This window comes from Gymnogyps californianus, chromosome 11 (genome assembly GCF_018139145.2).
Source record: "Gymnogyps californianus isolate 813 chromosome 11, ASM1813914v2, whole genome shotgun sequence".
NCBI classification, from domain to species: Eukaryota; Metazoa; Chordata; class Aves; order Accipitriformes; family Cathartidae; genus Gymnogyps; species Gymnogyps californianus.
The window spans coordinates 23,643,576-23,745,629 of record NC_059481.1 but is presented as its reverse complement, the minus strand read 5'-3'; the positions used below and the strand labels follow the sequence as shown (position 1 = coordinate 23,745,629).

The 102,054-nt window shown below is 51.4% G+C and overlaps 2 protein-coding genes and 1 non-coding gene across 7 annotated transcripts; 2 read left to right on the top strand and 1 right to left on the bottom strand.

Moving 5' to 3' along the window:
- Positions 1-578: 578 nt before the first annotated feature.
- ADAMTS7 (ADAM metallopeptidase with thrombospondin type 1 motif 7) lies at positions 579-53,032 on the bottom strand. The gene is made up of 24 exons (XM_050903557.1): positions 52,945-53,032; positions 51,795-52,147; positions 47,337-47,508; positions 44,536-44,732; positions 43,178-43,261; positions 42,409-42,533; positions 41,221-41,370; positions 40,351-40,494; positions 36,100-36,244; positions 35,843-35,935; positions 34,722-34,867; positions 32,111-32,280; positions 31,741-31,874; positions 29,650-29,770; positions 28,864-29,108; positions 25,204-25,345; positions 22,292-22,418; positions 21,474-21,687; positions 16,347-18,170; positions 14,350-14,502; positions 13,535-13,708; positions 12,867-13,013; positions 12,468-12,627; positions 579-2,287 (listed from the first exon to the last, which is right to left on the bottom strand). Exons 1-24 carry the CDS (start codon positions 53,030-53,032, stop codon positions 2,115-2,117), a joined length of 5,481 nt encoding a protein of 1,826 aa, XP_050759514.1. The 3' UTR covers positions 579-2,114.
- Positions 53,033-53,809: 777 nt separating this feature from the next.
- Positions 53,810-53,882, top strand: TRNAK-CUU (transfer RNA lysine (anticodon CUU)). Its single transcript has one exon. It is a non-coding gene; the product is annotated as a tRNA-Lys (tRNA).
- A 287-nt stretch (positions 53,883-54,169) lies between these two features.
- MORF4L1 (mortality factor 4 like 1) lies at positions 54,170-80,706 on the top strand. 5 transcript variants are annotated; one of them, XM_050903062.1, is made up of 14 exons: positions 54,170-54,233; positions 59,076-59,122; positions 62,295-62,362; positions 64,236-64,262; positions 64,686-64,772; positions 65,512-65,592; positions 68,254-68,316; positions 73,567-73,592; positions 74,209-74,297; positions 74,600-74,701; positions 76,321-76,409; positions 77,699-77,871; positions 78,200-78,284; positions 79,989-80,706. In XM_050903062.1, the coding sequence occupies exons 1-14, from the start codon at positions 54,194-54,196 to the stop codon at positions 80,071-80,073; spliced, it is 1,062 nt and encodes a 353-aa protein (XP_050759019.1). In that variant the 5' UTR covers positions 54,170-54,193; the 3' UTR covers positions 80,074-80,706. The 5 variants fall into 5 exon arrangements, with proteins under 5 accessions (XP_050759019.1, XP_050759018.1, XP_050759021.1 ...); XM_050903061.1 differs by having other exon boundaries at positions 64,197-64,262; XM_050903064.1 differs by lacking the exon at positions 64,236-64,262.
- Positions 80,707-102,054: the final 21,348 nt, after the last annotated feature.

Sequence of the window (102,054 nt, the reverse complement as noted above, 5' to 3'; positions counted from 1 at the left end):
TATCTCAACCCACGACTTTTCTCACTTTTACTCTTCCGATTCTCTCCCCCGTCCCACCGGTGGGGAGTGAGCCAGCGGCTGCGTGGGGCTTAGCTGCCGCCTGGGGTTAAACCACGACATTTGCAAAACCGGAGCAGGCATCAACACAATGCAGAGGCTGAAGCCTTTTGATCTGTGAGTCACCAGTGGGCTGCCAGCATTTACCCCATCGACCCAGCTCACATTTTAATCACACAAATCCCAGTTGCAAACAGCAGCCTTAAATGATTTTCAGATGCAAACTGATTGCCCCTGTCCGCTGCAGCTAAGAGAGTAATCACACCCCTGCTGTTGCCAGTACCTAAACCGTCTCCACTTAATGGCGTTTCCAGTGAAAAATCCCTCGAAATTCCCCAAGGGGAAGAGAAAATATGAAACCCTACCATTTCCTTCAGTAACTGTTTAATTTAACATACTCGTGAGCTATAGCCATTAAACCCCAACACATTTAGTGGCTATCCCTTAGCAAAACCTGGGAGCATGACGGAAGCATGGGACGGATGGTACCGCTGAGAAGGAAAACAGGACTGAACACAGGCTCTTGAGACATAAAAATTTACACCACATTGGAAAGGAATAAAACACAAATGGTGAAGTCATGGCTTGTGTTTTACATACAAATTACACACAGCAGTTTCCCCTGTTGTGGGACTGAATGTTGTTCCCAACAGCGCAAGAAGAAATGCACCCTGGGCTGTGTGACCATGTTGCACGCATGGCGTGGCTGATGCTCGGCTCAGCCTTTCTCCGTTCAATGCAAGTAGGATTGCCTTCGTGGTCTCCCAGTTTTTGGGCGTTCTCCATAGCCTGAAGAGTCATATGGAAAGGAATTCCTACCTAAATGCTCCTGACCCTCCTCCGGGGACCAACCTAACAGCAAATCCTCCCTAAGACAGGGAGGGATTAACACTCAACACTCCCGGACCGGGCGATAAGGGCTGTGCCGGCCGAGTGCCTCTCCTCGTACAATATTGGATATTCTAGTTAAAAGAATCAGCTAACCTTAACAGAGGTGAATCTATATAAGCAGGAAAAAAGGTTTTTAGCTTGTAAGAACACAGAAAAACACCTTAACCAACCATTACACTGCTACGCCGTAACTGCATACAGAAATCCAGGCGTGTAAGTACTTTGCTGCTCACGAGGAAGGATGCAGTGAAGGGGATGCACTGCTCACCACCGGGGCCAGAGCAGCTTTCCCTCTCCTTCACAAATACATGCAAGGGAATGCACCGTTGGACTCCAAAACCAACATGTCATTTCACTCGTGCCTTGGTGTCCCTGACTATCCCCTCTGCTCCAGAGCGATGCGGGCAATGGCTTCGGCAGAGAAAGCCAGCAGCGGGGAGACGAGGGTACGGAGCCTTCGCACACACCGCAAGCCCTGGACTCCTGGGGGTAACTAAAGCCAATACTTTATTCCTCTGCCCTGTCTCCACTTCTTAAATTACGGCTATTTAGCTTCAGTGCGTAAACATTTTAATGAAAATTACAGAAATGGGTTGCCAGCTTCAAGTCCCTTAGGGAAAAAAAAAACTAACCCAAATGGTCGGCTGTACTGGTGGAATGCTAGATGCTCACTTCATATATATAAAAATAAAAATAAAAGTCAAGAGTTTCGTGCTGGCCTGCCAACACCATCAAGAGGCTGAAAATGTCAAATGATAGCACCATAAGCATTTCTGAGAGGTCTCCCCTGAATTATTGCTGCTTTCGTTTCCCTTCCCCAAAACGTTTCCCCGCCGGCTGCCCAGCGGCAGTGTGACCCCGACAGAGGGTCCCGGCTGCCCCGGCATCTCCCGCGGGACCAGTGGGACCTGCACAGCCAGCCCACGCCAGACCTTATTTTTCAGACCGATGGTTTGAGCACCGTTATAGTGTAGCACAAATAAAAGAAATCAAGCCTTCCCCGTGTTTTGAAAGAGCACCGCGCGGCTCGTGGGCAGCACCGTCCGGCACTGCCGCGGGACGAGGCAGAGCCGCAAGTCCTGGCTGGGACCCAGCTCCCTCTTCTGCCGTGCTGCTCCGGGAGCCGCCGTGGGTCCTGGCACTTCTCGCCCTCGGGGACGGTCCTGTCACCTCCTGGAGGCCCGCTCGTCCCCACGGTCCCGGTCGGGCGCCGCGCGGTGCCCGTGCTGGCGGCAGCTTCGGCAGCACTGGAGGCGGACGGTCGGGAGGTGGCACCTTCCCAGGACCCGCAGGGTCTGGCAGAAGCCGAACGTCAAGCGGTCGCGCTCGCAGACGAAGCCTGGAGGGGAGGCGAGAGGGCGAGGACAGCGTTAGTGCCGGCACTGCCGGCGTGGTTATCAGGCGTTTGATGCGAAAATTGGCACGTGGTCGGCAGAGACAAAGACAGACCACAGCAAACGCAGAGCCCACCCTCATCTGGGTACCGAGCATCCTCGTTATTTCTAATTGCCAGCAGAAATAACACCTCTGCTACCGTCCACAGTTTTGCAGTGTCTTCCCAGGGTAGCGAAACCATACGGAGGAGCGGAGCTGAGCCCGGGGCTCGCTCCCCGGGGAGGAGGGTCCGTGCTGGAGGCTTGGGAGAGGCGACAAACCTCCCCGCAATGACATCTCCTCCCAGTCCCCAAACCTTCCCCGCAACGCCAGCAGAAGGTGGCAGGAAGGCGATAATTCATTTTTCTTTGCATTGTGTTTAGATTATTTCGAGGACCCGCACCATCTGCTTCGCTTCCTGCAGGTGTCTCGCAAATGGCAAAACAACATTGGCACTGCTTTGAGGACGGGCTTTGTTTTGGGAACTGCTGCTCCAGCGCCAGCACCCGGCCCGCCGGGGCAGCCCCGCTGCGGGGGCAGCACCCGGGCCAGCTGCAGCAGCGGCCGTGGTGGCCATGAGTCGCAGCCCGGCCGCCCCGGCTGAGTCACTCGCAGGCTGAGCAAACTGTTTGCAGAAACTGTTTCCTCTCTGCAAACAGTCTGGAAATCACAAATCCCTCTCCGGGGCCGGGAGCGCCACGTTGGGGTGTTTGGTCCAGCGCTTGGGTTCACGGCAGGGGGAGATGCGAGCACTCCCCAAAGAGACTTTGCCCTTGGGGTGCGATAGGGAGGAACATCCCACCCCCCCCAAAACACCCTCACACCTGCCACCGCAGGCAAACCACGGTGCTGTGGAAACCACGGTGCCGTGCATCCCGCGGGATGGCGTGGGACGTGGCGAGGAGGGGACAGGCCTCCCCTGCGCCGTCAGCAGAGGCTGCAGAAATCAGCCCCAGTGGCTCCCAGCTCCATCGCCAGCCAGACCGGGCGCAAACAGGCTGCAGCTCGGCTTAGTTACAGCGGCAGAGACCCATCACCAAATATGCATTGTTTATAAGAATATATAGTTGGTTTGCTTTAATTTTTAATTTCCTCCTTTTCTACTTTATATCAAAACAGGTGTGCACCTCGTTGAGCCTCCAGCATCTCAGCCAGTTGTGTAAGACTCGTTTAAATTACATCAGCTCTGTCTAATTTTACCTCCCATACAAGTGATTAAAATAAATGACAGCTCTTCTCTGAAAAAGCAGAGTCGATGCTCCCCGGGGCGGACGCATGGGACCAGCACCCCCTGGTCCCCCTGCACTGCCTCTCCCCGGGCACCCTCCGCCTGGGACCATGCCGAGCAGATGCAGAAATGGGGCAAGTAAATGGGCTTTTCTCTTTCTCAGGACACTTTTCTGCTGGGGAAACACCGGCACCAAGCCAGGGAAGCTCTCACTGACCACCGCCCCTCGCCATCTCCCCTCTGCAAACAAACGGCTTTGCTCAGGGAAAGGCTGCTGCCCCGATTCCCACAGGGACGAGCCGACCCGCAGCGGTTAATGCAAAGGACGCAGCAGATGCAGAGCAGAGACTTTTCCCTCTGTTTGGGATTTCAATCACAGCCCTCACCCCAGCCCCCCAGCCCATCAGTAAGGAGGTCACTATACTGGTCTAAAATTAATTTTCTATTTCAGTAGAGGTATTTCCTCTCTTCCTCTCAAGCCACAGCTCTTTCTGCCCGGCAATAGTGTCTCCGCGCCCTGAAGAAACCATTTAACACAGAAGCTGCTGCCTGCTGGCGCTGTCGGATCCAACAGCTGCCGACAGACTGGGACCGAGCGCCGGATCCCGGCCCCGCATCACACTCCCAGGCTGGGGGGTTTGGTCTGACCCCCTGGGTGCTGGGGGATAATACGGATTTTTCCTGCTGGTTGAGCAGAGCAGACAAGGAATTGCTGTGAAGCCCAGAGAGGGCCGGGTCGGGAGTGGTGCTTGTCCCCGGACCTGCCGTGACAGCAGCCACGCTGAGCAAGAGAACCAGAGCCGGTCGGGAAAAGGGAAGCGTTTGCTCATGCGATGCTCCCTCGGGGTCTCAGGGATGGTATTCCCCAGGAGCATCCCTGCGGCTCTGGCATGGCATCCTCTGAACCCCCAGGGCCCATTTGCATCAGGACACTCGAGCCCACGAATACATGTCTTCCCGTTTGCACGTGCCGCAGGACAGGGATGTCTCAAGCAGGGATCCTAAAACACCTCTGGGGTGTCTGATGAGAGAGAAAAGCCTGTGGGCATGTCAGCCTGCAGAACCCCCCCCTCCCGTCCCCTACGGCTGGCGACGGCAATACCGGGGCGCACCGGCTGAGCCGTGCCTTAAAACACCCTGGTGCGCAGCTCCGGCTTAGCACACTAATCTCAGCCACTCTCCCCTCGTGCAGAACTCGGTCATCATTTACTCTTCACCGGGGCACGACCGCTGGGCAGCCCCCACCTGCCCAACCTGTGCTTCCTGCGGGATTTATGAACTCATCGTGTTTCGAGCTGCTGGGTTTGGAAGTGATATCGAGTAGGAGAGATGGAGAACACAGCGACGGCTCCCGGCAGGCACAGACAGGGGCTGGCGTGCTCCAGGGGGTTAATTATTCACTGCATTGCACGGAGCAAGTGTAACAGCAGTAAAAACTCCACGGTGTTTAGAAGAACTCAAGTTAAAAATACTGCATGGATGGATGGGAATGTCACTGGCGTTTCGGAGAGTTGGCACTGCAGTCCCGGGGCGATGCTCCTGGGGGGATGCCGTGCTGAGGCAGACCCCCGCCAAGCACCTCGGTATTTTTAGCACACTGCCGCTGTGCCTTGCTGGGCTTGTTTCTGTTCACAAGCCCTCTGCTTATCACAACTGTCTTCCTAGAAAGCTATTTATGGATCGCAACCAAGTTGCCTCCTGCCTTCCCTGTAAAGGCTAGGCTTCTGGAGCCTCTCACTGCAAGGTCGCTTGCCAGGACCACGGGTGATGGTTTAGCTCTTTTCTGATCCCTTTCCAACAAGTCAACACCCTGGGCGCTGGTAGGAAATTCCCGTACCTGCACTACCCAGAGCCGTACACAGGCATGAATCAGCCCATCGCTCTCCTGCCAGGAGTTATTTCTCTTTGTACTCCATGTTATCCGCAAAGGTATGAGCCTACTGCGGAATAACAGCCGGGATGGGCTCGGCGGAGGGTGGAGAAGAGCCACCACCCTTGGCCAGAGGCATTGCTGCAACTACTCTGCTGACCTGACATGAGACCCCGCAGCAGGACTCCGGGTTTCCAAAGCATTTTAATAAAATGAAGTCAACGGGAGTTGTTGAGCGCTCATCGTTTTTCCAGATCGGGCCGTGCTTCGGTCTGAGGTAGCGTCTCAGCGTGGATGTGTGCGCGGGTCAAGCTCAGGTCTGAAAATCTTGGCTGAGCTCGTGATTCCTCCCTGGAATTTGGTCTTGGGCAAGGGTGTAATAAGCACTTAATTTGTCAGCTCTTCAGAGAGGGTCCCTACAGAATTGACCCAATTTTCATTTAATCCTTTTACTGTTATTTTTCTCTATTAACAAATTTTTTTTATATAATCCTAACACTTCATTTGAACATACGCTCCAGTGTTCAAGTCTATGCCAAATTTTAGTCTAAAGAAATAGCTTAAAGCAGGGCTTTTAAAATCCAGGCTAAGTCAGCACATTAGAAACTGAAAACCCCCACTTTTTCTTGGTTGTTTTTTTAAGTTGGCGTGGAAGTCACTTTAAATTTCATTTAAGCTTCTGCCATACAGACCTAAGCATTTACTTTTATGCTTGGGAAAAATAAACTTCCTGGAACAGGTTTTGTAAAAACAAGGAAAGGTTGAGCTTAGAGCTGAGCTAGCAAAACCAGAGAATTAAGCTGCTGACCTCTGGCCTTCGGGATGCTCTCGGAGCCAGTGCCAAATTTAACAAGTACTATCCCAGGCTCCTGCTCCGGGGCCCGCGGTGCCCTGCCCTGGGAATGAGCACTGGCGAAGGCGGCACATTTCATCGCAGGCAGCACTAGAGCTGCAGTCGCTGGTCAGCATGCATGCGATGTACGCTCAGCTGCCAGGTTTGCCTGCACAGGTAGGCACCGACACGGCCACGGCTTGGAAAACTGGGAGAAAAGCACAAAAACCCACCGGTTTTCAGGTGTCAGCCCTGCTGCTCCCGGCACGCCTCGCTCAGCACCGTCACGGAGCTCCCATTGGCAGCCCCTGGGCATCCAGCCTGGGGATTACAGAACAGAGGGAGGAAAATACTGGTGCTCTCTAAGAGGTTGAGAGGGATTATCCATTTTTTAGAGTCCCTGGATCCGACAGAGAGAAATTCTCATTTCTGAAGAGCTGCGGCAGAGCCTGGACTCTCCCTACGCTCTGCGTTGTCTTCCCCTTCCTTCTCATGCGTGCAGGGAGGGGGAGAAAACGCCAACTCTGCCGAAATGAGTCGCTGAACACGACCCTGCCCTCCTCTCCAAAATCCAAAACTGCCTTAAACACGCCGTGTCCAGAGCTTCCCACAGCCAACCCTGCAAGGAGCAATGGGGCTTGAGCAGGCAGCTGTGTCACATCCACGGAGCCTTTGCTTCTTTTGCCTTTTTTTTAACATGAAGATTAGGCAGGGTAAGGGTGCTTGGCAGCAGCACTGAGCCCTCCTCTATTTCAAGACCGAGGGAAACCGGCTCCAGGCAGGACCCTCAGAGCATGACTGCCGTGGCTGAGCGTCGCTGTTCCTCCAGCCATGGGTAAAGCACCATTTCTTCATTCTTGTCCTTGCTTTCTCTGTTTTCAGCACTTCAAGGCCAAGATCCTCTCTGCTGAAGGTCTCTCTTCTGCATGGAAAAATATGCCTTTGACGTATTCTGGAGAGTTTTCAAAAGAGTTAAGTAAGGGTTAATCTTTTGTTGGGATTAGGCTTTGCCTCCTCCCTGCCAGGCTGTTATCCAAGGCTGGCAAGAGGCTCCTGGCAGAGGAGCCTGGGCTGCAGCCGCGGGTTCCCTCGGTGCCCGCACAGGGTGCTCAGTGCCCGCACACCCGCGCCCAAGGCAGAAGAGAAGCAGACTCTTGTACTCTCCTAATTGCTTGCACTGGCCACTGAGGTCCATTGTGATTTACGCTTTCTAAAACTTAAATCTACCCAGCAGTTGCCAAGAAGAAGGGAGGAGAAGCATCTCCCGCCGCCGGAGCACAAGCATCTCCCGCCGCCGGAGCACAAGCATCTCCCGCCGCCGCTGGTCAAACCAAGGTCATTTACATAAAAAGTGTGCAGCACTGCAATAAGGAAACCCTACTGTTCTCGTCGGGGCGAGGAAACGTGCCTTTCCTGGCACCATCACGGTTACTATGGTTTTTTCCCCCCATTGCCCAGGTTTTCACGGGAGCCGCTGTGCGGGCACGGCGTGGGTGGGCCGGGGTGGATGGGCGCCTGGGCGCGTTACAGTGGGTCTGCACAGCACCGTTACTGCTCGGCCCTGGCATTTGCATCAACCCTCTCAGCGGGAAGGGCCGATATGGGGACGCCTGAACAGACTCTGCCAGCCCCTGTCATTGAACGCCTGTTTCTCCATAAGGCTAAAACGTGTAACATTCATTTCTCCTGCATTTAATAAAAACAGGGAATCCTTTCCCAAGCACCCATTTTCCATTGACATTTGTTGTTAATTAGCAGTAAATAAAGGGCACTTAATGACTCGCTCAGCAGCACCTCCCTGTCTTGCCGCTTGGATACAGACTTACATGCTCAAATGACAGAGAAAATTGGAATTTGCTGCAATTATTTCTAGTATGTATCCCTTGCGGACAAACTCAGCTACATGCAGAACCATGAATAATTTCATTTCCCTACTCAAAGCAAGCAGGAATATAATGTTTAATTGCCAATTAATCTTGAGGCAACTAGAAATACAACCAGCCCCTGGATAATGAGCCCGGAGCACAGCAAACGGCAGCAGCTGAAGAAGGCGTCGGGTGTCTGGGATTTGCCCCAGCACGTCCCCGGTGTGAGCAGGGGGGCTTCACCCCTGGGTCCCCCCCGCAAGGCATCGCCCCTCTCACAGCCCCACCAAACACGGTCCCCTGTGCTGGCTGCTCCCGGGACACAAGGCTGAACTCCATCCCGCTCCATCCCTTCCCGCTGGCTGGAAACCTTTGTCCCGTTCCCAGAGAAACTGTATCCACAGCCAGTTTATACATATTTGTTCTTGGGCCAGCTGAACGCTTTACCTTAATTCCTTTGGTATTTAGAGCCTGAGACACTTGTGGGGAACAGCCGTGCTTGCTAAGGTGCCTTGGCTGGAGCGAAGAAGCGGACCCATCACCTGCTTGACACCCGCCTGGAGTGAATTTGGGGAATTTGCAGACTCACCCAGTACCGGATCCAGAGAAACCAGCATGAGGAAAATCACTAATTTTATGACATTTACCATGATGAGCACCCCACGGGCTGCACGCGTTCGATCCTGAACAGGGCTGTTACACCCATCACTGATGGGGTCTGGCCAAAAGCCATCGTGCAGGCACAGCCACTGCATTTGCAGCAGCGGGGCGACTGCGGCTCGGTTCACCCATTAGCATCCTCCTCCAATACAGAGCAATTGCTGCTTTTGTGTTTTAAAACTGTTTGACCTGCTGGATAAACCGGCACCGTTTTCTCTGAGCTCTCACGTGGGACCTGCTGCTCAGCTCCTTTCCAAGATGGCCGTAAAACAAAGTATAATACTTAGACACAGAAATAAACATGCCGTGAGGGGGTTTTTCCAGCTTTCTGAGTTGCAAGAAATGATCCGGTAACAGGAGTGGCTGATGTGGGCGTGAGAGCACTGCTCGGGTCGGAGCTAGGCACGGGTGGAAATCAGACAGCACCAGGCTTTCCTGAGCCAGAGGCTGCTCTTATCTCCCTGGCAGCCCTGCCCGAGGTCCAGCAAATCTGTTCCCGCTCCTATCGCCCAGGCCGTGCTGGCAGGACAGCGATGCCCTCCTCGCCCTCCCGGATGCCAGCAAGGAGCCGCAGGCTTTCCCGGCTGCCGCTAGCGTGGGCGAGAGCAATGGCTCTCAGCCCCCGTGCAGATTTTCCTGCACTGGAGTCGCGCTTGTTTGAGTTCTTCGTCTTAGCATGGAGTAAGATAAACGTCCCCAGCCTTGCTGGGGCATTGCACGGAGGCTTCTTGGTGCCCGGCGGGCTCCAATGCTCCCCGGGAGCCATCTAAGGACACAGCCAACCTTATCTTCTCCGCTCACAGCTGGATGCAGCTGTAAAACGACAGGCACATTTAAAAATACCCTCTGTGTAATCAGCAATTAATTTATAACCTGGCGACAGAACAGGATTCTGGTTTTAATTAATTCCGACCTGCTTTAACTGAAGAGAGCTGATTGCCACCAGTGAGATGTTTGTTTATGCTTAATCTGTTCCATCTCTGTTAAAAATTCATCTGATAATGGTTTTAACATTTAAACTCTACTGGGGTTGTTCACATTTTTGTGTCCAGTGAGAACACAACTGCTCACAAAGACAAATACATGATTTTGCTGGTATGGGTGCACTTCATGTTACAGGAGATAGAGGCTCCTTGTGCTTCTAACATAAACACATGAATCACTCCAGCCTGCATTAATCTTGTGCAGTAAAGATCCTTTAAAACACAGGAAAGGGCTGGAGTTTACGTTCAAGCCTTTTCTGGGAGCCTCTGCCTGTGGATTTACACATCTGTGATTTCCTGCCATGTGAAAGTTTTGTTCCTCTTCATGGTTTGGCAGGAAATGTTTGTATTTCCAAGAGGCGTTTCCTGCCCTGGGCTACAGCCAGAGCATTTATGTCATTTTTAATCCAGGATTTTAACATTTATTTGTGTGCTTCCTACACATCTAAGCGGTTATTCTGGTACAACCTTGGCTACGCCGCGCGGCTCCACGGCTCTCATCACCAAGCCCAGCACAGAAATTTTCCCTTGACAAAAATAGCCGGAACCGCACACCATTTCTTGAGCAAGCCTGACTAATTATTTCCTAAATGTTGAACTGCCAGACAGACCTGCAAATGCGGGAGGGTCGCGCAGCCGCTGAAAAGGAACGATTTAATGGCTAAAAGCATCCCAATGGCCAGCGGTCAGAGTCTCCAAATCCCAGTTAACCGAAGCCAATGCTTCTGCCCTCTCCAGAATAGGTGTTAGGAGGAAGACGGCTGGATACAGGACAAACACAAAGAGCTGAAAGGATGAGAGGGGGTGTCCCAGGCTGCAGAGGGGGACCTGCACGGAGGTGCGGGGCAGCCCACGGGGCCAGCTCCTGCACCCTGGGCACTCACTGCCCTCCTGCCCCGCTCCGGCTCTCAGCCCTCTCTTTGTTCAATAAACCTCCTCAGGGTCTAACGTTTCTTTCTGGGCAGACAAAAAGCTTTTTTTTGTTTGCCCAGACACATTAAAAAGATAAGGTTGATTAATGGTTGACACGCTAATATCAATGACATCTAATCCTCTCATTATATTGCTTTTCCTTTTAAGTGCTGTTAACCCCTGCAGCCCACAGATTGCTGGCTTATAGGGAACTGCCTGGTGCCGTGGGACGTATTTCTCCGAGTGAAGGTGAGGAGAAGCCAAGCAAGTGCCCATCGCATGGCTGAGCACCGCGGCTGCAGCCGGAGCAGGTAAATGAAGCTGGCGGACAGTCTGCATGGCTCAGGTTAAAATGGGACCAACTCCGCGAAGCATCTTCTCAGACATACCCAAAGATGCTGGAGAACTGGTCTCATCTCACTTTCTAGTGGTGAGCCCAGGCTTGTTTCAAAAATTTTGTGTTCTGGGACTTTATCACTAAACAGCTTTCTGGTGGTCAGAGAGCTTAATCGCTTGATATTTCCTTCTGGCTTCCTTTTTCTGAATTACAGGTTGCTTCTGAACCAGGTCCCTTTGCCCCACGCCACCCCCAGCGTGGTCGCTCAGGCGAGCGCCGGCAGTCCCTTTGCTGGGCGACGCTGCTGCCTCTGACGAGCACATCTCAGCTCACGTTCGTGCCAGTAAAAAAACATGCTCGGCCCCTTGAGAGCCAAACGCTCTGGACATTTACAGATGGTTATAACATTCCCACTTAATTATCGATTAGCCAAGCTAGCCTTACACAATTCATGTATAAAACACCCCCTCCATCTTCCCGCAGACACATTGCTTTTTAGTGGGCTGACTGGTTTTTCCTTCCTGCCCCATCACTCTCCTTGCCGCAGCCGGCACCAGTTCCCCGTTTGGCAGCACCATGAGCGCCATGTGCCCATCGCCCTTCCCCGCAGCCGGTCCCCCGGCTCGCCCCTGGCACCCAGCCTGTCCCACCCCGGGTGCTGCTGCGCCGGCGCCGGCTGCACGGCCCTTCCTGGGGTCCCTTCCCGGGAGCAGGACGGCGTCGTGCCGCCGGCCAGCTGGGAGAGCAGGCGGCACGACCTGCCCCAGAAACACTAACTGAGTGTAGCTCGTCTTTCAGCACGGCCAGTTATTGCTGGCGTCCTCCTCCAGACTGTCCGGGGGGACGAGAAGTGAAAGGTGGGGAGAAGAAAAATAAAGAATGAGTCTAAACTTGGCTAGAAAAAACATCTCCAGTTACCAGACCCAGAAACTGGTCATGTTCTTACACAGCCTTTACTTTGTTTCATGGCACGGCTTCGAAGAGACCAAGAAGACCACCCAGCCGGTGCCCAGGACGCCCACCCAATGCCCACTAACACGCTGCCATTTAAACCTCGCTAGCTCACAGCACGCCAGGTAACACTGCGTTGTGCCTCGTCACGCCGCTGCGCGACCCACGAGCGGCAAAACTGCGCTCACCTGAGTTTCTAACCGGGTGTTGCTGCATCAGCCCTCACCACTGCTGCGTGGTGGAAAAGCGTCTCCAGCCACGGCAGAGGATGGTGATGGAGGACGCTGCATCGCTCCTCCATAAAGCTGATGACGGAGGAGCCGCCCGCTCTGCAGGTAACTGAGAGCCTGGGTGGTTTTCACACCAATCTCCACAATTATCATGTCCTCAAAACGCAGTGTTTATCCCAAACAGTGCACCCAAGCTCTTGGGGAGCATAACCACACTAAAGACAAAACATTCAGCTTTCAGGATGGGCAGAAGGGCTGCGGGGCGCCGCTCGCTTACCCGACTCGGAGCTCTCGCAGTCCTGCGGGTTGCACTTCTGGGTGCTCTCGGGCCAGGGCTCATGGTCGCAGAGGCTGCTGTCCTCCTCAGCCAGCCCCGTCTTGGTGTTCATGCACTTGACCTGGCGCCGCTGGATGCCCCCACCGCAGGGAGCCGTGCACTGCGGGAGCGGGGCAGCCCCATCAGCTCCTGGGGGGGGGGACCCGTCCCCACACCCCGCAGAGCCGCCCTGCAACGCCACGCTGTGCCGGCAGCACCGGACCCCGGGAGCTTTTTATTGCAGTAGCCTCCAGTTTGGTTTTGAGGGTTGGGTTCCCCCCCCCCCCCCGCCTCATTCCTTGCATTTAGTGCAAAAGCCCCGCTGAGAGGAGCCGCGTGCTCCCGCCTGTGCCCGCTCACCTCTCCCCAGGAGCCCACCACCCAGGTGGTGCAGGGGTGCGTGTTGCAGGGCCGGGTGGTGTTGGGCCGTAATGTCTCCTCGCAGCGGCCCAGCTCCGGGCACGTCACCAGCCGCTCCTGCTCCCCGCCGCCGCACGACTCCGAGCACTGCCGAGACACAAGCCGTGGAAAGGGGAAGCCAGCGGCACAACAGAAAGGCAGGCACGCTCCATGCATTGGTGTCTTAAGGAAATACACTGCAAACCCACTCTGCAAATACACAAAACCTGCTTCCCAGGCGGAGCGCCTGCTTTGCAGCTCCCCCTGCTATTAGCGGCTGGTTTCCTTTTTGGTGCTTGAAATGGGCTGGGAGATTCCCAGAGGCAGGAGGATCCAGCAGACCCACTGCAAGTATCTGCTTAACTTTTGCAGGCGTGTGAAGCACATCGCTGCAGGCAGCTCAGCCCCCCCGGCCACGCGCTTGCCCAGCTACTGAGCATTCGCTCTGGGCAAGCAAATGCCGAGTGCTGGCCGAACGCGCTTCCTGGGAGGAAAAATAACTGTGGGTGTGAAACAACCCATCACAGGCACGCACGCTGCGTGTGCCCAGCCAAGGATGAAGCCCCGCCGCAATGCCTGGGGGTCGGGCACTGCCCTCCCCGCTCAGCCCCCTCCCCGGCAGCCCCTACCTCTCTCCAGGAGGACGTGTACCAGTCCAGGCACGGTGTGCTCTGGCAGGGGAGCTGTGCCAGCGGTTTGTAGAGGACAGCCTGGCAGTGGAAGGGCCGCAGGAGCCTCTGGTCTCTGGTGTCGACGCAATGCACGTCCCGAACCTTCATCCCCCCGCCGCAGCTCCTGGAGCACTGGGAAATGACACGAGCATCATGCTGGGGAAGGGCTGCAAGGGCCGGTGCAGGGGGAATCCCTCTGGCAACGGAGGTGACCCCAGAGACACGCTCTGCCTTGGGTTGGATTGAGTTGATACTCAACCTCTTTTCACCTCTTTCTCTAGTCCAAGCTAGAGAAAAGTCCATGCAGCTCTGAATCTGTCACTGCCATCCCTCTGAAAGCAATCGGTTTCCAGTTGTAATGGCAACAAAGTCTTTATGCATTAGACAACTGATAATCCCAAGAAACGGCGGCCACCCAGAGCAAGGAGGGTTGTTCCCACCACTGAACCTACTGGATTCACCCAACCGAACTGCAAATGCTCCCCGGTAGTGCAGAGTGGCCAGAACGTTTTCCAGAGACTTTCAAACCACTCTTTGTTTAGCTTTTGCAAATTCACGGCTTTTTAACCAACCCAGGAGCAGGAAAAATGAAAAGATTATTGTGGGATGAAGTAGTTTGAACTCTGTGGCAAGTGCAAAACTTTGCCCTCTGCCTTTGTGAGCAGGAGCATGCCCTGAGAGCAGGTACTGCTCCAGCCACAGGGCACGCACCACCTGCCTTCATTATTCTGTGGATTTTTCGGGACCTTCCGTACCTCCGCACGCCTGTTTACCTTACTCCAGTTCCCCACGCGCCACGACGAACACGGTCTCAGGGAACACCTCCGAGCAGGGACGGGTTTGTTGGCAGCGGCACAGCCGTCATCGCTGCCGGTGCTGCAGCGCACGGTCCTCCAGATCGCGCCCACGCCGCAGGTGGCCGAGCACTGCAACACACGAGGCAGACTCCGGCTCCTCTCCTCTCCCGCCAGCCCCAGCGGGGCTGTCCCCTCATGCCCCAAATGCCCCTGATGATGCCCTGTGGCTGGCTCTGGCCGAGGATGGAACCCAGTGGCCCAGCAGAAAGGCCTCTGGGGACTCAGCTCATCACCCCCTCCATGGGCATCAGGAGGGGTGCCAGTAAAACTGGGGGGTGCGGAGGCAGGGCTGCAGGACGATGCGGAGAGAGGAGCTTTCCCGGAGGCTGTGCCCAGCACTGCCTGGCAGGGGACCGAGCCCTGTGGAGAGCTCCCCATAGTGAGAAGCTCCTCTCTAACCAGTCCCACATCAGGCAGCCCTTGGTTTGGGGGAAGGAGGAGGCAAATCCTCCTCCATAACCCATTTCAGTCATTTCTGGTCTGGCTGGGACTGTCTTTTCTCTCTCTGTTCAGCTTTTGGCTTCCAGGAGGATTCTCATGCCGTGACCCCGGACCCCAGCAGCGATGGCCATCGCCCCAGCCACGGCCACCCACAGCTTGGTGGGAAACGCGGCAGCACCGGGGATCTCTGTGGATGGAGATGCCTTTAGCTTTTTTTCCTGCTAGGTCTCTCTTAATTAGCACTAATGGCTTCAACCGTTTGACTGCTGTCTCATAAAGCTCTGTTTCATGCCCTTCTTTCACAAGCACTGCCTGTCCCCTGCTCTTTCAGTAAAGAGTAATCCAGTAAAGATTTCTCTTCACCCGAAAGGCAGTGCCGCCACCTCCTCTTTTGGATCCACCCCTCGCTGTCGAGAATGATCTGATTTATTTTGTAGCAGCCTTTCCATCTCAAAAGCCTTTGCAGGGCTTTCAAAACACACCCGTGTGCCTCCATGTCACAGGGCTGCCACCAGTCCCATCCCCGCGGCAGAGCTCCCTCCAGCACCCTGGCTCAAGTGATGTTCAAAGCTCTTTTATAAACCCCACATGTGGGACTGTATTTTTGCTGATATTAAGTATTGTCCTGACCGTTACTGGGTCCTTTGTGCAGCCTTCTTAAAAGACTCCCCCAACGCTCAGTCTCCGGTGCTCCACGACACCGAAGGCTTGTTATTTTTGTGCTTTCTGATAAAAGCCCGCTACTGTGAATTGCAGCAGCCGTTTGTCTGCCAGTGCAAATGCTATGCAGAGAGCAGCCCCGGGACAGCTAGGCAGTAAGATAGCTGATAATTGCTGATAATCCCCCATTCCCTGCATTCAGCACAGCCCCTTCCCTTTGGTAATTTGCAGCCCTGATGCGCCTTACACTTGACATTTAAATTTCTGTCTTTTCGTGGCATATTTTAAGATACTCTCTCCCATACAACGGCAGGAGCTTGCTCCTGTGCTGGAGCTTGCTCCTGTGCCAGGCTCTGGCCTCCCCGGGTGCCCAGCCCCGGCATGGGGGCTCTGCGCTTGCCTGCTCTTCCAGAGCGGGCAGGGATTCGGGTGGGGAGCGCGTTTCCCTGCCTGCCGTGTACTGCCACCACTGCCCAAGCACCTGCCGCCCCGGGACCCTCCCTGCAGAGCTGGGGAACGCCGTGCATGGGGGAACCAGGCCTCCTGGAGCAGGGGTGTGTGCCAGGGCAGCAAGCCAGCTGATTGCAAACGTGTCGGACTGGGCTGAGCCGAGCATTGCGGAGCACAAGGAGCTGCTGCCGTGGCCGGTGCCCAAGGGAGCGGGACAGGACGGAGCGGCAGTTGGACCGTGTGTGAGCCATGCACACTTTTTTGCATGCAAAGAGCAATGCCCCAGAGACCAGCCAGGAGAAGGACAGGTCTCTCACCTCCGTACCGGCCATGTCACGCTTTTAATGGGACTCAACACATACCTCGCTCCAGTTCCCGACCTCCCAGCTGGGCATCGCAGTGGCTGCCATGGTGGTCAACGGCAGAAGCAAAGCCTCCTCCTTCTCCGTCTTTTTCTTCTCCCAGAGCAGCGGGGGGGTGGGGGTGGGCTGGGATAACTCGTGCACTCCATCACTGAAAGCAGATGGCCCTGGGGTTGCCCACGGTGAGCGCTCCCCTGGCATGGCACTGCTGAGCGGGGCCCCGCGGGAGGCTTCCTGTGCACGGGGCGATGCTGGCTCCGGGTGGTGGGACACCCCCACGGTCCACCACGCTGGTGGGGACTCAGAGGGCGACGCTCCCGCTGGGTGCGTGGGAGGGCTGTGAGCCGGGGCCGTCGGCATGGCTGGTGCCAGGGCATGTTGCTGAGTGAGGCCGCTGGAGGTGAGCTGGGTGGCTGGCCCGGGCACGGCGGGGGACAAGGACACTGCTGGTGGAAAGGCTGTAGTGGCCACCAAGGGGGCCGAGGTCAGGGATGTGGGGGTGCGGAGCTCTGGCTGGTGCCCTGCTTGCCCCACGGGGCCCCCGTCAGCACCCGTGGGATAGGGACTCCCAGCGGGATGGGTGCTGCCAGCACTCCTTCCTATCTCCCACCCCGGTCCCTGCGGGGTGGGGAAGGAAAGACCTGCCCTCTCTGTCCCACGGGCTTGCTCGTTGGCCGCCAGTGCTGCGTGCGTGCCCGCCGTCCCCTCCGGCATTTCTGCCCACCCTTCCTGCTCCTTGGTCTTGGGGGCAGCACTGTTAGCATCGCCGGTGATGACAAGACCCATTTCCCTTGAGTCTTCACGGCCTCTCTCCACAGAGCCGGCCAGGTCGTGCTGCTCACCGCTGGTGTTACCCGGCCCCTCTGTGCTCACGTGCCCCTCACCGCTGCTCCCCGGCTCTCCCAGACTGTTGGACATGTCTGCGCCAGTGCTGCCTCTGCCAGCGGGCAGTGGCGGGGAGGGATCGTCCAGGTAAGGAGCCTGGGGAGCGAGGCCACGGGCTGGAGCATCCTCCCCAGGACTGGTCCTTGTCGGCACGGCTCCACGGGGTTCATCCAGGGATGGGTGGCTGTGGCTGTTTGCAGAGTGGTGACTTGTGGTGCTCTCAGTGGGTGGGTGGTCCTCGGAGCGGGGCACAAGCGTTGCGTCCTCCTCCTCCTCACCCATGAAGTCAGGGATGGCATATTTGGGAGCAGCTGTCCCCGCATCCTTGGGGACCACGCTCAGGAGGTCATTCACGGCTAAACCCCCAGGCTCTGTCTCTCCTTCGCCGTGCACAGGAGCAGAAGGATTTGCTTTGCTGGTCACCAGGTGGTCCTCACTTGCTCCTCCTCCTGGCTTGACAGTGTGCAGGACATCAGCAGGCATCTCACGGGACCCCTCCACGTCGTTGGTGCTCAGCTCTGGCTTATGCCCCTCGCCTTTGGTCTCTTTCTCCGTGAAGGGATAGTAAGACAGATCCTCATGGAAGTTGATAAAATTATAATCGTAGTAAAAATCGTCAACAAAGACATTTCCCTTCTTGGCTGAGAAGTCCTCCTCAGTGATGATATTGACATCATTGGACTCCGGAATATTTGAAATTAAGGGGTTAAATTTAGCAATGTGGTTGCTGGGGATGTAATGGATTTCATTAAATATCTCTCTGCTGGAGGACCCACTGCCAGACCAGTCTGTGTTGGCATTGTCTAATTTCTTCTGGCACTGCGGCAAGGAGCAAATAGTTTCCGAGCTGGGTCGTTCTGCAGGGTCACAAGCGGCTCCAGTGCTGTTGCTGCAGTAAACAGGGCGCCTCTGTGTCCCATTTCCACACGTCACGGAGCACTGGGAAAGGAAGAGAAATGCAAACGTCAGGAACGGGAGTGCGGGCGATGCAGGGTGCAGCAGGAGGAGCGGGGACGGGGACGGCAGCAGTGCCACAGCCGTGCCTGTGCCACTCGCCGGTGCTCACCTCTGAGATACCGAAGTGGGTGCTCGACCGTCCCATGTGCCGCAATGCTTTGGGCACAGGGAGGAGGGGCTCCATGTCGCTCTGCCACACTCCCACCACCCACCTGGGACCCAAGACGTCTCCTGTGCCAGTCCCACCAGTGGCATGGGGTCCCCCGTACTAGGAGTCAGGAGCAGAGGGCACTGGTCACACCAGTACGCAGTGTTATTACCGGCCAAATCTACCTCTGGGGCTGTCTCCCCGTTAGAGACCGTCCCAGTGCAGGGCTGGTATTGCAGGGTACTTTGCTCAGGGTGATCCTTGACCTGCACTCCAGCCAGAAACAATTTTCCCGGGAGATGGACATTGTGAAGGGCATTGGGTAAGATGATCTAATAGGTCTTTTCTATGACCTATCGCCATGAATTGCATCTCTTCTTCTAGAAAAGAATTTTCTGAAGCAGGGGATAATAACATGGGTGTTGTCCTAGTAGGGAAAAAGCAAGGGTCAATAAGGAGCTTTGTTGAGGACACTCCCTCCTTCACCATAATGGTCTCTTTGAGATTGTTCAGTATAAAAGAAACCCACAAGCTGGAAAGAAGGACAGCAAAATTTTCTGCTGGATAAGTAAATCATAGCGCTACTAACATCACATGTGGGCTGCACAAGCCACAGGCCACCGCAGTTTGCGGTGACAGATGCACAGAGCATTAGTCATGTACATCAAAGCGCCTTACATGACCCAGCCAACAAGAACAAACGGTCAACAAGGCAAACAAACCCAGCGGAGGGGATTTCTGCTGAAATCCCTGCTATTTGGATGAAAATGGATGGGCTGAGGCGACGGTTTGATGCGCAGCCACCACCAGCACGTGGAAATCAAGAGGTTAAGGTGGACAGGCAGAGCTGCTGGGCTGGGCTGGCCGGGAGATGGGAGATGTGCTCCTCAGGCAATATATACTCCCGTATTTTGAGCTTTTCTCGTCTTTGCTCAGTCCTGGCGAGGGTCAGGTGCCTGGTCGGGACCTGCCCTGCACCCCACGCCAGTCCTGGTGGGCTCCCGGGTGGGTGCCCACCCCGTGGGACGTCTCCTCCCAGGCAGGGTCTGTCCGGAGGAGATGCTGACCCAGCAGCCGGGGCCGCCGTGCCATGCCGCGCCGGCCGGGGCATCCCCAGCTCCGTGTCTCCTCGACAATGCTGGGCAGGAGCCGGAGCGACCCTGAGGACTGTGCCCGGCAGGAGGGACTGTCCATAACACCGCGTGGCCACCGCCAGGCATTTCCACCCGCTACGCAGTGTTGCCGAAACAAAACATTACTGCACCTTAACATCTGCGGGAGGGGTGCAAGCAAGCTGCTTCTCCCTACTGGGATGGCACTGCCAAATCAGGGAAAACAGACGTCAGCTCCCACAGCGCGTGCCTTAAGCTAAAATTTCTCAGCAAATGCCTCCAGCTCCATCCAGGAGATAAATTCCAGGTATCGCAGCTCTTGCAGGGGGAAGGAGGGGGCTTATTTGCCAAGGCTCTGTTATCAGGAAAGCCTCTGGGACACAGATAAGAAACGATGGCTGTGAGGAGCCTCAGGGAGGAACACCCAGGGCTTGCAGGAGGGTTTAGCATCAAGCACACGACTGCAGGAGGCATCACAGCAGGCTGCACGGTGGGACGCGCTCCTGCCAGGAGACGGACGCTCCCGTTCGTGTATTAATGGACAACAAATAATACTTCTGACCGCACTGAAAACTTCTTTGGGAAGTCCATAAAGCTGGATATACATTGCTTTAGGGTCCTTCTGAAGGCACTAAGTCCCAGTGTTTAAGCACTTTGTTGGGCTACCCAAACCGCAAATAACCCCTTCAGCTTCACGGGCTGCCCGGGCGCTGCCAGTACCAGACAGGCGTACGTGCTGCCCGGCCTGAGGGTCTGCAAGTACAGAAAAAGCAACAACTCCCTATTATTATCGCTGGACAGAAGGACCATCTTTCCGGGAAGCTTCCAAGCCCCTCAAATTTCTCTACTTACTGGTGGTGGTGGAAATGGAGAAGAAAGAGGGCTCTCGCTTTAAATGAAAGAAGGACAGAAAAATTACAGACATCTCAAGATCTCAAGCAAGTTTTTTCTGGGCTCACAGATCCGTCGATGTCAACACCACAGAGGACGACTGTGATGGCTTGGGCTGGCTCTGTGCACAGACCCGCGGCCAATTCATGGTTTTCCCTTTAAACTGTTGCAGCCGTCTTTCTCAGCCCTGCAGTTGTGGCTTTTGTGGGCCCCTAGAAAAATATTTCTAAATAGCTCTCATTTAGCCTTCAAATTTTCTGTTCGCATTTTTATTCCATTTGTTTCTTAGCAACAAGCTCAGTTCCCAGGCTCTCTCATTTCTCTCCCGATATTTGTCTTCACGCTGAACGCTTTTTGAAACCACTGCTTAAATTAGGAGTTATAATTTTCTGGTTAAAACCCTCAACCTGCGGTTAAGCTGATCCACAGAAGTACAAAAATAAATAAAGGCTACACAGGGTGTCTGCAGACCATGGCATTTTACACATGGGGGTTTTTTGGCCTCTCCCTCTCTTTTTAAAAAAACTGTTGAAAAATTTGTGATGCCCCCCGCTCCCCCCCATTCCCTGGGAGCATCGCTGAGGGGGTCTCTGCCTCTGCCCACCCCTGCAGCAGAGACGAGGCAGCTTCACCCCAGGGTCAGGTCACGCTGCCGGGAGCAGATGCCCACCGGCCGGCACACACGTGCGTGGTGCACCCAGACCCCGGCTTGCCCCTAACGCCTTGCCTCAGCAGGCAAGAAATATTTTCAAGGCTTCTGCCAAAACAAAGGGGAAGGCCTATGGTGCTGGGAAATACAGTGAAGGGTTGAAAGCCTCTTGTTTCTGCCCTCCTTGCATCGAGCACGGAGCGTGGCCGTCACCCTGACTGAGGGAGCAGCAAGGCTCAGAGAAGGTGGAGCAGAGTCCAACAGCCCGGTGCTCCTTCCTCACTCTGAGACCTCCCCTGCAATGAAATTCCCGTCCGTGTGAGCTGGCGTTACAACGTGAGCCACAGAAACACATCCACGAATTTTCCCTGTAAGCAGGAGCACGCCCATCACTCTCAGGCAGGCTGAGGACGCCTGGGGGCACTTTGTCCCCAGCTCCCCTCAGCTTTGCAAGACACCGGGACCTCCCCGACGTTCCTTCTTACCTCGGACCAGTTCCCCACGGCCCACTGGGAGGGACAGGGGACCTCCCGGTGACAGGGCGCGGTGGCGTCTGGCTTGGAGAGGTGCTGGCAGTCTGCTTGCTGCAAGGCCCTCTGCTCATCCAGCCCCACGCTCTGGATGCAGAGCACCGTCCTCTTCATCAGCCCCGACCGGCCGCAGGTGGCCGAGCACTTCTGCCATTCGCCGACCCACCACCTGGGGAAACGTGAAAGGGGAAATGTCTGAGCCGGGCTCTGTGCCGTGCCCCACCACGCCGAGTGCTGCAGGGCGGTGGGCTTCAGCCACCGCCAACCGAGAGGTGTTCGGGGCCAGGAGATGTACGCGAGATGCACACGGGCTTCAGCAGCCTGTAACCAGCAGCGGGGCCGGGGGGCACGGGGGGAATTAGGATCCCAACTGTGGCTTGTGTTTCAGCCCAAGGTCAGGGCGCCTGGACTGAGGGTCAGGGATGGATTAGTCCCCATGTTGTGTCGGGGATGGTTATTTGCACAGAGCAGAGGGCTCCTGGCCCTGCCAGGATGGTGCCTTCCTGCGCGGCTCGTGGTCTGCCGACAAGCAAGGCACTGCGGCAGTTGGGTAACCATTGGGATTTGCTCCCATGGACCAACGCAGGGTCTGGGACCCATTCTCAAGTACAGGGACAGGAGAGGTGCAAAAGCAACGGATGCAAATAGCTGCACACATCCTGGTGCAATCCGGGCATGGCAGCGACCAAGGTGCCCCCGACCCTGGTCACGCTGTTCGGGCAGTTTGGACTTTGAAGTTTCGCTGAGAAGGAGCGAGGGGAAATCCAGCGGACCTGGCCGGGCAGGGCTCCTCGCTGCACGTCCTCTGCTGGTCGTCGGGGCGGGTGAGCGCGTCGCAGTACCGCTCCTCCACGATGCCGGCCAGCTTCTCCACGCAGTGCACGATCTGCCGCTGCACCCCTGCGGACACAGGCAAGGGCTTGGCTCGAGACGAAAATCGAACCGAACCACCGAGCGAGAGGAGGCCCTAAGGTAAGCCTGAGCCACCAAAAATAGGGGAAAGAAAATGAAACCGCCACTGAAACTGGAAGTCGAGAGCCCGCTTCTGCTGAGGTACCGATGCCCTCATGGAGCCCAACAACACCAGTGCTCCCAGTGTACCCAGGTGGGAAAAACAGAGCTGGATACCTGGCCTTAATCTGACACATGTGTGATGAGACCTACAGAGCTCAACTGGGCTGGAAAACGATCCTGGATACGCGGCTGCAAAGCAGGGACATCTGGGATGGCAGGGAGGGATGGATGGATGTAAGCAACACCAGTCCAGCCAGGGCACGGGCTTCCAGGCATTACAATCAGCAGACCGCAGCCAAAGTCCTTCCCTGGGGCTGGCGGGACGTGGTGTCTGTCTGTCCAGCACAAGGCAAACCTTGGCTCCTGCCCTGAGAGCGAGTCCAGGGCTGCTCACACAGAAAGCTAAAAACAGATCACGGAAAGAGTTGGCAAACCTTGTTCTCCCTTAAAAAACAGCTGCCAGATTATACCTGTTCTTTCAGGGCTTAGGGATGTCAGGAAATACCTAAGGAATGGCAAGAGTTTCCACAGAAGGCAAGGTGAGGACAACCGTGTCCAGAACTGTTGGCAGACGCCAAACTCGGAGAGACGGCTTGCTTCAATCGTCGCAAACTCCATGAGATGTCTCTGCTCGCCCTCCCAGTGCTTTGTCTCTGTACCAAGTGGTTCACAGGGACAAAACGGGTCAAAAGCAGGAACGTCACCAGCCTTCTGCTGGCTCCCACTCTCAGATTTCTGCAATGACCCTGGCTCAGTCCTGGTGGCCTCCGGCTGTGTCCTTTGGTCACAGGCAATGCAAGGGGCGAGCTGCTGAGCAGAAATCTCTGGAGTAAAAACTTAACTACCCTACAGCTTTTATAGTGAGCAGTGAGATGAAAGAGCTGCAGAAAAATGCCCTTCCACAAGCTGCCTAATGGGATTTAATAGCGATGCAGCCGGCGGAGGCTCCGCAGAAAACACCCCGCTGCCGGAGGGACCCCTTGGCTGGGGGGAAAAGCCTTTCTCCGCCTCTCTCCCTTTGCAAAAAGCCTCTGCAGCCGCGGCGCAGGACGGACACCTCCGGTCTGCAGGCACCGTGTGTTAGGACTGCTGAAGCCATGTGGAGGAGCACACGTGGGGCAGGACAGCGAACGGCGGAGATGCTGCAGCCATCCCGGCACCACCATCCCGCACTCCCCGATGGGCTGGCCAGAGCTGCATCCAGCCATCAGAGCACACGCGTGTGCACGTGCACACACACACATACATACACACACACACTGAGGCTTTCGGGGGGGCTGTGTCCGAAGGGGAGCCAACTGACAGCAGCACAGCTCTTTTTTGGCAGCCTTCTGCCCCAGCCGCAGCTCATGGATGAATGACCCGCCGAAGCCTCCTGCCCCCGGTCTGCAGCGCTCATGGGACGACATTTTTCAGGATGACCTCACCCTCAACACGCCGCCTCGCTGCCTGCTTTTGTCCTCCTTTTTACAACACGTACTTGACCCGTGACTTGGGAGAGCTGTAAATATTAACCACCGCCATCAGCTGAGATTGATAGCACCCTGCTGAAGCTGCTGAGTTGTACCCTGGCTCAAGCGCTCGGGAGCTTATGGGGCTGGCGGGGCTGGGGCCCTGGGGCTGGCCCCTGCAGAAGAGGCTCAGCCTGAGCTCTCCCAAATCCACGTCTCAGCTCACACCGTCATCCAGCCCAGGGAGAGGGGCTCAGCCCTCCTCCAGCCGCTCGTCTGCAGCCAGACAGGGTAAGCATCCTTACCCAACCGCTGCCTGATTTGCTCCTGTACTTCCCTTCTGTTCTGGAAACCAAGCAATCAAACCTTGCAAAGGAAAGCTGGTTTTAAAGAAAAGCAAGTGCCCGTAGCTCCCGTCCTTGACTCCCCACGCTGCAGGGCCCGTGCAAACTCACAGCGAAGAGCTCTCAGCGTAAATGTATGTAAAACGCCCCGCCAGCTCCTGCCGCACTACAACGCTCCTGCTCCAAGCAGGAATCCACACCTATCTCCCAGGAACAGGCAGGAAACATCACCTCTCACCCTGTGCTACCTAGAAAGGATGAGTGTCTTTGAATTTCTTTTTTTAGTGGCAGATGCTCTCGAGGAAGCGCTCGCTGGTGCCAGCCTCCCGCCTTGCAGTGTGCCTGGACTGTCCCCCTCCATCGGCCGCCCCAAAAGCTGCCCGGGGGGCCCTGGGACACCTGGCCAGCGGCACAGTGGGGCAGGAGGTGGGGAAGCAAGTGTCCGACACCACGGGGCACCGTGGGACCTGGGTGCTCTGCCCGCGCCAGGCACCCTCCCACGTGCTCTCCGTAAAACCCTGGAAATGATCCCCCCGGAGAGGCCCAGTCAGGCGGGAGACAGGCATTCGACACTCCCCGGATTTCTCTAAAGCTCTTTTGTCTCCATCACCCTGACGCCGAGGAACACCCGGCGCGGTAACAGGACACCGAGCAAGGAGCAAAGAGCTGATAAAGCGCGGGGTCCGGCGAGCAAGCGCGGCGGGGGCACCGGGGAGTGGTGACCTCAGCAGATGTCGCTTCCCCCCCTACCCCAGACCTCCTGAAACCAAAGACCCAGGAATTTCTAAGGCATCCCCGAAGTACGTGGATGCTCTGCCTGCTCCGCTCCTCCACCGCGGGCAGCCGAGCCCCGGGTCCCGCAGGAGCTGGACTCACCGGTCCCACACGTGGCTGTGCATGTAGTCCAGGAGCCGAAGCGCCAGAGGAACTCTGTCTGCTCGATCTCGTTCTCGCTGTCGGCCGGGCGCTGGATGGTGTACTGGTACCGCACGCCGGGGTTGGTCTCCTGAAACAGCAGCTGCGGCGAGACAAGGGGCGGTCAGTGCATTGGCCCTGGGCAACGGGCAGAGGTGGCTAGTGCAGAGCAGTCGGGGTTGGCCATTGCACCCCAGGGGCTTTTCAGGAGATAACAACCTGCCCAGCACGCCCATAAAGATGTGATTCTCTGTCCAGCTCCATACCAGGGCTGCATCACCTGTACCCCAGTAGCAGCTCACGACCGTTTCAGAAATGGGGTTAGCAAATGGCCGAAGCAGTGCAGGAGCAGAGGAGCTGCCCCAGCTCAGAGTGCTGGGCTTGGAGAAATGTCAGGTAGTAACAAAAAATAACAGTGAGAGCACTGAGAATCACCAGGACTTTGGTTTTATGCCTCCCCTGACGAAGAGCCTGGAAGGATTCCCCTGTTAATCCTGTCCAGTCCCACTGCCAAATGCAACCCCGTCCAAGAACCTTCTCAAGGTTCAGCACAGTGAAGGGTCCAGGGCGGCCAGACGTCCCCTTCCCTGCAGCCGGAGCTGGGGCAGGAGGTTTTGCATGTGCCACCACCGGCCCCAGCCCAGCCCTGGCTCTGCAGCACGTGGGGCAGGAACGACCCTCCCCGCACGGACAGACCCACTGCTCGCTCCCGCCGGCCGGGAGCATGCTGAGCAACGTCTGCCTCCCTCCATCACTCTTCCTGAACTCTCAGCGAGGGATGTTATGGCTGGAGGGAGGCTCTGACTGCTCCCAGCCCCATCTGCCGGACTGATGGTGGCTGGCCTGGATGGATGGACGCTCAGGTGAACATCCGTCACAGTGACCTGTCCTTTGGGATGGTGGCAGAAGGAAGGGAAGGGGATGGCCAGCAAGAGTCCAGCCCCGCAAAGGAGGAATCAAATCCACTCACCTCCGCGTGTCCCAGGGAGCGTTGTGCTCCAGCAACTGCCCCGGGGAAGCCCCACAGCACATCTCAGCTCGAGATGCCGGCTACCTGTGTCGGTCCTTGTTTGCATCTCCAACCTGCCACCAATGTGCCCCGGGTGGCACCAGGCGAGTGGCTTGACCGCGTCAGGGCTGCAGCCTGCCATCCATCCCCCATGCACCGTGGCTGGGGGTGCACCCACCCCGGTGTGACACCCGGGGCTGCAACAAACAGGAGGGAGCCGCTGGCAGCAAATGCCGGCGATGGCTGATGGCGACATGTGCCTGAAGGAATTTCCTTAATTGCTCCCCACTTGAAACAGGTTCCCGCTGCTCTCAACACGCCCAAAGTGGCTCCTGTGGTTGACACAAATCCTGCCCAAAGCACCTCCCGCGCAGCGCTCAGCAAAGGCTGGGAGTTTAACCTTGTTTTTCTTAGCCTAAGTGCTCCCATTATTGCCAAAGCTTTGTTGTTCTTGGAGCTTTGGCGGGAGCAAGGGCGTCTTTCCAAAACCTCTTCATGAATATTGAAACATTTTTGTCAAAAGGTTTTAATTAGGTTACGAATCCCAGAAAATGATTTGCGGGTGCCGAGCACGCCAGCGTTCCCATTAACAGCAGCACTTGGCGGCAGACGAGCCCAGGATCCCGCTCACATTTCATCCTGAGCCTCTGCTGAAAGAAATGCAAAAGGCAAAGACTTTGGCTGCTCGGCGTGGCCAGGCTCCAGGGCAAGCCTCTGCAAAGGGGCTGATGCTCGGGAAGAGTGCACCGGGCTGAGCCGTGATTGCTGGGGCCGGGGGGGTCTGGGGGGTCCGTGGGACATACCTCCGTGGCGGTCACTGCCTCTGTGACACACTTTGCACCACAAGGAATTTCAGCCTGGTGCCGGCTGTGCCATCGCCCGTGGGAAGATTCCCACCAGCTTCTCCGGGGGAAAGCTTGGCCTCATGGGCACGAGGATGTTGGCTCCCAACAGCTTTGCATTAACTGGCAGATCCCTCACTCCCGACCGTCCTGGTGGCCATTCCCAGGGGAAGCAATTGCAGAACCAGGCACAGCAGCAGCAGCAGCGAGCAGCTCCGGAGAGACCTGCCCGGCAGGGATGGCCCTGAGCCCCCTGCACTGCGCTGCCGTTCCACCACCCTCCCCACCGACAGTTATAACCATGGCAAAGCTGCACAGAGCTCATTGAAATATAAAGCCATGCTGAAAAGTAATCCCCCAGGCAACTCTTTTCCATGGAAACAAGGTGAAAATTAACAGAGTGGGATTGGTTTGCAAAATAAGGCAATCTCCAGAAAAGTGCTAGAGCTGCCGCTGCTGCAGCAGAGGAGGGGATTAGCGACAGTCAAGTTGGGCTCATATTGAAAGTGTTTGCAGGATGCGTGAATTCAAGAAGGGGATTCCCAGGGAGCAGGGGCAGCAGCCGAGGGCTCGGAGCAGGACCAGTCCCTGGGCAGCCGCGCAAGCCTGGGGAAGCAACTTTGTGCTCCATCGTCAGGATAAAGACCGAGACTCTCCTGCCGACCCGGAGGTAAAAGGACCATTAGGGTGAGCAGGTCATGTAGAAATAAATAACCCCTGAAGTTCATTGTCTGCTAAGTCTGCTCCCCCACTGCCTGCTCTGCACAAAGGCTGGCTGCTGGAGGCAACGCCTGACGGGAGCAGGAGATGGGCAGATGCTCCCCTCCTGTCTGCAACTCTGCCATCCTGGAAACACACTGCTGCGATGCAATTTGGTTTTAATTTTTTTTTTTTTTGCCTATGTGGTTAATTGTAACCTCTCCTGCCCTGACCCAGGCAGGCAGAGCGGCAGGCCCTGGGAGCTGTGACTGACACCAGGCAGCATCGGTCCCCAACGGGGCTCACCTCCTCAAAGCCTCGGGGGTCTGATGAACAATAACAACTTATTCTGGGGAGGGAAGTAGCTTTACGGAATTCCCACATGCAAAAAAGAGTAAAACTTGAAATTTCTAGCTGTTACAGAGGATTTTAAATGATCCTTTTGGATTTTTACCTTCTGCCTCAAGGACTTTCGTGAGGAAGCAGAGCCTGACCTGCAGCATCCTGGGCGGCATCACCTGGGTTTGGACTAGGGAGCACGACCCCACGGGCCGAGCTCCTCACCACAGCATCAGGCGGTGCAGAGGGGGGCACGGCGCTGGCGGGAGCGCGGCACTGCCGAGGGGTGCCGGTGGGCCACCCTCTGCCACCGCCCACGGCATCGCGACGGCTCCCAGCTCCCACCGCCTCTGCTGGCTGCTCCAGCCCTGCCAGAAGCACCGCGGGCTCTTCCCCTGCTCTTGATAAGATATGGGAAAGGCCTCAGGAAAGGGGCTCTTTCTCCTCATGCTCTCTCCGCTGTGTAAATATTTTGAGGGATGCTGCAAAGGGGATGAGGCTCAGCCGGCAGCGGCATGGGCTGGAAACACGCTCCTTGGGCCAGCAGTGCGTGCGCGGCTGCTCCCGCTGTTGGCTCCCACAGAAACGTGGCTCCATCCCTCGGACGGCAGGGAAGTGCCGTGATGGACCACGGCAGCTCAGCCCTGCACGGGAAGGCCGGAGAGTCGGCAGCTCTGTCCCCCCCATCCTCCCTGCCACACACCCCGACCACCAGCAGATCCTGGACCGTACCTGAATCCACACGGGCTCCACGGTGGGCCCCGGTGAGGTGAGGTTCTCCCAGTTCCCTGTCCTCTTGTAGGTGAAGGTGGTCCCCGCCACCCTGTAGTCCCCATTCCACTGGATGGTCCAGCCGCCGTTCAGGAAATACTTCTCCGGGTCCTCGCTCCGCAGCGCCAGAAAATTCCCGGCTTCTGCGACTTCTTCAATCCGGATCTCCCGCGCTCCCACGGGGATAATCCCAATATCGACGTAACCTGGGAACAGAACTGAGCATTGGTCTTGGGGGAGTAAAAGACGTGGCAGAGACGATATGTGCTTTTGGTGGGTGCTAGTGTCCCTCGGGTGCCAGCATCATGCCAATCCTTACATCTCTGTAAGGCACCAACAGGCACCAAACCCCACCTTGCACCGAGCCCAGCTGCATTCCCTGCTGGGAGAGCCCATGGCAGAGCGAGACATTTCCCACACGGGTGCTGGCAAGGTGTTTACCACACTTTCAACATGTCCTTGTCAACACACAAAATCCCCTTAAACCTCTCCAAACTGGCTCCAGCGTGCACAGATTTGTTTTCAGGCCTTTAGACACAAAGAGCAGCAAGGGGATATTTTTCTTCCGAGGAGCAAGAAGTGGAACGGCAACGCCACGTCTCCCCATGCTGCCGCTCAGGTCTTATCCCATCCGAATCGACAAGTCGTGATTAAAAACCACACTGCAAATGAGCAGCAGCAGCAGCGAGCCCGGCTCCGGGTGGAACAGGCACCCGGTGTTTTGGGGACGGAGCCGAGCGCCCTTACCCAGCCCCTCGCTGTCCTCGAAGGTCTTCTTGACGGTGTGGCAGGTGGAGCCGTCCCCGTGGCAGACGCCGCACCGGTCCTCCACCGCGTTGGAGTCGATCTCGTAGTCGCAGCCCACGTTCTGCAAGGCAGCCCCGTCAGCCGCCCGCGGCCCCGCACGCCCCCAGCCTCGCACCGCGCCATCGGCCGCCGACTCGGCAGGAACGAGGGAGAGGAGGACCAGCCTTGGTCCTAAACGGTGGGAAATAAGGGACTTGGGTGGGAGAGAGGGGCGAGCGGGAGTCTTTTTGCAGGATGGGTGGTGAGGCAGCCACATCGGCTGCAATACGGGTTTCTCTGACACGTTCTCGCTGTCTTGCTGTCCTGTTCATACGCAGTGAGGATCACGACCCACATCTTGTTTATACCTTTTCCTACCCGAGTCCCCGGGCAGCAGAGCCTGTCGGCACACGTTAAGTGCCGAGCCGAGCTGGTAAAGCCCCTTGGTCCTTGGCCCTGCTAGTCCTGTTTCAAAACACTTCCCGAACACCTTTTTTATATTCTGCTGAAACACTCTCTAAATCTCATGCCAAATCGCTCGAGCTGCGCAGAGCAAGAGCCTCCCTGTGATTTTGCACCATGAAAGCCGCAGCCAAGACCCCAAGGGGTCCCGCTGGGTCCTGTGCCACCGAGGAGCCTTCAGCCTTCGCTGCCCGAGGAGGTGCCCAGGCACCGCTGGCACACACCTACAGCAGAAGCAAGCACTGTCTAAACTACTGCGACAGCCCGTAGCGAGCCAGGTTTAACTCTGGTGTCGCAGCCAGCAGCAGGCTCAGCGGCGAGGAGGATTTTGTGTGCAGTGAGCTCTGGCTAAACGTGCCGTCACCCGTCGCGAGCTGCTGGATCGCACCCCGTTGTACGCACCAAGTAAAAATCATGACCCCCGCGCCCTCCCTCCAGCCCGCGCCTGTGCATCAGCGCGCCGCAGCCTCTGAAGTAACTTCGAGCCTATTGCAGGAGGAAACGGCACCTTCTCAAAGCCTCCAGTTGCCGTCGGGCCCCTGCCCGCTGCCTCCGGCAGCACGGCCGGTGAGAGGGGAAAGTTTCCACGAACGGTTTTTGTATAAGAGGCTGCAAGGAAACTCGTTGACTGATTATTTTCCCCCTTTCCTGCTGCTCTTTGTGCCTTCCAAAAAGCCCATTTTTCCAAAAAGCCTTTCAGAGAGCGTCTTTATCTAACACTACGGCAGACTCAACCGTGTCCTGCCTGCTTGTGCATGTCCCTGGTGACACGTGGCCGTCAGCTTTGCAGCAGCGTGGCTTTGGCACGTTCCATGGTGGGAATCTGCCCCACAGACCAACAGAAATCCAATGTCCTGCATGTGTGCTTATTCTATCCTAAACCTCGGGACCGCTTCCCTAGGGAAAGGGAAGGTGTGAATGAAGGGACCGTCTTGCTGCCACTGAAGGCAGCTGGAGGACGCAGGGCACAGCTCGGCAAAGCCTCCCCAGCCACGCCAGCATCTCCCAGATGATTCGCAGCGCTGACCGTGCCATCTCCACCAGATTCCTGTGCCTCCCATGCTGGGAGATGCCCTCCCCGGCCGGCAGCCAGAGCAACGCCGTTGCATGTCGCAGCACATTTGTAGGGAGCTTCCAAGAAAGAAAAATAACATCCCAGAAGGAAGGACAAATCCCAACGCTGAGAGAGGCTGCCAAGCGGGGGGAGGCAACTCCATCGCTGCGGGTCAGACCCGCAGCCACCAGCACCGGTCACACTTGGGGTGCAGGGCTGGGCATCCTCTCTACGCACCCCTTCATATCCCTGACATTATTTTGAAGTGAAACTTTTCTTCCTTTATTTCCTTGGGTTTGTGCTCTGTTTCCTTGAGGCCAGCACAGAGGCTGAAATATGCCCATGCCACAAACCTCACGGAAATAAGGAAAGCTTTCTGAGTGGTGAATGACAAAATGAGTAAGCTCAGCCCGTCAGTGCATGCAAGAGAGGGGACGGTGTTCACCTAAGGGATGGGTCATGGCGTCTGCCTCCATTTCCCCGAGCACAGGGGGTCCTTGGGCTCCCTCCCCAGAGAGCCCCAGCGTGGGACTCACCTTGCAGATGCCGTTGATGCACATGTCGCGGCTGGCGTTCATCTCGTAGCACGGCGTCCCGTCGATGACGGCGTCCCGCAGCTTTTCTGCAAAGTATTCGTCCTCCGGCCGGCAGTGCAGCTCACAGGGGTTAACTGGGGAGCCCAACAGGCAGAAACTAAACCAGAGCAGCTGGGGGCCACGTAACCATCTCCAAAACCATAAATTAACCCTGCAAGCCCAGCCATAATTTAAAATAAGGCATAAACATGTTGCAAGGCAAATCTTACAGACACGAACAGCAAAATCAAGGTGTTAGCAAGACTGCGTTTCAGGTTTTTCATTGGGGCTGCAGACAGCAACCCGGCAGTGGGCTTTGCCCTCGACTCACTGTTGTTGGGCACCGGCGTCCACCTGTAGAGTTTCCCTTTGTAGAGCATGGGGTTGAACTGGCTGCACTGGACCTGGCGGAAGGAGGGCTTGTCGGGGGGACATGGCCTGATGTTGCAAATCCGGAACCGCTTCCGCTCCCCCAGGCAGTACCTGCCCCCGTACTTCGGCCTGTCCGTGGGAGGGAAAAGGGAAAAACCAGAGAATCACAGAAAGGTTTGGGTCGGAAGGGACCTTAAAGATCATCTAGTTCCAACCCCCCTGCCAGGGACATCTTCCGCTAGGTCAGGTTGCTCAAAGCCTCATCCAACCTGACCTTGAACACTTCCAGGGATGAAGCATCCCCAGCTTCTCTGGGCAACCTGTGCCAGTGCCTCACCACCCTCGTTGTAAAAAATTTCTTCCTCATAGCTAATCTAAATCTACCCACTTTCAGTTTAAAACCGTTACCCCTGTCCTATCAAATAAAGACCTACCACACACAGGGGGAAACTCCCTTTTTATTCACAGCTAAGGGAGGGTGGTTTTGTACCTGCTGCTGAGGTTTGATCTCATGAGGTTGCGTCAAGCCTGAATCCACCTGGAATCAACAGGGAGCTCTCCCAGTTATAACCCACGCATTGCTCTGCTGCAATGTTTGGGTAAGGAAGCTGGCTATGAACCCAACATTCACCCCAGAAGGATCCCCACTCCACAGAGCAAGCTTTTGAACGTGTGGAAACCATGGCCCACATCCTTCTTCTCCCAGTCCCTCCTGGACCAGCTCCCTGCTGCTGCTGCGGCTGCCAGGCTGTGCTATGGGACCACGCAGGGTGAGACCGTGGACCAAAGGCAGCTTTTGCTGAGTGACGGCTCTCAAGCCGGATTAGCTACATCTTGGGTCTTGTCCCTCTTGACAGTCTCTCCTTAATGTTGGAAATACAGCCAATTTTACAGGTCTAGCGCACAATGCTATAAAAGCAGTTATTAAGTCAGGTGTCACTGGCAGCGTCCATGTCTGAAGCCCCCCCACCTCCTGCAGCTGCAGGCGGGCACCCTTCCCTGGGGGGTACAACATCTCCTTCACCATCCCGGGTACCGTGGCTGACGAGATGCCAGCGCTCCCACGAGCCAGGTTAGCCAGGTGCCCGTACTGTGGCTGCTCCGGAGGAGCTGCTCTCCATCCTGCCTGGGATGCGCTTCCGACTCTGCTCCTCTACTGCCCAAGGGAACGGCAAAGCTGCCCCTGGACTTTTTAAAGAAAGAGGGACTTTAAAAGCAACAACAGGTTTTTCTCAGATGCCAACAGACTCTCAAAATACTGCCAACCATCTCCTGACGCTTGCCTTTTCCTTTGGCCACAGCACTCTCCACGGCCCATGTCCCCACGACCTCATGAAAATTACTTTTCCCCTGATCAGTTAAGTCCGGGCACACTTTGCTGAAGAGAATAAAGTCAATTATTATTTTAGGGTTGTGTTTACATACCCTGCCCCGAGGAAATGCCTGCGGGAGGAGGACTGCCCAGTGCTCACGTTTGTTCACTCCATCCAAAAGGCAAAGCTGAAGATTTACCTACGGTGGCCAAAGCAAACAACTGCCCGGGAAATTCTGCTGCTTTTCCAGTGTTTGCTCTCCTGCCCGCCTGCAGCTGTGTTTAAAACACTCCATAAACTACAACTGCACTTCTGCCACAAAACTCATGTCAAACACAAACCCAGCTCTTGACCTGGGACCGAGATTACACAGCGCTTCTTTAAACAGCTCAACAGCATGTGCTAAAAACAACGCGCCCACGGAAGAAGCTGGGCAGAAAGCACATCTAGGCTCATTAGAGAGCCCGCTCCCGCAGCTTTCAGAGCTCCTCAAGCCATTGAAAAGCGACTGCCACTGGAACATTGCTCACAAAGCCCTTTTCTCTCCCCGTCCCAGGGCGCTCTGCCACCTGGGCAAGCCGGGGGCTTTGGCTGAATATAATACAACAGCGACTGGGTGACGAAGGGGACATCTGGGGAGCAGATGGGTCAGCCCAGAAATCACGGGATGGACAAGGCAGCTCCTCCGTCAGTGCTCAGATGCTTCCAGGGGAGAGCCAGTGCTGGCTGCCGTGCCGGCAGGCTGGGGGCAGGCGGCCTCCGGCCAGGCACAGATCAGAAATCGCTCACGGAAAGCAATGGGTTGATAAACAGCAGCTGGATTTTTCAAAACGACACTGAATCAGGCTCAAAGAACACCTGCTTTTCTTTTCTGTTATTAAAGGACACTGGATATGTTTTACATCTACAAGCGTGGAGTCTTTGCTCTTTGTTTGAGTCAAATTCCAACTGCTCTCTGCCTGCACGGAGCAGGAGCGACTTATCTGTGGAATGGGACAGAGCAAACTCTGCCCCTCCAGAAGCTTCTGCTGCCCAGCCGGCTGGATAACCCCATGAAATGAATCCCCTGAGTGTTTCAAAAGCACATTGTTCAGACTGAGAACTGCATAATGGCACAGTTTTGCCGTGCGATGCAGACAGGGGTATGACCGCACCGGCCAGATGATGGTCCCCAGCTTTACAAGACGATAAGGAAGTATTGGGTTCCTCTCCTAAATGGGGTCTGGATGAGCTCCGGGGGAGCAAGCGCTCGCTTACGTGGGGCTGCTGCACTGCCTCTCCGCGCTCTGCACGCCCGCGCCGCAGCTGCGCGAGCAGGCAGCCCACGAGCTCCAGGAGCCCCAGCCGCCGTCGATCGCGTCGGGACGGTAACCCACGGGCACGCACTCGCCGTTGAAGCACCACTGCAAAGGGACAGGCCAGAAGAAGAGAAAACAAGGTTTAAGGACGCAATAATTGATGTTGAGTCAGAGAGCCTGGCCGCGGGGAGCACTGAGGCCCAGCACCCATACGGCCCTGTGAAAATCCATGCTTCGCTCGCACGGAGGTGCCTGGGGTTCAGCTGGGCTCTGCCAGAGCCTGGCGCACCTCTAAGCAATGGGAAATTCAGAGATGTTGGGCTATTTGAGCATTTGTCCAAGGCAACATACCCAAACCGCCACCGAGACCCCTCAGCAAGGGGATTCATAACCTGATCTCAGCCCAGAGGGAAGAGCCAGCAAGGCATAGCCCCGGACAAAGGCACGGCGGGAGGTTTCCCAGGGAGCGGCGGCTAAGCCCAGGGTCATTCGCGGTGCTCTGGGGCCAGGGCTTTGGGAGGGGACGCTGAACCTAATGAGGAGGGACGCCTACAGATATTTTTATAACTCTACAGTGTTATGCTACCTTGGGCAGGAAAACCCTGTTCTGGAAGAGCGACACGTGATGGCTCTGTCCCAGGGCTGCTGCAGCACAGGAGCCAGTGTCACCCATGCAAGGGTGACCGAAGCTGGCTGCAGAGAGCTGGTCCCCCTCCACACCCTGTGCCTGGTGCAGCACCCACCGAGCTGCCGTGGGTGCTGCCAGCCCCTCGGTGCCCCAGAGTGGAGAGAGGTACCTCCCCTGCGGGGTGGCAGGTCCCAGAGATGAGCATCCGCCACCGCAGCAGACAGAGAGCAGAACAAGCCTTGCGCTCTCCTGCCATGGTAATTAACTGTGGGTTTCACCTTCTTAAGGCATTTTCAGCTTCACTGAAGGCAGTCCCTCCCTGGCGGCAGTGGGTGTTTGGGCAGAGCAAGGGCGGCGAGGTGAGCCCATCCCTGTGTGCCAGAGCCTGCAAAATTCCTCTGTGTGCAGGACAAGGAGGCTCTGCGGCCGCGGAGGCGACTGCTCCCCATTACCTTGTTCTCCCCGCACGCTGTGCCGTCAACGGCAGCGTCCAGCTTGGAGTGGCACGTGTTCCCCACCGTGCACCACAGTGTGTTGCAGACGCTCTGCAGAAAACACGGTTGCACAGGACACGGTTACCGCACCGGCCAACCCATCGGCACAAATCTAACTTGCAGGGAGAGGATTGCCCCGTGCAAAACCCCCCACCCCCAGAGAGCCCCTCGGAGCCGCACAGGCCCATGTTATGTTGGGGGGGACCCCGGCTTACGTCCATGTCGTCACAGAAGGTGGAGTAGGCGCCGTACTGCAGCCGGCACTGGTGGCCCACGTCGTAGAGGACGCCCGGGGGCACCAAGGGGTAGTCCAGCACCTCCCGGGCAGGGGGGTCATCCAGGCACAGCCCCCAGCCCCGGCTGAAAGAGAGAGGTCAGAGCGGCATCGCCACTGGCCCAGCACACCCGTACAATGCTCCGGCGGCTGCTAACAGAGGAACCGAACAGCTCATTAACGTCCCACCATGATGAGAAGCAATTAGCATTTCTAGCTGATAAGACCCTGGCTCTCCAATCAACCCTGGAGCCGCTCCAGCACACGGACGGGCACGTGTGGGTACCCGCTTTTCGGGGTGGGTGCCTGCTCCCAGAGCGATTGCCCCACGGCCCCCGGGCACGGGGGTTATGGGGAAGGCGAAGGGGCAACGGCAGCAGCGGCTTCTCTGTGCAGCTGCCGGGCCGGTGCCTTGCACGCTCCCGCTTTCCCCCCTGAGATGCCCCTGTCCCCTTGACGGAAAGCCAGAAATGTCATGTTCCCTGGGAATAATCCCCTGGATTTTTGCTTTGTGAACAGGTCATGAGCTCAGTCCTCAGTCGGGACCCCGCTTTCGCCATTCAAGGTGAAGGGTTTCATTGAACAAACATTTCATTGCCGAGAAACGGATGCTGTCCCCGCGTTCGTACATCACGCTGACCCCAGAAACGTCCCTGCGGACACCGCAACCCGTGTGTCAATGCCCTGCTAACAGAAATAAAGTAGATTGTCAGCAGCAAAACGCACTCACCCTCATATTTGCCACTACAAACAGTGCTCAAACCGTGCTGGACAGGACGTCTTTAGAAAAGAGAGATTAAAACCGAGCCATCAAGGTGGCTGGTGGCAGGCAGCCAGGCCGCGGGAGCCGCGAAGGAGATTCCTGGCCACCTCTCTCTGCTCTGAGTGCTTTTGCTACGATACTTCACAAACACACAAGAAATTGTCACTAGTTTAGCTTTCAGTGTTGATTTAAACAAACTTGTTTCCAGCAACGCAAAGTCTCTGGCAAGGGCTTCTCAGCAGATTAGATTACTTCGGCTTGTTGTGATTGGGAACAGGTCTGAATTAACTTGAAACAAGATTCCTTTTTAACCCAAACCAGCAACACAGAAACAAGGGCCAGCAGCATGGGAGAGCTCCTGCTTTGGGGTGCTGGCAGTGCCACCAGGTGATGCCCGGCAGAACTGGCACCCCCTCCTCCCTTTCCCATCCTACCCCAGTGAGGTCCACACCAGACACCTGCAAACAGCTCGCTTGGCTGGAGACAGCCCCTTAAAATACCATGTATATATACATTTTTATAAGCAGCTTCCCTATTGGAAAAGTCAGCAAACAGGTTGCTGTCAGCAGCCCAGGGGCTCGAAAGTCTCTGTTCCCAAGTCCACAAGAGTGGGAGCATCCTGCCTCTCCCAGCACGGTGGGGAGGGAAGGATCGCTGCGGGCGATGCAGGGCTGAGCTGGGATGAATTAAGCGTGGCTTAGGCAGCTGGACACAGTATCATGGCGCAGCCTGTTTCAGGCACACAGAGAGGTCACTGCATTGCACCTCCAGAGGTATTTTCTTCACCTGGTGGTGGAAAACACTTAAAAAGAGTATTTTCTTTAAAAAGGGAAAGAATGATATCTTTACTGGGGAAAGTCCAGGCTTAAGCACTGGGCTCCTGCATGAGCTACATGCACGACAGTGGTGCTCCTCTGGACTAGTTCACCAACTGCCTATTCAGGTACCAGCACATGGGGTCCCACACGTCACCCCAAAACCGCCCCCAACCCTCCTTGCCCTCTGATCTGCTCGAGGCACTTTCTGTCTTGCCCCAGCTTACAGGAGAGGTCTCTGTCCCAGTATGGGAGGTGACTTAGATTTGCTGTAAGCTTTCCAGTGCTATGTTCAACATCTATTTCTTCATTAAATATTTTACAATCATCCTAATATTTTACAATCGTCTCTTCAATTGGCCAAAACACACTACCGAGCCAGCAAAAATTGGCATGAGTTTCTCTCTGGCTTTGCAGTGATATGCAATAAACCACACTCTGCAATAAAAATGCACAGGGGTCTGCGCTGCGTCTGCCGATTTCAGTCCGTTCGTTAATGAGCTGGATGATGAAGTAGATGGTATGATGATTAAATCCCCATATGTGAGCAGGCTGGGAGGATCTGCAGATACATTTGAGAGCAGGATTAAAATTCCAAAAGCTCTCGGAGAACTGGAGGAAGGGTCCAAAAAGCCAGGACGGAATTCAATAAAAACAAAGGCGAGGATTGGAGCTTGGGAAGAATCAGCTGCACAAACAGGGGATCTGGCAGAACTGGCAGAGGAGCGATGCAGCAGGCAGGGCAGTGTGCTGCTGGCGGAGCAGGGCTGCAAAGGCAGGGGAAGACCAGGGAAGCCGTCCGGGAAGGTGGGGATCGGCTGGAAGGAGCCCACGGGAAGATGATGGAAGACGACCTCCAGCATTGTGCAAAAAGGCTGAAAAACTGGTTGTCTGAGCTAGAGAAAAGACTGAAGGGAGACGAGCCAACCTGCAGCTGTGCCGAGGCTGCTGCCGAGATGAAGGGAGGCTGCTCCACGCCATCACGTGCTCGTGGTGCAGGCAGGGCATCCACGAGATACGGACCCCGTTTTACAAGGGTATTCCACCAGCCGGGCTGGGAAAGAGCTCATGTCACGGTGAGGGGTGGAGAGCAAAGAGCCTTACAGCATCTTCCGACTCCTCCAAGGGTTAGAGGGGAAAAATCACAGAACGCCAAAAAGGGCTCGTCTGGGAAGCGCCGGCACGAGCCAGGGCTGACGAGATGCCCAGGTCCAGAGCGGTCCCTCCACTGCAGCAGCATCACCACCCGCCCTGCGCCGGCCTCCCTCATTAGCCTGAACGAGGGACGCTCATTCCTTGGGGGACACCACCGCCACAGCAGGGAGGTGACCTCTTCCATCGCCCTTGGGTGTCCGAGCGGACCCCGACCCACAGCCTCGCCAAGAGGGTCGCCCAGCCCTGGCTGCACCCAGGGCCTGACCCGCAGCACCGGGGCCGTGCCGCTGTTGATGATGGGAATAATTTTCAGATGCTTAAATGTTTGGCAGTGCTTGTAAAGTAATAATCTTTTGTAAAATAATAATCATCATCTGAGAGTTCTTTCCCCCCCCCCCCAAACATGAGGTCTGTTCCAAGCACATCCAGCAACCCCAGGTCAGCAGGGTCTCATTTTCTGGCTCGCTCCTTCCCGTTCTCCTGCCAACATCGTGTTATAACGCACTGATGTCTGTGCTGGCAACGGGCCTCTCCCTCGCCTGGGGGATGTCGCAGCCGGTGAAAGATGCCTGCCGGACTCTGCTCCACTCTTAAGGAAGAGCTGCCCCTTCTCGGGGGAGCAAGGAGACCAAAACCCAACTGGAGAAGCATCCAGCTGCTCTGTTTCTTCCCCGTCGCAGCTCGCAGCAGCCCGAGGTCATTGCAAGCAGGAAATTCTTAAGCCAAAAGTGAAGGTTAAAAGCAGAGGGCCAAGAACGCTGCAGATACGAGAAAGCTCCGTTCCACCGAAAGCCATAAATCAACAATAATTCACCCTGCGTGGGGGCCAAGCCCGCGTGTTCCAGGCTGGGATTTAGAAATGGGAGCTCAGCCCCAGGCGGCCTCCCCACCATGTCACTGCCGGTCCCTCACCCAGCTCTCCCCGTCGCCGTTTCTTCCTGATGCTCTCACTGTTTTCTAACCTTCCCGTAGAAAGGAAGGAAAATGTTTCTCCAGTGCAAGCCACTGGTTGACAAACGTAAATCTCTGGGCCGTGTTCCTAGGAACTTAATAAGAACAGGCTGAAAAACCAGCCACAGGGTGCTAAAAATAAACAAACGCACGGAAGAATTTGGCTCGGTCTCGTTTCCTTACGTGATGCCTCCTGCCTACAGGCAAACATCATCTGCCCGTGCAGAGCACCGAAGAAAACTGCACAGAGCATCGAAGAAAACCACTCCGGCTTTATTTGCTCAAGCCACAACCCCTGTGCCACCGCCCAAACGCTCGTGCTGCTTTTGCGTTCAAAGCCCCATCCTTCACAGCAAGGACCCACAAACCGAGTCAGATAAAAGCATCCCCACGTGCCCGGGGCTGACTTTGGAGCGCAATCGGCTGGGTCAGTCCCCGGCTGTGGACTCAAGCCCCGAGCCACCCCCAGCACCCCACGAGCGAGGAAGAAGAGGAAGAGCGGACTTACTCGAGGAAGCGTGTGATGTACTCCCGGCTGCAGCGGGACCAGGTGAGTGGGGACGTGTCATACAGGAGCTGTGGAGACATGATGAAAGGTCTTTTCCCAACTGGCTCACAGTCATTGCTGCTTCCATCATGCTGAATCCCAAAACTGTGTAAGAGCACAGTCCCACAAAGGAGAGGTGAGCCGCACGCCGCTACAACCGCGCAGCCTCTCTGCTTTCCAGCACAACGACACGCGACGCCGGACATCGCAAACCGTCCCAGCTCCGCGGGGACTCGGTCATTAACAGGACCAGGGGATCTGGCTGCGTGGGACATTTTAGTGATACCAGGGACACTGTCCTGAACTTTGTCCCATGCTTTTATTTCAGCTTTCTTACTGAAAACTCAGCCAAGAAAAAAGTAATGAGAATATCGAACAAGATCAAGTTAATTAAATTTACTGGGCATGTGTTTTTACCATACAAAGGTATCTATTATGAACTATAATGTTCAGGTGATCTTGTCAAAATTTAATTGAAATTAGGGCAAGCAAAATTCTGTCACTGATTCTATATGCAGACCCTATTTTAAAACTTCTTCACGGGCAACCCTCTTCCCCAAAACCTTCAGCATCAGCAACACAGGATAATATACAAATGCAATTTGTCCGGGTTGCCTTGGATTATGTGATTTTCATTGAACCTGGGGCAACCAAAAACTGAACTCTGAAATGAAATTCCCAGGGTAAGTTCTCGCGGGTGCAGAGGAAGGTTTGCACCAGTGAGGAACCGCTCGGCAATCTCCTCCCAACTTCCACCCATGCCTTCTCAAGCCCTGACTGAGCAGCGCAGAGGACAGAGCTCAGAGGAGAGGAGGAGGAAGCCGGTGGTACCTGTGTCCGAGCTCATGGGCCACGGTGAAGGCCAGGGGCAGTCCTGTGTCCTCGTTGATGTTGCAGCTCCTGTGGGGCTGGCACATCCCCGCCACGTGGGACAGACCCAGGGTCTCGCAGGGTCTGTTCATCGCTGCGCAGATGTCCTTCCTTGGGCGACGGCGACGACGGACACACAGACACAGAGCAAAGAGGGGGTTTGAAAGCGGCAGGACCCAACGCGAGACGCGGGAAGGAGCGCAGGATGTGTCCCAGCCCACGGAGAAAGACACATGGACGCTGGCCAAACAGAAGTGAGAATGGAGACATCCAACGTCCTTCCGCAACAGAAAGATTTACGACCTTTCCTTTCCCCTTTACTCTCCCGGTATCCCCGGCTTATTATTACGTCTGATTAATGGGAACTGCTAGCCAGCCTGGCTACGTTTATTCCATTGTATAAATAAAGCTGATGCTGTGACTAATTAAGCGATTACTACGTTGCTTGGGGAAGCACATCCCAGGGGTGCTGTGGTCCAGGGCAGAGGAGCTCCAGGCACCCAGGACGAACAACTCCATTGACGTACATGGCCTTAAGTGCCTTATTTCTGCTACAAAGCAAACTTCCTAAAGAAGATAAAACTGTTGTGGGTTGTGAATCATCACACAAACCACCAGGATACTGCCAACAGCCAAGCTGCTGCAGCCTGAAACCGTCAAACCACATTTTGACTGCAAGGTATATAAACTTGGCCAGAGGCATGAATTCCTGCGAGCTTCATGGGAGGTCAGGGGCCTTCTCAGAGGCTCCTCTGCCAATCCCAGCATTAGCCTCCAAGGGAAAAAGGAGAGTTAATCCCTGTGTACATCTCCTGGGAGGATCCAGCCATTCTGGGGCTTGGCAATAGGGCCACGGTGAAAACCTGGTCTGGAAACCTCAACTGCTAGTCAACTGGGAGCTGTCTCCAGGCTTACACCTGAGATTTGAGACCAGTTCCAGCCGTTAGGACCAGGTTATCTTCAGAATTCACATTACAGATCTTATGTGCAGGTGTCCAGGCAGGGCTCAGGCACGGAGAGTGAGATTTCAACAGCTCCCACCGAGATGTTCCCCTGGCTGCTGCCTGCCCCCCTGCCTGCAGCCGGCAGGCGTGTTTCTAGCTGCCAGCATAGCAGCTACAGCACAAAATTAGCAGACGGGCACAATACCTTGTGAGCAGGACTGCGACGTCGTGATGCAGGGGATGGGAGTCTCCTTTAATGTTGATGCTCTTCTGCCATTTGCAGAAGCTTTTCAAGGTGTTGTCCGCGTGGTGGGAGATCTTCAGATCCTCCTGCCAACATAAATACAAGTCTGCTGTCATATTGCTGCTGGATCTGTTTGGTTTTTAGGATGCAGCGGGGAGGGGTCTGATCTCAGACACATCAGAGTGGAATCGGGAGTAACTGCCATCCAGATGGAATTGCTCCATATCTACAGGTTGTAGGCTGGGTGGGAATACAGTCCTTTTCTGCTTTCTTTTCATCTGTGATTCAACCGAAACATTAAATCATCCGGGAATGGGGGTTAAGAAACACTGCGGGAAAATATCCCGTCCTGGCTGATGGCGAAGGACGCAGCTGGGGAGCCCATCCGAGCGGCGTCAGGCTCCCTGAGAGCCACCGCTGCAGCTGGGAGCACAAACAACCAGCGACTCACAGCCCTCCGCTACCGGCGGCGATGCTGAGTTATCATAAATTATTGTAAGAACCAGACTCGGCAGCTCCTCTGACCATGCCGTCCCCCTGCCTTTACCCGGGCTGCAGCCCACGCAGAAGAGAAGGAAGCAAGGCACGGGCGCCTGCATTTATCTTACACAAATTCATCCAGGCCACGAAGACAGCACAAGAGAGAGCTTACGGGCTTTCAAGGCCAGCTCCCCGCGTATCCCAGCCTGGCTGCCAGGGCGGAGGGTGAGTCACCGTGTTTTCTTTTTACCTCTTCGTCCTCCAGCAGGATGAGTCGCACGATCGCAATGTTGATGGGGTTCCCAATGCTGGCGTGGTGGAACAGACCCGCCACCTGCAACACGCACAAGCCAAAGAAATAAAGCCCGAAAGAAAGACCTTGCCCTGTGACACCGCTGCTGGTTAAGTACATCTGCAGGGGAACGCGAGCTCGAGGGGAAGCTACTGAAGGTTGTTGACAACGTCTCGGGGAATTCCCCAAAATGAAAGACAAGACCAGATGCAGACCTGGACTAAAGCGTTCGGAGTGCGATGAAATCCTTTTAAAATTGATATAATCTGTGTAGCACATTGAAACTCAACCAGAAATGCCCCGGGGGAACACCTCTGTTTTCACTCCTAATAGATGTGTTTATCACCTCAAAGGAAGCCTGTGCACTCTGGGTGCCTTCACCAACCCCCAGAAACCCAGGGGTGTTACCGTGAGGTCCTCTGCCCAATCCCACCCTCTTCTCTGGCCACCAAGCAAAACCCTCTTCTGAAATGCAAATAGGTGCTACCACGGCAGCAGCAGAGTGAACAGACTAAACCAACTCACGCTGGCTTATCTGCCTGTTTTATGGCACCAGCAAACCCTCCCTGGATTCCCAGTGGAGACCACCACAATCTGGTGCTCCTTCCCTTAACCGTCCTCAGTGGCACCTTCCCAGGAAAGCCGTTCACGTCTCTCCTGCTAACCAGGCTAGTGCCGGCATTGGCTCCGACGGCAGCCGTCCCGGAGCGCTCCCTCTGCGTGCACGGCCAGCCCCGAGTTCGAGGGAGTCTGAGCCAAAGCTCCCAGGTCCCTGCAGGTCTCTCCTCCTGCGAGGAGGTTTCCTTATCACGCAGAGGGCGGTGGGTGGCCCTCGTGCAGGCTTCGGGGTGGTTTCAGCTTCAGCTGCATCCCCGTGCCCAAGCTGCCTGCACGCCTGCCTGGGGAGAGCCGCGGCGGCGGTGGCACGACCGTGGGCAGCACCCACCACCTCCCTCCCTGGAGCATCTCTGCCCTTGGAGTATCTCCCTGGGAGGCCACATTATCCATCCCCATGGAGGGAAGGAGAAGGGAACAGCCCTCGAGCCCACGGGGAAGGTGAAACCGCTGCAGGCTGAGCTGCTCCCCCCTGCACGGAGATTTTGGCCTCGGGCTTGCTCACACCAACCCGTCCTCCCGTGGCAGACGAGCACTGAGCAATGCAGAAAAGCCAATGTGGGGGTGGGAACAGCCTGTCTGGTGAGAGGTTTGCTGAGGTCCCACCAGGGATGAGCCTTGGCAAGCCCAGCGGTCTCTATGTCTCATAGCTGCGTCCCCAGGGACCTGGCGGCTCTGCCGTTGGGAGGACGAGGACTCACCATGTTCATCACGGTCAGCACGTACTTCTCTATGTTCTCCCTCCCATGGTATTCTATCATCTTGGTGTCTGCCACCACCAGCGTTTCCACCCACTTCTCCTTGCTGATGGAGCGCTGCTTTATTCTTCTCTTCCTGTGCTGCTTCTGTTCCCATCTTTCCCGCTGCTTCTCAGACCTCTCCAGGCTTTCCTGAGATTCTGAGGGATTAAAGGGGGAAGAAAGACTTTTTTTTTTTTTTTTTTTTTTGTAAAATGTCTGCAACTTTGGTAAAATATCGTCAAGGCCTTTTTTTAATTCAAAGAAATAACTTTTCGGTGTTGAGGAGACGGCTCCACGCTTAGACCCATAACCACCTACGTGTACTTTGCTGTGCTGTGTGTTCCAAAAAATCACTGGGGGGTGAAGACTGACCTCAGTCTGTTGCACAGCAGCATTAGCATAATAGAAAAAAAAATAAATAAAGCATTTGAAGTAATTTCTTTGACTGGAAGAGGGTTTGCAATATTCCATGAGGAACACAGAGCCTCCCAGAGCAGAGCGCTTAGGGTTTGTATCGACATAGGAATTTACAGGCAACCCTGCAGAGATACTTGAGCATGTACCACTGAGAAACAGCCCTGGTGGCTCAACATTTCTGATTATCATCACAAATCTGTATTTGGCAGGGAGGGACAGTTCCCCAACATGATAAACTCTGCGCCCCCAAAGCTGGACTGATGTCTTGAGCCAGATCCCGAAGACCGTCAGTGTCCTGGGCAAGACCGAGACATTGCAGGACGGCACAGAGACTGAACCGCATGGAGACTGAACTCTGCTCCTTCCCGGGGAGAAACAACGGGAACATTCATCGGGCTGAAAAGAGACAGGAGGCGGAGGAGAGCTCGGATGCTCCTCACGCACACCAGCAACTGGGAATTCTCATGTGGAGACTTTTCCTGTGACGCTGCTCCAAGATCAAGGTCAGGGTCAGCCCCAAGCTGGGTAAAGGCTTTACAAACCACATCCCACACAGTGGGAATTGCTTTTATGACCAGTTTCTAAGGGCTCAGCCTTACTTTGTTAACAATGGACTTTTACATTTTATGGACTATACTGTACGTTAGCTGTGAAAGAGTGTTTTATCCCTCAGCCTGAAAAATCCCAAGTATCTGGATAATGTGATGAATTGCTAATACCACTGCGACAGTTTAATCGCAACAGCTTCCTTGGAGCTTGTTTCCATTGTGTCCTTTGCTGCTAAGCTTCCAGCCGGGACGTGAAGGTACTGCAGAGAGGATGGGCACAGAGGGCTCCCGGGATCCCAGGGAGGGCTCGCATGGCATTTTCCCTTTGAGACCCCTCTTAAACACTGGCCCAGCTGTACACACAGGCTGCACTATGTATTGACAGAAGCTAAATAACACCTAACAGCCTAACACCATCTGGCTGTGCGGTGTTTTGCAAAGAAAACCAGCAATACATCAGTACAAAATGAAAGGCTTGCAGTAATTAAAATCCCACAGACTTTTGGTTTCCTTTCCAGGGCACACACATCACATCCACTTTGCTAGCCCAGACTGCAATAGAGATCCACATGCATTACACACGGGCCATATTACACCCAGTGAAATTCATTTACAATGAATACACTTTGAAGTCTAAAAGGAGCCATTATGACTATTACCATAGATTAAATAATTAATTTAGATTAACACAAGAATGCCTGAAGATAACCTCATTATAGAAAAAAAAAACAGTTTCCAAAAGCGGGGAGCTTTAGGAACTATGCAAAACAAGATGCACTGCCTGGAAGATGCAGCTTCACCGATGCAAATGAGGAGTAAAGCGCCCGTGAGCTGCTGGGGACGCACTGAATTCCTCATTACTTGAAATCTTGGCTTTGCAAATTTATCCAACCCATCTGCTCTAGACAGGGGAGAAGGAACCAGCATGCGCTCTCTGCCCTGCAGCAGAGAGACTCCCGGGGCAGCGACCGGGTTTCACTCCGAAAGTCCAATGCCCCGGCAGGTCAGAAACCGAAGTTTGCAAGGAAATGAAAACAAATGAAAACAAATACTCAGTCTCCACATCACGGGACACTTGCAACAGGGCCGGGAGGAAAAGATGAGAGCGAGAGGCCTGAGGTTTGGCACACATTGAGTCGTGTATGTGAGAAACATAAGCAAATACAGAAAAATTGGCAGGAGAAAAAAACCAACCCTGTGCTCTGCAGTTATTCCTGTGACTTGTGGGCTCCAGTCATTAATGCCACAAACCCAGCGCCTGGCGCTCAGCAAGCGAGCTCTCCTGACTAGCAATTTGAATGAGCCTTCCCGTAATAAAAACGCTTGTGGGGACGGTTGTGTGGGCACCCCTGGGGCCGCGGGGCTGTCCCCCAGCGAGCAGCTCCAGGCCGTCGGACACCCACCCACCAGCGGCATCGCGGCGCTGCCGACCGTGCACCTCCCACGCCAAATGCCACCCCGCAGCAGGACGCCGCACAGCCCACGCTCCGTCCCCTCCCCGCTGCTGGCTCAGTTTTTTGGTCCGAGGGTTTTCTTTCTTACCGGCCTCGGTGGCAAGAGGGACCTCCAGCCCAACTTGCAAAACTCAAAGTAAGAGCAATCGGTGTATTGATGGATGCTGGGAGCTTAAGATGGGAGCCGAATGCCGGGGTTTAAGACTAACGAGTCTGCAGAGGCAACGCAGGGGGCTAAGGCTTGGACCTGCTCCCTTTATCTTTCTACGATGTGCTTCATATGAATCACGGGACCCAGCTGCTACCAGCTCATTGCAAAAATGCAAGAGGAAGGGGACAATACCTTGCACGCCACAGGTTTCCCGTGGAGCTGGTGGCCTCCTGCCTTGCTCTGCCCCGTGCTCAGGCGCCTGGCGCTTGTATATCCTGTGGGGCTGCGCCGCTCCATCCTCCCGCAAGCTGGTGGACACTGGTTCGATGAAATAGTCCTCGTTCATGAGCTGAAACACACCTTTCTGGCAGGGAGAGACAAAGTTGTCACCGTGAAGCCATCTGCACCTAGCACAGACTCACACTGAAGAACCTGGGAACGGGAGAGGTTTGCAAAATTTTCCAGGAAGAAACAGGTCTTCTCTAAAGAAAGCGTTTTTATGGATATTTTGAGCTCTAAACTCCCAGAAAAAAGAGAACAAGCCAGCATGGATTGATCATAAGAAAGTAAAAAGCTAAAGAGATCCCATCACGAAGTGCAGATGTGTGGTGAACCCAATGGGTGTCCGATAGTGAGGAGCTCAGGGACTGCAGGGATGCTAAGACAGAGAAATGCCTTCTCCAGAGAACCAGAGCACACCAGGAATAGGCGCACATACGGTCTCGGACTGTGCTCCCTCCTCTGTGCTCAGGCCACCTCTCTCTGACCTTCCTGGAGACGCGCTGGGGAGTCCAGGCAGACAGCCCAAAGGACGGCTTTGACCATAGTGCAGCACCAGCGTCTTGAGTAAGTGTTGCACAAACGGAGGTGTTTTCCCGAGGATATCCTCGTCGGACGCAGCCAGCTGCCTCTGGCCTTTTGCACTGCCTAAGCACCACCATTGTGAACCGTCGGGTTACAGACTTCCCGCGGTCAAAGACCAGAAAACCTCCAGGGAAGAGGAAGAGGAACCTGCAGCAGCACTTGATCGTGGCAGGAACTCCACTTAAAGAAAGTCAGTCCCAAGACAAGGAGCACAGCCCCTCCACGCAACAGCAGGAGAATGTGTTATTGGCATCTCTCCTTCAGCAGGAAATGACACCCTAAAACTTTTTTTGCTTAATTACAACCCCCCTGACCTGGCCAAGCTGCAACACGTCGTGACGGACTCACCCAGGACTCCCCAGCCTCCCCGCTGCATCTCAAGGACAAGCGGCTGCATTGGCTGCATGGGACGCTCTTTGGACGGGGCAGCTTCATCCCAAGGAAGGGGAGCTCCTGCGGGAGTCCGCAGCGTCATTCGGCCAGTCAGGGTGCTGCCGTGAGGAGCGTTTTGTAAATGTATTTTGTGCCATGAGACAAGTCCCTCTGCTCTTGGTGGCTTCAGAGCAGCTTGACGGTGTCTGGAGCAGGCTGAGGTGTCCTACGCTTACTCAGGAGCCTGTTCCTGCTCAGCTTTGCTTACCATGCTTTTGCTCTGACACATTTATTACTTTCACACCCCAGGACAAGGCAAGGGACAAAGAGAGAAGATCAAAACATGCCCCTACAACTGTTTCCCACGTTTCCAAGATACGACAGGACTGAGCCTACTAGCGACGCTTTCTCACCACTCATGCAGTGCCGGAGAAGAGAAAACGGCTTCCTCCCCTAATTAACTCCTTGCAAATGTAAAATAACGAGGGGGAAACACCATGGGGATGGGGAAGGAAGGGAAGGAGGCCACAGATATGATTCCTTCTCCATTTCCTGATGCAGGTTATTCTGAGCCAGGAAGGGAACAGAGATTGCTGCCCCGGCTGAAATCTGCCCAGGGGCCACATTTCATCACCGGTTGGTTCTGCAGTAGCACTGAGTGGCATTTGCTGCCTGTGGGAAGGTCCGGTTCTCTCTGTTTAAAACACACCTGGTTAACCTTTCTGCACCTTGCGTGTCCCAGTCCACCCCAGTAAGCAGTGCCAGCATCCCCAGCCCCTGCCTCCCTTACGCTTGCTCATCATGGTCTGTAACAAGACTAAGAAATAGCCTTGGAGAAGGTGAAATTGCACTGGCAAAACTACACAAGTGAGAGCAGAACCCAGCTCTTATGACTATATTTTATTTTAAAATCATTGACGGGGGATTTTAAAGTCTTATAGTAGTAAAAAAGGTGAAGCCTGGTCATGGGAACAGGGATTGCAGAGGCTGGCCAAGGGTGTCAAACAAGGTACAATCGCTGCGTGCTACGCCAGTAACTAACGCTGCACCGACGCCGGTAACGGGGAACCCGGCCCTTCGAGGCGCTGATGCGATTCGGGTCAACACACGAGGCTGCCACGAGCAGGCATGTGCTTTACAACTGGGAACGGCAGAGTGCTTTCAATGCAGCAACGCTGGGCTTGAAATAGGAGGTATCGCCACCACATTACATGTATAAATGTAATATACTGCCCTAGCCTATAGCTCTACACTTTCCCACACCAGTAGTATGTTCCTTGTTTACACCCTGTAATACCAAACATGGTTACAAGTGGCATGTGAGTAATTCCCCGTAACGAAGCAGTAGCTCAGAACACACTTTACGTTCCATAATAATTATGAGACACGCAGCACATTGCTAAGCAGAGTTTTCCGTGGTTTAGTATCTGTCTGACAAAAAGCCATGGTTATTTTAAGACTGAGTAGAGAAGGTTTAAAGCAACTTAAGGCTGACTTTTGCTCACCACTCGCAGTTTATGTGCTGCAGACCCTCTCGCAACGTTGTGCTAATGCCTTTTGTGAGCTAACTACTTTTTCTGCTTCTTAAAAAATAATACTAATCCACAGCATTTGCATGATAGTGTTAATTTTCAACACACTTTACAGACCTTAAAGGTGGGGTTCACCAAACACCACTATGAAATGGGTGTTTTCAGGTGACACATTATGTGGATGGCAGATTATTTAACGAGTAACTTCTTTTTTTGCTCTCCCGTCTGTGGTTAATTCACAAGGAGAAGTTTAATTCTCTTAACCAGAATACATTTCAAATGACCTGGGTGAACATCCTTCAGCCCATTCACTATTAGCGGCTTAGTTTTGCCTGACTCACACTGCAAGACTGGATTTCTAAGTCTGATGGCAGATTTCAGCTTGCTGGCAGGACGAGGCCATGCAAACATTTCCAGAACCGTCACATATTACCAGGGGTGTCCCTGTGCAGATACACATTCACGAGAGCGTTCGCGACACCTCCTACTTCTGTGTACACTGCAGCCATCAGTGTTTCTCTCATACAAACACTCACAGAAAAATGAATCAAAAGGTTATAGATTCCTCCTAGATGCATCAGTCTAATTTTTATCCGAATGATGGGCCTGGCTATTTTCTGCAGCCTTCACCCCCCCTGGAGACAGGGGTGTTGCATGAAGTCCAGGGAGCCAAACACCCTCAGCTGCTGTTAAATTTAGTAGGAAAAGAGCAACCCACACCTTCCAGGGCGTGCCCAGCTCCTGTCCTGCCAGTCCTGCCCCGCCATCAGCCACGGCAGGGAAGGTCTGAGCTCTCTTCTTGCAGCTTCAGGTGATGGAGAGGCAGCAGCGATGCTCCCCGCTGCACACCCGTGCACTGCGCTCCTCTCCCCGAAATCCAGCAGCACACTCTTGCACCTCCAGACAAAGCACAGTGATTTGGGTGGCCTCTGCAGACCTTCCATTTAAAAGCCACCCCGCTTCTACCGGGCTAACTCAGCATACAGACACACACTGCCTTTATTTAAACACAGGAAGCTTAAAATGCAAACACAGCCCCCAGCCGAACGAAGCCACGTGTGGCAGCCAGCAGAGCGATGATCCGACGGAGTTATGGTCCCTCCAAAACCCGGAGACGCCGGGTGTGAGCACTGCCGGTGATCCCTCCCTCTGCCTCCGAAAGGAAAACCCCCCCACCGATACATCCACCGCCTCCGGGGAACCCCAGCACCTCTGTCATCCCACGGTCCCTGCTCGGGAACGGAGGTCCGCGCATCATGGGAGCTACCCAGTTATATGGTAACACTTCTGCAAACCCCCAGGAAGTTTAAAATCCTGTGGGGACCTGGTACCTGCGCCAGCTGCGTGCGAGCTCATGCAGATACGGCCATTTACGCTGAAGTCCTGAGTTTGCCTTGCCAAGCACCGACACAACAGTCTCACTTGTGAAAGTCACCTCGCCTTTCAGCAAAATTACACTCTTACAGATCTCTGTCGCCTTCGAAAATATTTGCAGTGGAATAAGGCAGCGGAGGTGTTCACAAAACATATAGTTTCCCTACACCTGAGCTGCGTTATCATAAATAGCTCCGGGCTTCAAACACCTTGTTCTCACATGTGTTTCTCATAATCCTACCTTTATGTACTAGAAGGCGGAGGCGATATGAGAATCGCTCTCTTTGGGAATTTGGACACAAACAAGTAAACACAGTCCCGCAGAGTTCCCAAACCGCTGGAATCCATGGGAATTTTACAGTCAGCTCATCCACAGCCACACCAAACCTACACGATGAGATCCTCAGTCTGCTGCTGTCGGGAGGAGTTTCCCTATCGCTTTCAGCAGAAAAAAGGATTTCACACAGCTTCTGCTATTTCCTTATTGATTAAAGATCTCCGTACTTACCAGGCCATCACACGTGCTGAGCGCGGCCAGACCTCCCGTCCGCGCCCGGCTCTGAACCTCCCCGATCATATGGCAGGAGTTGTACGTGTGAGACTGGATCTTGGCGTTAGCGATCCCCCCGTATCGCCTCTCGCTGACGAACCCGGGCGCCAGGAGGTTGTTGTTAAGGCTCAGGTTGAATTTCAGGGGTTGTCCTTTGTAATGCAGTTCATAGAAGGTGAGAAAGTTGCTCCTGGAGGAAGGAGACCTTCGGTGAAGTGCGCGGTGGGACAAATCATAGGACAGGAACGATCCGCTCTCGTCAACCTTGATGGGATGAACGATGTCGCTGCTGGAGTACGGCAGAGCAGGCTCTGGGAAGAAAGGGGTTCAGTGGTTAGCTTTAGGGTTCATCACCTTTCCTCTCCTACCCCTTCAGCCGGATGCTGAACTGCCAAGGCAGCCCAGTGGGCTCAGGCACCCAAATACCAGTTCGATTTGGTAAGCGGTGTCCGCTGCCACTGCCAAAGGCACGGCATGGAGCAGGGAAGGGCAGGAACCCCACGGCCGTGGGGCACATGGGGCCCCACGCTGCCCCTCCTGCCCTCGGGGGTCAGGAGCTGGGATTTTCCCTGGGAGAGGGTTAAGGTCAGGGTTAGGGGTAGGGTGGGGAGGGATGGAGGCGGGTAAGGGGGGCCGTGCAGCTCCGGAGCTCTGCTCTGGCCGGAGCTGGTCCTGGTTTCCACGCACACGTTCCCGCTGTTTAATTACAGCTGCCGGTGAAAAAAAAAAACAACCAAAAACAAACCCAAAAAACCCCCAAACCCCTCAAATCCCAGTTCCGAAACGGTGTGTGGAAGCCGTCTCTGCGGGCAAAGCACCCCCCGGGCACGGAGCGCCCCGGAGCTTCCCCAGCCGGGTGCGCAGCGCTGCGGCCCCGGGGGGCCGGGGGGGAACCGGGGGGGGGAGCCCGGGGGGAGCCGGGGGAGCGAGGGGGCTGCAGCGGCGGGGGGGGGGGGGGGCACCGGGCTGCCCGGCTCCCGCTCCCGCGGCGGCCACGCTCCTCCGCGGAGCGCCCCACGCAGTTCCCGCGCCCCACGCAGTTCCCGCACCCCGCGGACATCCCCGCACCCTGCTCGCATCCCCGCGCCGCCCGCCCCGCTCCGCGGACCTGTCCGCGCGGACCCTCCGCCCGCCTGCGCGCCCGCGGCCAGCGCCAGCGCGGCGGCGAGGCGCAGGAGACCGGCCGGGGCCGGCATGGGTGCGGGCAGCGGGCGGCTCAGCGCGGCCGGCGGCGGCGGCGGGACATGCCGGCGGGACGGCCGCGGCGGGCGGAGCTCCGCGCCGGCGGAGGGCGCGGGCAGGGCCGGGCCGGGCCGGGCAGCGCGCGCGCCCGCCTCCCCGGCCCCGGTGCGGCCCGAGGGCGCCCCCTGGCGGCGCCGGTGAGCGGCTCCCCCGGTACCCCTCCGCTCATCCCGCCGCGGGGCTGCGCAAATTGCGGTAAAAAAACGACAAATGGTGCTTTCCTGAGGCTGCCATCTGCCCGGCGCAGGGCCAAGGCTGAGGCTTTCCCTCCTTGCGTTTTTTTTTTTTTAACTTTCTTTTCCGGCTAAAGTGAGTGGGAAATGCAAGGCTGGGATGATTCCGTGCCGTTACGCTCTGCCTGCGTAAGCCAAAAGGGGGGAAAAAAAAAAAAAAAGGCATTTTCTCATCCCTGCGGGCAGCAATGGCGGGCTGGGGGCTGCCCATTGCGTCCTGACAATCCCGTAGCTTTTCCCGGGACGGCCGCGCCTGCTGCCGCTCCGCTTCTGCCGGCCTTGGGGCGGGGCGGGGGTGTGGTGTGTGGATATTTTTTAATTTAATGTTTTTTAATTTAATTTAATAATGTTAAATACACAAATGAGCTGGGGGGCGGCGCGCCCCCAGGCCCGTGCTCGCCCGCGCGAGCGGCCCCTGGCGGCCGAGCTGGGGAACGGGCAGGGCGCGGGTGGGGGGGGCGCTGCCGAGTACCGCGGAGGTACACGAGTGCGCGTGGCGCCCGGCTAGCTCAGTCGGTAGAGCATGGGACTCTTAATCCCAGGGTCGTGGGTTCGAGCCCCACGTTGGGCGCATTAATTTTTTTCCTCGCCTTTTTCTCTTTATCTTCTTTTTCTTTCTCCACTCGCGCTCCTCACGGCCCTTGCAGCCAACAACGGCCAACCGCGCCGGTACTTTATCCCCCGGATTGGGGGGGGGGGGGGGCTGGAAGCGGTGCGCTCCCGCCTCGCCGCAGACTACAAGTCCCGGCATGCCGCGGGGGATGCGGCGGGACGCAGCGCGCCTGCGCGGCGCGGAGGGGGCTGGGGCCGGCCGCGCATAATGCGGCGGAGGTGGTGAGGCCCCCGCGGGGAGGGGGCGGGAGGAGGGAGAGTCACTTATAAATGGCGCCCAAGCAGGACCCCAAGCCCAAATTCCAGGAGGGTGAGTGCGGGTGGGGGGGCGGCCTGGGGCGGGCGGTGGTGTGGGGAAGGCGGGGGGGGGGCGCTGAGGTGGGGAGGTGCGGGGGCAGAGGCCCGGTCGGGAGCGGACGGCGGGGCTGTGGGGGGTCCGGGGAGGCCGGGCCCGGGCGGTGCTGGGGGCCCGGGGTAGGCCCCCGGCGGTGGGTTCTAGCTGCCGCATCTCCTAGCGCTCGCTGGAAAGCCCGGCTTTCAACCCGCTGCTGCTCTTCGTTTTCCCTGGCTTCGCGGTGGTGGGTGGGCCAAAAAGAAACAAAGGAAACGCTTTTGGGGGGGGGGAAGCAAAATCCCGCTGCTGTTTCTGAAGAGTCGCAGTCCGGGCTGTGCTGAGGAGATGTACCTGCGGCGGGGACATCTGCAGCGCAGACCGGCCCGGGGCGGCTGTGGAGGAGGCTCCTGGCAGGTCAAGACGTGGTCCTCTTGCATCGGGGCTCAGCTGGGGCCAGCCCTTGCTGGAGGCAGCCTCTGCCTTCGGCCAGGTCTCTCCTTTGTAATAAAGCAGAGGGTAATTACAGTGCTCCATCTTACAGTGCTTGTGGCTCTGAGGCAAGCTTTCATTAAGGCCTTCAGCTAGGCCAGGTTTGGACTCCAGTGTTCATGATTCCTCAGCACAGAGGATGATTTGGTTTCTAGCTTTCGCTGCTCAGCCCTAACAATGTGAGAATACATGGGAAAAAATGAATTCCTGTAGTCTTTGTCTCTCTTCCTGTTCCTCATCTTTCCCACCAGTAAGACATGGGGCCTTCCTATCCTATTATTCTAAATATGCTTCATTTTCTTGCAGGCGTGGACATTCATTGGCATTAAAACTGTTGAAATCTCCTAAGTCTGTCAGGATTTTTATTTTCTTGAGTTTGAAACATGGTTATTATTTCCTCTTCCTTGAAAGGGAGCTCAGTTAGGGATCCTCATGCAGGAGGATTCATGGGGGTCGTATTTGGACTACAGCTGGCAGTTGTGGTGGAATCCATATTTACAACAAAGCACCAGATTTTGTTTAGGTGAATAAGTGTTAGGATTATGCTTTTTCTGAGACTTTGCATACATTTTCATTTTTAGATAGCGATTGTGGTTGATACTAATATAGGTAAATGAAAACGCTAGACAATGGTAAATGAAAACTTACTTCACCCTCTCCTCTCTACCTGTCCCTCGCTTTGGCTTCTAAGCTGGACTTTCCACACGATTGTGATTTATCTTTAAAAGCGCAGCTTGCAGTAGAATGGCTGGAAGCCGGCCATTCTGGGTAGCTTAAACAACACTGTAATTGTATGTGCTTTATGGCTGCTTGTGTCGGAACGTGTTCAATCGTGCATCAGCATTCCATGCCATGTGTTAATACCGATGGTATTACTAACCTGCAGAAATAATCAAGATTTTAATGTATGATTCACATTATAATAATTAATGTGAAATCAAGTGAACTGCAGAAACTGAAGCTTAAGTAGAATTCCAGGCTGAAGTTATGTTTACAGCTGTAGGAATATGAGCAACCTAAATTTAGTACAGAAGTTAAAATTTTTAGGCTTTTTTCCAGAATGTAAATGTGTTTGTGATCTCAACTGTAACATTAAAAGGGAGAATAGTGCTGTGAATAAAGCTTCTTGCAGGCCTAAAACTTAAATGCTTTATTGTGGCCCTTCACAGCGTGACAAAGGAAAATTGTTTTAATTGTAGATTTTCAAGCTAGATGTACATCGAAGAGAGGTAGGTATACTTAGAAGTTATCCATATTGGCATTTTTCACAAAGCAGAGGGTGAGGAGGAGACTGAATTTACTGTGAAAACCTGTAAGAGCTAGGAAAACCTGAATGTCAAGACAGAAGTATGAGTACCCCTTAAAATGAAGGGACTGATGTATTTATGCAGGCATGAGAAATGAGGTCAGCATTGGGGCAACTATGAATTAGGTGTTGTAGGTACTTCAGGCGTTCTGCATCTTGGCACTGATTGTTTTTTTTAAAAGCAAATGCAAAAGAGTCTCAGATGTCAGATTCAACTTCTGAGTTGCTTAAGGCAGTTTTTTTTCTTCTGCTGATGCTGATGAGACTGCTGTGTTTTCTGGTCTGTTCTGAAGATGCTAGTTAGCCTGCCGATCTGACGTCGATGAGAACGCTTCATTGGTAGTTGTATCCTTGATCCACAGATTGAGAACCTCTTGTTTCTATAAATAGTCTGCATGTAAAACACTCGAAGGAGTGGGCGGTTGAATTCTGACTTCCCCGAGCTTTTCCTCACGTGAAGCTTTTTGACAGCGCGGCGAGGCCAGAAGACGTGCCTGTTCGGAGCCTGACTGGTGTGTGAGCAGTGCGCGCTGGCCAGGTGCCAGCGTGGAAGCCATTCGTATGCAACAGAAATGCTCCGTGTAGCTTGGCATTCAGGGGTGTTAACAGAGCATGTGCCGATATTTTCTACCAGCTATTTCGGCTGAAGAGCTGTTCTCCTACCAGTACTGTCTTTGGGAAAAGCAATAGGTGTGGGTGTTTTGCTGCAGCGGTGGCGGTGTGTAGGAGAGAATGGTCCGTAGAGTCAGAGGAGAGGCCTTGTGCATGTCTGCAGTCAGCTGGGAAGGAGCGAGAGCGTGTTAGGTTATCATGAAAACAGAAGAACCCTTTCTGCAAAACTGAGGTTCATGTTGTGTTTATTAAAAATAAATAAAATAATTCTTGGTAACTGTGAATATCTTGCCTAGAAAGACCTTGCACAATAGCTGAAATAGAGATGTGTTTTCCAGTAGCACTAGTGAGCACTATGACGCATGAGGATAGTAATGTAACTTCTGATTGTTAGCCCTGATTATAAAGACGTTTTCCTTTTTTAAATAAAAGTACTGAATGTATCAAAATGGGCACTTCTGTGAGAACCTTTCTAAACCTTTTTCTTTCTTGAGACATAGAAGCGTTTTACAAGTTGAAATACATTTCTGACCTAGTTTTGTGTTCTTAGACTTTACTGTGAATACTTGTTTCGGCTTTATGGAGAGCATGGGATCCTACAGATTGGATAATAATGAAATCTTAAAACATGAGCAGTTCTTTCTAGTCAACGTAGGAATGAAGTAGTGAACTTATGGTTGCACATTGTTCAATCAGAGTCTGGATGTGTTAGATGAAATCTGGTAGTAGCCGTGCTGGTTGAAGAGGCCGTTGCTGTATCTGCTTGTCTCCTAGTCTTGGTGGTGAAATGGTGTGTCTGAATCCTCCCTCATCTGCTCCAGGCAAGATTAGTTGGTTTGTCATCAGCCACCTGATAAACTGTGTAACTGCCCTGACCCTGCCAAAAGTGTGTTTGGGAATGAGTGCAAGAACTGCTCTGCGCCCTCACCAAAAAAACCCTGAAACGTGGGGACATTCCATTTCTGTTTGCAGGGCGAGTGTCTGTTTAGGGCCCATCTGGTTAAAAGTTTCATCAATGTTGTGTTATGTGTCTGTGGGGTAGAGAGGCAAATAAAGCCAGAATTGAACAGGATTCAAGAGAGTCAACGTTAATGGTACGATGTACTGCTGACTGTATTTATCACTTGTATCCGCAGAAAGCGGATTTGAAGAGCAGAGTAAAATTTACAGTGGAGGGTACTTTTAAACCTATAGCCTATGCACTGGTCCTTCCCCACCCTAGTCATTCCTGAGCTGCTCACAAGGAAGAAGGCATCCAGAGTTCTGTTATTGGTGAGACAGCCCACTTCTGCACACCTCCTTCCCAGCCCAGTCTGGGGACTGAATAAATACCTGCATATGTGTGCTGCACAGCCTGCACATGGTGACTGGGACAGCTCTCTTCTGTCCTGGAAATAGTGGCAAGAACTGGATGTGTGCTACACCCTGGAGTGTATTATGCAGCTTGTCTCTCTGAAAATGTGAGGTACTGCAGCTTTCAAGAAGGAAACATCTGTACTCAGATATCCTGTGTTAAGTACGTTCAAATTCCCACAACGTAACAGCACAATAAGACGTTGTCATTGAGGGGGAAAAAAACCAGACTGAAGAACAATCTCTTCCTACTTAGAAACCACAAAGTGAACAATTTTTCTTGCTGTTGCACAAACCTGGCATTCTTCTGTCCCACAAGTCAGATGGGGAAACAATGTTGGGGTCTCTCTCTTCCTGACTTCATTGAACTAGAAATGCCAGGTGGTGTACTTCCTGCAGGAAAAGGAGCGCTAATAACACTTGCTTTCGTTTGTGTCAGAAGCTTAAGGTGCAGAGGTGACATCTCTTATGAGAGCTAATTTCCTGCTCTGAATCAAAATGCAATGTCATGGAGACTAAAGAAGCCCTTACAGTAAGACGGTTTTACCTGTTTATTGCTTGAGTACTTAGGCTGAAGTAGTCCCTTTGTATCGAGCCAGCGTGTTTTGGTGTCTGCGTCTGAAATCCAGGGCTTTGAAGGAGTTCTCAGTGCCAGCCTTGCAACAGGATGCAAGGGTGTCTATAACTTGAATTGGCACTGGCTGGAAGGATGGGCAGGAATGTAAGGTTTGGTGCCAATCGTTTGCTGAAGTCACCAGCCATTCTGCAGAACTCTGGGCGGGCTTGGACATGGTTTGCATGCAGCTGTCCTTGCACGAGTGCTCTTCAGGGAGGTCCTCAGGAATCTTTGCTTCATGGCCTAAATAATCAGAGCTCTGATCCTCTTTTGTATGAGAGTGAACTTGCTTCTCAAACACCAGCCTGCTTCCATCAGTATCTGCATTTGAATTTCTTTGTAGGTTGACACTGGATTCATTCTATGTTGTACTTGATGACATATTTTACAGAAATGGCACATTGCTAGTGTTCTAAGATGTTTATCTGCAACTTTCTTTCAGGTGAACGAGTGCTTTGTTTTCATGGACCTCTCCTTTATGAAGCAAAGGTATGTGTAGTTGCTTATTGCTGCAGACGGTTCTGACTGTTCCCCAAGAAAATAAGGAACTGTGTTAGTTTACCTGCTGTGCCTCACTAGATGGGACTAAGGACTGAAACCAAAATGAACAAAAATCTGATAATGTACAAAATCAGTTTTAAATCCTGGAGCTCTGTATTATAGAAAAATTTCAGAAAACCCAGTGGTACTATGCAGCTATTCTGGTAAACTACTAAAGGCTGGCTGGTCTTACGTGTTGAACAGCTGATACACCTGTGTTCCCAGAGCACTGGAAAGCAGTTGTGCCCATAGGACTTGGTGCTGGTGCATGAGCTAGTAAGTTAGCTGCAGTTTGAACTTCCTCAGAGATGTAGGTGGCTGAGTACAATCAGTGGTCTTCGAGTGGGACAACACTGCAGAAGATAATGCTGGATTAAAGTGACAAAGGAAGTGGCATTCTCAGTTCTGGCTTTTTAACCACAGAAACCATGCATTGCAAATTTGTGACCTGGAGGAGTATCCCTACTGCTTCAGTTGCAGGCCTCTGCTGCAACACTTTCAATGATGTGCTTTTCTTGTGGGCCTTAAGCAGATGTCACTGCTGTGCCATCTGTTTTACTGAAGGTACAGCTCCTAATTTGACTGCCTGTTTCCACTTCCTCTGAAATTGAATAAAAAAAAAAAGGGCTTTTGGAGCTGTGTGAATTAGAAGACTTGCAGAAATTCCTGGGGCACCTTAAACAGAGACTGAAATCCATTAGTTTTTAGTGTCAGTAAATGTTAACTGATGGGACAACTTCAGAGAAGTGGTAGTAGGGAGGCAGCTAGAAATACTTGACATCTCTTTTCATGCTATCAGGAAATACTCATTCTAATGTTAACATAATGTCCAGAGCATTGACAAGGAATGGGCTTGTCTAAAACATTTTCACTTTAGTGATTCTACTCTGTTCTCTCCCTTGCTCTAGAACTGGAGGACAAGTTCATTGTGAATGTATGCTCAGAGTGTTGTCTTCTGCCAGTGCCTGCCCAGGTGCTAGTACAGAGAGGAGAGTAATTCTGTTTTTGTGGAAACAAACTTCTGCTAGCAGCAATCTTAACTGTTTGGTCAGTTAAACAGCCCAGAGCTGCTACAGCGGTGTACTTCTCCACGCTGTTGCTGTGCCCCTCTTCTCTACACAAGGGTGGAATGAGTGTTGCAGGAACTGGCTCTGTCAGCTTGGTGCTAGAAGGGACTTCCCAGTTGGCAAGATAGCTTTTGGCTGGCTATTTATATTGAGAGTCTGGATCCTTCTGGGCTCCTGAAATGGCAGAAGGAACTGGGTTTAATTTTACAAAGGTACTTTGTAGGTAGTAATGAATAATAACCTTAGCCTTCCTCCTGTTCCTTTGATCTGTTTTTCTTCTGTGATTCTCAATACATAAGTTATTTTGTTCCTGATGACTGTATCCTTGGTTTCCCTTAGTGAGATGATCAGAGAAGCACTTGTTTGTGTTAGAGTAGTATGAAAAATCATGGCAAACAGTAACTGTTTGTACATCTCTGCACAATGCAGAGTTAAATGAGATTCACTTAAGACACTTCTGACCTCCAGCAGGAAGGAAAATATTTTGGTACAGAAATATATTTGAATCTTCTTTTACTTCATGCTCAGTTCTTACATTCTTCAAAACAAGTAGTCACTTCTTAAGCACACAGGCTGTATTTGGCTGGCTTTTAACTTCAGGACTGTCAAAATGAGCCACTGGTGCAGTAGTATATCAAACAGGATTAGGATATCCTTACTCCTAGTTGCAAGTCTAGGTGAGACTGAGTTTAAGTTCCATATGTGGCATTTTGGAGATTAGTACTGAAATATGATGTTCCTCTCTAAGTGGACAATTTTTTTAATTGAAGAGGGTACACCACATTGGGGTCACCACAGTGGTCTTGAGAAAATGTTGTATAGCGGAAGGCTCTGCCCTCTCAAATACTCAGAGGTGACTCAATTAGCATGGCAAGAAAATAGCAATTATGACTTCTGTGAGTAGTTTTTTACTTCAATGGAAAAAATCCTTAAAAAGTGACTAAAAGCTAGAGCCAAAGAGGGTGATTCTTCATGTTTTACATCATCTTCATTATTCCACTGTTAAAAGTGGTATGGTGGCATCTATATCTCAGCATCTCCAGAACAAGACTTGATAACTTTCTGGATGAAGTGCCAAAGTTGGTGGATTTAATTTGGTATAGCCAAGAAGTTCAGGGGCATGTGGTGGGCACATAATTAAACTAGCTAGGGTTATGTAGTTTCTATTCTGGGCTGGATATTTTTCAGGAAGAGGCATGTCTCTGGCTGTGTTTTTCTTTTATTTAGATGTGGTAGCTTGAGCTCTTACGTGCCAGACTGCAGGGGTAGGAGGAAGTTGTGTTGTTACCGGGCAGCATGCATAGTTGTTCCAGCTCACCTGAACATGTTCGTCTGAGCTGAGGCAGGGTCTTGCAGGCTGCGAGTAGGGCTATGCTAAACTATAAGGCAGAAACGTTTGTGAGGGACGCTTCTGAATCTGAGTGATACTGTGGAGTGGTTGGAGCAACCTTGTGATGTATGTGTTCCCTCTTTTAATGGTCTTGCCTTGGTATCAGTATATGAGGAAGTTACTGTATTCATAGGCCAGTTGGATGGAAATAACTTTTTATTTACCTCATGTATACATTCTTAACCTAGAAAAAGCCCTTACTGCCACTCTTTCTACTGAATATAATGCTCTCTCTGTGGCTGTAGAGATCCATATTATTTATTTTACTTTTGAAGACTCTTCTACTTCAGCCAGCTTACCTGTCTGTGAGGTAGGGGCCTGCATGTGAACAAGCTCTCTAGTGAATGGCTTTTGGCTAACCTGGGGGTAGTGAGGTGACTGCTTGTTTACTCTTCTGGTCATCCTCAGGGGTTTTTGATCCTTCTCGTGAATGAAGGTGTCCCTTTGGATAGCTGAGCAGAGTCGCTTGTTTGCCTAGCCCTTCCAAATCAGTAAATAGGCAGTAACGTGTGTTAGAGAACTTTCTGCTGTGAAATAGCTGCCAGTATTTCAGTTGCTTGCATGGAAAGCTCTGCATGCTTAAACTCTGAAAGCTAAAAAAGTAAAACTCCTGCAGATCTCTTTGTTCTCGTTGGTGCTGACTGAACCTTCTTCTCTGTTCCAGTGTGTAAAGGTTGCCATAAAGGACAAGCAAGTGAAATACTTTATCCATTACAGTGGTTGGAATAAAAAGTAAGTATTGCATAAAATGAAAGCAGTATTTCATTTTCCTTTATGGGGAAAATGCAAGCTTCGTCAGTTTGAATGTGAGCTTGATGGACTAGCACTACCATGTCTATGTTGTTAGGAGATTGTTTCTAAAATTGACCTAAATGATTCTTCTACATAAGCCAATGATTTATAGTAACACAACGAAAACATTGCCTAACTAACCATTTCCTTCAGAGCTTTGCTTGTATAGGCAAACTGGCTTAGGGTGTCAGTAGACTAATGGGAATGCTTTATAGCATTCTGTTTGTTCAAGTTTGAAAATAGTTGCTGTAATTCCTCCCTGGCAGAAATATCTAGTACAAAAAGTTCCTTGTTATGTGTTGGTAGGAGAGGCAACCCCTACTGAGGTGGAGCAAAACTCTCCACTCAAATACACAGTGTACTTTACTTTTATACCACTTTTGGCAGCAAGGTTTGGTAGCAAAGATTTGGAGAAGCATGCCTTACTGAAGGCTGCGTTCAGAATGGGAAAGGCTGTCTATTTTAGTCCTTCACAGGAGCAGGTTTAGCGTGTATTTCAGTTCTTGCCTCTTGTGCTAAGGTAAAGTTAGAGATACTTTTCTCTTCTGCAAAAATGGTAGGATTCTAGGTGAGAGATTGCTGAAGAATAAAGGCATCTCCATGAAATAAATGGTGAGCCCGTTAAAGGTGAATACTTTCATGAGGTTATTGCATTTATGTACTTGTCTTTTTTTCTTTCATTTGAATTCTGTTCTGCCACTAGGTTTTGAATTTAGGAGAAGTGGAGTTTTTTTTCTTGGTGATTAAAAGCTTCAGCTCTTCAGACTCCAGAAGTCTTTCAGAGAGCATTTTCCTGTTTTGTTTGTTTTTGTTTCATTTCAATGCTGCAGACTTTAAAGTGAAGACTCTTAGTCACCAGTATCTTGATCTGACTGACGTGACTAAAAGCTGAATTTCATGTTTTAATATGTAACTTTTTTAAATGCATCCGCACACCCTCCCTGACAAATGGACAGATAAATGTTTTATTGTGAACACCAACAGTTACAGGGAGCATAATTGGTTCTTACGGTGGCTGCTGTATATTAATGAGGCAGCATAAATTTGATACTTCTTCCCCTTGTTTGTCTCTGATGAAGGGTGCCATAAGTGATGTCGTGACTCCTGCTTTTCTTGCTTGCGCTGTTTAAGTTTTTTTGCCTTCAAGCTTCCAATTAACTACATTAAAAGTGGCGTTGCTGCAAGATCTAGACAACTGGGGCAATATGACTCCTTAATTTTGGTGTCTATAATTATGGTCCTTTGTTACTTGTTAATTGCTTGACTACTTAATTTTTTTTGCAAATATCAACAGTTAGGATACCAAAAAAGTTTCTTCATCATACAGTATAATGTGCCGCACAGTTATATAGCACTTCTTTTGAAGGTCTCCTGCAGCTGTACAGGCAGGAGTAAGATAAGTGGCTTAAATATCTGACCAAAGCACTGTCCTAAAAACATAGACTTAGAATGTGTACAGCTGGACGTGTGTTTCTCTGTAACCTTTGGATGCTAAGCTTGCCTTGTCTTAACACTCTTGAAGACCGTAGTATTGGTTTTGCCACCTTGATGTTCTCAGACTGGCAGCTACTGCCATGAAATGAAAATGACACAGAACTTTTATATATAAAAGAGCTTTAACTTGCGTACTTCACAATAACTTGGCCACTTTTAATGTGTTTTATTTGAAATAAATTGTCAGATTGCTCAGATGATCCACTCTTTTGTCAAAGTGGAATTCTTGCTCATAATGGCAATTTCCCCAACACCTGTTCTCTTAAATCGTTCACTTCAGATTCTTCAAATATTCATGCCATCTTGGTTTCCTTCACAGACAGAAATCAGAGCTCTTCTTCTTACAGTAAGATCTTATTGCTGAATTTGTTAACCTATAAAATGTTGGAATAGATAAAGGAAACTTGCTTCATAATATAGTTATGGCTACAGGTGTCCCATAATTTAGTAAGTGTAGAAAATTTTTATTTTCCTGAGATGCTTCTTTTAAATTAAAGACAGTCCCCTCCCTCCTAAATTGCCCATCCTTCAAGTTTGGGAAACTCTTTGGAAATGACTGAGGGTTACACTGCCCTAGAAAAATCGTTACAGCTTCAGTCAGTGGGGAATGTGTTTGGTAATTTACACTTTCAGTTGTGCCAGTCCATGACTTGACACAAAAGCAGAGTTCAGTCTCAAATTCTGTGAAGCTTTAAATTGACTATTGTGTGTAGACTGCAATTATGTAATTTTTTGAATGATCGTTTGATTTTTTTTAAATTTTTTTCAGCTGGGATGAATGGGTTCCAGAAAGCAGAGTGCTCAAATACGTGGATACCAATTTGCAGAAACAAAAAGAACTTCAAAAGGCCAATCAGTAAGTATTTTTGTTAGAAGTCCTTGTCAGTAAATAATGTTTTTATAGAGCTTCAATCCAACAACTATATATCAAGGGAAGTTAGTGAGTTTAAAAAAAAAAAAGCCTTCAAGAGGTGTTCATATGTTCATTGATTTTTGAGATGCTTTGGCTTACAGAGGTGTTCTGATCTTTGTCCTCTAGCAGTTTAGAAAGAGCAAACTGCTACTTAGTTTTAGAATGGGGACTTGAGGTTTTAAGAAGGAGTAGGTTGATGAAACGGAGAGGCAGCCTGACTAACTGCAAGTACATCCTGTAAGGTGGAAATTAGGTGGCTAAAAATGACCCTTATGCAGTATCCTTAAAATACGTTAAGTGGTAAGGATCTTCTCAGACAGCTTCAGGATGCCTACAAATACTTTGATTTTTATGAATGCTAATCTTGTATTTCTTTAATAGAAATGCTTTTATTGAGAAGTTGTTTTATATTTTTCAGAAGCAGTGTGCTGCTTCCATGGGATTCAGAATAACAAGGATGGTGGGAGGGGGAGAAAAGGGGTGTTCATACTGCTAAGTGTTGTATGAAGAAGCCTAGATCTTCTTGATAGTGAGTTAAATTTGTTCCTGCTCATGACACACACTGATTTGCAAAGCCATTTACTAGACATTCTCTAAATGTTTTGCATAACCTGGTCTCCTTTGAGGGAAAACAAGCTGCTTTTTCCATTAAAGTCTTATTTATGAATTTACTCTTTTAAAGGGAACAATATGCAGAGGGGAAGATGAGAGGTGCTGCTCCGGGCAAGAAGACTTCTGGTCTGCAGCAGAAAAATGTTGAAGTGTAAGAAGCTTTTTAATTAAAAAAAAAAAAAAACACCAAACAAAAAACAAACAAACCAAAACAACTCTCTCCCAAAACCCCACTCAAAAAGCCTCCCGAACTTTTGCTTGTCAGTTTTACTATTGATCTTTAAATAGTATTTTTCTTAGAATGGTTCTGCAGGCTAAACTACTACTGACACAACCCATACAAAAGTTGTGTTTCACTTTTGTGATATCAAAAAGGCCTTTGTTGAAGTATATTAAAACTGCCTTCTTAGATTGTGCAGTGTTTAATACTGAATTAAGGTACTGAGTAGACACTAACACTCTGTACTTTTTTTGCACTCTCTTCCCTTTAAGTTAGTGAACTGACACTCAAAAAGTGGTGAGTCGTCATAAGACTCGTGTATATTGGTGAAATCAGTTTCTGTATAGAATTTTACAGTTCTTCAAAGCTGTGCAAGCACTTTTGAATAAAATCCTTAAAATGCCTTGCCTTATTACTGTACAGTTGTCAAAACTGCATTTGAAGAGTCTTTGTTTTGCTGTTTTTGACAAAACTAAACCCATATGCTATTAAAAATGGTTTTGCATCTTAAGAGACCAGAAGCAAGCTCAGACATTTATTAGAAAAAATAATTTCAGGTTGTAACTGTCAGATTTCTTTCATTTCATCCTTTTTGTTTTTCAGAGTAGGCTTGTATGGTGTTGTGTTTAGATTCTCATACAATCAGTACAGCTCTACTGCTTTGCTCATGTTCCATGAAACTCTTCTGTTTGGGGTAGTACTTCACTTAATTATGAAGATGGTCATGACTAATGTGATGTTTTGAACTCCTAACTTCATTTATGATTCTAGTCTTCATGAGGAAGCTGCTGAAATGACATCAATTCCTAAGAAGAGCATTTGGCAGCAGCCTCAGATCTCATATCTCATTTATGGGCAACTTATGTTATGAAATATGTATCATTGATTTGAGAAGTGCAGCAGTAGTAGGTACAGTCTTTTTTTTTTTTTTTTTTTTTGCTCTAGATCCTGAATGCAGATTTCACTTTGGCATTAGTCAAAGCCTGGGCAAGGCTGTAAATTGGCTCTCGGTCTCTGGAATGGGGAGTCCAGTGAATCTGGCCATAATGCTGCGTGCATGCTCCCTTGTGGTCTGTTGCTGTAGGTTCTGAGGTGCTTTAACACCACTGGTTTGGTGTGCTCTGTCAGCTCAGGACGGACCTCTGACAGGGACCCTAGTCACCTGGTTGTCTTCATTTGGGGGTGAAAAAAAACCCAAACCAAATGTCTGTTTACAGTTCCTAATGAATGTCATTAAAATCTAATTAAAACAGATCTAAATTATGACATTACTAATTCGGCTGCTTAAGGGGTTGTTGCACCTGAGTCGTCTTGCATTTTAGTCAGTGGGAGTAGAATTAATTTCATGTGTAACTTTGACACGGTACTGATGACTCAATTGTAAATGTCTACAATTTGCATTAGAGAGAGCATCCCAATAGTAACTTCAGGATTAGGTTCCCCATACTGTCAGCTTTAGTCATCTTGGTAGTTCAGACTGATTGCAGTGGGATGAGTTGTTCTGTCTGGCTGAGTAAATGCTGAATGTTAACCTGTGCTTGAAATCAAAGTTGGCTTAATCCTCTCAACCACACCTATTAATGTTGCATCCAAGGGAGACCCACACAGCATAAATGACTTCGTCTTAAGCCTCTGTGTAACTCTAAAGCTTGAAAGCATGTTACCAGGTCTGTCTTTACTCTCTGGTTGCAACCAGTTGGGGAAAGGGAGTGGCTTTGCTTTTTGCTGTCATCACTATCCTAAGCATGGGCGGTTGTTTTCCAGCATACCAAAACAGACAATAAGCTAATTCTCTGAAACTTCTGGTTCATGTTGATTGGAAAAATTAATTCCTTGATGGTGGATTTTCAGAGTTGTAAAGGGGAAGAAGGAAAACAATTGTCATTAGAACAGCAGTCTTGCATTGTGAAAGTTAGAAATAACAGGGTCCCATATGCTTGTTGCACTGATCTTGCTCCTAGTCTCTAGCCATTACCAGCATCCAATGCATCCTTCTAAATTAGACCTGTGCTTCTTTCAACAAAGTCTCCCTATTTTTCTTCCTTATTTGGAGGCTGAGGGAGAGGAAATGCTTTGACTTAACCTAGCAGTGATGCAGGGTTGTGATACTGGTGTATTATCGACCAAACTACTGCTTCTCACATCCTGCTTACAGCTAAAGGCAAGATGGCTTCTGAAAAATCTCAAAATACAGTTCCAAAATAAAACTTCTGGATTGTTCTTGTGTTGTAAATCTAAGGTCATTATAGATACATAAAGTACTGGTGGTGGGGAGGGGGAGAAACTGATCACACAACTATTCTAAAAGGGTAACACTGTCAACCTATTTGGGCCTCAAAATTTACCTTTTGTAGCATTCTTGGAGGATCGAACAAAGGGAGAGGTAACTTATATTTTGAAACTTATTCTTTAGATAGCCAAACAATAATGGAAAGGAAATAACAATCTAAGCACAACTTATCCTCCAGGAATGTTCAGTAAGACTATAATATGCTGCTAAAAAGGTAAATTTTTGAATCTTAAATAGATTCTCTTTAAGGCTAAACACTAGGTCTGACATTCTTTCCTTAACTCAACCCCCATTGTGCCTAGATTTTTCAGACGAGATGGAGCGCATACTGTTTGCTGTTTGGAGACCCCTACAATATCGACGCGGTGAGTTAAGGATGGATTGTCAAACCAGGATTTTCATCCTGAAATCCAAATCTCCTTGCTTTCATAGATTTCTTTTAGAGACTCTTAAAGTCCTCAGTTGTAATAATGTAAGCTTTAGTAGCAGTTCAGTTAACAATTATAAGTACTGCGGTATATCGTTTGGGTTTTTTTTAAGCGAGTATGGACTACCAGTTTTTAGTTTCTCTGAAATGTATACCTTTTCAGTTGGGATAGGGTACAATATGAGTAGTCAAATGCATTCAGTGTGTCCACTGTTTAAAAAGAAGTGGAGGACAACTGACTTCAGATTTTTGAAACTGGATAGTTCTAGAAGGTTACAGTTGGTCTGCATGCTTACTGCAGCCTGGAGTTCTGCTTCCATGGAAATTCATAACAAAGAGCACTGTCTTCTGTAAGTCTTGGGAGCGAGGCTGCTACGATAGATGGTGTTAGAAATGTGAGGTTTGAACTTGCTCCTTAATGTGCTATATTTCTATTGTTGGCTTGAGTCTATTCAGAATAACTGTTTCTGTAAACTGCAGTAACTGCTCCAAAAAGCTTTTGAGACTATTTGTAAACAATATTTGATCAAATAGAAATATGCATGAAATGCAGGTTGTATATATTTGCTTTTAAAATAACTATTCATCTTATGATAACTAGAAGCTATCACAGAAAAAGATTTTGTATGGTTATAGCAGGTTGCCAAAAATGAAATACAACACTACAGATACTGGCTTCTCCGGACTGTTTTATATGTAGCTCTGCTGAATTCCAGCTTCTAAGAGTTTATGCTACCTTTCGTGGGCCTAATATGATTAACTTGCAGAAAATCAGTAAACAACCAGAGTTAACGGGTGCTTGGAAAATAAGAAGGGCAACTGAGAGTGTTCTGGAGGGAAGATACGGCACCGAGTAACAAATTTGAGAATAGCATCTGTTTTTAAATGATATTATATGCAAGCCGTCTCATCAGAGATGCTCTCAAAACAGTATCTCAACTTGGGAATTACTGTTTTTTCTTCTAATAGAAGTCTTGTTCTTAATCTGAACATATTACTCAAAAACATATGTTCCTGCTAAATGTCTCTTGTGGCATCCTCTGCTATCCTTGGCACAGCTAGTAGCTCTCACAAGCTACTTCAAGTCCTCTAAATGTCAAGCGGCATATGAACGCTGCCTACATGCCAGTTGTCTAGGGCTGTGACAACATTGGAATGGCTACACCGGCTCAAGCCAGAGATTTTTTCCTAACCTCTTCTGCTCTCTAATGGTCACCAGTAACATGTGCTTAGGGATAATCAAGTGTGTTCTCGTTTGTGGCAGCATGTTCTCATTTTAATTCAGTACTGTGTTGAAGAGGGGAGGAAAGAGCATGACTCCTCCGTCTTTTTAATGTCTGCTGCTTTGGTTTTTTGGTCTTTTTCATCTATCTTCAGGAAAGATTAATTAGTTCTTCGAGCTTCACCTTTTATCACTAGTGATATCTTTACCACGTTTTCCCTCTTCTTCCTGCCCCGTTGTCAGCTTGAGAAAGCCCTTGTCTGCCTGGTTACTCCTAGTATAGAAGCTGTCGTACACTACCAACTATTCTTTGTTCTCTTGACCTCTTCTAGTTTTATTGTGTGCCTTCTAAGGTTAGGTTGCCTGACCAGGCACAGGAGACGTATGTATATATAATCCTGATTTTGGTTTTTATCCTTTTGCTAATAATGTTCAATGGTTTAATTGAACCTTCATAGGAATGCTTCTTCTCACAGCTAAGTTAGTGACCAAGCTGCTTGAGCAATAGTGGCCGATTTCACACTTTTTTTCCCAACATACTTGTTTTCCACACTTGAATCTTTTAATTTACTTTATTACTACACACCTTGTATTAGGAGAGACTTTATGATTTCATATAGCTCAGTTGCAACTGTTGTTTTATCAGTAAACTGGTGCCTGATCTACTTTTTCTGGCATTTACAAATGTATTGAACTCAAATGCCTGAGACCAAGTGGTAGCTACCTTCATTCTCTGCTGCTCATATCTTAACCAGCTATTGTAGGGAGGTTCTAACAGACCTCTAAGTCCCTTTAAAAGGCACATGGATTCTGGGAAAGTAAAATACTTGTTATTGTCCACAACATGTTTATCTACCCGGTCATGGACTCTTAACTGTTGTGGAGTAAGTAAACCTTCCAAAGTCTTGGTTTTTTTCCTGTTGTCATTTGTTTGTGTTGAATTCTATTTTCTAAGCTATTTTTGTTTTCTGCTGACAGTTCTCTAGACATGTCCCAGAAGACACTCCAGTTTAGAGCTCTGAGCATTAATACCAACTCTTTTGTGCAAAGATTGCTGGCTTCTTGAGGTGGTACCCAAGGTTCTGTGACAGATACTTAAGATTATCTTTCTTCTGATGAATGCCTGTGGAAAGGTGAAGTGCAGTCTTTCAGCATGTTGTCTTCTATGGCATCCTCTTTAGTCTTACCATTTGATCGTGAACACAGTCCTGTTTTGGATACTGAGATTGGAAGTTCAGTATTATGCTCTTGTGGCATGGACTGCTTATTTTCCTTCTGAGTCTGTCACCTTTGATATATAGCATTTCATTCTTGTGACTCATTCTGTAAGCTGTAATGCTGTTTGTCTTCTACTGATTATCTCGTTTCTACACAATTTCAGATGGTTATGTCAGTAGTTCATTTATTTTTGGCTTTCTAATTCAGTCTCACATTTTGATCCCTAATACTTGAATATTCTTGTTATAGCTGCATGTTCTTGTTCTGCTAAAATAAAACCCTGCAACGAGGGCTCGGTTAGCTTCTTACCAGAACTGGTTGCTGGCCCTGCTTCTTTGAGGAGGTAATGTCTGACTACAGTGGGATGCATCCTTTTAAGTTTGAACTGTGAGATCTTTAGCACCTTGCACCTCTGTTCAGTCTTTTAATTAAAACTCTTTCCACAGAAGCTTCCTTGAAACTTCCATGCTGCTTTTTAGTTTTGTTGTCAGTTTTCAGTGAAAAATGCTAGTCAACAGAGAAATATGTGAATGAAGAATAGCAGCTGGGCTGTACTTGCTGTATAAAGAGAAGTCAGTGAAAGTTTTGTACTGCTTCTATACAGCAGTATAGGGCTTGCTGTTCATAATGTAGTTGTGAAGTGGCACAAAAGGATGTGTTTAACCTATCCTAGATATGTTTCATCTCTTTCATCTTTCAACTTCAGCACTTGCATTCCATTTGTCCTTGCAGGAAGGCATTATCTGCCATCATGAGGAACACGCATGGTGTTCTTCAGCTGTATGTCTCAAAATGAGAGTCTACTTGGTCTGATTAATGGAATCTAGTTCTCTAAGATGCGCTGCTCATCTCGGGCTACAACTTCTATCGGTAGGGCTGCCTATAACCTCTGTGATACAGATGCTGCATCTTTCTCCTGGATATCGAGTGCACTGCATGCTTCAGTTACTGTACACAACAGCAGCACTTCACCTTGCACAGCTGCCTTCACCTGCTGAAGAGCATTATTCCAGACAGTCTGCTATACAGGCTATCAAAAGTCTGCCAAATGCTAACGTTTTGTCTCTAACCTTAGCTCTTTCCCTTTGTTCCCTAACTCAGATTTGTCTTTTAGACTTTGCAAACAGATGACTGCTTTGACTTGAAGCAGAGGCATATGACTTGAAATATAAGGTATCAGGAAATAAAAGGAATGAGGTGGGAGAGCACAAGTAACTGCCTAGAATGGTTTATGGTAGACTTTGTGCTTCAGTAACATAGATGTGGTTTACTGTCTTAATTGTGGTAGTTCTTTAAGTACTTTATATTGCCTGTCTGTTCCAGTTTTTTAAGACTCTGCTTCTAGACTAATGCTTAACAGTATTTTTATCTTGTGATTTTAATTCTGGAAAGAACTCCCTGTTCCTCCTTGTTTACTCTAGGTTTGGAAGAAAAGACTTTCTCTTCAATACACAAGTCCATTATCCGTGACTTAACTTGGCAATTGTTCCCTCTTCCTGGAGAGAGATGATCTTTATTCTGCACACAGTTTAAGCCTAATGCTTGTTTGACTTGAAGCTTGAAAAAAGCCTTACTCTTCTTATCTCCAGACCTTCCTAGAAACTCTGCCTACTTCCTGACCCAGATAAGCCCAGTTCAAAGCCTGAATACAAGAGTCACTTGAGATAGTGGTGAATTTCCAAGGAAATAATCTTGTACTGGTAAAGAGTTTTATCCACACAATCTGCAATTTTTTGAGAGGTTTAACTGGACTCCTATTAATAGTAAGCAAATTGAAACATGACTGGTAGGACTCTTAATTAAAATTTTCTGGAAGTGGTTAGTAAATATACAAAGTGCAGATAATAACAAAAATACCTGTTAGTTTAATTTTGTCATTGATGCTCTTGACCTATCTGAATATTTACATGTTGGGTGCATTGTATTTCAGGTGTCTTTAAAATTTTTGGAAGTACAGCTCTTCATTTGGAATAAAAATAAGGGCTAAGGATAGAGACTTTAGAGAAGTGTGAAGTGTGTAAATTAGAAACAGTAAGTGTTGAGAGAAGCATTTGGAAGAAGATCAATATTAGGGACAATGCTATTTAGTACTGTTCCAAATGTTTCTAATAAGTGGCAAGTGTAATTGCGATCTCCCCTAAAAGTTGATGATGGAATTGCAGGCAGTCCATACAGCTTCATGCATGTAATTCTGATAGTGCTATTTCGCTCTACTGCTGTGGTGGTAAAACTGTGTGGTTTTTTCCAATACTTTACTGGAAGTTAATTCAGTTGACTGAGATTTATCTGATAATTCCTAGCACTTCTGTTTCCTTGTCCCATATTCTGTCTCTAAGTGATCCCTGAAATACAGAGATAAAATACCTACAAATCCAGTGTAGTTTTCCGAGAGCACTTGGAGAGTATGAAACATCTGTAGATGTTACTTGCCTAAATGTCAGTCAGTACTGTTTTTAAATACTCACGTGTTCTTGGCATGCTTTCTGGGGTTTTGTAGGTTTAAGTTTAGTGATTCCCCCCCAAAATGGTGAATTCTAGCCTGTTACATGAAAAAATCTTGTAGTGTCATAACTGTGGTGCTAAGTCATATCTGACATTTCTTTCATGTGCTTTTATCTAAATACTCCATAGGGCACTGAGTATTCACTCATTGTTCTGAACTTGGTGGACGGTTTTTCTGGCTTTCTACTTTCGATTCTTTAAGTACCATTATCTTTATATTTGCAATAATTTGTGTTCTTCTTGCAGGAAAACAAAAAAGAACAAACAGAAAAGTAAGTATGTCTTTATTTTGTATACAAGTGGATATCCTTAGTGAAGGATTCTTAGCTGGAATAAGACCTTAAATCTGCCTCAGCTAAGTTTGCTTACGATCACCTTGTGTTGTTCCTCTTGGACTTCAGATGTCACTTCCTCTTGGTCAGGAGGAATGCATACTTTTCTGGTTTGTACGCAAACTACTTGTTTCAGTCTGTCAAGATTTTGACCTCTTGCAAATTAAAAGCAAAGTGGTATCTCCATGGATCTGTTGAAATAATTTTGTAAGTCAAACTTATGTTTTCTTATTGAGATGGAGATGTGAATATCTGCAAAGCTGAGCTGCTGGTTCCAAAAATTCTTCCGAAGAACGTTACAGATACTGACACATTGGTTTGTTTTTAGTGCAGAAACCTCCATCTTCACATGAGTGTAAATATAGCAGTTTAAACTGTAACAGACATGTGGGACTTCCAGAATACAAGTAATACTTAAACAAAAAAAAAAGTGAAAAGGTGGCCTGAGAGAAATCTGAGTCTTATTTTTAAATCTTTCTTCTACATCTTTCTTTACTGGTATTTCTGACTGACTTACCAGATCTCTTAAGCAGCGTGATGTCTGTCTTCTGTACAGCTCCAGGAATTGGAGAAGGGAGCAGTACCAGTGAGACTCCTCAGCCTCCTAGGAAGAAGAGGGCTCGAGTAGATCCAACAGTTGAAAGTGTATGTATTTCTGATTCTCTCACAGGATTTTTGATAGAAAACAGGAAGGTTGCTTTGCTGAGAAATAGAGACAGCAATACTTTGTCCTGCGGTATGGCAGTGTGAAATGTTACAACTTGCAAAACGAAGGTTCCCAAGTGGCCTTGAAAAATCTAAGCTATTTCCTCGTTCCCTGTGGAGCCTACAGGAATTACTCTGTAGTTCCTCAGTCCAGTGGTGTATTTCAGTTGTGAAAACAAGGAATATGGGTGACAGCTTGGTCAGTTATCTCAAAGTAATTAGTCTGGCTTCTCTTTTTTCAGGAAGAAACATTTATGAACAGAGTTGAAGTAAAGGTGAAAATCCCAGAAGAGCTGAAACCATGGCTGGTAGATGACTGGGACTTGATCACCAGGCAAAAGCAGGTAACTTGTCAAAAGAACAATCTGGCCATGTATAGGCAAGGACACTAAAACGAGAATTTCATATCCTCTTCAAGTGCAGTGTAGTGAAATCTCCTGTAGAGTTTGACAGCAGCCTGGTGGCTTGACAGTTCTCATTCTGGTTGGATTGTAACCTAAGGTCACCTGTGAGTAGGACTGTGGCTCGGCAGAGTTGCATGTAAATTTGTAGAATAAACTTGGTCTAATCAAGCATAAGCTAGAAAGGCAAATAATTTTAAAAACTTAAGCTTTAAGTGTAGTGTTAACTCTATGCATGCTTGGCCTGCTGGTGTGTTTTGAACAGTTTACGTAGCTGGTAGAGAATTGGTCTGTAGGAACGTCACATGTGATGCCTATTTTACCTCAGCTCCTTCCTGCCTTGTTTACATGTCACTGCCAAGTTCTGCAAGTATCTTAAGTTGTTCTACAGCTCTGACAGAAAGCTGTCGGTTAGGATAGTGATTCTTAACTTCTGCCAGGCTGGATCCATATAAAGCTTCCTGATACAGGAAATTAAACTTTGCTTTCCATTTTAAAAGTATAAAACACTTTCACGAACTTAAAACGTATTAGTGAATCATGACTTGTTTCTTCTGTGAAGCTGCTACTAAAATTGGCAAGAAGCATAGAAAATAATACTGTTGAAAACTGTTCGTTATTGCTTGATAGGCTGCAATTGCATGCTCTTAACTTACTGCTGCTCCGAGGCACTGTCTCTGTTCTTGCAGTCCCAGACATGTAAAAATCTTGTGCAAGTCCTATGTGGATAAGGCTGACTTTCATCAGCAGTAAAGGTGCTTAAGCACCGCTGTGTGTTACACTGGCTCCAATTCTGGACCATTAGGGTTGGGTTTTTTTTTCCCCCCTGAATGTCTTCAGACTGTAGTGCTCTTGTGAAAGGAAATAGAATAGGTAAGTGAACTGGGTCCCATGCCTCAAACCCCCCCCCAAGTACGTGAATTTGCTGTACTACTGAGCCTTGCCATGATACAACTGAGCTAGTGTCTGGGTACAGATGATCTGTGTATGGTATTAAAGATGGAAGTTAATCCTTGGTGAATCATGGCTGGGAATGTTTGTCTTCACTTCTGTAAGCTCTGGTGTAGCTCTGATATTCTTCAGACTGTGCAGGCAGTGAAACTTCCCGATAGGTGCTTGGCAGGCTTATTTGCTTCGCAGCAATAGTAGTGCCACGTGCTGAACTGTGGATGCAAGAAGAGCAGCAGACAGAAAAACAGGCAAAGTGGTCACCATTGCTTTTGTAACTGCTGTGTGGCCTGGTGTAGGCAGATCTGTAGGGGCATGTGTGTGCTTTGCTGCGTACCTTTCACTCTTGGGGTGACTTTAGCAGCTCATCATCAGGTTGCTGTTGAGCAGCACAAATGTTAAATGGAAACATGGATATAGTCGCTGTTTTTTGGGGGGTTTTTGGTATGCACAACTAAAATAGCTGGGTGTTCCTTTAATAACACTTAACATCTTAACCTGTTAATTTTATTCTAGAAATGTCCTTATGTATGTTGATTTAAATTTAGCATGCAGATATAACTGTCTGCATAAATTAGACAACTTGCATTTGTTTGGTTTTGCTTCTTGTGTAGCTCTTCTATCTTCCTGCCAAGAAGAATGTTGACTCCATTTTAGAGGACTATGCGACCTACAAAAAATCACGAGGAAATACTGATAACAAGTAAGTAGTGGTCATTTCAAACCTTAAATACTTCTTTTGCTGTTGTTGTTGGATGTGTATTTCATGGAAAACTTAGTAAGGTTGTTAAACATGTCCCAGCCCTATGTCCAGCTTCCTGTTCCAAGACCAAGGTGATCGAGGTGTTTAGAAATCTTTGAGGAGGTAATTCAAGAATGCAGTTCTGCTTTTTGGATATTATTTCTGCTTCCCCCACTTTCTCTAAGCCTTTTCCTAAAGCAAGCTGATGCAAGCCAAGTGACTAGTTCTTCACCCCTTCATTCTAGCTCGGGCTTCCTACGTTGGGTGAATAAAGTCATTGGCACTTGCTACGTACGAGCTGAACAAACGTCTCAGAAAAGCTACCTAGCAGATGAGCAAAGCGTTGCTGTATGGGTGGACTCTCTCACGGAGGCAGAGGGGTGGGGGACAGGGAGGTAGATGATGACTTTTAAAAGAATCAGATGGGCAAAGCTAATTACTTTGAGGTGATAGCTTTGAAGATTCTTGTTTCTAATTACCCCAGCAGTCCAGCCCTGACAACAAACAAGGTGTGTTTATTCTTGAATGAAGCTTTCCTGTTTTAAAGGGAGATAAACTAGAAATGTGGTGTTATTTTCTTCCATTCAAGAGGAAGCATGTTATTGACTTGTCAGGATGTTTTAACATTCTTTTATGTAATTGTCCTAATGTCTGTTCTAAATTTTTATTTGCAGGGTGGAGTGAGGGTTGTACTTCTCAGATGTGCAGTGTCACTGCTAATTCCTATACAGTTATTCTTCAGTTGGTTATGAGGTTGGGGGCCTGCAGGAGTTTGAGAGGCCTAGTTAGGAAGGGTCAGTTGCCTGAAATATTGGGTGGCTGTCCCTTTCCGTTAAGCAGTTGTTCAGTCTGATTACTTAAAGTAGTATTGTACTTTTAAACTGATGTGAGTTGGGATTAACTTTGGTTGACAACAGAAGAGTGGGTAAGTGTTCTTATAAATACTTACTGTTGCTTTGAAAGGACTGCTCTAAGAATTAATTTCTCTGAGTGAGTGGATGACTAAAAGCAAGGCTTTTCTTGGTTTGCCTAAACTCCTACTGAGTTCAGAACAGTCCATTTTTAAAGGAGGTCTTGAAATGCATCGCTTCCTGTGGCTGTATATTTTAAGGTCTCCAGACAAATTTGCTTGAAAAATCCGAAGGCTTGTAAAAGATCTTTACGATTTTGATGGACTCGCCAAGCCAGCTCTCATCTTGTGTCCATCCAGTTACTGGAACAAGACTTGCAGTGTTTTCTCTGTTTACCAGGGAGTATGCAGTCAATGAAGTTGTGGCTGGCATTAAAGAATACTTCAATGTCATGCTGGGAACTCAACTACTGTACAAGTTTGAGAGGCCCCAATATGCTGAAATTCTAGCAGATCACCCAGATGCTCCAATGTCTCAAGTCTATGGTGCCCCACACCTGCTGAGGTTATTTGGTGAGTATGACCTCCAGAGATTGAAGAGCAGCAGTTAGAAGTATTCAGATGCTTCCTTTTCCTGTCTTGCGTCTCAGTGGGTGTGAACTGCAGAAACTTGACAAGCAACTATGAAACGTGTGGTTCCGTTCTTTCCTTACTCCATGTACCTAAAATGTTCAGAGCCACTCAAGGATTTTCAACAGTCTAGTTAATTTAGGTGAGCTTCTATATTCTGGAATAGATTCCTGGGCTGCTTTTATATGCTAACTGTAAGGTTCTAGACTGTACTTAAATACTTGTTAAAGCTGTTGTTTATAACTAACAAGTACTACTTCTTTTGAAACAGTACGAATTGGAGCTATGCTTGCTTACACTCCTCTTGATGAGAAGAGTCTGGCTTTGCTGTTAAACTATTTGCATGACTTCTTAAAGTAAGTACTTTTTAAGTCTTTCGGCAAGAAAGAAAAAGTTCAGTAAGCACGGGCTATTGTAATGTGGCCTATTTTCAGTGAACAATTGTTATATAACACATACATACATATGTATATATATATATATATATTCTCTTGGGCCTGTGTGTGGCATCTTCACCGAGGATTGCAGTGAAGCTTTCTCAAACTCTGCTGTACAATAACACGAGTAAGACTGGTTTTAACTTCTCTCCAGTTATACTGAGGTTATTGCTAGTTAGATGTGTGTTTACGTATTTGTTAGTCAGCACTTCTAAACTGTCAAAGTCTGCTACTTGTTTCAAAATAAATGGTGAAGCATTTATTTGCAGTTGCTATAAAAAGCAGATGACAATTACAGCAAACTATTAAATTACACAACAGTTACTCAACAACAATTGAGCAAATGTTAAAAACTGATGAACCTTACTAATGTTATTTCTGGGACAGAGTGTCATTGTAGCTTTAGTGCACTGCAGTACCCTGTGGTGCTGTAGACATGTTATATTTAGGATGAAAACCCCATCCTAAATAATAATAATACAAGACTTCAATGTGAAATGTTTCTAAAAAAAAAATCAGACATTTGATTTCAGACATTCACCTGTAAATGCTTCCTGAATGTGAGATTCTAAAATGGGATTAAACTTCAGTTTAGTGTCTGAGGGGTGTGGTATGAAACTGTTCAGCTGTGTGCCAGCTCACAGCATCAGTGCAGCTTTTTGCTTTTGCTGTACTGGCAGATTTTCTTGGTCAACTTTTACTAAAGCAGTAAACTTTGGTTTGTGATTATGTCATGGAGGGAAGAAATGTTCTGTGTATTTTCATACAAGGCTTTAATGGTCTGCTGATAGTGTTTGGAAATACTGATTTGTAAATAATTAGAGTAACAAAGCATTAAGCTGTTTTGCTGGTAAATACCAGCTTTTACCTCTGTGTGATTGGATAAGCTACTGGAAGTTGAAAGAAAACCCTCAGTACTTGCCAGGTGGCTCTGCATGAAATGGAGATCAGGGCTAGAAATGGATCAGCCCGATTTCCAGGGCAAACTTGCCGTGGAGTAGTCCTAGAGTCTTGAGTAGATCATAGTCTTTTGGGTCAGTCTGAAGTAAACGCAAGTGCTAAAGAGCTTGCAGCTATAAAGGTAGAAATGTGAAGCCAGTGCATTGACCAGAAATCCCCGAATCCATTTGATGGGAAGTAACTGCATATAATGCTTACCCTCTGTTATTGCACTTAGCTAACCATTGCTCGTTTTGCTCTAGCCATCATCCAGTCATCCATTTAGCCATTTAAGTTCCATATTTGTGCAGACAGAACTTCATGGTGTCCTGCTCCTCGTCTCTACCCCTTTGAGTACGATCAGTAGTAAATGGATTCTTGGTACAGCAGCTGACTGGACCTCAAATGCAAACTGTTTCATCCTGTTAATCTTACCGTCCCTGTGCTCACTTGGAGCCAGAGTTGCTTGACAGCTTGTTTGGAATTGATTTTTTTTGTTTGGCATGAGCTGTCAAATCTTTAATTGCTTTACACGGCTGACTTTTTAGTAGATATGTGTTAGATTTGTACTCTTGAAATCATGTCTTATGGTCTCAGCACACAGCTAACAATCCGCTTATGTGGTGCTAAACAATGGAGACTTTAGGCAAGAAGGTAATTTAATCTTTTTATTATTTTTCATAGGTATTTAGCAAAGAACTCCTCTGCATTGTTTAGTGCCAGTGACTATGAAGTAGCCCCTCCTGAGTATCATCGGAAAGCAGTATAATACTGTGCTGCTTGACAATGAAGTGATAATTGGATCCTTGTCATACTGTCCACTGCTACATCTTGTTCTTCACCTTTCTATTGCACATGTCTCTATTGCACAGATTGTGTGAACATAAAGTGAATAAAGTTGTGTGTTTAAAATGGAACTGGCATTTGTAAGTTCTGAAGATTTCTTGTCCCGAAATGGAAGCTTGGAGTTTAATGGGAACTCTTTGGTGTTTCTGGCTTGCTACTGTTGTTTGCATCAATGGAATGTAAAAAGAATGCATTATGATATTTCACTGTATGAACTCTTCAGTGCTCGTAGGTCTCTTTGGACATTAAGATTTGCTTCACTAACCTGCTTTATTGTGTAGTAATGACAAACGCAGCCTCTCAGAGCCACGAGGGCTGTGATCACCTAGTGTTGGTGCTATTGATTAGTCTGACTTTCAAACCCATTTCCTTTCTTGGTGTTGGAAGTGAAATGTTTGGTCCATAAATGTACGCTTTTATTTAGATAGTTGAAGGACTGTGACTTTTTTATATTCTAACAATAGGAAAATGCGTTATCATATCGTAGTGTCTTGGAAACGTTGGTCTTTCACAGAGCTGTTTTACAAATCTTCAAATAAACTTTTTTAATTTCAAATGTTGTTTCTAATATTTGTATTTGCATCAGTCACTACCTTATGGCAGTGCCCTGTCAAGTATGATCTAAGTGTATGAAGTGTAGTATAAAGTTCTGCAATATTAACTTGGAGATGCTGTGTTTCTTTTTAATTCTAAGGACTAGTAGTTGAAGCCCATGCATCCAGTTCCAGTGGGTGAAGTGGATTCTTTTTCTCTGGGATCATTACATAGGCCGTAAGTAGTGATAATGCAGTTTCACTACATTTGTTGCAGAATTCTTAAAAGGCTTGTTCTTAAAAGCCTGAGCCCTGAGAGCACACTTTGCCTGGCTTCTGTCAGTTGCTTTCCTGTTCTAATTCCATTTTATACGTGTAGTAGCGTCTTAAATGGTAAACTGGAGGGCAAGTGAGGTGTGACTTGCGCTGCTCACTCAGGTTGCTGTTTTTAAAGGCTTCCTGGAAGCTGTTATAATTCCTCGTGCTCCTGATTCTTATCTCAATACCACTGCAAGAAGAGCTGTGGCAAAAGCTGAAATAGGTGCTAACGAAACGGTTTTAAGAGAAATGTGAAGTAGTGCTGACAGGAAAGAGGCTCTGACACTGCAAGGTGCCTTGTCCATGTTATTTTCATGGGCAGATTTGTGTTGTACTTGGCTTTAACCTCTCAGTATCAGGCGTGTAAAGCTTATCTCTCTTCTTGATGTTGCAAGTTCCCTGCAAGCTTACGCACTTTTTCTGGGAAGGTCACTAATGGAATTAGCTCTGAGCTGCACAATACATGACTTACACTGTTGTGTAAGTCTGTCCTGTCTAGCTTTTGTTTCTTTTCCTTGCTTCCCTGTGTATTTCCCAAGGCAGCTTGTCTGTGCTCCAGCTCATGGAGTTATGAACACGCTATTCCAGCCCTCTCAGCTAAATCCTGTCTGGGAGCCATCTCCTGTTCAGGTCTTTTGTCTATGTCTCCTTCTGTCCTTAGGCCTATTAAGAAACTCTTCTGTAACAGCTCGTTTAGGTCAATAACTCCTTTCTGTTTGTAAACTGTTTGCCTACACACTTCATTACTTAGAAGCTAATTCCCCAGCCCAGTAAGAAGGGAAGTCAGCTAGACCGAATTCAGTACATCAGGCTTGCTTTGCGTGGCAAACGCTTTCTCACCTTGATTCTGCGTCTGTGGGACAGGATCTAGACTTCCCCGTAAGTGGCTTCATCTCCCGTGGGTGGCAAAGCATTAAACTCCATCTCGCGTGCCTTTCGCCAGGAGAGCGGTGCTGTTTGGGGCGAGTATGGGAATGACGAACGAGGTTTTGGGTCACATCTATTAAAAGCATCGCATGACTTAGCAGCGACTTAGACCGTAGCCATTTCTAGGCAAAATACCAGGTTTTAGTCACAGATGGGATTGCAGGAAACCACAGGATCTGGGGATCTGAGAACCGCCCTGCCAAAGGGCTGGTCGGTGCCGATGGGTGTGAGCGTGCCCTTCCTGCGGGAGGCTGAGGAGCCGTCCCGAGCTGCTCCTGCACCGGCTGGCCTGGAGGGTCCCGCACCCATGGCTTCCCCGAACACGGGCGCACCCTTCCCAGAGCAGCTGCTTGCATGTAAAGATGGGAACGGGCTGGCCTGGGCGCAGGGAAGGTGTAAGCAGGCTCACGTCTTGGTGGTTGTCTCCTGAGGCAGGTGCCTGGACAGGAATCCAGTTGGGTTGTGTCCCCCCCTCTTCTGCCTGCCCTTCTGTACCGAAGCACAAACGCTTACTAAATTGATTCTGTTTTGTATAGGGCGGTGCTGGTGGAGGGATGGTCTGCTGGAGCACGAATGATAACGAACTACTTAAAAGAGCAGCAGGGATCTCTTATTAAATGGAAAAGAACAATATTGAGCAATGATGTGAGTGGAAGTTGCCACGGAAACAGAGGCAGTGCTAGGGAGCAGCTGCACCGCTTCGGGGCGGATTCCTACGCAGGAATGCGGTCCGGAGGAGCGTAGGGGCAGGCAGAGAGTACTGAAGGGGGCTGGGGGTTCCCCGAAGGGGGCTGGGGGTTCCCCGGCCCAGCTCCGGGCTGGTGGGAGGAGAAGCCCTGGAGCTGTGTGGGAAATGCAAGCGGGTGTGAGAAGATGCGTGCTCCTCTTGCTGCCTGGTATTGTTACAATCCCTGTGTGCTCTTGTCAGTGTTTAAAGAACAGCTTCATGAGGCTAATTAGCTACTGCTCTTTATTTATCATGGCCATTACCCAGACAAAGAGCCAAGATTGTGTTCTGAGCCTGAACAATGGGTTTATCCTTTGCCAAACTGCCCCAAGAGTGAAAACAACCTTTTGCTGTCAGCACGCTCATGTTTGTAGAACAGCATTTGTACCCGGGACCTGTACGGATCTTCTGGTCATCCCTTGGTGGTTGCTTGGGTAGCTCCTTGGTAGCCTGCTGGAAAACCAAGAGCAGGACAGCCAGCGTGAGGGCGGGAGAGGGAGCTGGAGGTGGTGCCAGCCTGCAGCCCGCCTTGGGCAAGGCCTGTACCCCAGCGAGGGTCACAAAAGTTTCCCTCTTGCATGGAGGGAGCCTGCTGCGTTTTCCTCCTTTGCTGCTTCTGTGCTGAACTCATGAGAAATTATCTGCTCTCTTTTTTTCCTGGCTGTGTTTGCGTACGGTGCGCTGAGTTGCCGTGCGGGGAAGCAAGGTGAGCAGGTGGTCGGAGGCTCGGCCAGCGTTGAGGCTTCGTGAGCACTGCAGCCCTGCCCCGGTGTCCCCGGCCCAGGGCGTTTCAGGTAAGGGACGTTTTGGCTGCAGGAGTGGAAGGTTCCAGGGCTTTGCTCCTGGGGTGCTCGGCCTCCCCAGGGAGAGGATCCGCCTGGTGCGGTGTTGCCCCTCTGAGGTGGGAAGCCTCTGCTCCTTACAGCTCCTCCTGGGAAGGGTGAACTCTTCCTGGCCTGAGGCATTAATTGTCCGCTTCCAGGCAGCGATTTCACGCTAAGCTCGGAGTTAAAGCCCTGCTGAAGTCTCTGTCAGGGCGAAGGGTTACAACACGTGCCTTGTACCCGCTCAAATAAAAGCACCCCCTGCTCCAAGTGCTGTGGGGCACATGTGGCCTGTCCCACGGCGCAGCAACCTCACAGCTCCGAGGCCAGACCACAGTGGGGACTCATCTCCCTCGTTAGCTGAGTCTCTCCTGAGCTAGATATGGGAAAGAATGATGGGAGCTGTGCCAGTATCCGTATGTCTGTCTGGTCTGTGTGTCCCTGGAGAGGTGGATGGTGAACTCGGAGCCCCTGGGTGCCCTCCGGCTGATGCAGACCCTGGGGACACTGTGTGCGCTCACGGGGCCAGAGCTTCGTGTGCCTTGGTGCCTCGGACAGGGTTATAGCCCCTGGAGAAGCTGAGGCAGTGTTTGTAGAGAAGGAAATGAAGTGTTTTCAAATGCGGAGTGCTGGAGCCCAAACCGGGTGGCCTGGAAGGGAAGCTTTTGGAAGTGGGGCACCGCAAGCCCCATGTTGAGCCCCTGCCTCCCTCCTGGCACACAGCACGGAGCGACCGAGCCTGGGGCAGCTTAACTGGCCAAGTTCCCTCCTGCAGAAGGTGCTTTTACACATGGAAAATTATTTCATTTAGGAGGTTGTCGAGAGCAGTGATTATTAACTGTGTCTCTCGGGGTGACCCCGGCTCTGCGGCTGGAAGGCGGTGTTGCGCAGCAGCCGGCACTTCAGCTGTGTATCCTGCCCCACGCATTGTTTCGCCTTTTTCCTTCCTTTGCTCCAATCTGAGGGTGATTTCCTGCGCCGTGGGGCGCGGAGGGCTGGGTGCATCCTCGCCTGGTTTTCCTGCTGCCATTTAGAGTCTGCCCAGCACAGCAGCGTTTGTGTCAAATGAGATCCTAATGCTCCTCCATCCTCGTGGCGAGTCCCCCTCCGCGAGCTCGGCTGCCTCGGCCGTTGCTCCGACTCCACGGGACGGACAGGAGAGGAGAGGAGGTAGCAGAGTGCTCCCCGCGACTTTGCCCAAGCTCAGCCATGGCATCCTTACAGGTGAGCGCTTCCCCGGTGTCCTCTCCGGCCGTGGCCTGCGTGCACGAGCCGCCTCGCTCCGCTCCGGCTGCCCGTGAATGCGGGGCTGTGCCAGCGTGCGGGGGCTCAGCCCTGCCGGGGGTGAGGGAAGGAGCCGGGGCTGCTGGAGCTGCCTGCATTGCCTCCTATGCGAGAGATAAGGAGCTTACGCCAGGGAGTAAAGAGCTAATAGGTCCCCCCGCGAGGTTCGAGCCAAAGTCCATTAAGTCTCCGTGTGGCTCCCTACTAACCGCAATAGGCTTTTGCGTGCAGGCGCTCGCCGGGCTTCACACGCGCTCTAATGCCACACGGGGATTATGCCAAAGCCTTGCCCTACTCACTCCTGTTAATTAGTAACACAAAGTGGAATTAGTGAGTTGAATTAGTGAGTTGAATGGTGGAGAAATGCAGAGAGTGGAGAGCACCTGCGGAGCACGCTCCCCCAGTGCCCCTGACCCATCGCCCCGAAGGTACTGGGTGGCACCATTAGGTTTCGATTTCCATGGCGTTCCCTTTCTCTTTTTTTCTGCCCTTGGCATCTTACACCAGCTCTGAGAACCTGAGGACACAGCATTTCTGGGGAACAGATACTCCGAGGAACATCGTGTCCCTCTGGAAAGCCTGGCTTTCCTCCCTGCTCAGTAAATCTGGTGCCCGCTATGCCGAATGCTGTGGCAATAGGCTGCTGCTCCTCTCCAAGCCGGTTTGCAAAGCATCGCCTAAACCTCCCCGTTGCTGTTAAATATCCGTGTAAAGGAGGGAGACTGGTCTGTAGCACAGGAGGGAGAGAAAGGAAAAGACTGGAGTTACTGCCCCGGGGGGTCAGGACGTCTGCAGGGGCTCACCTGCAGCTGGGGAAGGGCGAGGGTCCTGGGGGCACCCCCAGCTGCCCAGGAAACCCCCGTCCATTAGCCAAGGTCGGCATCTTCAAAGACAGATTCACAGCGAGCGAATGAGGAAGCTAAACCGCAGCAGATAAACGGCCGGGGTGGTTTTCTCTCCCACCTCCTCCGGCTGATGCTGGGCGAAAGCCCCCAGCAGGGTCAGGAGCTGAGGCAGGTGGAAGGGCGAGGGGCTCTGCCTCCTCCTGCCCCTCAGCAGCGGCTGCCTGCGGGACATCCCTGCCTGCGGGGCTGCGGGAAAGAGGAGGGAGGAAAATGTGACCAACCCGAGTATTTTCAAGGGCGTCCTTCCCTCTGAGAAATCACAGCCCACACTGGCAATTTGCGGGAGACGTGGGACGCGGCACCCTGCTGCACTCCTGTCTGGTGCTGCTTGCTGCTGCCCAGCCGCGGCTACGGCTGAGGGTGGCTTGGCTGAGGCTGTGCCTGGCCGCCTTCTGTGCAAAAATCACAGCGTTTCTTCTCGGTTTTCCCACTGTGAGACTGGGAAGGCAGGGGTGGTGATGCATGGATGTGCCTGCAACAGGTAATGCTCTTAAAAATGCACCCCTGCCTGTGGCAGCCTTTGGCTGTGCCTCCTCGCCTGCGTGCAAGAGGAGGGATGCCCGACACGCACAGAGCCCCTGTCACTGCCCACGACTTGTTTCCCAAACAGCTTCGCATCACCCTCGAGTCCCACCAGCTGCCCGGTGGGTCTGGGAGCCCTTGGCCGGGCAGCGGCTGCTGGCAACACGAGCGAGCGGAGGGTGGGAGCCCCGTGGGAGCTGCGCAACCCTGCGTGGACACGGAGGACGAGGAGCACCCAGCGCGGCGAGGCTTGCGTGCAGCGCTCGGCTCAGACGCTGCTCGTCACCTTTAATTTGCACTGAAGGGTTGCTAAATCCAGAAATGAAGGCTACTTGCTAATTAGTTTATTCTTTAAAGCAGCCTTTCAGGAGCAACTAAATCATCCTGGAAACGCTTCCTTCTCCCAGGGCCACAGAGGGATGTCATTACTTCGTTAGGTCAGCTAATGGAGCTGGAAAAAAAACCCGTGTGCACAGTCCCTCCTTCACGTCTCCCGGAGACTGCGGAGATCAAAGCCTGGGTGACGGCGTGTGATGTCATGGGCTGAGAGCGGTGGCCGAGACCAGGCCCTCCTTCCCCCCGGCGCTTTCATTTAGAAACAAGCAGCGAAGGCTGCTGTGGGGTGGCATCCCTGGCCTGCCAGGGACCCGCGCGCCCCGGCCCTGCTGCCTCCCGGGACGCGACGCGTTGCTCCTGCTGTGAGCGTTTTTCAGAGGGGGCTTGGCTGAGAACTCGCATTAATGCCCAGGGCCGCTTGGGATTCTGCAGAGAAGCGTGAGAAATTTTGTGAAAGGCTGTGGGCAAACTGTGCATTTGAACAAATCCCGCAAATGAAATACGGGGCCGCGCAATTTTTAGTTCTTTATTGGTTTTCTTCTCACTTTCTCTTTTTTCTCTGCCCTCTTCCCTCCCTCCCTCGCCTCCCCTGGGGCACGGGGGGTGGCTGCAGGAAAGCGTGTCCTCAGGGAGCAGGGGGGCACCAATGTTTTAGGAAGTTTTGGGGGGTTTTTTGGTGGTTTTTTAAATTTGGAGAATGTTGCGCAAAAAAAAAAAAGTTTTACCCCAAAATTCTTCCTTTTCAAAATGCCGGCATGTGGCTACCTGCCACGTCAGAACGGGGTTTCTAACTGCTCCCAGACCTCTGCTAGCTCTGAGCGATTCCCCCAATCACTACAAAGCAGTCTCGTTAGAAACTCCTCATCCTCCCAGCGAAGGCCTGGGACGGCAGAATAACTGCAGGTCTTGGCCTCTCTAACTTCACCAGGCGCCTTTTCACAGCGTGAGATGACGACGCTGCAGTTGCACAGAGGGACGAGGCTCCAAGAGCATCGGGAGGCACTCGGCCCCTCGTACATCCCCGGGTGGGAATCCCGGCGGTGCTGGACCAGCAGAGAAGCCAAGATGTTTTCTCTCTGTGTGGCCTCCAGTTGTCCTCTGGGAAGTAAAAGCTCGTCCTTGTTTTAACTCCAGTGCACAGGAGCTCTCAGGTGTGCCCGGGGCTCTGCACCGACTCCCCACAGGCGTTCAGCTGCCGAGGACGGCTTGCGACAGCGCCCCGGTGCCCGGACATGCCTGCGCATACCTTTCATTAAAGTCGGTTTGCCTTGTGACACTGCCTAAAGCTTTTGTGTGGGCAGGGAGACGTTTTGTGCCAGGCACGCTGCCGTTTGGGCCGTATCCTGGCAGCTGCCCTCCGCGTTCTGACACGGACCATTTTCCACCCTGATTTTGGGTGCTGGATTCAGCTGTCGTCGCCGGGAAGGAGGGAACTGGCCTGCGTGGCAGAGGCGGGAGAGCCGAGCTGCTTGCCGGGATGTGCCAGGGCACGCTGGAGCTGGGGAGCGGAGCAGGGTCCACCCAAACCCGCGGGGGCTCGGGGCCATTTCCCTGTAGGAAGCCAGAGCGTGGGGAAGGAGCTGCCTTCCCTCTGCCCCGGAGGTTTTCGAGCCGTAGTTGCTGAGCACGGACCCGGCTGAGGAAGTCCTGGCTCCCTCAATAGCAAAATGAGATGATGCTTAAAAGACAGAAAAACCCCCAAGCTGCTGTCGTGCCCTCAAAACAGCGTCGGTTTCTCACTTTGGTCCCTGTGCTGTTTTGGTGTAGATCTGGTTCGTCGGCCCCACGGTTCTCCCCCTCGCCCGGGCGGGCTCAGCTGGGGACGATGGCGCAGCGCACCCAGCCTGCCCGCTCCAAGCCTTCTGCGGTGTCACCAGAGGGAGAAGCTGCTCAGCTGGCGCCTGGATGCGTCCCACGGGAGGGCTGGGAAAGGTGCTGGCCGGGGTGCTATGGGGTAATCGGGCGTCCCGCCGTGCGGGACAGCCCTTCTTCCAGCCAGCGTAGGGTTCGCCGGGAGCAATGCCTTGGGCAACCGCAGCTTTGGGTCCCTGCCCTCTCCCTCTTGTTCTGCTCCTGCCTGGAAACGTGTTTGGGAGGACTGGGGGCAGCAGGCAGGGAAGAGGCAGGTGCCTTACGGGCCTCCCCGGGGCTGGCAGAGATGCTGACATAAATCCAGGGGCCGATGTTATCCTGAGCAGCTGCCTGTCCCTATGTCAGAGCCCTCGGTGGATCGAGGACGTTGAGGTGAGGCTGGAGAAGCTCAGTGGGAAGGCTGCTCCTGGCTGAAAATCTCTCCACGGCATCGCAGATTGTTTGTGCCGCCGGCTGAATAACGCCCAGAAGGGCATCGGACAGGAGCTCCTGCGGGACGGGGCAGAGGCTGGCAGCGACGTGGCCCTGGGGAAGGGCGGCTGGTGGCTGGGGTGCAGGGAGGCGAGGATCACGCGTGCCGCACAGGGCAGAGGGGCACGGCGGGGACGGACGTGCTGCCAGTGTGTGCTCTGGGAGCAAAAATACCAGCTGGTCCCTTACTGGGGACGGTTCCTGGCAAAGCTGCTAGCTTCTGCTTGGAGAATATTTCTCCTGTTGTTGTGTTTGTTACTGCTGGACGTTGTTACCGTCACTGTTGAGCCCGTCGGGAGCACCGAGCTGGTGTCTGGGATGAAACGCGGCCCCGTTCCCGCCTGCTGTCCTCTCGCTGGGGTTTCCTCACACATTGGCCTTGCAGTGGCTTTAGCGGGTCCCCAGCACAGCAGATGGGGGTCTGCGGGTCTCCAGCGAGGTACGGGCACACCTCAACCTGGGCACCCACGCCTGGGAGACGGCGCGGTGCAGCCGCCTTGCCCTGCGACAGCCCTCCTGCGTGCCCCAAGGTAAAAGGAAAGTGGCTTTGGCGTGGTGGAGACCAGCCCGGAGGCATCCCGCTGCGTGCTGGCTCTGCGGCCAGGGCAGCCGCCCTGCAGAGCTGCGGGCGCGTTATCAGCCGGACGTTCCTGCTGCTGCAGTCGCTGCTTTTGTTTTTTAATTGGGTGGAGAGTGGAAACCCAGCATCCCCTTTCTGTACAAACAAGAGGGGTTTATTATCCAGGGCCCAGCCCTCTCTCATCTCTTCTTATCGTTATTGCTGAGCTCTCCGTGGAAACGGGCTGAGCATTGTCCCCGCGAGGCCCGCGGCCACCCCAGCAACGCTGGCTTTATCGGGGCTGGGGCAGACGTGCCCGAGGCTGGTCTCTGTCGGCACCGCGACGGCTCAGGGTTCCCGCTGGCGGTGCTGCCGGCCGGACCCAGCCCCACCGCGGGTCCCCCGGGCGGCTCTGCCTGCAGGGGACGGGGGACGCGTGCCACGGGGCAGCTGTCGCGCAGGCACGGCTGGAAGAGCTCGGTCTTAATCAGTGGAAGGTAATTAGTGATTTCCATCCCATTCCCTTCCCCACTAACAACTCATGAAAAATCTGCCGTCAATTTAAACCTTTTAAAGTGTTTATTTCACAATACCTCTGGAGGGGTCAGAAGGGGGCTCGTGAGTTCCTGCCTGCGTGGTTACAGCTTGCAAAAACACCCACTCTAATTTCTTGAGGCTCCAACAACAAATAATCCGAGAGAACGAAGCACTGTGTCCCTGTGGAGCGTACCTGACGGCAGCCCAGCCCCGCAGATGTGACCGACTGCAGCTAAAGGCTTTTCCTCTCTGGCTCAGCCACCGCCGTACCTCGAGCCGTGCCCCTGCCACCACGGCGAGCGCCGGTGACTTGTGCCTGGACACTGCTCTGAAGTCGGAGGCAGAGTCAGGCCCCGGCGCAAGCCCTGCTGAAGGCACAGCTTCTGCCTTGCACAGCTGATGCACAGATCCATGAAAAAGAGAAAGGAGGAGAAATTTTTTTTCAAAGAGCTAGTGGCAGCAAGGGGATTTCTTTTTGTCCTCTCCCGAAGGCTCTGTGCAGTACAAAGGGAATGCGCGTTCCCTTCTCCTCTGGACAGAGGGCACGTGCATCTCCAGTCTCTCTTTCCTTCCTTCTTCTCTCTCTCGTCCCCATTTCTTTAACCCGTGGGGAACGGCAGGTTTCCACAGGCAGGGACGCGAGGGCTCTGCGGTCTCTCCCAGCTCTGCTCCCAGTCACCTCCCTGCGCACCGGCTTCCTCCGCTGCCAAGCCCTGTCCCCTCCCCAGACTGCGAAGATGCTCGGCGCTTAAGGGACGGGTCGGCCCTTCGCTCGCGGGGCCTGTAAAACTGCGGGGCAGGTTCCTGGCGCTCTCGGCTGCCCAGCGTTGCTGCTCCGATGCCTGCTGACGTCCGAGGGACACCGGGACAGAACAGGAGAGCTGCATGGTGAGGACCGGGCTGTGCCGAGTTTCAAGGGATTTCCACTTTTCCCTGTTTACTCCCTGGATTGCCTTAAGTACATCAGTGATGGCGTGTGAGCCCTGGGGACCCCGGGAGTGAGGAATGCCAGGGCTGCCTGAGCTCCTGCCTGCTGCCGGCAGCCCCTGCCAGTCCTGATGTCCTGGTCCTGCCGCCGGCCCAGCCCAGGGCTGGCATCTCCACCGCACCCAAACCAGCGCGACGGGGCTGCCGTTCGGGAGCCCTGACCCGCGCGAACCTCCAAGCCTCCGCTTGAACCCGGCTGCAGATGAAGGTGATGATCCTCCTCCCGAGGCGGGATAATTACTTGCTTGGGCCTTCCGTGCGTGCTTCTTGGTCCATCGCTCTCAGCAATTAGCCCTTGGGAGCGGCTGGGGAGTAGTTTCTCCTGTTCGTTCTTTCTCACGGGAGTTTCACATCAGAGGCTCTTCACCGTAATTTGCTCTGATGTGTCTCTCTGCCCCAGCTGAACCTGTGCGGCAGCCATAACCTCACCTGCCCGCACATCAAGATGAATAAAATGCTGGTCCTGCCGTAAAGCCAACACCCGTGGTGGGTGTAAGGGTCCACAGAGCTCAGGGTGCGTCTCTTCCCTGCTGCTTGCGAGGGACCCTCTGCTTTCCAGAAATCGCTCTTCTCATCTTCATACAGCAGAGGCACCTCTAGTGCCTGAGTAGTGTCTTGCAAACAGATGCAGTTACACATGCTAGTGGTTTTTTTTTTTTTTTCATCCTGGGAGAATTAATGATACATAAAAATTGATGAAGAACCAGTGTGTCACAAAGCGGTTTGGATTTTTATTTTTTTTTAAACGAGGTAAAACCTGGCTACCCCAGAATAATCCCAAGCTGGTACCTGAGCCAGTCCTCTGAGCATCTGAGGAGATGAAATCAATACTCCTGCAAGACGAGCAGGGGAAAGCGAGGCAGGCAGAGGTACGAGGAGGTCGAGCAGGCCGGTGCTCGAAGGAGAACCTCACGCCTGGCAGCTGTGGTCTGCAGTCACGGAGAGCTGCCAGCGGTCGGCTTGGGGACCCTCTCGCCCCTGCTCAGCCACGCTCAGCTCCCCGCATCTCTCACCGCCCAGCGCTGCCGCGATGCCGACGGGCAGCAGCGAAGGCTGCGGGAGCAACGGGGCCAGGCAGAGCTGAGGTGGGGAGCACAGCAGGTTTGCCCGGCAAAGCTGGCGTTTGACAGAGGAGACGGAAAGTTTCGGTGGTTGACCTTCAGAGCCCCTCCTCTGGACGCCTTCCTCGGACCCCCCCAACACCTCCCTTCCCTCATCGGCGGCAGCTGGGGGCTGCTCCGATCCGAGCCCCGAGGCAGCGCGGCACGCAGCGCCGTACCGGGGTACGCGGTCCTGCCGGGTGCTGTGTTTGTGCCGCGCTGCCCAAGCCACGTAACCAAACACTGTAGGTGCCCCCGAGCGGTGTCTGGTACGTTCCTGCTGAGCCCGAGTGGAAACAGGCTGGAGCGATGGGGCGAGGACATCGCATCCGTTGGCATGTTGCTACTTTTAACATGTTGAAGATCATGTCTGTAGCCTGCTCTAATTTTAGGCTGCAGTATATCTGCACTGAATCCCCAGCACGGAAGAATGAGTGCAGGTGTAAAATTAGATGTCTTATTTCTGGGCTGGCGGTTACCAGTGCTCCATCACTAAAAAGCGCGGCGCTCATTCGTGTCCGCGCTTCTGCCTCCCGTGCTTCATACCAATCGCCTGCCGCCGTTTTCCCACCCCAGGATTAGCCTGCAATCAAAATCTTGTTATCCAGGCAGGGGGTTTATAGGGAAAGGACACCATTCCTGCGTTTAGGAATTGATCCATATTAGGATCAGTTAAACATAGTAGCCTTTCATTCTCAGCGGCTTTGGCTGGCAAGAGCTAGGAAAGCGCGCTTAATCAGAGACTGAACAAGTATAAATGGCGTGTTTCTAGTCTTTGCCACAGCTGGAGAAAAGATTATGTGAAATAACTAACATGGAAATGTTAATCAGCATTAGCTGTAGTCCAAATTCCATTAACAGGAATGCTAAATACAGAGGAGGAAAGTGCTCGGATTAGGGTGGCTTGGCAACAGGCTCTTTTCCCCGATGTTTGGGTTTTGTGCTCCAGGATTTAAGCTTTTATTTAAAATACAGGTAATTTTCTTTCCCTCATCAGGATGAACAACAAAAATGTCAAAATATACAGCAGCTGTAAATCAGCGCAGTGATGTGCACAGGCAGCCCGGAACACTGTTCTGAGGACACATTAAAGTGGCAGCTTATTAGCGTTAGCATAAACATCCCTGCTAACGTCTGATCCGCGGGATTCAGCATGCCAGAGACTTGTGTCATGGAGAGGCAAGCGACTGAATGGGTCTGCATGAGACGCGGTCAGCCTGGATGGCTAATGGGACTCTGAAAGTACACTCGCTTTTTCTCCAGGCCTGAATGTGCGAACCAGGACACAAAGAGAGATTTGTGCAAGTAGAGCACATCTGTACGGACCTGCCGATTTCACTGAAAAACACGCTGCGCTGGAGGGGTTGCCTTGCTGTGCGGAAGTTTGCAGAAGGAAAGGCTTTGCGCCTGACCGTGATCTCCTGAGCTTTTGATTTTTTAACACTTAATATTATTTTGTATTAGACTGTTCAGTCCCTAGTTTCAATGCTTTTCACTGCTTGCTTTATCCTGACCCTTGTTTACCAAGTCTCTGTAGTTAATATTTCTGAAGTAAGTCAGGCTCCTCCTGTTTTCATTCGAGCTGGAAATGCAGGGAGGATGTGTCTGCTGTGGAGTGGAATATGACGTGGGGGAAATCCTTACGGCAGAGTTCACCCCACTCCAGCAAAACTGGAACCGAAATGGATTTACCCATGCTTCTACCCCGCCTTGCCGTGCAAGGCTGCCTGGGCCCTCCCGGGGAGGTGGAGAGGGAGCGGTGCCGTGCGATCGCACACACGCGGGCGATCGTTGCTGTATAGCTTATTGTTTAAGAGGCCCTTGCTGCAGAGGCCACCCTTGAATGCCTCCCAGGTTGTATGCAAGGAGGAATTTGAAAGTGGAAAACTGCCCTGCTAGCAGGACAGAGGTTATTTTATCAATGGAGTTACGACGCAGATTGCTCACTCCACTTGAGTAACTGAGCAAACAAGTATGTTCAAATAACAAAATCCAAGAGATGAAGACTGACACTGTTTAGCAGGGCTGGAGTCTCACCAGCTAAAATAAGCCCTGAATTTAGGCACCAAGTCTAGGAGCAGAAGTTGCTCATGCAGCCAAGGAAGCGAGCTCTTCGAGAGCCAGTGAGCCGCCTGTGTGGGATGCTCGGAGGCGTATGTGCTCTCCTGGGGGAGACGCGCCATCCCGGCGGTGCTGGAGGAGCTCTTGACTGTCGAGACAGTGTCTGGTGTCTGCTTTGAGTGCACCCTGGCACTTGGCACATGCAAAAGCACGTGAAAGGGACAGAGGAAAGGACTCTTTTCAGAGTAGTTCTCAGGCTGCTTGGATGCTTTGACCCACGGGTATTTTTTTCTCCTCTCTCTTGAAATGACAAGACTTTGAGAAAATCCATCCTTGAATAGCTCTCGCAGCGCTGCAGCACAGGGAGCAGGCTCACGTTACGCGGCTGCTGAACTGAACGGGCAAGTATTTCAGGCAGCCTCTCGCTGCCTGGTGGCTTTGTCCAGCATGCTGCGGGGAGGCACAGGAATTAGGACACAGCGTGCCTGCCGCCTTCTTCCAGGACTGCTCCAAGGGCTGAGGCCTCTGCTCTACAGCTAGATCAGCTCCCGGATTTGTGTACAGATTGCTGCCTAGCATGAGCCAAAACTCCTTTCCAGAACCGAATCCCATTCACGGGAAATTCACACCCCGTTTACCATCGGCCAGCATCCAAGAGGGAGCAGTAAACGCAGGCGGAAGATTTATTTTGCAGGAGTACCATGAAATCGGCGGGTGCAGGAGCTGGGCAGCGCCAGTGCGAGCTGACAGCCGTGTGCCAGCCTCGCAGGTCACCCCAGGCACTCCTGTTCTCCCTGCGTCACCCCGGGGGTTTGTGCATCCCCCAGCCACCTCCCCTTTCTCCTCTGCTGCTGCTCTGCTCTCGCTCCTCCTGTGAACCCCGGGCTGCCCCCGGTTTTGCTGTTGCAGGTTCAGCTGCTATCTCAGCAGACGGCAGGATTTCAAACCCCATTGGTTTCCCGCTGATCAGACCAGATGGAGAGGAGACAAAGTATGGCAGAGATAATGAAGCTATTTTGCGAGGCATGGAGAGCTGTGTGGTGTTTCTCTGGCTTCAGGAGACACTGCTGTTTAGGATTATTGTGGGAGACGCTGTGGTTGCTATTATTACATTGCAAATCCATGCCTGGATGGTTGCTAACCTGGGACCCTGCTTGCTTTGCTCCTCATCAACCTAAAAATGAATCAAGGATCTCTCTCGTGCTGACAGGAGTTCCCAAGAGGAGACACGGTGTGAGGGAGCTACTGAAGGTCAAGGGGCTCCAGTTGATCCATTTGAGCTTAAACAAGGCTCCGAGCTGTTGATGGGCCAACCCCAGACATCATACACGCAAGGATAAGAAGCTTAGGAAGAGCTTTCCCTTTGCTACTGACTCCACCACTAAAGCTTTGGAAACTGCGGCCGGTGTTGCCTAGGAGCTCTGGTTTCCAGTGTAGCCAGCCAGCAAAACCGATCCAGTGAGGATGGAGAAAGACACGCTAATGACAAACAGCTATTTGAGATGTTTTCCTCTGAACCGGGCTGGCTCCCCATAGACAGAGCATCGTCTCTCTGAAGATCTGTCTGCAGCTCTGCTAGTGTTCAGATGGATTTGCACACTATACGTTCCCACAGAGACACATTTTTCTCTCTCTCTTTCACTGCAAATGAATCAATCGTTAAACCGGAGCATGGTTACTCCCCGGCTAGTCTGTTCTATCAGGCGCATGAAGGCATTCAGGTCTGGTTAAGTTCCTTTTGATCTTTACATTCCTTTAGGCTCCTTATCACTTCTCTTTATCCCTTCTATTTGTCTGTCCTCCTATTTACCATATTTATGGTAAGGCTTTATTTCTGTGACCAAATCAGTCCACGGGTGATGGGGCTTTGTCCTGCCATTGCTATTTCACTTGGTACAGCCCCAGAAGCACCGGCCCAGGCACGGAGGTTACTGATGTTCCCTTTGCCTCTGCTCTGAGCGGAGGCAGACATGTGGCTGCTGGGCAGCCGGGCAGTTTAAGAGCCTGCCAGAATGAAACAGCCCCTGCGGTTCCCCTTCGGCTCTCTGCCGTAAGCCAGCCCACAGATGAGTTGCTTGTCAGGGAGTGCTTACAGGATGAGTTCAGGATCTGCACGTTTCCAGATGCTTGTTTGATGCTTTCTGCCTCCACAGCCGTTCCTGAACTGCTTTGCTAATCCACTGGGCCTTGCGGGGCTACACCGGGCTCTGCACAGTGTTTGCTATTTCACTCTCTGCAGGTTTGCCCAGGGTACCGTGGCACCCTGGGAGGCCCCCGGACAGAAGCTGCTATGTTACAGGAGTTGCATTATCTGATTGAAGCTCCTGCCTACTATTGCTGATAAACAGAGGCAGCAGAAAACCCCACTTCTGTTTGCCGTGTGGGGAACCAGAATCTAATGGCGACAATTTCCTGATCCAAGTGTGAATGCGAGAAGTTTTTGGTATGTTTCTTGCACCCACTTCTGTTTCTAATTCTGGCTACGCAGCGTTCACCTCCTCGGGTACGACCACAGTGCGTGTTACACAGAGTTTAATCACAGCTTTATGGGGTGAACGCTGCAGTCTGTATGTGACACACTGCCTTTACTTTCACTTGGAAATTCAGCTCCCTTATACTTGTTGGAATGTGCTGCTTAATTAATATAATTTATCACACAGATGCTGCGGACCACAGTGCTAAAAACACAGGTTTACTGGCTGTCTCTCAGTGCTGTTGCCTCATCACAACAATTTCACTTCTCTGAAAACCTATTTGCTTTCTCTCAGCAGCAGAGGTGCTTGGCAAGGCTTGGAGACCCAAGATAAGATGCCTTTACATGTACATCTTCCCTAGTGATATTTCAAAATCTTCCGCTTACAACTGGAACTAGAGTCCCATGCAGTCATGAAAATTAAATTAGCCACTTTCCTGCAAACGCGTGTGTGTGGGAAAAACTGAGGAGCTGTTCTGTCTCAGTCTGCATCCACAACCTGAGCTTTACCCACTCTTGCTGCCAAAACAGATTCCCTTCCTCTGGGGCGTTATCTTCTTTTGGGGTGTGTTTTAATCAGTAATGAATACATAGCACAGCCTGTTCTGTTGGCTGTCTTGGCAGCAGGCAGCAGCCCTGGTTTCTACACCCACTTCTGACCCGACGTACAGCTTTGGGAAGTCGTATCCCACCTGCTCCCACTCCCACTGCTGCCCTGTGGGTTACGCACAGGCAGTTCTTCGTGACAGGCACGGTCTCGCGCTCGGTCTGGGCGCTGTGCTTCGTGTGCAGGGCTGAGTGCTTCCTGTGACTGTCAGGCACTGTTCTGAAATAGCCGCTAGTAATAAGCGAGAGCAGCCAAGTTGGCAGCTGAGCTTTTGTCAAATTCAGGCTGGCACACACTTTGTTTTTTCCTAAGCTCGGCATCATGCCAGACTGGTTCAGGAGCACAGTGTGTAAACACTGGCTGCATGGAGGCTTCTGTCTAAATGTGTTTCCTCCCTTCTCCCTTTCTTGGAACCCAGAACAAAATGGGGGTGAAAGGAGTAAAACAAAAGCTTGGACACTGGATTGCTTTGGCTATGCGTTGTTAAAGACTTCCCACTGCTTGCTTGTTCGTACCTGCGGCCACATCTCCTCCCCATCCCCAGCACAGTGGCAGGGAGAGGTGCGGGCAGGTTTGTGCACACGTGGCTGGCGCTTCTGGGGGATGGGGAGAAGCGGCCGTAGGGGAAGGTGGGAGTCAGGGAGCAGGCAGAGGTCTGCACACAAGACCCGGCTCAGAAAGGCACCGGACAGAGAAGCGTGCCTCTGCCAGATGCACTGCATCCAGCTGTGAGCCTGCGCATGGGATGGGGCGTAAGACGCCCTAGGAGAACAAGGCCTCGCTGTATCCTTGCAGGGAAGACCATGACTCTTCATTGGTTCAAGAGCAAAGGGAGATAAAATTATATCCTCCTCCATGCCTGTGCCTGGCATGGAGATTAATTTATCTGGATGATTAAGGCAGCAAGTGATGCAGGAAGTGGCTGGGTAATTTAATGACCCAGGTAGAAAGCGAGGAGCGCGTTTCCCTTTCAGTCGTGTTGGGGTTTGATTTTTATGTCCTGTTACAAACTGACTGAAAAGTCAAATGCCTGGAGAAGTGTAATATATTCAGACCGATCTGCTTTTCTGTCTTATAAAATAGCTGAGAACCAAAGCTTGTTGAGACTCTTACTGGAGACAGATGTTGCCATGCGGTGGTTTGTTTAGAGGGTGCTCCCCAGCCAGCTCCCTATGTGGCTGCAGGGAAGATGTCACTGAGTGTAGGTGGAGGTCCTGGAGTCACAGCCCGAACGGAAACCCACTGCTCGGTTGTCTCTGCTGCTCACACGCTCAGAAAGTCGGTACCACCTCGCTTTGTGGAGTGCGTGACCACCTAGCTTTGTGCTAGTTTGTGACTCTGATTCAAATACTTCTTGAACTCTGACTGTGGGGGAGAGAATTGCACAAATGGTGCTCTTCTAACAGAGCAGAAATGCAGACTTTGGCAGTGTAACTCCGAAAAAACCTCCACCATGGGGAAGCTATTCCTTCCTCCTATCTCACTGTACAGCTTGGCTCCAATTAGTTTGTCTCGACTGCTAGATGTGCAGGCCAACGCTGCTTCTATTTCAGGGGAACTTGCCAGAGATTAATTAGATCCCAGGCCTGTTAAGAGGACTGGCCAGCAAATTTTGTGTGCCATTAACTCCGTACTTATCACACAAACATTGTTGGAATAAATATACCCTTTGTTGTGCTGCTGTAAGCGAAGGTTGTCACAAAAATGAAACACTTGAGCAGATACAGAGTGTGATAGTTTCTGAGCTACATAAGCTGCTTGCTTAGATCAGATTTTAGCCATGGTTACTGAAACGGCACTACGTGTGTATTAGTGCGTGCAGCCCTGCCGTGCTCAGCAGTGCTTTGACGGTCCCTGTGGCTGGCCACCCATGGCAGCGGGGAGTGTGGACAGCGGCTGCCGTGTACACAGTATTGCTGATCCGTGAGCATCTAATGGGCATCCACCAAACCCTATGTCAGTGTACAAGGAGACGTACAGTCGGTGTCAGTCATTGTTCCAAAGAAACCTGTGGTTTGAAGGATAAAGTCACAGAGAAAGAAATATGTGGAGTCGGGAAGACAGTGGAACAAATCTCCAGCAAGAGCTGCCAATTTCCATTTGGTCTCTGTTTGTCAGCAGTGAAGTGACCTTATCTAACCACCCTCAGGTTGTGCTCCGCTGTTTGTGCCCACGCAAAGCAAATACAAGCCATAGCAGATTGGCTTGTATTGGCTCGTCTCGCTTACGAGAGAGCTGGGAGAAAGTCTAGCCAGACAAGTAGGGAATGAGGCGACAGAAGCCAAGAACCAGTAATAGAGTGATGGTGAGAGCGTGCTGCAGAACAAACGAGGATATATCTAGCTAATAGGCAGAGAGGGGATGGGATGTGGAGAGCGGTGATGTAGTGGGAACTACACGCCAAGAATCTTAGCAGCAGCAGCTTGAATTAATTTGGAGAGCAAAGTGAGAAGTCCGGAGAAAAAGACTGTAGTAGATGTGTCCAGAATCAGGGAATAGTTCTGGCACTGTGGTCAGGGGACGGGCCAGAGCATGGACATCGGTCCAGACTGCACTGCTATGGCCCGGCTTGGGCTCGTGAGTCAAAGGTGAGAGCTGCAGTACGTGCTGCTGAGGCAGTAGGATTAGCTGGGTTCCCTCCTGAATCTGTACGGCCTGGATGCCAGTCAAATGTGCAAGTCAGTCCCTAGTAATTTAACGTGAAACATCTTGTTCTTGTGCTGACACATGCAGCACTAGGGCTGAAAGATGGTGTTCAGATAGGGAGCTTTCTGCTTTGACAGGAGTGAGAAAAGGGGAAGGCTCCGCTCCGGCTGATCTGGCTGATTGCTTTACCCTGCACAGAGCTGGCTAGTGAGAAACGTGGTGTGACTGGGACAAGCTTCACCCACGATCGACTCCAGCAGGAGGAAGCTGGTTCACAGGGCAGATGCCGTCCTCTTACTGCAGTGGCTGCTGAGCCTTCAGAAGAGCACAGACCCAGCTGGTTGGTGCAAATGCATGTATGCGTTTGATTATCCGGGGACAGGGAACGGCTCTGGAACTGGTTGAGCGCTCGGAAGTGCTATGTGCAGCTTCTCAGCACTGACATGATAGCAAGGAGTTATTTTTAAAATTCTGCTTTCCCTCATACTGGAGTGACTCAGAAGGAGCTTCCTTTACACAGCATAAATTTGGTGGAAGGAGGAGAAAGCTACTGCTGTTAGCTTGCTCCTGAAAGTCAGATAATATTTTGTAAAGCTGAAACTTTCGGCAATCAAAACTTATTTTTAATGAACCAACTGTTTTCTGCAACAACTTGGCAGACAATGGTTCTGATTTGAACACCACAAACCAGTTCCTCTGCCCCAGGTTAGACTGGTGCTGGGGCTTAGCTTTGCGCTTGGATTCGTGAGTGGACATGAACGCTGCTGGCTCACGTTCGTGCAGATCCTTACGCAAACACCCTTTTGAGGTGCTGTGGCTTGGGTGCGCTCTAGGAATGTGCTTTTTCAATTCTGTACCTTCAGCTAAAGGAAACCACCGCTTGTATTGCCATGGGTAGAAAATAACCGGGGGAATCCTGATCTCACCGGCTTCCAGCTGCTGCTGTCGCTTTACCCACCACGTCACTTTGATTTGTGCCAGGCAGGGTTAGGTTACCTGTGCCGTTGGTGACAGGATGGCAATACCAGGCTGAAGTGGTGGGAACCAGGGTTCAAAGGGGGCTTACAGGCCTTTGAGAGCCAGGGTGGTGCTGGCTGGCTGAATGATGGAGGTGTCGAGAGGTGTCGGCTTCTGCTCTGAGGAGAGGCTGGTCTTGGAGTTTCTGTTAGTGCCTTGAAAGCATGGAGGCATCCACGGGGGGAACGGAGGTGGCTCCTGAAAGGAGAGAGGTTGCCTGAAAGCGTGGCTTTTTAGGGAGGAGAACCCCGAAACCATTAAATGGCATTCAGAGCATGAACAAATCGTTTCTCCGAAGAGTTCAAATTGGACTTAATCCCTTTTAGATGAGGTTAGGCTGGGGGTTAGACTCCCCTGGCGCATGTTTGCATTTCGGAGCATGCTGGTACTTCCCAGCGACCCTGATGTGCACGCAATGACAGTACGTATTTAAAGACACCAGGTATCTTTCCCTCTAACCAGGCCACCTGTAGAGAAACCTAAGTGTTTGAATACATGGTTGGCCTGAATTGATTAAAAAGCAGTGACATTTACCTCGAGCTCTGCTTATATTAGAGAGATATATTGATTGGATAGCTCCAATCCAGCTGTAATAAGCAAGGTTTTAGAGTTTAAACACAATCCATGGGTTGTAATTACATAGTCTCAAAACTGTGCATGACCTTAAACTTCCCAGTGCTGTGCCATTGTGTGTGACAGCGCTGTGAGTAATAGGATGAAAAGGAGATGTTAAATAGACTTCGGGCTGAACAAAGCTGCGACCAAAACAAGCAAACTGCCACCCTCAGACATTCCTTACGCAGAAGCAGGGAGTTAATTACATTGTTTTAAATGCTGCCTCTACTCAGCTTGTAAGATCTCTTGCGAATAAACGCTTCCTTTATTAAGCGGGAAGATGTTTGCAAGGACAGCAATCGGTTTGCATTTTCCGCTCCTGGCAAGCGCACGCCAGGCTCCTACCCTCTCCCTCCCGCCACCAGGCCTGGGAGCTCCGTCCTCCCTCCCCAACCCGGCAGGCCCGGAGGGATGGAGGCGGTGTCTTCCCGGAGGACAGGCACAGACGGCGGGGCAGCCCTGCCCGGCTCCCGGGCCCCACAGCAGAGCAAGGCCCGGCCGCGCTCTCTGTGGTGCCCCTGAGGGACTGCCCTGGCGCCAGAGCGGCGCACCGCCTGCCTCTGCCCCGCCCGCGGCGCGCCCC

What these genes read in the sequence shown, in the direction of transcription:
- ADAMTS7 (XM_050903557.1), bottom strand. Translation starts at nt 53,032, where the DNA reads ATGCCGGCCCCGGCCGGTCTCCTGCGCCTCGCCGCCGCGCTGGCGCTG. An exon ending in TCCTGCTGGAGGACGAAGAG is followed by an intron (nt 42,534 to 43,177) that starts GTAAAAAGAAAA and finishes TTATGTTGGCAG; the next exon opens with GAGGATCTGAAGATCTCCCA. An exon ending in GACGCCGGTGCCCAACAACA is followed by an intron (nt 31,875 to 32,110) that starts GTGAGTCGAGGG and finishes TGGGCTCCCCAG; the next exon opens with TTAACCCCTGTGAGCTGCAC.
- MORF4L1 (XM_050903061.1), top strand. Translation starts at nt 54,194, where the DNA reads ATGGCGCCCAAGCAGGACCCCAAGCCCAAATTCCAGGAGG. An exon ending in TACAGTGGTTGGAATAAAAA is followed by an intron (nt 62,363 to 64,196) that starts GTAAGTATTGCA and finishes CGTTCACTTCAG; the next exon opens with ATTCTTCAAATATTCATGCC. An exon ending in ACCCCTACAATATCGACGCG is followed by an intron (nt 68,317 to 73,566) that starts GTGAGTTAAGGA and finishes TTCTTCTTGCAG; the next exon opens with GAAAACAAAAAAGAACAAAC.